The 144,179-nt window shown below is 40.7% G+C and overlaps 1 protein-coding gene across 4 annotated transcripts; it reads left to right on the top strand.

Annotated features, from left to right (window-relative positions):
* The first annotated feature begins 37,068 nt into the window (after positions 1–37,068).
* Positions 37,069–138,058, top strand: GDA (guanine deaminase). Of its 4 annotated transcripts, XM_055272254.2 has the most exons (15): positions 37,069–37,392; positions 81,915–82,003; positions 88,967–89,138; positions 97,148–97,235; positions 100,033–100,138; positions 105,608–105,635; positions 109,229–109,336; positions 111,797–111,904; positions 114,055–114,152; positions 117,238–117,305; positions 127,204–127,350; positions 131,208–131,338; positions 133,246–133,273; positions 134,109–134,175; positions 136,586–138,058. In XM_055272254.2, exons 1-15 carry the CDS (start codon positions 37,270–37,272, stop codon positions 136,638–136,640), a joined length of 1,416 nt encoding a protein of 471 aa, XP_055128229.1. In that variant the 5' UTR covers positions 37,069–37,269; the 3' UTR covers positions 136,641–138,058. The 4 variants fall into 4 exon arrangements, with proteins under 4 accessions (XP_055128229.1, XP_055128230.1, XP_063493077.1 ...); XM_055272255.2 differs by lacking the exon at positions 134,109–134,175; XM_063637007.1 differs by having other exon boundaries at positions 81,919–82,003; positions 134,109–136,678.
* The last annotated feature ends 6,121 nt before the right edge of the window (positions 138,059–144,179 follow it).

Genomic DNA, 144,179 nt, shown 5'->3' with positions numbered 1-144,179 from the left:
TCTCAAAAAAAAAAAAAAAAGAATGTAAATTCAGGCATTCAAAGAAACAAAATTAATTCCTTACTTCTTTCTTTAGAGCCACTAAATACCTTGATAATTTATGGTAATGTCCACTCAGATGTACTGTATAAAAATTTCTTCCTCATTCATACTTACAGTGCTATAAAGGCAAGTGAACTCTATAAAGTCACACTATAAATATGTTTTTATCACGATATTGATTATTTCAACTCTATCTCTAAAGAGTTGTGGAAATTTAATAGAAAAGAAAAATAAAGCTCTAGGAGATGCATAGAAAAGCCAAACAATTGCACAGATTTTTAACCAGCATTTTTCCCCAAAATATGTGAGAGAAGTATAAATATATGAAAAAAATGTTCAGTTTCATCAGTAATCACAGAAATGCAAATTACCCTGAGAAACATTTTCATCCATCAAATTGGCAATTTTTTTTCTTAAGCTTAGTATTAAAGTTGATGAGTATGTAAAGAAATAGGCGCTCTCATATACTGATGGTGAGAATGCACTTCCTGTAGTCTTTCTGGTTTTCATTTTAACATTGCTTGACAAAGGATTGCTTACTCTCTGCTTTCCTATGCCTCGGGATCATTTAGTACAGGGACTGTATTTGTCCCACCTGAGTATTCCCAGTGCCAAGACCACTGATAATTCAATAAATGTATAATTAACATTTACATATTTATTGAATGGTCACTAAATATTTATGAAATTGATAAGCAAATGATTAAAAAAGAAAACATAGTCTTTAACCCAGCATTAAGGTTTCTAGGAATGTAAATAAAAAATATGAGTTATATGCCAAAAATTATCTATAAAGATGTTATCCTATTGTAAGTTGTAATATCAACTAGGAAAAAAAATGTCAGTGGAGGAAATAATGTTTAGGAATAAAGGATTAGCTTTCTAAATGTTAGCATATTCGGGCCAGGCGCAGTGGCTCACACCTGCAATCCCAGCACTTCGGGAGGCCAAGGCGGGCAGATTCCATGAGCCCAGGAGTTCGAGACTAGCCTGGCCAACATGGCAAAACCACATCTCTACTAAAAATACAAAAATTAGCTGGATGCGGTGGCCCATGCCTGTAGTCCTAGCTAGTCAGGAGTCTGAGTGGGAGGATCACTTAGGGAGGTCGAGACTACAGTAAGCCGTGATCGGGCCACTGCTATTAAGCCTGGATGACAGAGTGAGACTCTGTCTCAAAAAAAATTTAAAAATTATCCCTTTTGCTAAATACATGGATATGTATAAATGTTTGGAAAAAATGCTGAAAGAATATATAACAAAATATGAACAATCATTATTTCACTATAATGAGAAGGTAGCTGATTTTTAAGATGTTTTTCTATTCTTAACGTGTTGTTTTGGGGATAAGAAAGAGAATAAATTTTCTTTTAAGTGAGTGATTTGGAAAAAAATTCTTTTCATTTGATTACTCCTAATCAAATGTCATTATTTATTTTGGTAAATAATGATGGCTTGAGCAAGATATACACTTTATCAAACAAAGTAAGCACAGAAAACCAATTAGTCATATTTTTTATGACAGACTGTGGGATGTTTTCCCTCTGTGACTTCTGCAGAAAAGATACACATTTTGAAATGATATTTTAAAGATTATTAAAAAGAGTCACATTTCTGTGTAAATTGTGGAACCACATCTCTTAGAGCTCACCTTCAAAATATAATCTATTGTACCTAAAGTTAATCTTTAACCTTGTGTAGTCCATAAGCAAGAACAGGAACTTAATGTTTTTCAAAGCTGCTTGCCTGCTTCTCTCTCCTTGCCAGTGCTATTTAAAGATCAGTGTAAGTGCACTTATCAATAGGATTTGAGTCATATCAATAATTACAAACTACAGCAATAATTTTCTCAAAGAGATGCAGCATTTTTTTTTTTTTTGAGATAGAGTCTCCCTCTGTCACCTAGGCTAGAGTGCGGTGGCACAATCTTGGCTCACTGCAACCTCTGCCTCCTAGGTTCAAGCGATTCTCCTGCCTAGGCCTCCCCAAGTAGCTGGGACTACAGGCTCGCACCACCACGCCCAGCTAATTTTTAAAAAATATTTTTAGTAGAGACAAGGTTTCACCATGTTGGCCAGGCTGTTCTCAAACCCTTGACCTCAGTTGATCGGCCTGCCTCAGCCTCCCAAAGTGCTGGGATTACAGGCATGAGCCACTGCGCCTGTCCACAGCATTCTTTTAAAACTCTAAGAAAAATGGCATTTGTCATGTGACAATGAAATCAGGAGTCGTTTAGAAGCAGTGGGGTCTTTTCTTGTTTTCTTTGGTCAATCCATATCATTGCAGGTAAGAAATAAATCAAGTGATTTAGTAAGCATAAAATGTGACATTGTTAACATGCTTACTATGTTAACGTTTGATGCACATGATCCAACTTCTCTAACATGTTTTATAAGGCCATGTGTTCTCCGTGGTAGATATTTAAATTTTTCTACTCATATCAAGCCTATGCTTCCACCACCTACCCTTTAACACATGACTTCAACACTTCAGCATCATTCGGGAAACAGAAGGCAGCAGGCAGAAAATGACTCTACTTTGCACCACTGACCCTGCAAACTTACCAACCTCAGCACTCACCAATCCACTCTTCTTTCTAGGGTTAATTTCTCTACTTGTGCTCTGGATCTCATCTTCCCCTGCCTTCTTGGGGACTTTACTCCATTAATGAGTCCCCTCTCCTTTATCTTCAGCTTCTTACTTCAACCACAGGCATTTCAATATCCTCTCGAGAAGCGTATAAATAGCATTAATAAAATGGCAACTCCCATTTACTAAGCATTTAGTTCGTACCAAACATGGTACTAAAGCCTCTTAAATATATTATTTTTCTCAATCTCTTTTTAAGGTTGATGTTGTTTTCTACATTATGCACATGAGGGAAATGAAACTCCAAAAGGTTAAGCACCAACCAAGGTTATGCAACATGCGTGTGGCAAAGCAGGGATTCAAACCAAGCTCTGTCTGAGCATAAGATTCTATCTTGGCTGGGTGCAGTGGCTCACACCTGTAATCTCAGCACTTTGGGAAGCCAAAGCGGGTGGATCACCTGAGGTCAGGAGTTCAAGACCAGCCTGGCCAACATGGTGAATCCCATCTGTACTAAAAATACAAAAATTAGCTGGGTATGGTGGCAGGCGTCTGTAATCCCAGCTACTCGGGAGGCTGAGGCAGGAGAATCACTTGAACCCAGGAGGTGGAGGTTGCAGTGAGCCGAGATCATGCCATTGCACCCCAGCCTGGGTGACAAGAGCGAAAGTCAGTCTCAAAACAAGAAAAAAAGATTCTATCTTAATCATTGTGTTATTCTGCCCATGTTTGTCTCCAAAAAGCTCCTTCTTTAACCCAATCATTATCTCTCTGCCTCATCATAGACAAACTTCCTGAAAGACCTGTATACACTTGCTATCTCCACTTTACTTTGCACACCTCAACCCATGGAAGCTTGGCATACACCCAGTGACATCACTGAAACTGCTCTTGGCAACATCACCAATTACCTTCTTGTTTCTAACGTCAAAGAACCTGAGTCCCTTTCATAACTTGACTTAGAGCAGCCACTGACTCTGTTGACAACCCTCTCCTTGAAACATTGACTTCCATGGACTTTCATGAAATACCACTTTGCTAGTTCTTCTCCTATTTTATAAATCTCTGGGGTTGAAGTTTGCTTCTTTTTCTCTGTCTACCCCTTATGTGTTGAGATAGATCAGACCTGCCTTAGATCTCCTCTTCTGATTACAAGTACTGTCCTGGGATTTCATCCACTCGTACAACTTTACTTCCATTTGCTGATCAAGCCCACAATTCTACCTGGAGCCCAGGTCTCTATCCTGACTTTCAGACATGAAAATCTTCTGCCTAATTGACATCTGATTTTACATGTCTCACAGGCATGGGGGCAGAGCAGTGAAATGTTGAGAGCATCTTATTTAGACTCAGATTGTTGGGCTCAATTCTTGGCATGAGTACCTAGAACCATGCATCTCTGGGCTCTGGGCATTCATCTCTTTGAACCTTCCTTTCCTCAACTGTAAAGTGGGGAAAATAATCATTATTATTTGATAGGGGCATTCTAAGCATTAAATGAAAGAATACTTGGAAAGTACTTGGCACAATGTCTTGCACATAGAAAGTTCTCTGTTAAATGCAGCCTATTATTAATATTGTAACTCTGCAACTTTATGGAATGGAGAGTAACGTATGGAATGGAGAGTAACGTATGGAATGGAACACACTATGTACACAAGATTACTCTTTGTCTTCCTCTTGCACTTCTTTATCTCTTATTTTCATTGCTTTTGGAAAAAATGTATACATTTACACACACACACACACACCTGATAGAAACAAAAGAGTTTATAATGGGATGAAGAGTAATCCTTTCCATCCATCTTTACAGTCTTTCTTTTTCACTGACGACAATGGAATCAGGTGCCTCCCCCATGTCTTCAAGATTATCCAGCCTTTCTATCATTTCCCTTTTTTGTAGTGGCCACCTTCCAGAACCTTCACTGTCCTGCTCCAAGGATAAGCTCTGCCCAGCAGGTGGGAGTGGGGAGAAGAATCCACTTTGACATTTTGGGAGATGTCCATGACCTTTCAGAACTCTTCTTGAAAAGCTTTTAAATTCCAGAATTTATATTTTCTAATCATTATTTTCTTTGACTGTGTATTCATATTTTAAGAAGGCACCTTCTCGATCTCACCAAAGCAGTATTTATAAATTTTTTAGAAGTTCTCTTTTGTTCCCTAATTACTTATCTTTCTTCAAGGCAGTTCTTCTTCTTGCTTATCTCCCCATGATCGAGAATACTTCCCACTCTCAGAGCTGTTTTTTTTCTTTTTACTTCCCTTTCTTTTTTTGAGACGGAGTCTTGTTCTGTCGCCCAGGCTGGAGTGCAGTGGCACGATCTCGGCTCACTGCAAGCTCCACCTCCCGGGTTTACACCATTCTCCTGCCTCAGCCTCCCAAGTAGCTGGGACTACAGGTGCCCGCCACCACACCTGGCTAATTTTTTGTATTTTTACTAGAGACATGGTTTCACCGTGTTAGCCAGGAGGGTCTTGATCTCCTGACCTCGTGATCTGCTTGCCTTGGCCTCTCAAAGTGCTGGGATGATAGGCGTAAGCCACTGTGCCCGGCCTTTTTTTTTTTTTGAGACAGAATTTCGCTCTTGTTGCCCAGGCTGGAGTGCAATGGCGTGATCTCAGCTCACTGCAGCCTCCATCTCCTGGGTTCAAGCGATTCTCCTGCCTCAGCCTCCTGAGTAGTTGGGAATACAGGCATGCACCAGCACGCCCAGCTAATTTTGTATTTTTAGTAGAGACAGGATTTCTCCATGTTGGTCAGGCTGGTCTCGAACTCTCAACCTCAAGTGATCCACCTGCCTTGGCCTCCCAAAGTGCTGGGATTATAGGTGTGAGCCACTGCACCCAACCCAGAGCTGTTTTACTTGCTTTTCCCTGTGCTGTTGTGAAATAGACCTTGTGCAGTTTCTAAATAAATATAATGAAACAAAGAATTCATTAAATTAAATTAAATTAAATTAAAATTGCATCAAGCAATTGTTTTGTGTGAAAAACTCTGATTAAGTAGAAGAGGTCCAAAGACAGTGAGAAGCCAGTGAAGATACATTTAAAAATTGAAGGCTGTGCTGCCATTAGGTGAGTGAAACACTTGAGAGTATTGTACCATAGTTATGCAGAGAGGAAAACAAGGACCAAGATCTACTAGGACATACCAAAAAGGCCAATCTCTAGCAAGAGGAAAAAAGAAGAGAAAACATGAAAAAGAAAATAACTTTTCCAGGCTATATAGTGGAAACCACCAATGCCCTTTACCTCTTTATTCATATCAGCCATGGCACCTTCCTTGTAGCTACAAGAGCTATTAACAGCGGTATCAAAGAAAGCAAAGTGTTAAATATCAGAGAAGTTTCTGTTGCACCACATTTCATAACATAGAAGACACTTTATAAATTGCAAACGCCTCAGTATTTTATGTGTCACCAAGAAAGCAAAAAATGCTGCTACTCAAACTATAATATGCCATTGATCATAATTTACACTCAGATTTCAGTGATGTTAAAATGTGAGACATATGTCTTTAGAACCAATGAGAACCAGTGGAATTTAGTATCTGCTCTGTTTGTCTTGATGGTGGAGAAATCACCAACAGTATGTAGAAAAAAGGGCTTTAATTTTTTTTTATTTTTTTTTTATTTTATTTTTTTTTATTATACTTTAGGGTTTTAGGGTACATGTGCACAATGTGTAGGTTTGTTACATATGTATCCATGTGCCATGTTGATTTCCTGCACCCATTAACTCGTCATTTAGCATTAGGTGTATCTCCTAATGCTGTCCCTCCCCCCTCCCCCCACCCCACAACAGTCCCCGGAGTGTGATGTTCCCCTTCCTGTGTCCATGAGTTCTCATTGTTCAATTCCCACCTATGAGTGAGAACATGCGGTGTTTGGTTTTTTGTCCTTGCGATAGTTTACTGAGAATGATGTTTTCCAGTTTCATCCATGTCCCTACAAAGGACACGAACTCATCATTTTTTATGGCTGCATAGTATTCCATGGTGTATATGTGCCACATTTTCTTAATCCAGTCTATCATTGTTGGACATTTGGGTTGGTTCCAACTCTTTGCTATTGTGAATAGTGCCGCAATAAACATACGTGTGCATGTGTCTTTATAGCAGCATGATTTATAGTCCTTTGGGTATATACCCAGTAATGGGATGGCTGGGTCAAATGGTATTTCTAGTTCTAGATCCCTGAGGAATCGCCACACTAACTTCCACAATGGTTGAACTAGTTTACAGTCCCACCAACAGTGTAAAAGTGTTCCTATTTCTCCACATCCTCTCCAGCACCTGTTGTTTCCTGATTTTTTAATGATGGCCATTCTAACTGGTGTGAGATGGTATCTCACTGTGGTTTTGATTTGCATTTCTCTGATGGCCAGTGATGAGGAGCATTTCTTCATGTGTTTTTTGGCTGCATAAATGTCTTCTTTTGAGAAGTGTCTGTTCATGTCCTCTGCCCACTTTTTGATGGGGTTGTTTGTTTTTTTCTTGTAAATTTGTTTGAGTTCATTGTAGATTCTGGATATTAGCCCTTTGTCAGATGAGTAGGTTGCAAAAATTTTCTCCCATTGTGTAGGTTGCCTGTTCACTCTGATGATAGTTTCTTTTGCTGTGCAGAAGCTCTTTAGTTTAATGAGATCCCATTTGTCGATTTTGGCTTTTGTTGCCATTGCTTTCGGTGTTTTAGACATGAAGTCCTTGCCCATGCCTATGTCCTGAATGGTATTGCCTAGGTTTTCTTGTAGGATTTTAATGGTTTTAGGTCTAACATATAAGTCTTTAATCCATCTTGAATTAATTTTTGTATAAGGTGTAAGGAAGGGATCCAGTTGCAGCTTTCTACATATGGCTAGCCAGTTTTCCCAGCACCATTTATTAAATAGGGAATCCTTTCCCCATTTCTTGTTTTTGTCAGGTTTGTCAAAGATCAGATAGTTGTAGCTATGCGGCATCATTTCTGAGGGCTCTGTTCTGTTCCATTGATCTATGTCTCTGTTGTGGTACCAGTACCATGCTGTTTTGGTTACTGTAGCCTTGTAGTATAGTTTAAAGTCAGGTAGCGTGATGCCTCCAGCTTTGTTCTTTTGGCTTAGGATTGACTTGGCGATGCGGGCTCTTTTTTGGTTCCATATGAACTTGAAAGTAGTTTTTTCCAATTCTGTGAAGAAAGTCATTGGTAGCTTGATGGGGATGGCATTGAATCTATAAATTACCTTGGGCAGTATGGCCATTTTCACGATATTGATTCTTCCAACCCATGAGCATGGAATGTTCTTCCATTTGTTTGTATCCTCTTTTATTTCATTGAGCAGTGGTTTGTAGTTCTCCTTGAAGAGGTCCTTCACATCCCTTGTAAGTTGGATTCCTAGGTATTTTATTCTCTTTGAAGCAATTGTGAATGGGAGTTCACTCATGATTTGGCTCTCTGTTTGTCTGTGATTGGTGTACAAGAATGCTTGTGATTTTTGTACATTAATTTTGTATCCTGAGACTTTGCTGAAGTTGCTAATCAGCTTAAGGAGATTTTGGGCTGAGACAATGGGGTTTTCTAGATATACAATCATGTCATCTGCAAACAGGGACAATTTGACTTCCTCTTTTCCTAATTGAATACCCTTTATTTCCTTCTCCTGCCTGATTGCTCTGGCCAGAACTTCCAGCACTATGTTGAATAGGAGTGGTGAGAGAGGGCATCCCTGTCTTGTGCCAGTTTTCAGAGGGAATGCTTCCAGTTTTTGCCCATTCAGTATGATATTGGCTGTGGGTTTGTTGTAGATAGCTCTTATGATTTTGAGATACGTCCCATCAATACCTAATTTATTGAGAGTTTTTAGCATGAAGCGTTGTTGAATTTTGTCAAAGGCCTTTTCTGCATCTATTGAGATAATCATGTGGTTTTTGTCTTTGGTTCTGTTTATATGCTGGATTACATTTATTGATTTGCGTATGTTGAACCAGCCTTGCATCCCAGGGATGAAGCCCACTTGATCATGGTGGATAAGCTTTTTGATGTGCTGCTGGATTCGGTTTGCCAGTATTTTATTGAGGATTTTTGCATCAATGTTCATCAAGGATATTGGTCTGAAATTCTCTTTTTTGGTTATGTCTCTGCCAGCTTTTGGTATCAGGACGATGCTGGCTTCGTAAAATGTGTTAGGGAGGATTCCCTGTTTTTCTATTGATTGGAATAGTTTCAGAAGGAATGGTACCAGTTCCTCCTTGTACCTCTGGTAGAATTCAGCTGTGAATCCATCAGGTCCTGGACTCTTTTTGGTTGGTAAGCTATTGATTATTGCCACAATTTCAGAACCTGTTATTGGTCTATTCAGAGATTCAACTTCTTCCTGGTTTAGTCTTGGGAGGGTGTATTTGTCGAGGAATTTATCCATTTCTTCTAGATTTTCTAGTTTATTTGCATAGAGGTGTTTGTAGTATTCTCTGATGGTAGATTGTATTTCTGTGGGATCGGTGGTGATATCCCCTTTTTCGTTTTTTATTGCATCTATTTGATTCTTCTCTCTTTTCTTCTTTATTAGTCTTGCTAGCGGTCCATCAATTTTGTTGATCTTTTCAAAAAACCAGCTCCTGGATTCATTAATTTTTTGAAGGGTTTTTTGTGTCTTTATTTCCTTCAGTTCTGCTCTGATTTTAGTTATTTCTAGCCTTCTGCTAGCTTTTGAATGTGTTTGCTCTTGCTTTTCTAGTTCTTTTAATTGTGATGTTAGGGTGTCAATTTTGGATCTTTCCTGCTTTCTCTTGTGGGCATTTAGTGCTATAAATTTCCCTCTACACACTGCTTTGAACGTGTCCCAGAGATTCTGGTATGTTGTGTCTTTGTTCTCGTTGGTTTCAAAGAACATCTTTATTTCTGCCTTCATTTCATTATGTACCCAATAGTCATTCAGGAGCAGGTTGTTCAGTTTCCATGTATTTGAGCAGTTTTGACTGAGTTTCTTAATCCTGAGTTCTAGTTTGATTGCACTGTGGTCTGAGAGACAGTTTGTTATAATCTCTGTTCTTTTACATTTGCTGAGAAGAGCTTTACTTCCAACTATGTGGTCAATTTTGGAATAGGTGTGGTGTGGTGCTGAAAAAAATGTATATTCTGTTGATTTGGGGTGGAGAGTTCTGTAGATGTCTATTAGGTCCACTTTATGTAGAGCTGAGTTCAATTCCTGGATATCCTTGTTAACTTTCTGTCTCGTTGATCTGTCTAATGCTGACAGTGGGGTGTTAAAATCTCCCATTATTATTGTGTGGGAGTTTAAGTCCCTTTGTAGGTCACTCAGGACTTGCTTTATGAATCTGGGTGCTCCTTTGTTGGGTGCATATATATTTAGGATAGTTAGCTCTTCTTGTTGAATTGATCCCTTTACCATTACGTAATGGCCTTCTTTGTCTCTTTTGATCTTTGTTGGTTTAAAGTCTATTTTATCAGAGACTAGGATTGCAACCCCTGCCTTTTTTTGTTTTCCAGTTGCTTGATAGATCTTCCTCCATCCCTTTATTTTGAGTCTATGTGTGTCTCTGCACGTGAGATGGGTTTCCTGAATACAGCACACTGATGGGTCCTGACTCCTTATCCAGTTTGCCAGTCTGTGTCTTTTGATTGGAGCATTTAGCCCATTTACATTTAACGTGAATATTGTTATGTGTGAATCTGATCCTGTCATTATGATGTTAGTTGGTTATTTTGCTCGTTAGTTGCTATAGTTTCTTCCTAGCCTCGATGGTCTTTACAATTTGGCATGTTTTTGCAGGGGCTGGTACCGGTTGTTCCTTTCCATGTTTAGTGCTTCCTTCAGGAGCTCTTTTAGGGCAGGCCTGGTGGTGACAAAATCACTCAGCGTTTGCTTGTCTGTAAAGTATTTTATTTCTCCTTCACTTATGAAGCTTAGTTTGGCGGGATAGGAAATTCTGGGTTGAAAATTCTTTTCTTTAAGAATGTTGAATATCGGCCCCCACTCTCTTCTGGCTTGTAGAGTTTCTGCTGAGAGATCAGCTGTTAGTCTGATGGGCTTCCCTTTGTGGGTAACCCAACCTTTCTCTCTGGCTGCCCTTAACATTTTTTCCTTCATTTCAACTTTGGTGAATCTGACAATTATGTGTCTTGGAGTTGCCCTTCTCGAGGAGTATCTTTGTGGTGTTCTCTGTATTTCCTGAATCTGAATGCTGGCCTGCCTTGCTAGATTGGGGAAGTTCTCCTGGATAATATCTTGCAGAGCGTTTTCCAACTTGGTTCCATTCTCCCCATCATTTTCAGGTACACCAATCAGACGTAGGTTTGGTCTTTTCACATAGTCCCAAATTTCTTGGAGGCTTTGTTCATTTCTTTTTATTCTTTTTTCTCTAAACTTCCCTTCTCTCTTCATTTCATTCATTTCATCTTCTATCAGCGATACCCTTTCTTCCAGTTGATCGCATCTGCTACTGAGGCTTCTGCATTCTTCGCATAGTTCTCGAAACTTGGCTTTCAGCTCCATCATCTCCTTTAAGCCCTTCTCTCCATTGGTTATTCTAGTTATCCATTCTTCTAATTTTTTTTCAAAGTTTTTAACTTCTTTGCTATTGTTTTGAATTTCCTCTCGTAGCTCAGAGTAGTTTGATCGTCTGAAGCCTTCTTCTCTCAACTCATCAAAGTCATCCTCCATCCAGCTTTGTTCCGTTGCTGGTGAGGAACTGCGTTCCTTTGGAGGAGGAGAGGTGCTCTGTTTTTTAGAGTTTCCAGTTTTTTTGGTCTGTTTTTTCCCCATCTTTGTGGTTTTGTCTACTTTTTGTCTTCGATGATGGTGATGTACAGATGGGTTTTTGGTGCGGATGTCCTTTCTGTTTGTTAATTTTCCTTCTACCAGACAAGACCCTCAGCTGCAGGTCTGTTGGAGTTTACTAGAGGTCCACTCCAGACCCTGTTTGGCTGGGTGTCAGCACCGGTGGCTGCAGAACAGCGGATTTTCGTGAGACCACAAATTCAGCTGTCTGATAGTTCCTCTGAAAGTTTTGTCTCAGAGGAGTACCCGGTTGAATGAGGTGTCAGTCTGTCCCTACTGGGGGGGTGCCTCCCAGTTAGGCTGCTCAGGGGTGAGGGACCCACTTTAGGAGGCAGTCTGTCCGTTCTCAGATCTCCAGCTGCGTGCTGGGAGAACCACTACTCTCTTCAAAGCTCTCAGTCAGACAGGGACATTTAAGGCTGTGGAGGTTCTCGCTGAGTTTTTGTTTGTCTGTGCCCTGCCCCCAGAGGTGGAGCCTACAGAGGCAGGCAGGCCTCCTTGAGCTGTGGTGGGCTCCACCCAGTTCGAGCTTCCTGGCTGCTTTGTTTACCTAAGCAAGCCTGGGCAATGGCGGGCGCCCCTCCCCCAGCCTCGCTGCCGCCTTGCAGCGTGATCTCAGACTGCTGTGCTAGCAATCAGCAAGACTCTGTGGGCATAGGACCCTCCGAGCCAGGTGCGGGACACAATCTCCTAGTGTGCCGTTTTCCAGGCCCGTTGGAAAAGCGCAGTATTAGGACGGGACTGACCCGATATTCCAGGTGCCGTCTGTTTCCCCTTTCTTTGACTAGGAAAGGGAACTACCCCTTGCGCTTCCCGAGTGAGGCAATGCCTCGCCCTGCTTCGGCTCGCGCACAGTGCGCTTCACCGACTGTCCTGAACCCACTGTTAGGCACTCCCTTGTGAGATGAAACCAGTACCTCAAGCAGAAATGCAGAAATCACCCGTCTTCTGTGTCGCTGGGGCTGGGAGCTGGAGACCAGAGCTGTTCCTATTCGGCCATCTTGGCTCCACCCAGAAGATCGTCGTATCAGGGCTTTAATTTTTAAAAGAGTGTTGAGAAATCTTGGTGGAAAGCACCTAGATGTTGGCACCTGTCAAACAGCCTGCCTTCCCAGTTACATTAGTTACAAGTTGTATGACAGCCACTAAATAAGCTCCTTGAAGGAGTTTTTTTTTTTTAATTTCTAAAATGAAGACAGTGTTGCTTAGTATGTTGTTATATGATGGAGGTGGCTAGTGGGTTATGGGAATAATCAGCCTGGCTAATTTTTGTATTTTTAGTAGAGATGGGGTTTCACCATGTTGATCAGGCTGGTCTCAAACTCCTGACCTTGTGATCCACCTGCCTCGGCCTCCCAAAGTGCTGAGATTACAGGCTTGAGCCATCGCACCTGGCCCTGGTGATCAGTCTTATTTGGAAACCACTGGTGAGCAGGGTTTTAACCTCCAAAATCATAAAACAGTCATTACCTTCTTTAAAATAGATGAATACTATTTTTAGGGCTGCCGATATTTCATGTTTGAATCCTGGATGATTTGGGAGAGAGGACTCAAAGGACTCTTTATTAATGGCATTGATCTAGATAAAGACTACATTTACCAGTCTCCTTTGCAGTGAGGTGTGACCATGTGCCTAAGTTCTGACCAAATGGATGACAGTGGAAATGAAGTGTGCAAACTGCAGTCTTGCCTTTGAAGCATTGGTTTCTAGTGGCTTCTGTTCCGTGAGCTTCTTTGGCAGCCTGGAGAGATCAGAGAAGGATCCTTCCTTCCTTCCTTCCTTCCTTCCTTCCTTCCTTCCTTCCTCCCTTCCTTCCTTTACTCCCTCCCTCCCTTCCTCTCTCTCTCTCTTTCTTTTTCTTTGACAGGGTCTCGCTCTGTCACTCAAGTTGGAGTGAGGTGGCACGATCACGACTCACTGCAACATTGACCTCCCCAGGCTCAAGTGATCCTCCTGCCTCAGACTCCCAAAGTGCTGGGATTACAGGCATAAGCCACTGTGCTTGGCTGATTCTTTCTTAAAAATAACATTTTATAGGCATAAAATAAAATCATGTACTTAGAATTAAAAATGATGCCAACTATGTGATATATTGTTATCAAAATATTAAAACAATAAATTAATGATATAGTGGTATCAATATTTACCAGCCCATTCAACAACAAGATTTAGCAGCAGGTCAATGGCAGAATTACAGGGCACTTTGGTTTCTCTAGCTTCTAAAATTAAATGAGTCTTTTCCCCATGTTTTCTAGACCCTGGAAAGTTCTAACTTTGTCCCCATCCACCCCAATGTCCTGATCCTCCCAGTTATTTATAAGGAAAATATATTATATAATATTACATAGTAGATATGGCTTTTCTATGATTTGGGAAGGTAAACGACAGGTTCAGGAATTTTATTTGTTTGTTTGTTTGTTTGAGACGGAGTCTCGCTCTGTTGCCCAGGCTGGAGTGCAGTGCCGTGATCTCGGCTCACTGCAACCTCCGCCTCCTGGGTTCATGTGATTCTCTTGCCTCAGCCTCCTGAGTAGCTAGGACTAGAGGCATGCGCCACTACACCTGGCTAATTTTTTGTATTTTTAGTACAGACGGGGTTTCACCGTGTTGGCCAGGCTGGTCTCGAACTGCTGACCTCAAGCAATCCACCCACTGCAGCCTCCCAAAGTGATGGGATTATGGACGTGAGCCACTGCACCTGGCCAGAAATGTTTTTAAATAAAGGCAGAACCCCTTGGAGTATTCTGATCTGGCTAAACACTATATTTTCTTTATTATAGTCCCAAGTACTTAGTTTGTTCGTTTATCTGTCCATGTATTCATCCATCCATCCAACAGACATTTTTTGAGCATCTGCTGTACACCAGAGACTGTGCTGGTTTAGCTAATAAATGTTAACAACTCACAGACTTGCCAGATGTTGAGTAGCAGCCATGAACTGTAGTGACAGACACGTGGCATCTCAGCTTTAAATCTGATTCACATGTGCTTACCAACTGGAACAACATAGGAATTATAGGAACTAGGACGACAACAAGAACTGTAAAGGGAGACTGAGAACCTGGTTAGGTTAGGTTTTTTTTTTTTTTTTTTTTTGGAGACAGGGTCTCATTCTGTCACCTAGGCTGGAGTGCAGCGGCGCAATCTCGGCTCACTGCAACCTCTGCCTCCTGGGTTCAAGTGATTCTCCTGCCCCAGCCTCCCAAGTAGCTGGGACTACAGGCACGCGCCACCACACCCAACTAACTTTTGTAATTTTAGTAGAGATGGGGTTTCATCATGTTGGCCAGGCTGGTCTCGAGCGCCTGACCTCAGGTGATTCACCTGACTCAGTCTCCGAAAGTGTTGAGATTACATGCGTGAGCCACCATGCCTGGCCGAACCTGGTTAGTTTTTTCTCCCTATTCAGATTTGTCCTTTGACTGCCTGACCTTTTCTGAGAGTATCTGGTGCCATCCTTGAGCAAATTACTAGCCGTGATAGATCAGCTCAGAGAGAGAAGACACAGCCATTCCTAGGTTACTTCCCAGATTAAAATATTCGCCATGACCCTCTTGCTCCAAACTTACCATCTATCTGGCTCAAAATTATTGGGAAGCCTGTTGCATCCCAGATTTATATTTACTTATGTCAGAGTTGGCATGATCTTGTTCACACAGCATGACACTTGCTATATGTAATGGACTACTAAACAGAGTAGAGTAGAAATTATATTCTGTTTTTAAAAATAAGTATTTGAACTAGGTTGAATCAAAACCAGTTTTAAAAAAATTAAATTGGTTGATGGGAAAATAGATCTCTTCTGAAATGAAGAAACAAACAAACCAAAACAGAACCAAAAGGATCTGAAAGAAAATCATTCCTGGGGCTGGGCGTGGTGGCTCACACCTGCAATCCCAGCACTTTGGAAGGCGGAGGTGGGCGGATCATGAGGTCAAGCGATTGAGACAATCCGGGCCAACATGGTGAAACCCTGTCTCTACTAAAAACACAAAAATTAGCTAGGTGTGGTGGTGGGTGCCTGTAGTCCCAGCTACTGAGGAGGCTGAGGCAGGAGAATCGCTTGAACCCAGGAGGTGGAGGTTGCAGTGAGCCAAGATCACTCCACTGCACTCCAGCCTGGGCGACAGAGCGAGACTCCGTCTCAAAAAAAAAAAAAAAAAAAAGAAAGAAAGAAAATCAGAAAATCTTTTCTGGGAGAATCAACAATATGTCTGTGGGTTTAGTTGGTCTCTCCTTTCAAGCTGGTCCTTGGATATTCTCTGATGTTATCTGTCTTGTCATGAGGATCAAATGAAATAATGCATGAGACTGGGCACTGGCTCTACTCTTCTATGCAAAAATAAGGTGTTGTCACTATGAACTGATGACCTAGGAAGTTGTTTCCTCCAAAAGAGATTGTTTTCCACATTCAGTTTTTATGTATCTGTTTATCTTTTACTTTTGGCCAGTTTGTTCTTTTTCTTATCTATTGGAGGCTGTAAACCATTTATTAGAGAGGACTTTGAAGTCTACCTTAATCACCTATTTTGCTTAGTGGTTTCATTTGAACCAGACTTCCAGGTTTTCCTGTTTACTGGATTTTGTTGTTAGTTACCCACATCCTCACAGAGAAAGGGCTTATGATAAATGGCAAATTATTTCATATCAGGATGAGATTAATACAAGTGGCAAAAAAGTAAACAGATTCAATGAGGGTTGTGTGGCTGCTTCCAGACCTATTACTATCATATTTATAAAGCTATCTCCATATCTTAGTGAAAGTGGCAAGTGTGTTTATTCGCCATTCTGTGTTCTATACTCACCTCACATTTCAAGTAAGTGATTCAACTAATGGAGTGATAGAGTATGGTGTGGTGGGAGTGTGTTGAGCAGCTTTCTTGTCATTCTTCTGAAAATTTGCTTTACATTGGCAATATCTTTGCTAGTTATAATAGTAATAATGATAATGATTTTAAAATAACTACTATCATTTTTGAGCACTTGCCACATGCTAGGCATTTTATAGCCATTACCTTTGCAACAATAATGGAAGATAGATACTATTATTCACTTTCCAATGTTGATATATATATGTAATATATATATAATATCATGTAATAAACATATAACGTCTGTGTAACTAGAGTGAATTATTTGTATTAAGATTTTGACAACTCCTTCAGGGAGTTCTTTACCAGTCTTCAAGCCAGCACGAAACCCTCACAGTAGTCCTGTGAGACAGGCTGGCAGCCAGCATCTTTATATAAGCAGGGCTTGAGCCTGATTCACTTTTCTGACTAGCACCTAGCTTATTTTTAGAATGCAATACATGGTAATAAAAATAAAATAGTGAATAGCAATACAATCAAAAATATACAAATACACTTCTCAGATTGGGTGGAGTCTCACTGGAGTTTTTTTTTTAGGGTGTCTGAAGTTATGTCCTTGCCTGGCAATGAGAGATGGAATAAAATTACTCCAATTTTTTCTTTCTTTTCTTTTTTTTTTTTTGACGGAGTTTCGCTCTTTTGCCCAGGCTGAAGTGAAGTGGCCTGATCTGGGCTCACTGCAACCTCTGCCCCCTGGGTTCAGGTGATTCTCCTGCCTCAGCCTCCTGATTAGCTGAGATTACAGGCATGCGCCACCACACCCCGCTAATTTTTGTATTTTTAGTAGAGATGGGGTTTTGCCATGTTGACTAGGCTGGTCTTGAACTCCTGACCTCAGGTTATCCACCTGCCTCAGCCTCCCAAAGTGCTAGGATTACAGGCGTGAGCCACTGTGACCGGTCTCTTTCTTTTGATTAAAAAAAAATATTCAAACTTTCAACAGAATAGGCCAGCAGCCTCCCTCCATGAGTAAACCAGAGAATGAGCCAGGCACGGCTGCGTTCTCCACGGGCTGTGCTTCACTCCTCTTGGCATGTTGGCCATGGCATCCTGAGTTTGCTCTCCTCACTCCACCTCCAGACCCGTGGACATCCTCCAACTGTTTCTACAGTCCAAATTAAGACTCGATGGGTGTTGAATCACACATAGGATAAGGCTGGGGAGTCATTCAAGAAAAATTACTTGTTGGGATACACACAGGGTTCATAGTATCTATTGCAGAGTACTTTCACATCCCGTATTCTGGCCTTCAATCTTATAGTTCCACAGATGCAGTATTGCCAGGGTCCCAGGACTTCCCAGGTAAAGGGAGACCGATGATGTTCACTTTTCCATGGAAAGCCCAAACTGCTAGGGTATTTAGCAGACCACGAGAAATGTAACTGCCCCAACGACTCTCTATTAGTGCCATCTATATGAGAAGCTAAACATTAACCAGAGGGTTGCTTGGTAAGCATGAAGGAAGGGCAGGGGAGTTAACAAAATGAGTTGTGTATTTAAAGTCCCAGGTTAGGTCAGACCCGGGCCAGGACACTCATCTTGCCAACAGGATGAGATAAGACAAATCTTTGAGCCGGAGAATTTCATCCCCTGGAAGTTTCCCATCCTGGAGATGACTTGTGCTTGCCAGGCGTTGTTGGATGGGCATTGGAAATATTTCCCCTGGCCTCCGTCACCTGCCCCCAGCACAATGCACTGAGCAGTCACTGAGAGAAAGTTAGACAATAAACACTCGTAGCCTGGAGACACAGAATCCCTTATTCTAACCCTGCATTCACATTAGGAGGTGATCACCTTTCTGAAATAAGATGCCATGTGGTTTTCCTTTATTCATCATGAAGGAATACAGGTGAAAGTAAGCCAAAAATAAAAGCTAAAAAGTGGGCCTCTGTTCCAAATATCTTTCAATATCATTTAGTGGCTTATTTACGTAGTTAAGAGCTGTTTTACAAAACAGATACTACCAGGAGGTGTAAGCCCACCTAATACTCATAACTTAGTGCATGTAAATGAAGAAGTTTTTGGTGAGATCTAATGCTTGGCTTACAAAAAAGTGACCATTAAGAACATTGCATAAGAAGCAGCTGAGTCCTACTGAGTCTCAACATCTTGCTGAAGTCCACACCACTGGTTAGTGGAAGAGGCAAAGTCTACTCCTGTTCTCCTTAACACTTTTATAATGTATTAGTGGCCAAACTCCACTTCCACATGTATTTCTGAGGTTGAAAACCACTGGTGTATTGAAATAGACATATCTGAGCAGATGCTTAGTGTATTGTTATATGATTGAGGTCGCTAAAGAATTACAGGAATAACAAGGCAGGCAACCAATCCAGTCTAAGGCTTGGAGAGGGTCCATGAAGACTTTAGAGTGAAATTGATTCTTGTGTGAGCTGAGTTACCCTGAGAAGGGTAAGTTTAGAATTTAATTAGGTAAAGGATATGGGGGAAATAATCCAGGCAGATAAGAGTCCCTGGACAAACACTCAGGGGTTTCCAATTTTTTCATCTGCTATCTTCACCTCCTGGCCTTATTCACAATTGTGCCTTAACCCATAACCTCCTTCCGTTGGATGTACACCCTGGGATGTATACCCATGGAAGAGGATGCACTAGCAGCTGCCATGTGTCAGGCATTTGAGAAATAAGGGAGGAATAGTCATCATAAGGACAGTGCAATTGGTTGGCTGTGGTTAAGTTCCACTGATGCCCTGGGAAAAGGTAGCAAATAGCTGAGATTGATTAATCAGCAATTAAATAAATTCTAAGTGGGAAGGCCAGAGGGCCTCCTTGGAAACACACCAAGAGACTCTCATCTCTTAAATTGGAAGGGGAAAGAGGTTCAAATAGGAAAATCCAGGCCAGAATTTAATTGTAAGAGTAGCTAAAGTAGGTCTGCTATGCCAATAGCGTTGGGAAAAATGGGCACTGACACAGGGAAGGGCACATCTGTGTTGACGCCCCTCCCTGCCAAGAATCTTGAGTCTCCAGATTGCCCTTGCATTAGACCATTCTTTTGTAGCTATAGAGAAATAGCAAAGGCAGTGAACTGAATGAGCAAGAACTTACTTATCACCAAGGGAATGGTGCTGAGCCATTTATGAGGCATCCACCCCCACGATCCAGTCACCTCCCACCAGGCCCCATCTCCAACACTGGAAATTACATTTCAACACGAGATTTGGAGGGGACAATTACCCAAATTATAACAGCCCTGAACCCTCTGAGCCTGCACAAATGGCCCACTTCTCTTTATGGAGGGTTAGAAACACACTGCGTGCACAGACACACACACATCAATACCAAGGCCTCTCTCTACAAGACATCATGCACTCTCTTCAGGGTGTCACCCATCTGCCCTCCCCACTGCTAGGTCAATAAGTAGGATTAAGTCATAAAGTAACTGTGCCAAGAAAATGCTCGACTGATATTGGAGGAAAAGAACTATACCCCTTTATATTAGTCCGTTTTCATGCTGCTGATAAAGACATACCCAAGCCTGGAAAGAAAAAGAGGTTTAATGGAATTACGTTTCCACATGGCTGAGAAGGCTTCACAATCATGACGGAAGGCAAGAAGGAGCAAGTCATATCTTACATGGATGGTGGCAGGCAAAGAGACAGAGCTTCTGCAGGGGAACTTCTCCTTTTAAAACCATCAGATCTTATGAGACTCATTCACTATCATGAGAACAGTGCAGAAAATACCTGCCCCTATAATTTAATCACCTCCCACTGGGTTCCTCCTATGACACATGGGAATTGTGCAAGTTACAATTCAAAATGAGATTTGGGTGAGAACACAGCCAAACCATATCACCCTTCTAGGTCCAATTTCAAGATTAACTCACTGGGAGAATATGCCTGAGAGTGGATTCTGAGGGTGCCCAACCACGGTGGGGTGCCCAGCCATGGTGAGTACAAGAAAGTTTGAATACAAAAGAGTTTACCAATATGAGAACACTCTCCCATGACACAGGATATAATAATACCCTGGCAGGGACCTGAGGGAGGGTGAGTGCACACTGTAGGATGGCTCCTAGGAGCATGGAAAAAACAATGCCTCATACCAGTGACAAAATTGCTGTGACAGACAGTAGTACACAGTGAAGAGAGAGAAGACTTGTTTGGCATCTCTTCTGTCCTGCCCAATTTGATGGTAAATGACAAGTGCAGATATCTTAGCCTATTTTTTAAATCACGTTATCACTCTGAAGATTTCCAAATCAGTCAAGAGGATGCTGTTGGTGTCAAGACCTGTACCCCCAAAAATGCCCCATAAAGCACTACTATGGTTGTCCAGAAACACCAAGAGACTCCCAGACTATTGAGGTTTTACTGGACCCTAAGTAGTTATAGTTTCTGGAGTTCCCTCACCTCCCACCACTCCAACACTAATCAGAACAATATCCCTGTACCCGACTAAGTTGTAAGATTTGTGACTCCTGGGCAGAGTAGATGTTCACTCTGGTTACAACGTAAGGAGAATTGGGAAAGCCCTCTTATTTCTTCTCACATAAACTGGCTTCTTAGAAATAGTCTCCCAAACAATGCTAGAAATCCCACTGTCATAGAATACTGCTGTGACCCTATAAATGGGGTCCTCTGTATGATGCAGTGCTGCTTTAGTGCAAGGTTCAAGATGTGAGCTGGGAGAGCCCACTGTGTGGACTGAAACCTATCCCCGGTCCTATTATATTGGAATTTGAGCTATCACAGGAGTGTGCTATCATCAGGTTCCAAGGTTTAGCAATCTGATCCTCTGGGTTACACATTGAACTCTCCCTGTGTTTCTCATGTAGTGTGTAAGAACCTATCAGATTCTCTACTTCTTGTGTAAAGAGCGAAAATCATTGGTGGGACAAACATCAGGAGGATCATGAATAAGAGAATTAGTGGAGGGAGTAGGGAAAGGGAAGGGGCTTGGCAAATAGGGATGAACACCAGTTTTGGGCTGAAGTAATTTGATCAAATAAAAGACCAAATAGTGCCATGAAAGGAGCCTTGAACTACTTGTCAAAGACCCAAGAATCTTAGAGAGCTAGTGTCATCTTAAACATGACACTTAATGTTTATCACAATTCCTTTATCTGTAAAATGCAAGGTACTATGCCTGCTCTAACTAGCTCCCTGGCTGAGGGTGAAACCTAAATTTGTATTTCGGAAAACTCTCCATAAAACCTACTGTGCTCTAGGCAGGCCTCCCCCGCCAACTTTTTTTTTTTTTTTTAGACAGAGTTTACACTTGTCACCCAGGCTGGAGTGCAGTGGCGTGATCTCGGCTCACTGCAACCTCCGCCTCCTGGGTTCAAGAGATTATCCTGCCCCAGCCACCCGAGTAGCTGGGATTACAAGTGCCCACCACCATGCCCAGCTATTTTTTTTTGTTTTTAGTAGAGATTGGGGTTTCACCATGTTGGTCAGGCTGGCCTGGAACTCCTGACCTCAGGTGATCCACCTGCCTCAGCCTCCCAAAGTGCTGGGATTACAGGCATGAGCCACTGCACCTGGCCGGCACTTGGTTTTTAATGGTGTTGTAAGCATGCACGGATTCTGCCTCAAAATTTATTGGGAAAGAAGTTGGGTAAAAAAGAGTACATAGAATTGAATTAATACTTGTGAGCCATATGAAGAAGTAGAAGAGCTTCCACTTGACAATTTTGCCTGGTGGCAGTCCTGGAACGGTTAGTACAGAGCTGACTCCAGTCAACCAAGCTCCTTTGGGCAAATCATGGTACTGGGAAAAGAAGCAGTTGGACATATTGGTCAATGATATGCAATTAACTCTTCAGTTTCTTGTTGGTTACTTCCCTGTTGTGCAATATTCCTGTGGAACCACAAGGTTCTACAGATCAGGGAAGATAATGTCAGCTAAATATAGCCTACTCCACTCATTTTTTTCTCTACATCAATATCCACAGTTAGCTATTTATTGGCAAGATTGATTCATTTTTACATTCTTAGAAATAAGTACTTTTTTTAACCAAAGATTAATTAAATTATGATTCTGAACATCATGGCCTACATACGTGTGTGTGTGTGTGTGTGTGTGTGTGCGTTTTCAACTTCAGTCAACAAAAGTAATCGCATGATCAAATAATAAAAAATAGCAATAATATTTTGAGCACCTTTTATATTCTAGCTACTATGCCAAGAATTATATGTGTACTATTTTACTTAATTCTAATAGTGAAATAAAGTAGCCATTTGTATTCTCATGCTGAGAAAGTGGGATTTAAGATGATGCCACATGACAAGGTCACATAGTCATAAGTAGCAGATCCAGGACCCAAATTCAGCTTTGTCTGATTCCAAATCCCAGGCTCTTATTTGCTTTCCTCTCCTATCTTCACCTAACGGCATCTATTCTGAGGAAGGTGTGCTGCTTACTGGGGATAGAAGGATGAACAAAGTAGTATTTCTGTCCTTGATCAAGCTCTTGTGACTTTAAGAATAGTTGGCCTGGCGCAGTGGCTCACGCCTGTAATCCAGCACTTTGGGAGGCCGAGGTGGGCGGATCAGGAGGTCAGGAGATCAAGACCATCCTGGGTAACTGGGATTACAGGCACCCCCCACTATGCCCAGCTAATTTTCGTGTCTTTAGTAGAGGCGGGGTTTTACCATGTTGGTCAGGCTGTTCTTGAACTCCTGACGTCAGGTGATCGACCCTCCTTGGCCTCCCAAAGTGCTGGGATTACAGGCATGAGCCACCACGCGGGGCCTGTTTGATTCTATGACCATAGTTTGACATTTATTTCTCTAACTTCAGGTATTACAAATGGCACCTACATTGATTTAGTTCTATCTGTAAATCTGTATTGCAATTAACTTTTTTCTTTAAATCCCATTTTTCAGACTTAAACTCAATTATTTAAGTAGAAAACTTTACATAAAGCCATAAATAAGAAACTAGCTATACCAAATCTATAAAAGGCCAGCAACTCTTACTGTAAATACAAGAAAACCATAAACATAAATATATTATAAACAAAATAATGTTATTGAATTCTAGCTAGATACTGTGGCCTATAGAAAGTTCTAATTCTGAGGTCTCTTGTCTCTTTTAAAAAGATAAATTAACAAGGCTACAGAAATGTTAAATTTTTTTATACCAAACTGAGCCTGTGTCCTAGATTTAAGAAGGATTAAAAAATTCAAATGTAAACAATGTTCTCATTATGTGATTATGTGAAATTCAATATTGCTTAATGCAGTGCCTGTGAGATCAGTCCTGAAGCACCTAATGTCATCTCACACTTTATCAGTTGTTCATATCGAATATTTTCTAGTATACACTGCACTATTCTTCTAAATTGCCTTAAAAAATAGTAAAATGATGAATCTGATGGGGAAAAAAAGTCTTAGGGCAATCACCACCATTTTCAAATCCTGGAAGATTGACATGTGAGAGAATACTGGTTTATTCTTGTTTGCCCCAGAAAGTGCTACCTAGCACAAACAGTGACATTTTCAAATGCAACTTTTGGCTCATTAAAACATACATATGAGGCTGGGCACGGTGGCTCATGCCTGTAATCCCAGCACTTTGGGAGGCTGAGGTGGGCGGATCACGAGGTCAGGAGATTGACACCATCCTGGCTAACACGGTGAAACCTCGTCTCTACTAAAAATACAAAAAATTAGCCAGGCATGGTGGCAGGCACCTGTAGTCCCAGCTACCCGGGAGGCTGAGGCAGGAGAATGGCGTGAACCCAGGTGGCGGAACTTGCAGTGAGCGGAGATCGCACCACTGCACTCCAGCCTTGGTCCTTGGCAGATAGGGCGAGACTCCGCCTCAAAAAGAAAACAACAACAACAACAACAACAACAAAAACATACATATGAATATTAAAACTAACAAAGGAAATGATCGTCACTCAAAGAACTAAACTTTCTGCCTCTGAAAATTAATAGCAGACCATCTTCCAAGCATAATACAAATGATTTCATTGGGGAATTGGAGTGAAATTTAAGATCCTTTAAAATTTAGGATCCTTTTCTTTTTTTCTTTTTTCTTTTTTTTTTTTTTGAGATGGAGTCTCACTCTGTCTGCCCAGGCTGGAGTGCAGTGGTGCCATCTCAGCTCACTGCAAGCTCCACCTCCTGGGTTCACACCATTCTCCTGCCTCAGCCTCCTGAGTAGCTGGGACTACAGGCTCCTGCCACCACACCCAGCTAAATTTTTGTATTTTTAGTAGAGATGGGGTTTCACTGTGTTAGCCAGGATGGTCTCGATCTCCTGACCTTGTGATGTGCCCGCCTCAGCCTTCCAAAGTGCTGGGATTATAAGCGTATAAGCGTGAGCCACCGTGCCCGGCCCTAAGATCCTTTTTAACTCCACAATTTTCTAAGACTCTGTGATGCTTCTAGAAGCTCAAAGATCACTGAACATTTAAGATCCTATAACTGAGGATCTTACCCCAACTAAGGTTTTCAGTCTCAGCACTATTGACATTTTGGACTGAATAACTTTGTGGTGGGAGGCTGTGCTGCTAAACATCTTAGATCCCTGTTTCTTTCTTATTAGATGCCAGTCATAACCCCCCCCACCTTCAATTGTTAACAACCAAAATTATTTTCAGACATTGCCAAGTGCTCCCTGGAGAGTGTCAGAATTAAATAAAGAGGAGAGAAACACGAAGGGTGGCTCTACAGTCAACAGAGACAGGTTTATTTTAAACAAACCTGAGAAAGGCTTCTGGCCGAGTTAGGTCAGAGCCACACTCTCTTACAGACTAAGAGTTTTTAAGGATTCAGGGTGGGAGAGTTTATCAGAGGCTGATACTGCTTCTGTGTCTCTTCATTGTGCTTATACGGGAGGGAGAGTTGTGTATCTGTTCTCATACATCTTTCTGCAGCTGCAGGCATACCCCCGAGTCTGCTTTTGGCTTCCCTATCTTAGTGCACCTGAAGGAGAAGGAATGTGCTTATTAAAGACCACTGTTTTACTGGGGCCCATTGTGTGAGGGTGAAGTTTGGCAGTTACCCAAGAGACTTCCCACCACCTCCCTCTGTGCCCTAGATGTTTTATCTGTGTTTTACTGTCTGCTCTTTCTGGCGGCTTGTAGTTAGAAGAGAAGTGATTGCCTTGAAACGCATGAGGCTAGAAAGGGAGCTGGAACTTAAAGTGGTGGTGTTTGTCCAAGATGCTGGTGCTCCTGCTCTCTCAGGGAGCAGAACTGCTCTTAGTTGAAAATCACTGCCCCAGACCAACTTCTCTGTATGCATCTACTCTTCTTCTGAGGCAGGAATCAATATTTCTTGCATACTTCTACTGTTGCACTTAACGCATCTAACAATCATCTATTGAGTGTCTATAGCATGCCAGGTATTGCACTGAACACTGCTCCCATAGCAGTAAAGGAGACAGATCTGCGCCTCGCAGAGCCCTATGATGGGTCGATGGAGTATGCAGGAGTTGAAGGGGGAAGAGACACCTGCAGACGGTTTATCACAGCCATATGCGTGCCTGTCGGTTTCTGCCATTATCTTATAAGCTTCTTAAGGATGAGAGTCATGACTTTTTAAAATCTTTCAATTTCTAGGGCTTAACAGAATACCTGGCATATAGAAGGTGCTCAACAAATGTTCATAGACTAAATGAACGAGAAAGTAAGAGATTGGGGAAAGGCGAAAACTGGTAACAACACATTAAACAACAGTGACAACAGCAACATCAATCATATTTAATTGACTAGGGAAGGAGGATAATTTATGTAATTAAGTTTTTATTGCATTTATGAAACATTCGTATCGTTGTATCTTTCCATGCATTTCATGTTATATTGTTTTTATGGTCACAGTCCATCATCCTAACACATCTAAGAATATCTAAAAATATGGACAAGTCATGGGCTGCTATTCCTCTTTCAAGCACTTTACCTTAAGGTTAGCAAGTAAAAATTTGATGAACAGAAATGATCAAAGTAGGGCTTTTTTTATGTGACTTGTTTGAACCAAGCATTTTGGTGTAGTTGGTCAAATGCAGCTTTACTGGATTTTGTAATCAATTTTAGGATGACATGAGGAATGCATAAAAATTATACACATTAACGATAAAATTGACATTGTCATATTATATGTTCTGGGCCATTAAAATATTTCTCCATTGAAATACGTATATCAAAATGTACCATACTGGGAAATGACCGTAATTAGCTAAAAAGAAGTACATTCCTTATGGCACCAAAATGTTAAATGCCTTTCTTCTAAGTCATGGTGACCACACCTCTAACCTGAATCCGTGTAGTCTGTAGTCTGAGATCTAAGGGAAGAGAAGTCTCTAAATAAAAATGGGAAGAGTCATTCCAGGCCAAGTGCAGTAGCTTACACCTGTAATCCCAGGGCTTTGGGAAGTCGAGGCAAGAGGATCACTTGAGGACAAGAGTTCGGGACCAGATTGCATGCAGTATAGGGAGACCCTCGCCTCTAATAAAAAAAAAATGCTCCATTATTCATTTCATCTTTTTACCCTTCCTCCTGTGATTCTTAGTGTGAGGGCAGGGAATCTCAGTTTTATATCCTACACAATGCATAGCATCTTTTCTTTTTTTTTTTTTATTATACTTTAGGGTTTTAGGGTACATGTGCACAATGTGCAGGTTTGTTACATATGTATCCATGTGCCATGTTGATTTCCTGCACCCATTAACTCGTCATTTAGCATTAGGTGTATCTCCTAATGCTGTCCCTCCCCCCTCCCCCCACCCCACAACAGTCCCCGGAGCGTGATGTTCCCCTTCCTGTGTCCATGAGTTCTCATTGTTCAATTCCCACCTATGAGTGAGAACATGCGGTGTTTGGTTTTTTGTCCTTGCGATAGCTTACTGACTGTAAACTAGTTCAACCATTGTGGAAGTCAGTGTGGCGATTCCTCAGGGATCTAGAACTAGAAATACCATTTGACCCAGCCATCCCATTACTGGGTATATACCCAAAGGACTATAAATCATGCTGCTATAAAGACACATGCACACGTATGTTTATTGCGGCACTATTCACAATAGCAAAGAGTTGGAACCAACCCAAATGTCCAACAACGATAGACTGGATTAAGAAAATGTGGCACATATACACCATGGAATACTATGCAGCCATAAAAAATGATGAGTTCGTGTCCTTTGTAGGGACATGGATGAAACTGGAAATGCATAGCATCTTACTCATAAGAGGCACAAAATAAGGTTTGTTTTGAGAGGAAAATGAAAGCATCTTGCAATAACTATTTAATTTACATCATGTATTCTACTATATTTTATCAATATTTAGTGGGTTATATTTCTGATTCTATCTGTGCCTATCAGTTAGTTGTAAGTAACTTTTAATCAAAAGCCTGTACCTACCACACCCTAAAAAACACCTGCTGTTTTTGCTGTCCAGCACCCATTCACCTTCTTCTGGACACTATATTCCAAGTTGTCTAGGGAACCCCGCACTCCCTACCCTGAGTGCCTGTACTTCCTCACCTACCTGCTCCTTAACTAACAGATGGGGCATGAGACCCAGATCAGAGTGTCACATGTCACCTTGCCCCGGCTATAATGCTTTTGTTATTGTTGTTAGGGCTGGGCATATTAGCCTATTGTGGCAAATAAGATGATGAGTTTGTTTTTTGTATTTTTCCGAAACTTTTGGGAAAGGTCGCTTCGCTTTTTCTTCACCTGAATTTGGGAGTATAAAGTCTAGAGCAGTTGTCGTCACCTTGTGATCATGAGGAGGGAGACGTCAGAGAATGGAGTCTGTGTGGAGAAAAGGAGAAGGGAAGAGAGGGAAAAGAGGAGGAAAGAGGGCAGACAGAGAGAGAGAGAGAGAAGTTGGGTGCTGTAGACAGTGATTGAACCTGCAACAAAGCTGCGCTGCCAGAAAGAGGGTGAGCATAGATTTTTCGTTGTTGTTGTTGTTATGCAAAACAATATATTCCCATTCCCATTTAGACTGCGGAGTTTTAGCTGGTTTTTGATTGATTTTGTAATCAATCTTAGGATGACATGAGGAATAGGTAAAAATTATACATATTAATGATAAAATTGACATTGTCATATTATGTGTTCTGGGCCATTAAAATATTTCTCCATTGAAATAAGTATAGCAAAATGTCCCATATCTGGAAATGATTGTAATTAGCTAAAAGGAAGTACATACCTCACGGCACCAAAATGTTAAATGCCATTCTTCTAAGTCATGGTGACCACACCTCTGACCTGAACCCATGTAGTCTGTAGTCTGAGATCTAAGGGAAGCAAAGTCTGTAAATGTGAGAAGAGTCATTCCAGGCCAAACAGTAGCTTACACCTGTAATCCCAGGGCTTTGGGAAGTCGAGGCAGGAGGATCACTTGAGGTTTTCTGTCACTTTCAGCCTTGTCTGAACTGACACATGCTCCAAACCCCAATCACATGTTTTTCATTTCATAGCATATTTTGGCAATATGGACACTATGGCAATTTTAATGCTCCACGGGGGAGAATGAGTGATTCTGAACTGGAGTTTTATTATATATAACACAGCATTAATTTGTCTAATATTAATATTTACTGATTCCCTATTATATGCCATTCCACAAAGAATTCCAAAAACACAAACCACACTTCTAAAAGCAACAACAAAAATTGCTTCTCAGAGATGGTTTCTTCCTTCTTGTTAGGGCTGGATTCTTGTCACAACTATAGTTGGTGGGTTTTGTATTTTATATGGAAGAGTGTTACATAAATGGTAAATTTCATTTATATATAATATTAAAAATCATCCCTTTAGAAATATATACAAAGGAAGGAAGTTTTGACACTCATTTATAGTTTTTCAAATAAGTTTAATTTTACCTACTTAAATAATATTGTGAGAATTCCTTAGAATTTTCTTTTTTCCTTAAAATCATTGTTATGACAATTTAACTTGAGCTTCAGTTGGTTTTTACTTTCTGTATGAAATTTACACCTATCTAAAGAGGCACTAATTGTGTAGCATCTGTGGGGATGATAATGTTTGGCTTTCTGCTAGAGCAGAGTCCAATCTCATTATGGTTTCCAGGAACATGGAGTCTAGGAACATGCATGCAATGACTCTCAGCACCTCGGCTAGCATGCATTGTTAGCTGGGGTAAGCGTCTTTTCACTTTAGATCCACTGTCAGCTCAAACCAGTTAAGCTGCACATTAATAACCTTGGAAAAAACCAATCCTTCTCTGAGATCCCCAGAATGAGAGCCTAATAGGGTTCATTTCATGCCCTAGGTCTCAGTTGTCAATGTGGCACATTAGAGATGTATAGATTCTTCTATTTCAAAGCAGACAAGTGGCAAACTAGCTCCCAAAAACGTGTGAAATCATTTCAGTAGCTTCCCGACTCTACTTCAATATTGATCAACTTGGAGTCCCAGGGTGCTTAGGAGGGTTGTTCAACAAATTCAAGCTGTGTTTCTTGAGTCTCTAACCTTTCACAAAGGTTTAACAGAATTTGTCCAACTTGAGATAGGTTGCATGGGCTAAGTAAAATGTTAGACCTGCATTTGGTTTGAATTATGTGAACTCGACATGCTAGATAGTTCATGTTCATCAGAAGCTCTGATTGGTAGTTATTTTGGTCTTTGGTGAATGAAAAGTGGGGAAATCTTTCATTTAACAGCTTTTATTGAGTTTCTATCCTGTACTAGTTTTCTTGATACAATGTAAAACTTAAGGTATGTAAGTAGCAGGAACAAGAAATGAATCCTTGGGAATAAAGAAGTATGGAACCTGGCCGGGTGCGGTGGCTCATGCCTGTAATCCCAGCACTTTGGGAGGCTGAGGCAGGCAGATCATCAGGTGAAGAGATCGAGACCATCCTGGCTAACATGGTGAACCCCCGTCTCTACTAAAAACACAAAAAAATTAGCCAGGTGTGGTGGCGGGCAACTGTAGTCCCAGCTACTCGGGAGGCTGAGGCAGGAGAATGGCATGAACCCGGGAGGCAGAGCTTGCAGTGAGCTGAGATCGCGCCACTGCACTCCAGCCTGGGCAATGGAGCAAGACTCCGTCTCAAAAAAAAAAAAAAAGAAGTGTGGAACCAGTGATAGCAGGTGACCTTTCATCTTGCAGATGAAGAAACCAAGACCCAAAGTGGAATGACTTTGCCAAGATATCATTGGCTTGTGACTGAGCTGGAATAGGAACCTATAGGTATTGATTGTATGTATTGCGTATCCCTTGATAGTAAAAGTGGAATACCTTTTATTTATTTTTATTTTTATTTATTTATTTATTATTTATTTATTTATTGAGACAGAGTTTCGCTCTTATTGCCCAGGGTGGCGTGCAATGGCGCGATCTCGGCTCACTGCCGCCTCCGCCTCCTGGGTTCAAGCGATTCTCCTGCCTCAGCCTTTCTGAGTAGCTGGGATTACAGGCATACGCCACCACTCCTGGATAATTTTGTATTTTTAGTAGAGATGGGATTTCTCCATGTTGGTCAGGCTGGTCTCGAACTCCCGACCTCAGATGATCCACCTGCCTCGGCCTCCCAAAGTGCTGGGATTACAGGCATAAGCCACTGTACCTGGCTAGAATACCTTTATAATCCATGTTGGAGCATAAATGTACACAAAGTAACACAGGTCAAGAATTTTTTTTTTTTTTTTTTTTAAGGTGGAGTTTCACTCTTGTTGCCCTGGAGTGCAATGGCGCGATCTTGGCTTACTGCAACCTCCGCCTCCCGAGTTCGAGCGATTCTCCTGCCTCAGCCTCCCGAGTAGCTGGGATTACAGGCATGCACCACCACGCCCGGCTAATTTTGTATTTTTAGTAAAGACGGGGTTTCTCCATGTTGGCCAGGCTGGTCTTGAACTCCTGACCTCAGGTGATACGCCCGCCTAGGCCTCCCAAAGTGCTGGGATTACAGGCATGAGCCACCACACCCGGCCCAAGAATATTTGCTTTGAGCTTGCTGTCATGGTAGGAAGCTGGCATCAGCTAAATTTTACTAACGTGCTACCTGATTTGAGGGATCAGCAGTATGAGTAGGTGATGGAAACAGCTGCCTACATACTACTTAAAACCTTCCAGCCAGAAAAATATCTCCCTGCACCTGTCTGGCATAAAACCTAAGTCAAGTTGCAACTCATTCCTCTCGTTCTGTTTTCTCTTTTTCTATAAAATTCGGGAAAAATGTATGCATTTCTCCAAACTTAATTGCTATTCTAAAAAGAAGAGGTAGCTTTCCTCTTCCCTACTTTTCTCATCTACAAACTTCTAGGCTACCATCTTTTGTCTTTTCTATATTTGAACTTTTCTAAATAAACCACAAGGGTGCTAATGGTGATAATATATCTGGATAGTGAGATACGGTATTTTAAAATGTTCAAATCTTAAAAAATAAACATATGCCGATTTTTCAAGAGTAATATAGGAGCTATTTAAAAATAATAGACTTCTGGCCAGGCGCAGTGGCTCATGTCTGTAATCCCAGCACTTTGGGAGGCTGAGGAGAATGGATCACTTGAGGCCAGGAGTTCGAGACCAGCCTGGTTACCATGGTGAAACCCCATCTCTACTAAAAATATAAACATTACCCGGGTGTGGTGGCAGGCGCCTGCAGTCTCAGCTACTGGGGAGGCTGAGGCAAAAGAATCCCTTGAGCCTGGGAGGTGGAGGTTGCAGTGTGCCGCGATGGTGTCAATGCACTCCAGCCTGGGCGACAGAGTGAGACTCTGCCTCAAAATACTAGTAATAGTAACAATAGACTTCTTTAAAACAAGTAATGTTAAATAGCATACTAGAGCATTGTTATCAATGTGTCACTTCAGCATCAATTGTTAAGTGCCTTGTATTATATTCGTATCACTTAAGATTTGACATGTAGTATATATGATAATACGACATTCACTAATTATGCTAGGGAAATGTTACAGTAATACTATGAAAGCTATTAATTTCTACTCCTAGAGGTGGCAGAGAGAAAATATATTAGTGTAAGTTCCATATGGGTAAGACAATATCTGTTTCATACAGTCATGCCCACAGTGCTTAGCATGGTGCCTATCATAATATAGATGTCCAATAAATATTTGTTAAGTGAACAAACTGTTAAAGAATATTTATAGGGACTAGCACTATATTCTCATAAAAATTGACAAAATATGAATTGAGCCATCTCTCTATTGTCAGTAAATACAGAGGTGGGATACTCACAGGCATAACTACACTATACAGATAAAGTAGTTTTGGGGGGCCGAGGGTGCTGCCTCTATGGATAGGCAAACCTGGGTTCTCACCTAAGAACTGGAAAATGGAGATCATTATGATTTGCTATCCATTAAGGCTTCCCACTCAGAAGAACACACGGTTTTAAAAGGAACGCATTTATCCCATCTCAAATTTTTGGTGTATCTTTTTTTTTTTCTCTAAAGCATAACGAGCTTGTCAGAGTTTCCATGGTGAACACAGGGCACCATGGAAACTGATAGATTTAGCTACACGAAAAGAATAAATAAAATAGGCAGGCATTTATTTCACTGTACAATGACAACTTCTCTCCTAGGTAAGAGAGGAAAAGTGGCTTCTCATTTAAACTGCTTCTCTGCACTCTCTGTACCTCGTGAAAACCTGAGTTATTTTCGCTAGCCCATTCTACTGACCTACGCTGATTGGATTCTTGTTTTTCTCAAGGCCCATTATTCCCTTTAGTTTTACTGCAGGCTAGATCTGAGTGTCACCAGCAACTGTTGGAAAACCATGTACAATGTGAAAGTTGTAGATGACAGCCCACAGTGCAGTGGCCAAGTGAGTCATGGCAAAACTGAATGAACCATTCCTGGGAGTTTACTGTGATGAGACAATGTATGAGAACAACTGGACTCAAGATCCAAGTCCATCCTATACTAACTGCACAGGCAAGCCAACCTCCCTGAACCCCAGTTTCCCCATCTGTGGAGTGTTTAAAATACATCCTTTTCCTATTTTATAGGGTTGTTGAGAGGCTCAAAATTAGATAGTAGAGGAGAAAGCCTTTTCAAACAGTCAGGTTCTAGCTAGCAAAAAGGACTGACTGACTAAGCTACAGGTATAATTACATTCATGAGATGGGCAAAATGTCAAAGCTAATCATGCTATGGTCTAGGTTTTGGCCTCAGGCAATTGGAGGTTTAGAACACGCTGATCCCACCCCAGTAGTTGGGGAGTTTGGGGACTACTTGGCTCCACCTGAAATAGAGAAAATTGAGATTGTAAGAAATGAAGCTTTAAAATTTTTCTGTATGTTTGAACATTCTCATGAAATGTTGGAAAACTAAATAAATGAAACAAAACTCATCCTTAAGTTCTAGTCCCAAATGAATTGTTCACCATTAGCACACACCCACTATAGCCTCTTAATTTTTATCACTAAAATATAGGCACTAGAGCCATCTCCTGCAATTCAATATTCATATAAATCTATTGAGCACCTCCTAGTGACCAGGGACTGTGTTAAGGGGATGGATACACAGAAAGAAAGAGGACATGGTCCTTCAGAAAAACACATCTTCTTTGGGGTATAGATGAGTAATGGAACAATTGCAGCACACCCACAAACTCAGGGGAGGAACACTAAAACTCTAGAGCAGAAATGTAAAGATATCCTGGATAAAGGTGAGGGGGGTGGGGGGAGTGGGTGGGACAATGAGGCAGACATGGTGTAAGGTGGTAAAAGGGCACCACAGGCAGAGAGAAGGGTGTGAGCAAAGCGGATTCATAGCATATGGGAGAGTGGAGGTAGCCAAGCCTGAAGAAGCAGCCAGGGAATATTCCATGCCAAGGCGGGGCTCTTTTTTCTGAAGGAAGTGAGATGTGGGGGTGGAGCACTAATGATGCTTGGGCTGTGTTTTGAGGGTGAATATGGAAGCTCTGTACTCCCTCTTTCCTCCAAACCTCCGTAGCCAGGAGAATATTTCCCTGGGGATACCAGAATGGGAGTCAAAATTGCAGGAGGACCAGCAATTTAAAGGAGTTGCCAAGTCCGAGAGCAGAGTCTCACCCCGTTGCCCAGGCTGGAGTGCAGTGGTTCAATCCTGGCTCACTGCAACCTCTGCCTCCCGGGTTCAAGCGATTCTCCTGCTTCAGCCTCTCTAGTAGCTGGGACTACAGGTGTGCGCCACCACACTTGGATAATATCTTTGGTAGAGACAGGGTTTCACCATGTTGACTAGGCTGGTCTCGAACTCCTCACCTCAAGTGATCCACCCGCCTCAGCCTCCCAAAGTGCTGGGATTATAGGCATGAGCCACCGTGCTTGCTGGGAAGCCAAGACTTCTGACATGTGGCTGAGCCCTGCTGCCTGGCAGTATAGCACCCAGGGCTTCTGGATCCTGGGCCCAGCTACCTACAACTTGACTGGGAGTGGAAGTGGAACTATGCGTTGCTCAAAAGAGCTAAAATTTACCTGAGGAGCACTAATGCCATGTCACCTGGAGGTTCATGGCCAATCCTTCTGCTTAAGACGATTTTTTTAAAAGCATCATAATGATTATTCATCCTATAAACCACATAATAACAACATTAAAAAACATCAAAACAAAACTCTCTACCTAGCAATTCCATTATCTCAACAGAACAACATACATTGATGTACCTTTTCAATTCCAGCCAACATGCTTATAGCTTTTCATGGTTTTAATCGTAGCATAGAAGCTGTTTTTTGTTTGTTTGTTTGTTTTGTTTTGTGTTTTTGAGACCGAGTCTTGGTCTGTCACCAGGCTGGAATGCAGTGGCGTGATCTCAGCTCACTGCAACCTCCACCTCCAGGGTTCAAGCAATTATCCTGCCTCACCCTCCTGAGTAGCTGTGACTACAGGCACGCACCACCACACCCAGCTAATTTTTGTATTTTTAGTAGAGATTGGGTTTCACCATGTTGGCCAGGATAGTCTCAATCTCGATCTCGTGATCCACCCACCTCGGCCTCCCAAAGTGTTGGGATTACAGGCGTGAGCCATCGTGCCCGGCCAGAAGCCATTTTTGAAAGCTTAACATTGTGGCTATATATTTCTCCTGTTGTTTTTAATAATTGGATAATGTTCTATCAAGTAGATATATTCTAGTTCATAAAACTAGTCTCTATTTTTTTTGACATTTAGGTTTTCATTAAAACCTAATAATTAAAAAAATTATTAACCATATCTGTTTTAGGAAAGTAATACATCTGTTGGAAACATCTGATTGAATCCTATCTCAAACGCCATTTTCTTCACCTTTCTGTCTGAGGTTTTTGTGTATACAAGGGAATGTTTTCAGTGTGCTGGCTGTTGGTACTGCCAGGAGGGAGTGTGGTCGGCAGAATCACGAGAAAGTGACAAGGAGCAGGGACAAGTATAATGACCTCAGCTGCAGAGATTCCTAATTCTGGATCCCTGGTGGGGTGATCAAGCATCTGTGTGCATGGTTCTGAGGGTTTTCCTGAATGGCCTTTCAGTGCTAAAACCAGGAAAGTGCCTGGTAAACCAGGATGAGTTGGTCACCTTAGACATTGGTTATGGGTGAGCTGAAGGAACTGAGAAGGGAACGAATCATTTCTATAAGCCGGCCCTGTGTCATAGAAGCAGCAATTCAGAGAAAAACTGCTCACATACTGCAATGAAACCCTCACCCTTTATGTAGTTGTCAAAATAGTTATTTGTCTCAGGTTATGGCTCTGCTCACAGAAAAACCACCCATTCATTTATTCAATAAACATGTATGGAATACCGGCATTGTTCTAGGCATAAGACACATTCCCTGCTCCTGTGGTGCTTCTGTTATTGGTGTGTGTGTGTGTGTGTGTGTGTGTGTGTGTGTGTGTGTGTGTATTGGTGAGAGGGAAACAGGAGTAAACTAAAAAACACAAAATAAAGAAGGATGGACACAGTAAATGCAATGGCAGAAACAAGATGGATTAGTGGAGTAGAAACTGCTGGGAGTCCGGTGCCACTTGGTGGTCAGGAAAGGTGACTCCAAAGAGCCTGACATTTGAGACAAATCAGTGGTGAGAAGAACTGCCAAGTAAAGCGCCACGAGAGGCATTAGGGGCAGAAGGAACAGCACGTTAGAGGGCCCTGAATGGAAGCCAGCTGGGTTTCATGGAGGAACTTAGTGAAGGACCCTGTGGTCATTGTGTAGGGTGGGAACGCTGACCCTAGTTATGACCCAGTCCAAGCTCCATTCTCATAAGTGGGGATGATAAGGACACCGAGGCCCACGTGTCTTGTCCACAGTCTCTTGATTCCCAATTCAGCACCCATGGTACCATTGCTGCCTATTTGACTTGAGAACTTAATTTTCTCGCCTTGTACAACTGGAAGTAAATAAAAGAGATTCATTCATTTTACACGAGAAAAATTGGTATTAGAATTGTTTGTGGACAAACACAAGAACCAAAAACATTAGCCTCAAGGTGAAGAGAGGAAACTTGGGGTCCACAATGACACCCAGTTTAGGGGTCCCCAGAGAGGCTCTGTAAGACATGCTTCCAGAACCATTCAGGTGAGGACCAATACTAATTTTGCAGTCTACATAAACTAAAAATGAAACTGGTCATAAGGTAGGCAGCCCCAGCTGACCTTTCACCTGTGCCTGAACTAATGCAAGTACAGGACCTGGGTGCTACAGGTTGAAGAAGTGATCCTAGGAGTTGAAGGGTCAGAGGAGCCAGGCTGACACAACTCATAGAAGGTGGAGGAAGCTGATCTTCTGAGCCTCAGCTGTGGTCGATCTTGATAACTGAAAGAGTTAACACAACCAAAACTAACGCAAGGGTGGGGAGAAAGACCACACCCCACGGGAGCGCGGAGCCAACTCGCGGGAGAAAAATCCTATTGGCATTGAGGAGGTAGGGAGCCAGCCCCTGGGCGCGGCCTGCAGGGTACTGGCAACCGCCTGGGTAAGCGGGGGCAGGACAAGGCCGGAGCCGGTGTCCGCCCGGCAGCCGCCCGCAGCTGCAGATAGTCCCGCTGCGCCTCCGCCGCGTGCGCCCTCCTCGACCCGCGGACCCGCGCTGCGCTCCGCCGCTGACATGTGTGCCGCTCAGATGCCGCCCCTGGCGCACATCTTCCGAGGGACGTTCGTCCACTCCACCTGGACCTGCCCCATGGAGGTGCTGCGGGATCACCTCCTCGGCGTGAGCGACAGCGGCAAAGTAAGCAGGCGCGGGGTCGAGCGCACTCCGACGGGCGGGAGGATAGGTGCAAGGAACCTGGTGCGGTGCTTCGCGTAGCCCGGGGTTAGCTCGGTGCGCAGGGAGCGCCGCGGCTCCGGAGTTGAACTTGGGTCTTTGGCTCTTGGGCAACGCAGAGAGAACCCTGGCGCTAGGTTCGTGGGCTGGCTGGGGAGTTCCCAGAAGTCGGGAGCAGTGGCGTGCTAACGCCACAACTGGCTCGACAGCAGTCCGGGCTGCGGTAGAGCCAGGAGCAAGGATGTCACCCCCCGCTCCCCCGCCCCCCGTTCCAATCCTAAGATACCAGCAATAATCTTCAATCTTGCTTCAATCATCTTTGTTTCCAACACCTAGCACTGTGCCTGGCACAGGAGGCTCTCCATAAATGTGGTTGAATTTATTGTGAAAGAAATAAGAGGAGGGGGTCATTTGATTGATGTTGTTTAGCGTGTCCAGAACATAGAATAAATAGAACTGATTACATTCACCCTATCATTCAACAGAGATAATATACTAACAATGCAGGTTCCACAACTTGTAATACTAGAAGGGATAGTCCGAAAGAAATAATTCATCAATCTCTTTTCCTTCCTCTCTCTCTCTTATACACACACGCGTAGACACACACACACACACACACACACACACACACACCATAGCCATTTGCATCAAAGCAAGCAGTTCCATTTTAAGGTTCAAAATGTCTTCTTTGAATGTATCTTTTACACTTTCTTTTCCAAAATCAGGATTTCTACAAATGACACAGGTAACTTGATGTCTAATATTTACTGTTCCATACACACATATAGTGACTATATCAGCCATGGCCTGGCAAGTTTGATAAGTGAAGCCATTCCATTTTTTAGAAGAAAAAAATGGTAAAATAAATATGGAGATGGGATTTTTTGAGCTGTTTTCCAACTACTGGTTTGGTTAGCAAAAGTACACATACTTGTGATTTGTCAAGTTGAAGATATTATTCTTGACTAAGATGCTACCGAGTCGGTGACAGTTTTGAATCGTGACTCTTACATTTGGGGGTAACTAAACCCTGTTTTCTCATGGTGCTTTAAAAAATACTCTTTCTATGCACGTTCAGGGAGCCTGCTGTTGTGTTTCCAAGGTGATAAAACTCTCAGAGCTCTCCCAGGGAGATTCTGGTAAACCCTGAGACTGATGAACCCATGCTTGGGGACTTGGTCCTCAAGTTTCAGGGAACTCAGGTTTGGGGCAAGTCCCAGGAAGCAAAGGAACGGAGATTGCTAAACTGGTGGAAGATTAGAGGTGTTATTTTAATCACAAGAAGCTGTTCAACTCTTGGGTTTCTTTTTTAAAAATTAATTTCCCATATCCAGAATTTTAATTGGTAGGGTAGCAGGCAACTGGCTTTACCAGTGGAGAGGAATAAGAAAAGGAAGTAATAAAAATACCTTTTCTGGTGCTTGTACAGAAGAAAAATAAAAGAGTTTCCCGAACAGGCAATTAGTAGTTGAGTCAGGGAGTCTATTCCTAACTAAAAATCATACTGAAGTTATAAATTTAGAAAATGTGCCCTTCCCCCACAAGACAAAATTACTTAGGAATCAAATACAAAGGTGAGTTAGTCAGTGGCTGGAATGTATGGTATACAGCTCCTGAACCAGTGGATTGCTAACTGTTGCTCTCCTCTCCTCCTAGGTGCAAGGCAGTTGATACCTGGCTGTGTTTAAAGAGAGGGCATGCCATACATATTTCAAAACTTGACATCTCCCATTTCGAAATGGAGAATATCTTACTTTTAGAGTTGCTGGGATAAATATATTATTTATTTAAATATTTCAAGGTTCAAAAAAGATCATAATATCCCTTTGGAATACAGAAATATGTTGAATTATTATGATCTGTAATTTTTTTTTTTTTTCGATATGGAGTCTCACTCTGTCACCCAGGCTGGAGTGTAGTGGCTTGATCTTGGCTCACTGCAAGCTCTGCCTCCCAGGTTTACACCAATCTCCTGCCCCAGCCTCCTGAGTAGCTGGGACTACAGGCGCCACCACGCCCGGCTAATTTTTTTGTATTTTTAGTAGAGTTGGGGTTTCAGTGGGTTAACAGGATGGTCTCGATCTCCTGACCTTGTGATCCACCTGCCTCGGCCTCCCAAAGTGCTGGGATTACAGGCGTGAGCCACCACGCCGGCCAGTGATCTGTAAATTTTTACTCCTAAATTTTTAGGAGCTCAAACCTTGCAATGAATCAGAAATATCTGGGGGTGCTTGATAATATGCTGATTTCTGGGCATCATCCTCAGAGACTCTGAATCTATAGACCTGGAGTAGGCCCCAGGAAGTGGCATTCCAACAAGCATCCCAGGAGATTCAGATGCAGGTAGCGGGTGGATTATAGTAGCAGGTGGATTACATTTTGAATAACTGTAGCACATAGTTTCTGTGATGGGACAAGTTGTGTGAAGTATCAGGAGCTTATTTCTGCATTGCAAGTTCAGATCTGGGGTAGCATCTCAGCGAGAGGGCACAGAGCTCACTCTGTTCTTCTGGTCTCGCTTTTAAACTTTATTCCTTATTTTGTATAACTTCATTTAGGCCCAGAGAATGCTAATGACTAACTGCTCTTAATGCATCAAGTTAAAGCTCATTCAAAAGCAGGTTAATTAAAAGAAATTATCTAGCCAACTTTTTGATATAAAGCAAAATAACAGAGTTATACTTTCTGCTCAAGTAGCATGTAGCTTTTAAGAATATAGACTCTAACATGTTTAATTCATTTGCAAATATTTAATCTTGAGATATTGCATGCTCAAATATTACTAAGTTGCCTGATTCTTCCCACATACATCAGGGTCAGGTTGACAGTAAAGATACATAAACATGCCTTGGGCCTTTTAATGCACACTTACCCAGAAACAAGAGTGAGGAAGAGATTCATTTTGAGGTTGTGCCCTGGGGTGGCAGGAGCAAGTCCAGTGGAGAAATAGAGACGTGGGTTCAGGTCAGAGTCTCTACCACTTACCTGTGCTGAGACCACAGGTGAGACCTAACCTGCCCGAGCCTCCGTTTCCTCATTTGTACAGTCAGATTTCCTTTTGCTACTTATTAAATGAGATAATGTATGAAAATGCCTGGCACTTAGTGGATACTTAACATGTACCATGTTCATTCCATTCCCTTTGCCTCCTAGCAAATCCTTAACCTCTTGCTCACTGTGACATTTTGCATGTTTTCACATGGTGACATGCCAAGAGGTAGAGAAGGAAGCCACGGCCTGTGATGAACTGTATGGGGTGGTCGCAGAACCTTAGCTTTTTATTCTCACTGCTTATGTCATTGATCCCCTGGGACCCAAAGATGCACCCCGGAAGAAAGATCAAGAAGCGTTTGGTGCTAGATTCACTAGCAAGCTATCTTTAGTATCTCTTTTAGACTTGACAATGTCATTATTTCCACTAACAGATGAGGAAGTTGAGACTTGAGAAGTCATTCATTCAGATACGGTGGTGGCGTAGCTGGATTTTGAATTAGTATGGGGCAAAGGCCATGTTCTCTTTACTGTAGCTGACTGCTTCTCTAGGGCACAGTCCTGGACCTCAAAGAATCTGCACTTTGGCAAGGGAGCTAAGACTTGTAGCTATAATAAAGGTGGACTCATTCCTGAGCCAAACACTGGGGTTATCGCCGGAGATAAATTGATGAACAAAGTATGCAAATACTGCCCTGCCCTCTTGAGGCTGATGATCTGGTAATAAATTAACAGAATCTGCCATGACCTATCAGAACTTGAACTAGTTAGGGGAAGGCTTTCCCTAGCGTGAAGTGACATCAACATTGCGATGTGAACAATGAGAAGTTAAGTAGGTATATTAGTCAATTTTCACATTGCTGACAAAAACAACCCAAGACTAGGAAGAAAAAGAGGTTTAATTGGACTTACACTTCCACATGACCGGGGAGCCTCAGAATCATGGCAGGAGGTGAAAGACATTTCTTACATGGCGGCGGCAAGAGAGAATGAGGAAGATGAAAAAGCAGAAACTCCTGATAAACCCATCAGATCTCGTGAGACTTATTCACTACCATGAGAACAGTATGGGGGAAACTGCCCCCATGATTCAAGTTCTCTCCCACTGGGTTCCTCCCACAACACATAGGAATTAGGGGAGTACAATTCAAGATGAGATTTGGATGGAGGCACATCCAAACCATACCAATAGGTAAGGTGGACAGGATTGGAAGTAAAGAAGAGCCTTCTAGGTTGAGAGAACTGCCTGTGACTGCCTGTGCAAAGGTCCTGGGGTAGGAAGGAATGAAACAGTCAAGGTAGTTAGAGTCCAAAGGTTGAGGAGAAGGCTAACACAGGATAAGGCAGGACAGGTAGGCAGGGCTATGTTATGGAGGGCATCAGGGATGGTGGGATTGTGTCATGATTATATTTTGTGGTTATAAAGGTCATTCTAACTTCAAGATAAATGCATTGAAGAGAAGTTGAGTGCAGGCAAGGAGGTCAGATAGGAGCCTGTTGCAGTATTTAGGTAAAATGGAATGTGGTTTAGATGAGAGAGGCAGTGTAGTTATCAATTGAGATGTGAACTCCTAAGAGTACCTCTATCACTTATTACCTATGTGAATTTGGTCAAGTTCCTTACCATTTGTATCTCCAAATTTCTTTATGCATAAAATAATTACTATGGTCTACCTAGTAGGGTTGTTGAAAGGATAAAATGGATTAATAAGTGTAAAATATATAGAATAATGCCTGGCATGTAGTACATGTCCATTAGACTTCAGCAGTTATTGTCAGTAATGAAGATGGAGAGGTGGATAGAATCAGTAGCTATTTAGATCAAGTTGACTGGATTTGATGATAGCTTACATATGTAAGGTTGGAAGGCAAGTGCATCAAGAGTGATCTCAAAATGTATGTAAATGTGTGTAAATAGTACAGTGGGGCACAAGTTGACCAGTGATAGGAAAAGCTTCTTGAAAGAAGTAGTAGTTGAATTGGACCTTTTATTACTGGAACATGCAAAAGAGGATTATATAGCCCTGGTGAAAAGAGTGACCCACTGTTCTTCAGTTCTGAAGACTGCTGGGAGGAGAAAGAGTTCTTTCTCACCTGAGGCTACTTTACCAGAAGTTCTCTCAGTCTGAATCACAAATCCTAGTGATTGTGTATCATCCTTTCCTCCACTTCCTGCCAGGCTCAGCAACTCAAAATATGCTGTTGGTCCTGAGAAAGGAAATTGGGCTAATCCCTCCCTTCTGAGGCTGCTGAATAGGAGCTTGGCTTTCATCAGAAAGATGCTTTCACTCCCAATTATTACAAGATCATCTTGCAAATTCCCATTTTCTAGAAGGCTGATTTCTTGTTCAAAATGCTCATGGCAAACACTGTTGGTTACCCACTCAGCAGTGATGACCTCTTTTTCCTTATTAACACCTGAATTTGATCAGTCCATGATAGACTCAGCCCGTGGATACATCATGGTATAAGCCAGTCATGGTAATCCTTTCTCCATTTACCAGATACTTATTCTTCCAGCTTCCTGGTAGCTGAGGGTGGCTAGTGATAACATTCTGACATACAGGAAGTTTGCTCAGAAGCTTCTAGGATGTGGGAAGAGAAGCCCTGCCTTTTTTGGATACTCTCATATGAAGAAAAGATACTTGGAACTGCTGCTGCCACCATGTGAGACTGTGAGGAAAAGATTAAGGGGATTTCAGAGACACCAGCCCATTCTCTAACATCACTGAGCAGTTGAACTACCCCTACCCCTGGAACTGTCTACCATCAGACTTCTAGACTTCCTTTTTTTTTTGAGATGGAGTTTCACTCTTGTTGCCTAGGCTGGGGTGCAGTGGCATGATCTTAGCTCACTGCAACATCTGCCTCCTGGGTTCAAGCGATTCTCCTGCCTCAGCCTCCCAAGTAGGTGGGATTACAGGTGCTCACCACCATGCCCAGCTAATTTTTTGTATTTTTAGTAGAGATGGGGTTTCGCCATGTTGGTCAGGCTGGTCTTGAACTCCTGACCTCAGGTGATCCACCCACCTTGGCCTCCCAAAGTGTTGGGATTAAAGGCGTGAGCCACCATACCCAGCCCAGACTTGTGAGATATGAAATGTCTTTATTGTCTAAATCTCTGTTAGTTGGGTACTGTTCATTGCAGCCCAATGCACCCTCATTACTACACTGCTTTTCAATGAACAATATTTTACACTTTACAAGAATAACTACCTTCTTCTTCTCCTTATTGGCCTTTCCGGGCACCCGTATCAATAGTCAAGCCCAGCCAATTTTCCTCTGGGATATCTGTGTGCATATTCACTTCCATTGCCCCCATCTACCCTTTAGTGTCTCTGAACTAAAATGTAACAGGAGACCCTTAACTGTTTTCTCTCATTCTAATATTTCCCCCACATTACTGACATGGGTAGTATCATGTATCTACTCTTCTATAACCATCTATGGCTCACTATTGCCTCTAAGGTTCAAATGTCCTGGAAGATGTTCTAGGCATGACATTATTTGGCCCCAACCTGTTCTCTAATTCTTTCTGTTGCTTCATTTCTCTGTCTGGCAAGTGGGAATAGGATTACCATGACTGGTTTACACCATATTGTATCCATGAGCCAAGGGATGTCTATCCATGCAAATTTCTCCCTGTTTTGCAGCACATCATGTCCTTTTATGCCTCCACATTGTTGGCACCAATTTCTCTGCCTGGAATAGTCCTCCTTTTTATATCCCCATTTCCATTTTACTTCTATCAAAATGAAATCTTGCTCTTCCTTTAAGGCCCAGCTCTGATCTTCTCTTTTTCACAAAGGCTTTTTGACCACCATTCCCAAGTTGAAATAAATTGCCCCTCCCTCTGTTCTTCCATAAAATTTTTCATATATTTCAAATCAGTATTTTACAGGTAGTTAAGAACATGGTTTCTAGAGTCAGATTATGTGAATTCAAATCAAAACTCTGCTACTTACTTGGACAAATTTTCTGACATAGCTGAGCCTCAGCATCCTCATTTAAAAATGTGGATTAAGGCCGAGCGCAGTGACCCACATCTGTAATCCTAGCACTTTGGGAGGCCGAGGTGGGTGCATTACGAGGTCAGGAGATCGAGATCATCCTGGCTAACATGGTGAAACCCCGTCTCTACTAAAAATACAAAAAATTAGCTGGGTGTGGTGGCAGGCGCCTATAGTCCCAGCTACTCAGGAGGCTGAGGCAGGAGAATCCCTTGAACCCGGGAGGCAGAGCTTGCAGTGAGCTAAGATCATGCCACTGCACTCCAGTCTGGGCAACAAGAGCGAAACTCCGTCTCCAAAAAAAAAAAAAAAAAATGTGGATTAATAGCACCTTGATAGAGTTGGGAGGCAAGTGAGATAGTGTGTTGTTATTATTTTTCTTTCTCTGAAGTAGTTATTCCAATTTGCCTTTGAGTATACTTAGCTTTACTGAATGTTCTCACTCACTGAAATGATTTAAAGTTTTTGGAAAAAGAGAGGTGAACTGGAGAAAAGGTAACCCTTACTAAGTCATACTGTATTTCAGACACTCTGCCAAATCCCTTACAAATCAACAACCTTGAGACAAGGTAAGGACACCATCATCATCATCATCATCTCTACTTTACAAATGAGGAAACGGAGGCTCAGAGAGTTACTTGGCTGCAGTCACAGCAAATACGTGGCAAAGGCAAGACTCAGAGCTATGCCTCTCTGATGTCCAAGGTCCGTGCTCTCCAGGAGTCCCTGCTGTCTTCTGTCATGGAGATGGCCAAAACTCTATTGTCCTTAAGGCCCCTTCAACATTGTCATGTTGTTTTAGCACAAAGTAGGTGGTCAGTAAAGTGTGTTGAATGTGATGTGTAATACAAAAACGAGGCAGGCAGATCACAAGCTCAGGAGTTCAACACCAGCCTGGCCAACATGGTGAAACCCCGTCTCTACTAAAAATATAAAAATTAGCCAGGCATGATGGCAGGTGCCTGTAATCCCAGCTACTCGGGAGGCTGATGGGGGAGAACTGCTTGAACCCAGGAGGTGGAGGTTGCAGTGAGCCAAAATTGTGCCACTGCACTCCAGCCTGGGTGACAGAGCGAGACTCTGTCTCAAAAAAAGAAAAAAAGAAAAAAGAAAAAAAAATGAGTTTGATAGAACAAACCTTTGTCAGCAAACCCCACCTTAAAACCCAACTGTGTCAATATGAGTTTATTTACAGCCCATTGATTCATGAGTTTAAAAAAAAATTGAAGGCCAAAGCAATCACAAGGTAATTATAATTTAAAGTGAGTTCTTCTAAACTTACATATAATGATATAAGAATTTTAAAATTCCAAGATTCTCCAGAAGCTTAAATGGAAAAATAAAGTGCATCATAAGATCATACATTCCCCCACCCTCACACATGCACACCCTTATACACTCATCTACAAAACACAGTTCTGGAAGAAGATATTAAAATAAAAACTTAAATAGTTACTTTTGTAGATTGGGAATGGAGATTTGGAGCTGTGGAGGATAATTTTTACTTTTGTATTGCTAGTTTTTAAAATTTTTGTTTTGCTTTTATGATGTAAAACCAATTTATTTTATTTTAAAATTTGTATTCTTTTTCTTAATTGCAGTAAAAGATGCATAACATAAAATTCACCATTTTAAAGTATATGATTCAGTGGCATTTATTGTATTCAGAATGTTGTACAACTGCCACCACACTGACCATGATCTAGTTCAAGAATATATTCATCGGCTGGGCGCGGTGGCGCACGCCTATAATCCCAGCACTTTGGGAGGCCGAGGCGGGCGGATCACGAGGTCAGGAGATTGAGAGCATCCTGGCCAACACGGTAAAACCCCGTCTCTACTAAAAACAAAAAAAATGAAAAAAAATTAGGTGGGCATGGTGGCGGGCGCCTGTAGTCCTAGCTACTCGGAAGCTGAGGCAGGAGAATGGCCGGAACCCGGGAGGTGGAGCTTGCAGTGAGCCGCGATAGCGCCACTGCACTCCAGCCTGGGCAACAGAACGAGACTCTGTCTCAAAAAAACAAAACAAAACAAAACAAAACAAAAATATATATATATTCATCACCCCAAAGAGAAACTCATTGCCCATTAAGCAGTCACTCCTTATTTCCTCTCTTCTTCTCTGCAACAATCACTAATCTGCTTTCTCTATCCACTTGCCTATTCTGGATATTTCAGATAGATGGACACATATAATACATGACCTTTTGTGTCTGGCTTTTTAGACTTAGCATAATGTTTTTAAAGCTCATCCATGTTGTGGCATGTGTCACAATTCATTCCTTTTTATGGCTGAATAATATTCCATTGTGTAGATATACCACATTTTGTTTATCCTTTCATCAGTTGATGGACATTTGAGTTGTTTCTGCCCTTTGGCTATTTGTCAGCAGTGCTGCTATAAATATTTCATGCACGTGTTTAAAAAAGCAGCTGGTTAAAAAAAAATCTTTGTATGGTTTCCCATTGCCTAACCCTGTGATAAACCCAGGCCTGGCCTTGCTGACTGTTTGCCCAACCTTCCACGTTGTTAAATTCCTTTGTGTCTGTGTCCATGCTCCTTTTTCACCTTCCATCCGCTGGATGGATACACATTTCAAGACTAAATTTAGGTGTTACCTCCTCAATGAGGTCATTGCTGGCATAGCTTCCTGCCTTCCTTCCACAGACAGAGTGCAGTGGTACAATCTTGGCTCACTGCAATCTCCGCTTCCCAAGTTCAAGCAATTCTCCACCCTCCGCCTCTCAAGTAGCTGGGACTACAGGTGTTTGCCACTACGCCAAACTAATTTTTTTTTTTTTTTTGTATTTTTAGTAGAGACAGGATTTCACCATGTTGGCCAGGCCAGACTCAAACTCCTGACCTCAGGTGATGTGCCCACCTCGGCCTCCCAAAGTGCTGGGATTATAGGCGTGAGCCACCGCCCCTGGCCTGTGTCCTACTTTCTACTCAGTGCCTCCTTACAACTCTAACTTGATCTCATGAGTCTCCCCAAAACCTGACCTTGAAGGCAGGTTCACAACTTTATCACCTTTGTGTTGACAGCACTTAACACATGGTGGGCACTCTGATGAATATTTCTTCAGTAACTGGTGCTTGGATTTTTTTCACCACAGGATAACCAGGTTATCTTCCAAATAACCAGTTGTTTGAATAAGAACTCTGGTTTTTTCTAATCTAGATGCCAATGTATGTGGTTACTGGGAGCTGTAATTAGTTTTATGTCCTGGCGAGTAATTAAGAACCCTAGAAGAGTACATTTTAATTAGAACTCTGAGACCTCATGAAGTTCTCAAAGGCCTTTAACTCTGACTATGTTAACGACCTGCAATAATGTAGATTATAAAGGCCTGCTTGCTTCTTTTGGTTTTGTATTATGGTTTATTAAGTGTTTGCTTTTTCATAAGATGGTAATTTACTTGAAATGTTGCTTGTAAATGCCACTTACAATTTACAGTCCTGGAACATGGTAGACCCTCCATAAGCAATAGCTCTTGTTATCCATCGCCTGTCCATCACAGTACTTTACACAGAGCTTTTGCGCGAAACTAGCATTCAATGCATACTTTTAAATGAAACAATGAATAGAATGGGTATATGCTCTGCACAGAGTAGACAAGAAATAGTTAATCAACATTCTCAGATGGTTGTAGCCAATGTGCTTGAAGGTGCAACACAAGAAGTAACATCGTTGGTGACTTCCACACACTGCTGCAGAGTTTTTCTCCTGAGCTATTTAACCTATAAATTGTTTCCTTTCAGCCTGTGTAGAGTGGTCTCATGTACCCTTTAACTCTTTTTGGAAATGCAAAACACAGAAACCATTTCGGGTTCCTAGATGAGTGGGGACACTTGTGCCTCCTCACCTTCCTGCAGAGCGTGGACTCAATGGTTTGTGGCGTTACTATGCTTGGAGCTCATGAGAGCTGACAATAGCTGATGGAGAGCAAGGATCTCAAGGTCTTAGGGATAAAATCGTAAGCAAAAGAGGTGTGGTTCCTGTCTTATTTGCACTCGGAGTCAATAATCAAATTAGTATGGATCAGTATACAGTTTCTAAAAGGAAAAAATGCAGAGTGCTCTGGAGATGTAAATCAGAGGACTTGGCTTATTTTGAGGAGATGCTTCAAGAATGTAACCCCAAAGAAGTCATGTTGGAGCTGAGTCTGAAGGTTAAATGGGAATTAACTAGGCAGAGAGAGGGAGGGGAATGGCCTGTGCAAAGACCCAGAGGGGAGGAGGAACCAGGAACCAGGTGGCAAAGAATGGAGGAGGAGGAGGTGGTGGAACTAGATAAGGGCAGAGAGAAACAATAGTCATTCCCATTAGCCCAAGAGCAATGGAAAGCCTATGAAGGGTGTCAGAGGAAGATGGGTCAGATTTACATTTTTTTTTTTTTTTGAGACGGAGTCTTGCTCTGTTGCCCAGGCTGGAGTGCAGTGGCGCTATCTCGGCTCACTGCAAGCTCCGCCTCCTGGGTTCACGCCATTCTCCTGCCTCAGCCTCCCAAGTAGTTGGGCCTACAGGCACCCGCCACCACACCTGGCTAATTTTTTGTATTTTTAGTAGAGACGGGGTTTCACTGTGTTAGCCAGGATGGTCTCGATCTCCTGACTTTGTGATCCACCTGCCTCAGCCTCCCAAAGCTGGAATTACAGGCGTGAGCCAACGCGCCTTGACATAGGTCAGATTTACTTTTAAAAAATATATTAAAAATAATTTCAGAGTAAGGAGCAGAATGGAGCAGAGGAAGACTTGCTGGAAGAGGTGAGTTAGAAAATGACTGCAGTGGACCACAAAAGAGACAAGTAGATGGTGATAGACATGGAGAGAAACAGGGAGATCTGGGAGATGAGAAGGAGGTAAATCAAGGGGATTTGATGACAAATGGATACAGAGGGAGAGGGAAGAGCTTTCCTGGGTTTTAGGCTTGTACAACTGGATGGATGTGGTGGCTGTCACTGAGTTTTTGAAGTCAAATAAAGTATAGAGACAAATCTCTGAAATGAAAACATTTTATTCGGGAAGAAAAATTGCAATTTGGGGGGCATGCACACAGAACGACTGGCCTTCAGTATGTCCCATGAACAAAGAGAAAGTTAGAAGTTTTATAAAAAAGAGAAATGTTACATATTGCTCTTTGAGAAAGTTCATTGGCACTAGTAAGCTTTGAGGGAGCTGGCAAGTTTTGATTGGTAAGTGACAGTAACAGGTAAAATTCTTTTTTTTTTTTTTTGGACTGAGTCTTGCTCTGTCGCCCAGGCTGGAGTGCAGTGGCACGATCTCGGCTCACTGCAAGCTCCGCCTCCTGGGTTCACGCCATTCTCCTGCCTCAGCCTCCCCGGTAGCTGGGACTACAGGTGCCCGCCTCCATGCCTGGCTAAGTTTTTGTATTTTTAGTAGAGATGGGGTTTCACCATATTAGCCAGGATGGTCTCCATCTCCTGACCTTGTGATCTGCCTGTGTGGGCCTCCCAAAGTGCTGGGATTACAGGCGTGAGCCACCGTGCCCGGCCAACTATTCTTAAAGTCACAGGAGATTGTTTCAGCAGCTATTAGATAAAACTGTTTCAGGTGCAGGAGGCAGTTTCAGCAGCCAGGCTTGCATAGAATTACGTTCTTGGAGCAATATTTTGTTCCCTGAGTACTTTTACCCCTGACCTCTCTGTTTTAGTTGGGTATGACAAGAATGACACATTTGTTGATTAACTTTCACATAAGGAAGACAAGAAGAGGTCCAGCCAGGGATGGTGGATCCAGAGGTCTGCTTTGGTCATGCTGAGTTGAGATGCTTTTGTGACATCTACATGGAGATTTGAAGCAGATGTTGACTTGCTGGTCTGGAGCTCAGAGGAGATATCTGAACGGGTGATATAAAATGTAGAGTAAAGGTTGAGAAGACAACAGGAACTAGACTAATTCCTCTTGTTGAGTTTAGAGTTAAAGAGAATGAGTAGGATGAGGACAATCCAAATATCAGAGGAAGACAACGGGAGGGTATTGTCATTGAAGGCAAGAGATGGGAATACTTCAAGATGAAGGTAGTAGGGCGGCTGTCATGTTACTGAGACATAAGAACAACACTGGAAAAATTTCCAGTGGCTTTAGAAACCTCAGGTAACTGTTGACCCTAGGAAGCTTATTTTAGCACAGGGAGAGGGTGGCAATCAGCTTGGGTTAGGTTTTGGAATGAGTGGAAGACAAGGACATGGCAGATAGTAATCACAGACAACTCTTTTGAGATTAAAAAAAAATGTGTAGTGTTTTATCATATGAGAAAAATAATTGCTTCCAACAGCAATAAAATGCAAATAAGTTACGTACCTGTTATTCCCACTGCTTAAGTTATCAGAGGACTTTTATACAAACATTTGCATTTGTAGCATTCTGAGGAAAAAATGCTCTGGCTGGGCCGGGCACGGTGGCTCACGCCTGTAATCTCAGCACTTTGGGAGGCCGAGTCAGGCAGATCATGAGGTCAGGAGATCGAGACCATCCTGGCTAACATGGTGAAACTCTGTCTCTACTAAAAATACAAAAAAAAAAAAAAAAAAAATTAGCTGGGCATGGTGGTGGGTGCCTGTAGTCCCAGCTACTTGGGAGGCTGAGGCAGGAGAATGGCATGAACCCAGGAGGCAGAGCGGAGCTTGCAGTGGGCCAAGATCGAGCCACTGCACTCCAGCCTGGGCGACAGAGCAAGACTCCATCTCAAAAAAAAAAATGCTCTGGCTGTCCTCTGGACTTCAAATACTTTGCTTAGGTTTCTGTGAATCTTTAAATTTCAGGTGACTTAAGTGCACATTCAATCTACTGAATCACAATTCACTTGTGCTCATATTCCTGTATTTGTATGATTTTTCCCAGCCTTCCTGTATTGTATGGTGAATAACTTCTTTCCAAGGACGTTTCAAAAGTTAAGAAAGCATGCTGCCGTTGCCCATTTACAAGTATTTAATTTCAAAGGATGCCAAAGCATTGGCAAATATATGTGTCAGAGCTTATAGTTAGTTGCAGCCTTCTTAATAATCATTTTACTATTTTATCTCAAATATAATCTAGCATTTCAGCGTCACTGGAAATCTTGGTAGGTAGTCAGTATTTTTGTTTGGAAGTACAGGATACCAGCAGTGAAACACTTCATTTTATTAACGTCAAGCAAGTAAGGCATTATTTTCCTATAAATGTGAGGTTGTTTGAAATGAAAACAAACAAAACCAGGTAAGACAATAGAAGCAGATGTTTTCTCTGTTTAAAAATGCGGCTGGTATGTGAGGTATGTGTAGGGAATGGCTAAAAAGAAAATAAAAATAAAATTTAAAATGCAATTTGGGTTGGGCGTGGTGTCTCATGCCTGTAATCCCAGCACTTTGGGAGGCCGAGGTAGGCGGAGCATCTGAGAACAGCAGTTCAAGACCAGCCTGGCCAACATGGTGAAACCCCGTCTCTACTAAAAATACAAAAATTAGCCGAGCGTGATGGCGGGTGCCTGTAATCCCAGCTACTTGGGAGGCTGAGTGGGGAGAACTGCTCGAATCTGGGAGGTGGAGGTTGCAGTGAGCTGAGATCATGCCATTGCACTCCAGCCTGGGTGACAGAGCGAGACTCTGTCTCAAAAAAAACAAAAAATGCAGCTTGTTCCTAGTTAAGCATTTTAAGATTTCCCCTCTTCCCCAAGGGAAGAGAGAAAATCTTACCCCTCCTTCTGTTCTTCCCTTCTGGGTGAATGACTGTACAATGAAGATTTAATCTAGTTGAGAAAAACAACACATAGATGACTCACATACAACCTTTGTATGTATGAATGGAGGATTGTATAATCATTTGTTTTTCACTGTCCTAACAATCAAGTGGGAAGGAGAAAAATAAGATTTATGCTAGATTTATTTCAGTTGCAATTAAAAGGAAAACTATCCCTGTGATCTAGACAGGATTGGATGTTTCAAAAGTGCCAAATCATTGAGCAGATAGAGTAAGTGAGAAGACAATAAGAGAACAAGATTTGGAAAGGAAATGATTTAACAGTTACGCCAGTGTCCTCACTCATATGCAGGAGTTGAAAAAGTTGATCTTATGGAGGTAGAAAGCAGAATGTTAGATACCAGAGACTGGGAAGGATGTGTGGGTGGGGTGGGGGTGGGGGAATGAAGAGAGGTTAGTCAGTGGGTACAAGGGCAGCTAGATAGAAGTTATCAACAATGTATTCTACATTTTAAAGTAGCTAGAAGACAGAACTTGAAATGTTCCCAACACATAGAAATAATAAATACTCAAGATGAGGGATCAAATACCCTGACTTGATCATTACACGTTCTATGCATGTGACAAATATCACATGTATCCTATAAATATGTAATATATTATTTATCAGTAAAAAAACTTAAAAATGTAATTGTGCCAATATAAACTTATGTATCAATTTATATTTGTTCATGTCTTTTGACTTCTCCACCTTTTTGTTCACACTCTTCATGCCCTTACTCTGTTTTCTCGCATATATTTACCATACTCATCATTTCCTCTAGAAACACCTGGGTTATTCTGTCCTCACCAATTTCTTTTTTCTCAGCGTTTTCATAGATCAGTCTGTAATGCCAATTTGGTGCTTAGAAACATATCGTTGTGCATTGTTCTCGATTTTTCATAGGCATGTAAATTTTATTTTCTCTACCAGAAAGTAAATTCTTGACAGGCAAAGATGATTTTGAAACTGACCCAATAGTTCCATAGACAGGTTTTTGTTGTTGTTGTTGTTTTGTTTGTTTGTTTTTGGATAAACATAGAAATTGACGCTTTTGGTCTTAAAGGCTGAAATTTACATTTGTTTTATTTGAGTTCCTTGTTTAGGAAATGACCCCCGGGCCTCTCAAAAGTATCAAAGAACTGAAACTAACCAGATACTGCATCCAGACAATGAAATGCCAGGCCTCTCATTCATCATGATTGCTTCCTTAACCCCTCCAGAGTTCCTGTTTTCTCATACCTTTCTTCCCTGCTATATAAACGCCTCATTTTAGTCCATCAGGGAGATAGATTTGAGACGGATCTCCCATCTCCTCAGCTGCAGAACCCGATTAAAGCCTTCTTCCTTGGCGATAATCGTTGTCTCAGTGGTGTTTCGGTAACAACTTCTTATATATTTACCTGAACCCTTAGCAGTTTGATGGGCATACATTTAAGAAATAAAGGATTCCTTGAATTGTTATCAGTTGAAATGCTTGAAATGCTGCATTTCTGAACATGGCAAAAAGTGGTCTAAGAAGCATAGCTTAAGCAACTTTCTGTCCAACACTGGTGTTTCTGCTCCCAGCCTCTGCCTGCAATGTGTGACTGGCATACAGCCTCTCACAGGCCCTCAGAATGTACAGGTCTAACTTTCACAGATGAACCTGGAAGATAATTTGTAATTTTGTGGAGGTGTGTATTCCAGAGCAGCACACTGGTGTGCTAATCAGTATCCCTTCACCAGCCAGTGAGCTTTGCTGCTCATCAGCATCAATACCTCAGTGTAATATCTTGCCCTTGTCATATATGCAGAAACTCTCAAGAAGTAGTTGAAAAACAATCAAAGCTTAGCATTTTAGTAAAGTGTTACAGTGGTTTTGAGAAAATTGCTGACCAAAGGAAGATGTGCACCTATCGAAGTAGTAAATTTTTACTAGTGTTGCTGCTGCCATAGGCTATAAGCGCCCTGAGAGCAGGGATTAAGTCTTACTCACATCATTCCCTAGTGCTTGGGTACATCACCTGGGAGATAGAATGTGCTCAGCATATATTTGAGGAATGGCTAAATAAGGAAATGATTATTTCTAATAAAAGGAAAAGATTGGGCAGGATGAGGTAGCTTGTGTCTGTAATCCCAGCAGATTGGGAGGGAGGCCAAAGCAGGAGGATCACTTGAGCCCAGGAGTTTGAGACCAGCCTGGGCAACATAGGGAGATGCCTCTGTATGAAACAAACAAAAAAACACGAGCTGGGCATAGTGGTGCGTGCCTGTGGTCCCAGCTACGCAGGAGGCTTAGGTAGAGTACGGCTTGAGCCCAGGAAGCTGCAGTGAACTGTGATTGCACCACTGCACTCCAAACTGGGCAACACACTGAGACCTTGTCTTTTTTTTTTTTTTTTTTTGAGATAGAGTCTCACTCTGTTGCTGAGGCTGGAGTGCAGTGATATGATCTCAGCTCACTGCAACCTCTTCCTTCCAGGTTCAAATGATTCTTGTGTCTCAACCACCCAAGTAGCTGGGATTACAGGCATGCACCACCACGCCCAGCTAATTTTTGTATTGTTAGTAGAGTTGGTTTTGCCATGTTGGCCAGGGTGGTCTCAATCTCCTGGCTTTAAGTGATCTGCCCACCTTGGCCTCCCAAAGTGCTGAGACCCTGTCTTCAAACAAACAAATGAAGAATGTATAGCACTTACTACATGCCAGGCACTGCTCTAAATCTTTTACATATATTAACTCATTTAATCATTGCAACAACCCTATAAATTAACTATTATTTATCTCTATTTTTCAGATGAGGAAACTGTGTCACCAACAGTTTGAGTGCCTTGTTGAAGGTCACATAGCTGGTTCCTGGTAGAGTTATGATTTATAATCCACATGGTCTGACTTTACGTTTAATAGCTCTCATATGGAATAAATTAAATGCTATACTGCTATTCAGATATGTGGGAGGACATGAAAGCCTCAAGATATAGTCACCAGCCTCTGTTACAAGCTTGTTGTTTGTTTTTGCATTTGGCTTTTTGTCTTGCCGAGGCAAACTCCTAAGGGATTCTGGTAATTTGTTAGCAAACTTTCTAAACCCTTCCAAGACTGCCAAATTGCTAATTCTTAGGCAGTTTTCATTGACACTATTACATTGTTTCATGGCAGGGCTTTAGAAGCAGGTGAAATAGATATTGGTTTTGGGGAGTGGGGGAAAGCTGACTAGTAATTGATGCATGGCTAGCATCTTTATACAGGAGAGGAATTTGCAAGGCAAGTAGCTGGGCTTGTTCTGAGTTTCTTTTATTAGTTTCAGGAGTTAGGCTTGTTGAATTAAGTAAATAAAGCTCACAGTATGCTGATCATGTGAAACCTAATGCCAAGTCTATTTCTGAGCCACTGTGAAGAGGACATAGATAAACAAGGAGGGAGGGAGTGTCAAGTCACCCAAAATATTTCTTACTGGACTCGGATTTTATTTTTTAAATCTATTCTTTTGGAAATAGAGCCATGATCTAACTTAATGTGGCTACTCTGAATGCATGCTTTCTCCATGTCCACTATAATTTCTTTGCAGGTTCATATAAATTTTGTAAGTAGGCTTTGTAAATCAAACTGTGGACCAAATATCCTGGTGCGACTCTCAAATTGCTCTCTCAAATTGCAGGCACAAAGTCTTGGAAGTTCTGTTGGGCAGAAACAAACTGGACCAACATTTTGCTTTTCTGTTATCATCCAACTTCCTTTATGCAGTCAATCTGATAACAAACAAGCTAATGAGCTCACACTAGAATTAGAAATTATAAAACATTTGGTTTTCCAGGGGAACTGGGAATGGTTTTGTAATTAATGTGTCAGAAGGAAAACTGAGGCAAAGTTTTCAATTGCACCATATATGACAGACAAAAAATGTAATTAAATGCATCCTTCAGCTCTGAGGACAGATAATGGTCCTCTGTATCTAAGCGTCTAGGAGGAGGTGTTCTCTGTATTCCATACATCTGTGTCCCAGTGACCAAATGCAATGAAGAGAGACAACTTGTAAATTAAACAAACACAATGGGGCATAAAGATTTTTCCCCTTTAATATTATGGGATATGACAAAGAAGATCATTTTCTGGTTGCCATAAAAATACAGCAGTAAAGTTGAATTAGACCCGCAGATTTGATTAATGAATGCTGTGCTTATGAAAACACATAATTATTCCTGAGCTCTTGGAATGAACCAAGTGCAGTAGCTTCTGGGGCACTTGTGCATATTACTTTTAAAGATAGAATCCTGCTTGGCAAAAATGGCTCTCCTAGTTCTATATAAAAGATACAGCAAGAAGCAGTGAATGTATATATAGACAAAGAGAAAAATAAAGCTCATAGCTGTCTTCCTACCAGTATAGATCTTTCTTAGCACACAACTAGATTTTTGTGGATTTTACAAGTTAAATAATGTGAAAAATATATTTGGGCACAAGCTGGGATCGCTGAGCTATATAAAAGGGATTCTATCACTCAGAGAGTTGTGTGCTCATGGGCTAGTCAGTATCCTTTGTCAGTGGGCCTGTCTCCCTCATTTGTAAAATGGATATGGGGAGGCTTACTATTTCCTTACCAGCCATTTCAAATATATGTCTTTTGATAACCTTTGCATTTTAGAGTTCTTCTTTTGTTTTCCCATGAGCAAATCAGCAAGAGCTACAAGTTAGCAAACATTTAAGGAGTGCTTGCTGTGTACCGGCCCATGATAGGTGATAGGGGCCACAAAGATGAAGGCGCCTTGTCTCTCTACCCATGAGATCAAGTGAGGCCAATGAATTACTATTATTGTTGTTGTTGAGATAGGCCCTCGCTCTGTCATCTTGGCTGGAGAGCAGTGGCCCGATCATAGTTCACTGCAGCCTCAATCCCCTGGGGTGCAAGTGATCCTCCCACCTCAGCCTCCCAAGTACCTGGGACTATAGGCGTGCACCACCATGCCTAGCTAATTTTTGTATATTTTTTAGTGACTGGGTTTTGCCACATTGCCCAGGCTTGTCTCAAACACCTGAGCTCTGGCAGTCCTCCCGCTTCAGCCTCCCAAAGTGCTGGGATTACAGGCGTGAGCCACCGTCCACCGTGCTCTGGGTCATTTTTTTCAGCTCTCTTATAGTTCATGTATACTTTCTCCAGCTATTGTATATTCCATCTGTTAATCTTGTCAAATCTATCGTATATTCCATCTGTTGACCTTGCTATAGCAACAACTATAATTTTAATTCCTAAAGTTCCACTTAGTTCTTTTTCAAATTTGCCTGATCATTTTTGATTGTCTCTTGTTGCTTATTCCATTTTATGATTCCATTCTTTATTTCTTGAAGCATACCATGTATACTTGTGTATACTTTGTATCAGATCATCTAGACTCCTTGAGCTTCTAAATCTGGACTTTGTAGCTTCTGCTAGCCTTTACCTGGGATGGTTTGTTCCTTTTGATTTTGGTGACCTATTTTTTATGGGTTCAGTTTTGGTTAATCTTAACCTGAGAAAACTTGGAGGCTGAAATTCAATATGTGATCCTCCAGAAAACATTTTTTTTTTTTTTCCTGTTCAGAGATAGTGACCATTGGGGCCACCATGCATTTTGTGTGGGTTTATTGTTCACGGCTCCCATTTCAGCTTAGAATCTCTTTTTTTCTTCCTCTTTTTTCCCCTTTAACCTTCATATTCTCCCTTAAGTCCTGCAAAGTGCTACCTAAAAGGTCTTGTACATTATAATGTTATTTTATAACTTAAAGGCCCCTCAGGGTATCTTGCCCACCATATTTCTAAAAGTGAAATTGCTGATGTTATTGAATGCTTACCCTGTGCCAAGCATTCTTTTGAGCGTTTTACTTGTGTTAGCTCATGTAAAATTCACAACAACTTCATGAGGAAAAGTAACATTTTTATTCTCATTTCACAGGTGAAGAAATTGAGGTGCAATGCGATTAACAGGTTGCCAATGTTACACAGCTGATACATGCTACATGAGTTGATAATGTTACACAGCGAATAGAGCTGGGATTGTAAGAAACACCTAAAAAATTTATGCACATGATAGGAAATTCAAAGTGTACAAAAGGCTACATAGTGAATAGTAAGTCCTTTTCTGTTCCTGTGCCCTAGACATGCCATTGCCCCTCCCAGGAGGCAACTATTACCAGTTTCTTACGTATTTTTCTAGAGGTCGTGTACAAAACATACAATCTAATATATGTATATTATAGTATATCATATTTATTATACATTATGTGTCTGATTTTGCTAGAAAAATAGAAATAACAAAATAACATTTCTTGAATACTTGCTCTGTGCCTGTTACTTTTCATTCATTATCTCATTTGTTCTTTTGAGGAATTATTAGTTTTACTTTGTAAGTGAGAAATTGAGTATTACAAAAGTTAAGTAACTTGTCCAAGAATTTGCAGATAGAAGCAGAGCTAGGATTCAAACCTAGGTCTTCGTGGCTCTTGGGCCTGCACACTTTGGCTTTTCACAGGGAGCTGACTAGGGGCTGACATCTTTAACTCCTCTGTAGTGGATTAGGACAAGAGTTAGAGTAAAGGCTGGGGTTTAGGGTTTGCGCTAGGATCTCCTCTCTAACCCCTACACCATACCTGGATATGGCCTGTGCAAGTGTGTTTTAGGATTGCTGCTTCCTGGGGAATGAGATGGAGGGCACAAAACTCAACCTTGCCTGTCTTCTCTGCATCTGTATTTGTTAGTTTCATATGTTTAAGGATAGGCTTTTGTTAGCCACTTACTCTATTTTGAAACTCCCTCTTCTCTTTTCTTCTTTTTCTAATTTCTTCCTTCCTTCCAACCCTCCTGTAATCATTTATTTGAGTGCCTTTGTATGTCTAGCATTCTGTTTGGTGCTGGAAATACCAAGATACAAGAACATAACTGTCTTTTGAGAAGGTTGTACTTTAGTGGGGAGACAAATACCCTAACTGCAAATTATAACACAGTGAGTTAAGTGTTTGTACTAGTTTCCTATGGCTGCCATAACAATTTATTACAAACTTGGTGGCTTAAGCAACACACACAGATTCTCTCGCATTTCTAGAAGTCAGAAATTTGAGATCTGTTTCACTGGTCCAAAATCAAGGTGTCATCAGGGCTGCAGTCTCCTGGAAGCTCTAGAGGAGAATCTCTAGATTCTTCTTTGCTTTTCCAGTTTCTAGAGCCACATTCCTTTTATGCTGAGTTCCAGGAACTTCCCTCCATCTCCAAAGCCATGAATGCAACATCTTGCGTAAGTGATCACATTGCCTTCTTCTGGTGAAACCTTGCTCTGACTTCCCCTTCTTTTTTTTTTTTTTTTAGATGGAGTGTCGCTGTTGCCCAGCCTGGAGTGCAATGGTGTGATCTCAGCTCACTGCAACCTCTGCCTCCTGGGTTCAAGTGATTCTCCAGCTTCAGCCTCTTGAGTAGCTGGGAATACAGGCGTGTGCCACCATGCCTGGCTAATTTTTATACTTTTCAGAGAGGCAGGGTTTCACCATGTTGGCCAGGCTGGTCTCGAACTCCTGACCTCAAGTGATCCAATCACCTCCGCCTCCCAAAGTGTTAGGATTACAGATGTGAGCCACCAAGCCTAGCCCTGACTTCCCCTTCTAAGGACACTTGTGATTGTATTTAGGGTCCACCCTGCTAATCTGAGATAATCTTCCCATAGCAAGATCCTTAATTTAGCCATGTCTGCAAAGTCTCTTTTGCCATATAAGGTAACATTCACAGATCCCTGACTTTTATGGTTCTGTTCTTTTGTCCTCATTTTCTCATTCTGTGTGTGTGTGTGTGTGTGTGTATCCTCAACAGTTTCCTCCAGACCTGGTGTACCAGCAAGTTGTGTGGGTCCTTCCTCAAAATACCACCCTTGGGGCATTTCTTTTTCTTCTCTCTCTCTGCTCCTCTCTACACTGGTTGATGCCCTTATTCAGATAAACATTAAAATGGTGAGCTAATGGTTCTCCCTGTCTCTAAGCTTTCCTCCCAACTTACCTTACAACCATTGTTCCATTAATTGTTCTATGTGACCCTTGTTTAGAAACTTCTAGAGAATTCTGAACTCCTTAACATGATACTTCAAGGTTCTCTGGAGTTCAAGACCTATATCAGCTTCATTTACTTATTCAGCAGGTGCTCATTAGGATTTCTCATGTGTTAAGACTGTGCCAGGCACTGAGAGTATGACAATGGGTAAAAGTAGGCATGTCCACCCTTGGGGATTTTGCTGTCTAATAGGAAAGACAGATATGAATAAAATAATAATTATGAAGAAATGTGAAATTGCAACTACAATAGAACAGCAGCTCAGACTTATGTAATGCCTGCCATCCATCTAGCATCATCCTAAGAATTTTACATATACTGTCTCTTGTAATCTTCACAGCTTGTTCATAACTGCTACTTCCTACTTCATGGATGAGAAAACAGGTGCAGAAAGTTTAAGTGATTCAAATTCACACAGCTGGAAAGGATTTAAGCCAGGTAGCTTGGTTCTGGATTTTGTGTATGGAACCACTGTCGTATTTTGATAAAAGAGAAGTGCCTGGTGCTATGAGGATCGTTAATTGGGAGTGGGACCAGGGTAGAAAGAAGCACAGAGAGAAGCAAAAGTGCCTCATGAGTGATGTGTTGAGGAGGTACACAGCTTGGTGGTATGCCGGGTCTGTTGGGAACTGCTGTTGAGGTTATATATATATATATATATATATATATATATATATATAGAGAGAGAGAGAGAGAGAGAGAGAGAGAGAGACAGACAGACAGACAGACAGACAGAGACAGAGTGGGGATGGGGAATTGGAAAAGCTTCCTAAGGAAGGGACAGCTAAACTGAAGTTGGAAATATACCTTGGCATTAATTGGACAAGAAGAAAGGAAAAGTGTTCCATCCAGAGGGAAGATCATGTGTCAAGGCTGTATGGAGGTGAGGAGCAGAGTGCTTAGGGGGTCTGAAATGGGACCAGGTGGAGCCAAGAGAGCAAAGGCAGAGGGAGGAGCAAGGTATAGGATGGCTGCAGTGGGATTAGGCTGGGGAGGCAGGTAGGTGCCAAATCACCCAGGACCCTATAGGACATATTATAAACCCTTTTCTTTATCCTAAATGCAATGGGAAGCCATTGCCATTGAGTTTTTGTTTTGTTTCATTTTTCTGAGATAGGGTCTCACTCTGTCACCCAGGATGGAGTGCAGTAGTATGATCATAGCTCACTGCAGCCTTGAACTCCTGAGCTCAAGCGATCCTCCTGCATCAGCCTTCCAAAGTGCTGGGACCACAGGGGTGAACCACCACACCTAGCCCCATTGAGATTCTATTCAGGGGGTACGACAGAGATGTGTCAGAGGTTTCTGGATTGTGCCCTGAATTGATATGGTCTCATTCTCTGGAATGGAACCCAGGAAAGAGAACACGTTCAGGAATAAGATTATGGACTCTGTTTTGGACCTGTTGACTTTGAGAAACACAAATGAGATGTGAAGGAAAATTTCAAATATTTGGATCCAGAGTTCATAGAAGATGTCTGGGCTGGGCCTTTAAGTCCAGCCCTTGTGTCACTGACTTTTGGCAATTGAAAGATGAACCTTTTGAAGGACTTCTGTTGGGCTAAGGAGAATTTTAAGTTCTACTTGTGAGACTGCATTAATCTTTTGTTGTAGATTTGAATGTGGGGTGAAAATCAGTCAGTGGGAAGAATTAATTTTAGAGTCCTTCACCACTTTCTACTTTTACAACAGAATACCTTTGGATAATCATTTATCTTTCAATAATAGGAACTAGTTTTTGGAAATTGTGGTTTGAGTCTGTTATAAGGAAACCGGCAAGACAAAAAACAAATAACCAAAAAGCTGTGTGAGAAGGCTTCTTAAGACTGCAATGTAACCTCAGTGTTCAAGTCAAAAGGGAGTGTATTTGTTAGCTATTGCTGTATAACAAATTACCCCAAAACTTAGGGGCTTGAAACAACAATAAAAATGTATTGTCCTCACAGTTTCCATGCATCCAGGAATCTGTGAGCAGTTTAGCTGAGTGGCTTGAGCTCAGGAGGCAAGAGGTCCCAGTCAAGATATCAGTGAGTTCTTCAGTCATCGGAAAGCTTGAATGAGGTTGTAGGATCCACTTCTGAGGTTAAAGTTCATTCACATGACTGCAAGCTAGTGTTAGCTGTTGGCAGGAATCCTTGGTTTCTTGCCACAAGAGCTTCTCTCAGAGCTACTTGAGTGTCCTTACCCTATGACTAGAAAGCTCCCCCTAGACAACCCAACAGTGAGAGGGCCAGATAGAAGCCATCCCTTTTATGAGCGAGTCTTAAAAGTCACACAGTGTGGTGAGTGCTTCATTCCAAGCAAGTCACTACGTTTGGCCCACCTCAAGGGTGAAGGAGGGAACTCAGCTCCACCTTCTGAAGGGAAGAGTGTTGAAGATTTTGTGGGCATATTTTAGAACACCACATGGGTGTTTGAAATCTGAGCTGTGGATGGGGCCTCCCCTCTCACCCTGTGTAGGAATTAATTTTGGGTACAGCATCCCTGACAGATGGTCATTCAGCCCTCTGCTTGCCACTTCCAACTACAAGGAGTTCACTACACTGTGAGTCAGTGAATTCCACTTATATCCAGTGTTAATTGTTAGAAGCTTTTTCTGTTCATGAAATTGAAAGCTCTATTGTGGATATTCCATTATTAAAGCTAGTTCTGCTACTCTAGAATGGCACTTTTACATGATGGCTTTTCCAATATTTGCAACTGTGGTAATCTTAACTTTTCTCTTCTCCAGATGAAATTTTGTCTGTTCCATTCAGAGCTTCCTCTCGTGTTTTAATTCCAGGCTTCTTCCACATTCTGGTCACCTCCTTGTGAAAACATTCTGATTCAGTTTATCCTTCCAAAACTGAAAACACACTACTAATTCTGTAGCCCAAGCTAAGTATAAAGGGACACAGCAAGGGTTTCCTCACTTTGCATAATAGTGGAGGACTGAAAAATGACTGTGAAACCTGAAATAATGCAAAGTGATTTTAGTGGGAAAGATGATGATCATTCTGAGACCTTTATAAACTGTTGTTTTTTTTTTTTTTTTTTGAGATGGAGTCTTGCACTGTTGCCTGGGCTGGAATGCAGTGGCACGATTGTTGCTCCCTGCAACCTCCACCTCCCAGGTTCACTTCATTCTTCTGCGTCAGCCTCCCAAGTAGCTGGGATTACAGGCACACACCACCACATGGCTAACTTTTTGTATTTTTAGTAGAGATGGGGTTTCACTATGTTGGCCAGACTGGTCTCAAACTCCTGACCTCGTGATCCACCCACCTCGGCCTCCCAAAGTGCTAGGATTACAGGCGTGAGCCACTGTGCCTGGACAAAACATCTATTTTTAAAACTTTAAAACTTGTTAAAATTAAAAATTTTGTTTCAAATTTAAATGCAAAAATTAGTAAAACTAGTGTTCATTTAGTATTCATTAGTATTCTGTAATTAAAATATTACATATTACATTAAAAATATAGAGAATTTAAAATACAGAGGATTAAAATACTTTTGCAAAATAAAAAAAAACAAACAAAAACATCAATGGTAGATTGAACAGTGCTTGCTACCTCCTTCTTCTTGTATAACTAATAATACAGAGTGAGTATTTTTGCTTTGGCAAATTGTCATCCTGCTTTTAAAATTTGTATCAGCTTTCAACGTTATATCCTTTGAGCTTTCAGTATTATAAAACATCTCTGAGAGTTCCTTTAATGTGAAGTTGTTTTTGCTGGTATCATTTCCTTGGAGACACCTTTAATCACTATCCACATTTATGTTGATAAGTTCACCTTTGCTAAGTTCCTCTGGCTGTAGACTTTAGAGTCTCTGACAGTGTCAGTGACCACATTGCTATGGTTAGCTGTATAATTACATTTAGGTCCGATTCCCACCTCACTACTGTGTTGTCACTTTTTCACTTCTTTGCTGTACTTTCATCTTTGTTGACCAATTCATTCTCTCAATTATCCATTCTTATAAAATGCCACATGGGTTTACTGCTGGGAAGCAAGGAAGCAACACAGCTACATGCTTTGATGTCAGCGTGTGACCTGAATAATAGATGCACAGTGACTAGCCACACATACTTCGGAATAAGGAGTGTGGTTGGTTACTGATCATGATGCACGTCTATTATGTATGTAATGATTTGTGGACTACAGAACTAGAAGCTAAGTTTGCACTTTATTCAATTACTCACAGTTAATATACCATGGTAATTGATATTTGAACCATGTTGTTAGGGGACTGGTATTATTTAACTAAATCATGGTATTGGAAATTTATGTACATCAGATTCATGCAAAGCAAAGCCTGCCTGTAGGCTTATGAATTGGTCTGGAGTTGGAATTGATATATTTTTTTTTTTTTTTGAGACGGAGTTTCACTCTTGTTGCCCAGGCTGGAGTGCAATGGTGCAATCTAGGCTCACTGCAACCTCCACCTCCCGGGTTCAAGCAATTCTCCTGCCCCAACCTCCCGAGTAGCTGGGATTACAGGCATGTATCACCACACCTGGCTAATTTTTGTATTTTTAGTAGAGGCGGGGTTTCACCATGTTGGTCAGGCTGGTCTCGAACGCCTGACCTCAGGTGTTCTGCCCGCCTTGGCTTCCCAAAGTGCTGGGATTACAGGCGTGAGCCACTGTACCCAGCCTGGAATCGATTTTTATGGGTGACTGTTCTATGCTGCTTATTTTAAGCTCATGGTCCTCGCTGTGATCAAGTCTCATATGTCTTTACCTATGCATTTGAATTGTGTAAAATATAAGTGTAGGATTTTACATACATTCCATTTAGCTTGTGGCTGTATTTTTGACATTTTAAAAATTTTCTGATACATAATATTTGTACATATATATGGGGTCTCTGCCTTTTTAAAGCTGGATTGTGCTATCTAGTAAACAAACTGTCTTCTCCAAATTGTTATCGTTTTCACAGTAAGCCATCAGCAAGAATATGGCTGGGGCTGAGCTCAATGATATGTTTCCAGAGCTCTCTAAGAGCTCTCCAGCCATACTTCCCTCATCCTAGTAATCAACCTTTTAAGTAGGAATATGTAGCAGCTATGAATTTCTCCAACTCTGCTGTCATCCAGCCTGATGTTTTCAAGCTTGTCCAACAACGTTATCTGTCTGGTGCCATCAGATGCCTTTCTGAAATCAAAGCATATTGTATCAGTAGTGGTGTCCTGAAATGCCACTGTGGTTACCCTACCAAAAATTAACACTGTGGATAATACCTTATGTTTACAGAGAACTTTTACAGTTCACTGGAGTGTTTGGCATATCTCTATTTTAAAATATTTTGTCTATATAGAGTTGAAGGGAGATATGGCAGATATCATTACTTTATTTTCAAAAATGGTAAATCAGAGAGGTTAAGGGATTGGCCCTTGTTCATAGAGCTAGTAAATAGCAGAATCTTGATCCTTCAGTAAATCCAGTGTGTTTGACCATCTCAAACTATCTCAGATGAAGTGACTACAGAAAAGAAAAAGGGAGTTTCTGCAGTGTTTTCCTGTCGATTTATTAGGACAGATCAGTCTTATAACCCTCCTCCTGTAGGGTCTGTGCTGGTTTCCCAGGGCTGCTGTAATGAAGTACCACAAACAGGGAGGCTTAAACAACAGTAATTTATTGTCTTAGAATTTTGAAGTCCGAGATCAAGGAATCAGTAGAGTTGGTTTCTTCTGAGGACTTTGAGAGAAGGATCTGTTCCAGGCCTGTCTTCTTTGCTCATAGATGGTTGTCTTCCCTCTATGTCTCTTCAACTCATTTTCTTTCTATGTGTGTTCCTGTGTCCAAAAGGACACCAGTCATACTGAATTAGGGCCTATTCTAATGATTTCATTTTAACTTGATTACCTCTGTAAAGATGTTATCTCTAAATAAGGTCACATTCTGAATTATTGGGGGGGTTAGGACTGTAACATATTAAATTGGGGTGGGAGGGGAGGTTCAACTCATACCAGGTCTTTAAGGCAGATTTCAAGTTTTTTTTAAAATGGCCATCTGGGCGCGGTGGCTCATGCCTGTAATCCCAGCACTTTGGGAGGCCAAGAGGAGTGGATCATGAGGTCAGGAGTTCGAGACCAGCCTGGCCAACATGGTGAAACCCCATCTCTACTAAAAATACAAAAATTTGCCAGGCATGGTGGCGGGCGCCTGTAATCCCAGCCACTGAGGAGGCTGAGGCAAGAGACTCACTTGAACCCGGGAGGCAGAGGTTGCAGTGAGACAAGACTATGCCACTGCACTCCAGCCTGGGCAACAGAGCAAGAGTCCCTCTCAAAAATAAAACAGGCCCAAAGGAATAAGCTTGTGTAGGGAGTACTTTTGTGTGTGCCTGCATTTTTAAATCAATGTCTATGTATCTGATACAGTCTATTGAGATCGACTTTATGGTCAATTGTTACTGCCTTTCAGTTTTTCAAAAGAGAGTGAATGCTTTTCCTAAATTAATTCTTAGTTGTCTACTTGCTGAATGTAGTCTCTGAAGATGTCTTTTGTGAGGCAGCTGCTGAAATTATTTGCTTGTTTGATGATTTCAGGATTCAAATGTGTCATTTTACTTTAGAGCTGAGATTTATGGTGAATTTCAATCCGAGCTTGGTGTTAATTTTACACACATCTAAGCAGTTTTCTTCTTCCATAAGTTGGTTAAGCATCAAAGGATTCTGAATTTAGGAAAAAATAAATAAATTAGGCAGTAACAGTTTGCATCCCAAAGTGATTCACAAGTTTTCAAGTATATTCGAGGGTTGTTTAGCATATTACTGACTACTTATCAAAACACGGGACTGATTATGACTTTGTTTTAGATTGCTGGTGTTGAGGTGCTACAAATGTGAGATCTGTATTATTGTGTTTCCTCATTGCCTTCGCTTCTTCTGTGGTTTTTTCCTTTTGGTCACTTTGGGTGTTCCACAGATTACCAATGTGTGCATTTCACATGAAATAGATTTTGATTTTTTAAAAATAACATTTATTGTGAGTAGAAAATTTGGTTTTGCTCATACATTTTTCTGGTGATCTTTGTGCATTTTACTTATTTTTTTGAAATGATTCTTCTTTTTAATTAACTCATTGGGTAAAGAAAGTACAGTTCTAATGTCTATGTAAGGTGTAATGAATAAGGATGTGACGAACTGTGGTTATCTTTGAAGCTCTGTGTGTTCTCAATATCCATTCCCTTCCCTTATCACCATTATACTAAATTTTATGCTTATCATGTCCTTACTTTTACTTATACTTTCACTATTTTTTTTTTTTTTTTTTTTTTTTTGTGAGACAGAGTCTCACTTGTTGCCTAGGCTGGAGTGCAGTGGCGCGATCTTGGCTCACTGAAACCTCCACCTCCTGGGTTCAAGCAATTCTCTGCCTCAGCCTCCGGAGTAGCTGGGATTACAGGCGCCCGCCACCACACCCGGCTAAGTTTTGTATTTTTAGTAGAGACAGGGTTTCACCATCTTGGCCAGGCTTGTCTTGAACTTCTGACCTCAGGTGATCCACCCACCTTGGCCTCCCAAAGTGCTGGGATTACAGGCGTGAGCCACTGCACCCGGCCTCACTATCTTTTTTCACTTTCTCTTTTTTCTTTTAGTCAGAGTCTTGCTCTGTCACCTGGGATGGAGTACAGTCGTGTGATGGTAGCTCACTGCAACCTTGAACTCCCGGGCTCAAGCAGTCCTCACATTTCAGCCTCCCAAAGTGTGGGATTACAGGTGTGAGCCACTGCACCCAGCCTATACTTTCACTTTTTATATTTGCATCTCTAAATAATATACTGTTTAGTTTTTCAGTTAAATTTTTTTATTTTTAATTCATTAAAAAGTGATTCAAAAAGTTACAAGAATACACAAAATAACGCTCCTATAGACTTCACCTGGATTCTCAATGCTAATATTTTACAAAATTTGCTTCATTATTCTCTACTCTCTCTACATATATAGGTGGACACACACATGCACGCACACACACACACTTTTCTGGACTGAGAGTAAGTTATAGACATGCTGTTGGAGTCTAAATACTTTATTTTTTTCCCTAAAAAATAAGGACATTGCCTTACATAATCATGAATTATTATCTGGGTCAGGAAATTAACATAGGTATAATTCTACCACATGATCTTTGGACCCATTCAAACTTTGCCCACTGGCCCAATAATGCCCTTGGTGGCTATTTCCCCTCCTCTTGTTCAGAATCCACTCCAGAACTGCAAGCTCCATTTATGTATCACATTCCTTTAGTTGCCTTTCATCTGTAATGGGTCTTTAGTTTTTCTTTGTCTTTCATGCTCTGGATAATTTTCAAGAATATGGAACAGTTTCTTATTTTTTCAAACTGTCCCTTAATTTGGGTTTGTCTGATGTTTCCTCATGATTAGATTCAGGTCGTGCATTTTTGGCAGGGACATCGGAGAAATGATGCTGTGCTCTCGGTGCATCATATCAGGAGGCACAGGATGTGGAATTGTCCCGTTATTGGTGATGTTAACTTTGGTCACTTGGCTGAGGTGGTGTGGGCCAGCTTTCTGCACTTCTGTTTGTAAAATAAACTTTGTGGGGAGATACTTTGATAATTATATAAATATCCTGTTTCTCAACAAATTTTCACTCACTAGTTTTAGTGTTCATTGATGATTTTTGCATGAATCATTTTTTTTATGATGATGGATGCCAAATGCTCATTTTCTAATTGTGTCATTTCTTCCACATATATTAGTTGGTATTCCACTGGAAGAAAGAACTCTCCGTTCTCACTCATGTACTCATTCATTTACTTATCATTGTGGACTCATGGATTCCCATATTATTCATTGGATTTTAATCTGTTAGTATTTTTATTTATTTTGATGCTCAAATTGGCCCAGATTTACCTAGTGGGAGTTTGTTTAGAGTGGCTTCTTTGTCCTTTTGACTACTTTCTGACTATATTCTAGCACTTTCTTACTTTTGGCACAAAATTATGTTCTAGATTCATCTTGTATTTTCTTTAACAGAGCCCTGGAATGAGCCCTGGAGTCACTTGGTTCTGTTTTGTGGAGAATGGTATTTAGAAACCAAGATCTGAGAACTAGGGGTGCTGATTGCATCTAGGTTTCATTGTCTCTAGGCCTCTCAGCAGATAAAGCTAGTATGTGTGTGCATGTAATGTATATGTATGTATGTAAATATATGTAAATATATATTACTCCTATATGTAATCAATCTCCTGACCCTGGTGGCTGTCTCCTCGGCTACAGCCTTGCCCATTCCATCTGCCTCCTTGACACTGCACTTCTCCAACCCCAGTTCCCCTGACCCTATTAGCATTCTCAGCCTTGACTGCTCCCTTAGCCCCAACTACCTCTGCATTCCTGGATCCACCAGGCCCACCTGCTGGGGCTGTATGAATGGAAGGAAAAGGAAAGGAAAGGCACAAAGAAACAGTTTATAAAGAAAAAAAGAAAAGGAAAAGGCTGTTTGTTTTTCAAAATATTATATGAAAAAATACATAACGAAGTGTCTAATAGCCCTTAGCCTGTAGGCAGACTGGGGTTCAAATTCAGGATTTATTACCTGCCAGATGTGTAATTTTGGGCAAGGTACTTAACATCTCTGTGCCTCAATTTTATCATCTGCAAAATGGGGCTAGTAATAGTGCCTCATAGGGTTCTTGTGAGGTTTAAACAAGTTAACGCATGTAAAGTATGTAGGATGGTGTTTGGCACATAGGAAATATATATTAATCTTTTTATTATTATCAGACATCCCATCATTTTAGAATATGTTGCTTTATATTTCTAATAAAAATGTGTTAAAAACCAATGATTTATTAGTGGTGTCTTCTGTAGAGATCAGAAGAATTATTAAAGTTACTTTTTTTCCTGCCATGAATATTATTTTCTTTATTCAGATTTGACTGTCTATACCTTATACCACTTTGCAACATAAGCATTACATTAAATTACTATTACAAATCTTGAATCTTTGCACTTATCTTTTAAAAATTTAATTTTTAGAGAAGTTTTAGGTTCACGGCAAAGTTGAGAGAAAGGTACAGAGCTTTCCCATGTATCCCCTGCTGGGACACATGCACAGCCCCCTCATTATCAATATCCCCCACCAGAGTGCTACATTTGTTACAACTGATAAACCTACATCATTGACACATCATTATCAACCGAAGTCCACAGTTTACACTAGGGCTCACTCTTGGATTTGTACATTATGTGGTTTTGGACACTTGTATAATGATGTATTGACCATTATAGTATCATAGAGAGTGTTTTCACTGTCCTAAAATTCTTCTGCTCTGCTTCTTCATCCTTCCCCCTCCAACCCCTGACAACTACTGATTTTTTATTGTCTCCATAGTTTGCCTTTTCCAGAATGTCATATAGTTGGGATCATATAATATGAAGCTTTTTCAGATTTGTGTCTTTCACTTAGTAACATGCATGTAAGTTTCTCTATGTATTTTCGTGGCTTAATAGCTCATTTCTTTTTATTGCTGAATAATATTCCATTTTCTGGATGTACCACAGTTTATTTATCCATTCTTCTACTGAAGGACAATCTTGGTTGTTTCCTAAAGGTACATCCTTCATCTATCAAGGAGTGTTTGTTTTCTACTGCAAAATGATACTTGTAAGCCACCAGAGTCTATACTCTGATCAAATACCAAGGGCATTTGATCAGTCCCTGATGTTAAAGAAAAATGTTAAATGTTATTTCCAATTGGAAGCTAGTAATAAATAAATATAAAGTTTCAGAGAAATGCTAGTGAAAGCCACTGGGATGGTTTTCAAGTTATGTAATTTTAATTTACATGCATCTTTTTAGGAGTTCGTATCAGAGGTTGGCAACTGTAGGCCACAGGCCAAATCCAGCTCCCTGACTTGAGTTATATGGCCTGTGAGCTAAGTATGGTTTTAAAATGATTGAAAAAAAGTGAAGAAGAAGAGGAAGAAGAAGAAGATTTTATAACAAATGAAAATTACATAAAATGCAAATTTCAGTTCCTGTAAATAAAGTTATATTGGAATATAGCCATAGCCATTTGCTATTATATTGTCTATGGTTGATTTTGCAATTCAGCGACAGATTTAAGTAGTACAATAGACACAATATGGCCCGCAAAGCCTAAAATATTCACTCTCTCACCCTTTAGAGAAACTGTGCTGATCCTTGCTTTATACTATTAGAGAAGCAATCATAAAGTTTTGGAAGAATCTCAGAAGACATGTCTAGTTTAGGAGACATTCCTGGCTTCCCCTGCACCTTAGGCAATTAAAATAGCCTGGCCTGTTTCTTTATTTATGAAATGAGAATATTGGATCTGAACATCTAAGTCCCTCATGCCTCAAGCTATTCTTTGATGCCTTTGTAACATTATTTGCCCCATTGTACTAGTCCGACAGGGTTTTTTCCCCCGCTTTGGTTTTTATTTTAAGGCAATCTCACTTCATTTCTCTTTTCCATTAATCTGTTTGACATGAATTGAGCTAATATGGCAATTTTTGTCTCTGTTCAAAAACTTCAAGAAATCTTCGAGACCCCATATTTTTATCTGGTTTTATCTCCCCTCACAGTGACGTAAGAGTGTATTTTGTATAATGGATTGAAATATGTTATTTTATTTTGTTGGATGGCTGAGCTATTTCACAGTGGCTCAAAGAGCAGTTTACTTTGTTCCATAGCAACAAGCCTCTTGCCCAAATTTGCCATCTGGTGTTTGAAGCCTGTATCTTGCAGCAGTTTTTTTCATTAGCTGACAGCCATTACTCATCTGCTTTTGGCTTTAGTATTCCTGACATTCTCATTATTGCTCATCCTAAATAGTCCCAGTTTCAAGTAAGAAAGCACTTGGAGTTGTTTGCTTAGCAGAAGGGAATCAATTTCATCTGGAAAACAAGGGGTCAGTTGAGAAGATACCTGCCAGCTGGGACCATCCATGACTTTATTATTTGTGAAACTTGGTTTTTAATGACTTGTGTATGTGCTTAACAGCCCACCTAGAGTGTGGCCTGTGAAGGGGAAGGCCAATTGGCCATGGTGGGTACCCACTAGATGGTGAATGAGTGAACAGGTTTCTTGCATAAATCCAGGAAACCTTGGGATGAAAAAGCAGTAGCCCCATGAAGAAAGCACCAATCATACTTTGTCATTTTGCCACATTTGCTTTCCAAATTTTTTTAGAGATTTCCTGAAAATAAATCTCAGGGCTGATCCCTGGCTACCTCTGATCTGATCTCTTATCAGTCTTTCTTGTAGCTCTTGTACTGTACCCCCACTAGCCTCTCTGGTGTTTCAGAACCTGCCAAGCACGCTCCCGTTTTGGGGTCCTTGCTAGATACTCCCTCTGTCTGGAATGCTCTTCCCCAAGTGTCTAAGTGGTTCACTCTCTCCTTTTATGCAAGTCTCTGCTTAAACCTCATTCTTCAGAGAAACCATCGCACTCCACATTTTAGTCATTTACCTCCCTTTATTTTCACCATAACACTCACTATGCAGTATATCTTTATCAATTTATTGTTCCCAGTCTCTGGAATAATCCTGAGCATACAGGAAGCACTCAGGAAGTACTTTCTGAGTGAAAACATGAATGAAAGCAAGACAAAAATCTATTAAGTACTTGATTTGTGAATTAAGGTTTTCCCCAACCCAATGCTTCCATGTTATTTATAGAATACTCCTGTCTATTTCACATCTTGTAGCTTTTTGCCTCTTTGCCGCTGCTCCTGTTGTTACCCCTTCCATCCCTTTTCCCACAACCCTGGATACTTACCAAGTACCAAATCCTACCAATCACTGTCCAAGTTCTGCCTTTTCTTTGAAATCTTCGCTGATCACACTTACTGTTTCTCCATTGGAACCCATAGGGCCATTGCACTTCCTCATCCTCCCTTCTCATGTCTAATTCATTTTCTACCTCTGCCTGTCTTAACTCCTAAACCTTAAGCTTTATGAGTAGAGACTATGCATATATATTTCTATTTTTCATACTTTGCATTTTCATTTACATTTAATGCATATTTTTATTATATTGGCTAGAATAAGACATTTATTATAACAACTCTGTATCTAAAAAGGAGTAAAGATGAAAGTGGAGTCACTCTCAACTTCTTTCCTAAAGAGATAACTACTGTCATTATTTAGACACCTGCTATGGTTTGAATGTTTGTCCTCTCAGAAACTCATGTTGAAACTCAATTGCCATTGTAATAGTATTAAGAGGTGGGGCCTTTCAGAAGTGATTAGGCCGTGAGGACGGAGCTCTCATAAACGGATTAATCTTGTTACCATGGTAGTGGTTATCTTGACAGTGAATTGTTATAAAATGAGTCTGGCCTCGCATGCTTCCCTCTTTCACATGCTCTTGCCTGCCTTTCCACCTTTCTGCTGTATGATGACTCTGGCTAGATGCTGGTGTCATGCTCTTGGAATTCCTAGCCTCCAAAACGGTGAGCCAAACCCATTTTGCTCTTTATACATTACCAATCTGTGGTATTCTGTTGTAGCAGGAGAAAATGTACTAAGACAGAAAATTGGTACCAAGACCAGGGTTATTGGAATAATAGATACCTGAAAATATGCAAGTGGCTTTGGAACTGGGCAATGAGTAAAGGCTGGAAGAATTTGGAGAAGCAGGCTAGAAAAAGCCTAGATTGCTGTAAATGGAGCATTGAAAGTGATTCTGGTGAAGGTTCAGAAGAAGAGAAGACGGGAAAGTTTTGAACTTCTTAAAGATTACCTAAGTGGTCATGATCAGAATGTTGATAGAAATATGGACAGTAAAGGCTGTTCTGATGAGATCTCAGATGGAACTTAGGAACAAGTATTGGAAACTGGGGCAAAGGCCATCCTTGTTATAAAGTAGCAAAGAACTTGGCTGAAATGTGTCTATAACTGAGGGCTTTGTGAAAGGTGGAATTTAAAAGTGATGAAATAGGATATCTAGCTGAAGACATATTTAAGCAGCATGACATTCAGGCTGATGCATGGCTACTTTTAACTGCTTATAGTAAGATGCTAGAGTAAAGGAATGATTTAAAGATGGAATTTATAATGAAAAAGGAAGCTATGTGAAAGAATTTGGAAAATTTGCAGCCTGGCTAGGTAAACAACAAAAAAGCATTCTAGTATGGAACCAAGAGACCATTTACTGATGAGATTAATACAGACAGAAGAGAGCCACCATCAATACAATGGGAGATAGACCCTGAAGGCATTTCAGAGATCTTTGAGGCTGCCCTGCTCATCACAGGCCCAGAGTTCTAAGAGGGCAGAATAGTTTGAGGGGTTGGGCTAGGAGCAACCTACACAGGCTCACCGCCCAGACCCACCTCACATCTCTGCTTCCTGCATTCCAGCACAGAGCTCTTTCACTGCTCCCACCATGGCTCAAGCAGGTCCATGTGTGGCTCAGGCCACAACTTCAGAAGATGCAAGTGGCAAATCTTGGTTGCATCCATGTGGTGTTAAGTTTGCAGGCATGCAGAATGCAAGATCTATGGGGGCATGGCTTCATACACCTAGATTTCAAAGTATGTTGCAAATAGCCTGGAGCCCCAGGCAGAGACTTGTCACAGAAGCAGAGCCACTGCAGAGAGCCCCAACTATGGCAATACTGCACAAAAATGTGGGGTTGGGGTTAGTGCCAAAGCTGCCACAGAGAGTCCTCACTGGGGTAATGCCTAGTGGAGCCCTGGGAGCAGGACTGGCACTGAGACTCCAGGATCGTGGAGCTACTAGCGTGCAACCTCAGCCTGGGAGAGCAGCAGGCAGGAGACTCCAACCTATGAAGCATGGGCTGGGTCTAGGAAAGCCATAGGAGTGGGGCTGCCCAAGACCTGTGTGCCCAGGATGCAGAAAATGGAGTCAAAGATTATTCTCTAAACTGAGGGCTTAAAGTGTTTTTTCCCATTGGGTTTTGGACTTAATTGGAGTCTGTTACTCTTTTCTTTTTGCCTATTTCTCCCTTTTGGAACAGGACTGTCAATCCTATGCTTGCCACACCATTGTATTCTGGAAGCAGATAACTTATTTGATTTCACAGGCTCACAGCTATAGGAATATGCCTATGGATGAATCCTGTCTAGTGTCTCACCCACATCTGATACAGAGGAGACTCCAGACTTTTTTTTTTGAGACAGGGTTTCACTCTGTCACACAGGCTGGAACTACAGTGGTGTGATGACGGCTCACTGCAGCCTTGACCTCCTAGGCTTAAGTGATCCTCTCACTTCAGCCTCCTGAATAGCTGGGGTTACAGGTGTGCATCACCATACCTGGCTAATTTTTTTGATTTTTTTAGTAGAGATGGGGTCTTGCTATGCTGCTGGTCTCAAACTCCTGGGTGCAATTGATCCTCCCACCTCAGCCTCCCAAAGTGCTGGGATTACAGGCTTAAGCCACCACGCCTGACCTGAGACTCTGGACTTTTGAGTTGATGCTGGAACAACTACGTAAGACTTTTGGGACTACTGGAATGAGATGAATCTATTTTAGGCCAAATACGGTGGCTCATGCCTGTAATTCTAGCACTTTGGGAAGCCAAGGCAGGAAGATCAGTTGAGCTCAGGAGTTCGATACCAGCCTGGGCAACGTGGTGCAACCCCTTCTCTACCAAAAATACAAAAATTAGCCAGGTGTGGTGGCACATACCTGTGGTCCCAGCTACTCTGGAGACTTAGGTGGGAGGATCATTTGAGCCTGGGAGGTGGAAGTTGCACTGAGCCGAAATCATGCCACTGCACTCCGGCCTGGGTGACAGAGTGAGACCCCATCTTGAAAAAAAAAAAAAAAAAAAAAAAGAAAAAAAAGAAATGAATATGTTTTGTACTTGAAAAGGACATGAGTTTTGTAGGGCCAGGGCAGAATGCTATGGTTTGAATGTTTGTTTTCTCTGAAACTCATGTTAATATTTAATTGCCATTGTAACAGTATTAAGAGATAGGGCCTTTAAAAAGTGACTGGGTCATAGGAATGAAGCTCTAATGAATGGATTAATGCCATTATGAAGGGAGTGGGTTAGTTATTGTGAGAGTAGGTTGTTAATGTTTTCTTTCCTTTTCTTGTTTTTTTGTTTGTTTGTTTTTGTTTTGTTTGAGACGAAGTCTCTGCTGTGTTGTGCAGGCTGGAGTGCAGTGGCATGATCTTGGCTCACTGCAACCTCCGCCTGCCAGGTCAAGCAATTCTCCTGCCTCAGCCTCCCAAGTAGCTGGGACTACAGGCACCTGCCACCACGCCCGGCTAATTTTTGTATTTTTAGTAGAGACGGGGTTTCACCATGTTGGCCAGGCGGGTCTCGAACTCCTGACCTCAAGCAATCCACCCGCCTTGGCCTCCCAAAGTGCTGGGATTCCAGGCATGAGCCACTTCACCCCCCCATGTTTTCTTTTCTCTAGCTTACTTTAATGAAGAATATAGCATATAATACATATAATATAGAAAATATGTGTTAGTTAACTTTATGTTGATTATGTTGATTATGTTATTGGTAAGTCTTTGGCCAACAGTAGGTTATTAGTAGTTAAGTTTCTCAGAAGTCAAAAGTTATTGCTCATTTTAGACTACAGTGCTCCTAACCCCTGCATTATTCAAGGGGCAACTGTAATCCCCTTTTCTTCTTGAATTACTAATTCTATTCTACTTCTCTCACAGACTTTTTACTAATGCAATATATTTTTATACTTGAAAGCCTTCTATTGATCAACCATTGCAGTAAAATGTCTGTACATAGATTTAAGCATTTACAATGGCCTGGGAATATAAGAAAATTTAAAAAAAATTGTATTACGCATTTTGAAAGTAATTTGTTAAGTGTAAAATAAAAGTTTTTTTCCTCCAGTTTGATAATATATCTATGAATGATTGTTACTTGTTGGTAGAATAAAATAAGGGGCAGCATCAATTTTTTCTTATTTTCCATTTTTATAGATGTGAGTTTTAGGAATAATTTTTTTTTTTTTGAGACGGAGTCTCGCTCTCTCACCCAGGCTGGAGTGCAGTGGCACAATCTCGGCTCGCTGCAAGCTCTGCCTCCTGGGTTCATGCCATTCTCCTGCCTCAGCCTCTCCAAGTAGCTGGGACTACAGGCGCCCGCCACCATGCCTGGCTAATTTTTTGTATATTTAGTAGAGACAGAGTTTCACCGTGTTAGCCAGGATGGTCTCGATCTCCTGACCTCGTGATCTGCCCGCCTCGGCCTCCCAAAGTGCTGGGATTACAAGCGTGAGCCACCACACCCAGCCAGGAATAATTTTAACATAAATCAAGTAGATGTGAATGGAAGAAGTTTCACTGTAGCAATATCATTCAATTCTTTGAACTTGTCATGTGATAAAATTACATATTAATCTATCAAAAATATCTTTAATGATCTGTCAATTGATAAGCAATGAGGTCTTCTATCATTTTATTGACAGTTAAAGACCACAATGCTAGAGAAATATCATAGGGTGCTAGGCAGAAGCCTTGGTAGGGGCACATTTGAGCTTGGTGACTATGGCTATTCCATCTACTGTACTGTGTGCCTTGTTCCAGTACCGCGTGGCTACTCAGGTGCAGCCCAGAAAAAGGGAAAGTGGGGTTCAGTTATTTTTACCAGGTGTATGTTAAGTAAAAGACAATGGAAATATGAAATAATAGATGGTGGAATCTAACCTCGACAAGGAAAATGGAGGAAGAAGATGGCTGGTGGCCTGGGCGAAAGTACAGGGAGAAAGTAAAGGGAAGGCTCTTTTTTTTTTTTTTTTTTTTTGAGACAGAGTCTTGCTCTTTTGCCCAGACCAGACTGCAGTGGTGCTCTCTTGGCTCACTGCAAGCTCCGCCTCCTGGGTTCACGCCATTATCCTGCCTCAGCCTCCCGAGTAGCTTGATTCTTTTCACTCTTGTTGCCCAGGCTGGAGTGCAATGGTGCGATCTTGGCTCACTGCAACCTCCACCTCCTGGGTTCAAGTGATTCTTTTGCCTCAGCCTCCCAAATAGCTGGGATTACAGGTGTCCATCACCACACCCGGCTGATTTTTTGTATTTTTTTAGTAGAGATGGGGTTTCACCATGTTGACCACGCTGGCGTTGAACTCCTAACCTCAGGTGATCCACCCACCTCGGCCTCCCAAAGTGCTGGGATTACATGCATGAGCCACCATGCCCAGCCATGTTTCTTTTCTCTTGCCGCTTTTAGGATTCTTTCTTTATCCTTGATCTTTGAGAGTTTGATTATTAAATGCCTTGAGGTACTCTTCTTTCGATTAAGTGTGCTTAGTATTCTGTTACCTTCTTGTACTTGGATATTGGTATCTTTCTCTAGGTTTGGAGCGTTCTTTATTATCCCTTTGAATAAACTTTCCATCCCTATCTCTTTTCCTACCTCCTCTGTAGAGGCAAATCTAAGAGTTATTGAATTTGTGGGTTTTTAGATCCTATAGGCTTGCTTCATTGTTTTTTATTCTTTTTATTTTTGTCTCCTCTGACTGTGTATTTTCAAATAGCCTTTTTTTTTTTTTTTTTTGAGAACGAGTCTCACTCTGTTGCCCAGGCTGGAGTGCAGTGGCGCGATCTCAGCTCACTGCAACCTCTGCCTCCCGGGTTCAAACAGTTCTCTGCTCAGCCTCCTGAGTAGCTGGGATTACAGGTGCCTACCACCACGCCCAGCTAATTTTTGTAGTTTTAGTAGAGACGGGTTTTCACCAAGTTGGCCAGGCTGGTCTTGAACTCCTGACCTCGTGATTCACCTGCCTCGGCCTCCCAAAGTGTTGGGATTACAGGCATGAGCCACTGTGCCTGGCCTCAAATAGCCTATTTTCAAGTTCACAAATTTTTTCTTCTGCTTGATCAATTCTATTAAAGCACTCTGGGCCGGGCACGGCGCCTCACACCTGTAATCCCAGCACTTTGGGAAGCCAAGGCAGGCGGATCACTAGGTCAGGAGATAAAGACCATCCTGGCCAACATTGTGAAACCCCGTCTCTACTAAAAATACAAAAATTAGCTGGATATGGTGGTGCAGGCTTGTTATCTCAGCTACTCACAAGGCTGAGGCACAGGAATCGCTTGAACCCACGAGGTGGAGTTGCAGTGAGCTGAGATGGCGCCACTGCCCTCTAGCCTGGTGACAGAGCGAGACTCCTTCTCAAAACAACAACAACAACAACAACAAACAACACTCTGATGCATTCTTCATTATGCCAATTGTATTTTTCAGCTTCAGGGTTTTTCCTTGATTCTTTTTAATTATTTCAATCTCTTTGTTAAATTTATCTGATAGAATTCTGAATTATTTCTCCGTGTTATCTTGAATTTCTTTGAGTTTCCTCAAAACAAGTATTTTAAAGTCTCTTTCTGAAAGGTTACATATCTTTCTCTCTCCTGGATTAATCCCTGGTACTTTATTTAGTTAATTTGGTAAGGTCGTTTTTTTCCTGGGAATGTCTTGATACTTGTAGATATTTGTTTGTGCCTGGGCATTGAAGAGTTAGGTATTTATTGTACTTGTCACTATCTGGGCTTGTTTGTACCTGTGTTTCTTGGGAAGGCTTTCCAGGTATTTGAAAGGACTTTGGTGTTGTGATCTAAGCTATATCTGCTTTAGGGGGCACCCCAAGCCCAGTAACAGTGTGGTTCTTGCAGACTCATAAAGGTAGTGCCTTGATGGTCCTGGACAAGATCTGGAAGAATTCTGTGGTTTACCAGGCAGAGACTCTTGTTCTCTTCCCTTACTGTCTCCCAAACAAACAGTCCCTCTCTCTGTTCTTAACCACCTGAAGCTTGGGGTAGAGTGACACAAGCACCCTTGTGGCCACAATCACCCTTGTGGCCACAATCACTATGACTGTGCTGGGTCAGACTTGAAGCCAGCACAGCACTGGGTGTTGTCCACGGCTTGCTGTAATCACTGCCTGGCTACTGTCTATGTTCACTCAAGGCCCTGGGGCTCTACAATCAGCAGGTGGTGAAGCCACCCAGGCTTGTATCCTTCCCTTCAGGATAGTAAGTCACCCCAGTTCCCCGGCAGTTCTAGAGGTGCCGTCAGGGAGCTAGCGTTTAGAGTCAAAAGCCTTAGAAAGCCACCTGGTGTTGTATTGTACTGTGGCTGAGCTGAACTCAAACCACAAGATACAGTCCTTCCCACTCTTCCTTCCCCTTTTTGAAGGTGGAGGAGCCTTACCTTGTGTCCACTGCCACCACAGGTGCCCTGGAAGTCCTGCCAGACTACTGCCTATGTTCCCTTAAAGCCCAAGGATTCTTAGTCAACTTGTGAATTCTGCCTGGCCTGGGATTAACTCTTCAGAGCAGTGGGCTTCCCTCTGGCCCAGGGCAGATCCATAAATGCTGTATAAGAGCCAAGTTCTGGAACTGGGGACTCCAGGAGCCTGCTTGATGTTTTATTCTTCTGTGGCCGAACTGGTACCTAAAATGCAAGACAAAGTACTGTTTACCCTCTGCTTTCCTCAAGCAGAAGGAGTCTTGCTCCATAGCCACCACAGCTGGGAATGTGCTGAGTTTCACCCAAGGCCCTCAACATAGTACCTGGGTATTGCTGCTGGTTATTCAGGGCCCAAGGGCTCTTCAGTTAGCAGGTGACGAATCCTACCAGGACTGAGTCCTTTCCTTCAAGGCATCAGGTTCCCTTTTGGCCCAAAGTATGTCTAGAAATGCTGTCAAGGAGCTAGGGCCTGGAAAGACAGTCTCACACCCCTGACAGGTGCCCTATCCTGCTGTGGCTGACCGGTATCCAAGATGCAAGAAAAAGTCCTTCCCAGTCTTCCCTCTCCTCTCCTCGAGTGGAAGGAAGGAGTCTCTTTTGGAGTTAGGAGAGGGGTGATGCCAGCACTCCTGCAGCCACCCCAATTTGTGTCTTAGGAGGTTGTGTTCCCCCACCCCCCGGCCCAGTCTATTGTCTCTGGGCCCATTTCAGCATTAGGACTCACATAAGAGTTGTAGTCCTTGGGGCCTAGACTGTCTTTTAAGTTTATTAGGGCCCCTGAGCACTTTAGCCCGCTGTAGTCTGTGGCTAGGCTTCTGGAAACTCAAGTCCCAACTGCTGGGATCAGCAATTCCCCCCTGGCCAGGGCTGGTTTGAATGCTCCCTGTGTGGGCAGACATCAGCTAAGTTTGGTCCAGTTTTCTTTTCTGCTATAAGAGAACAGCACTGAGTTCGGTGGCTCATAATTTCTATGCCCTCCTTCCACCAGTGCCCAGAAATGCTCTCCACACCACACCACCATGCCCCGGGGGGTAGGGAAGGGGTAGCATATGCAATTCAAGACTGGTTTTTGTATCTCTTCAGTGCCTCTTTCAGCGAGATAAATGTAAAACCAAGTACCATGACTGCTCACCTGATTTGTAGTTCTTATGAAGGTGCTTTGTAATATAGTTGTCAAATTGGTGTCCTTGCAGGGGGTGATTGGTGAAGCCTTATATTCTGCCATCTTGCTCTGCCTCTCCAATTAGCCATTTTTAATACCTTGTATCTTCAATTGAGAATTTTTGAAGTCCCACATCGATATTACGGCAGAAAAGGAGGAATCACGCACAGCTTGTCTTTGGATGACCAAAAGCAAACACCTGTCTTTTTCTTGCCTCTAAACTCAATTCCATTTGGTATCAAATACCTTTAACTCAGCTATGGTCTCTTTTAAGAAGATTTACGTATTTAATAAAGAACAAATGACTGTGACTCACTAATCTATGTTTCTTTTCTTTTCTTTCTTTCTCTTAAAGATAGTGTTTTTAGAAGAAGCATCTCAACAAGAAAAACTGGCCAAAGAATGGTGCTTCAAGCCATGTGAAATAAGAGAACTGAGCCACCAGTAAGTTGTGACTTCTTCCCTTTTACTGGGTGCCACTAATAAGCTTAAATTATAGAAAACCTGCCTTGAGAGACAGACTTTAAAAAATAATATTAATTTAACAATAATTATTTTGTATTAATTATTTGTTAAGGGAGGAGATGGGAAAGAAAAGGTAAACAGGAAGCTGAAGGATGGAAACTTAGAGAGCTAGAGGCTGCCATCATTCATCAATTTCTTTAGCATATATTTGTTGAGCATGCTATGTGCAGTACTGGAGGGTCTGGAGGTGAAAAAAATCTTCAAAGTCCTTGTCCTCACATGGTTTACAGTCTGTGGAGGACAAAGACAGTAAACAAGCAAACAGATACCTGAGCATGACCATGGTAGATTGTGATAGCTTCTATAAGGAAGGAAACAAGGTGGGGAGGGGCATGGTAGAGGTTAAATATTAAGAAGTAGGGAGGAAAGAAAATTTGAGCATCAATTGGTTGGGGAAGTTCAGAAGCACACTTGAGCTGTGATATTATAGTTCAACTACTTTTAGTGGTTTTTAATATTTGTTATATTTTATATATAACATATTTAATATATGTTATACAGTTTTTTAAAGAAATGATTGGGCCAGGCATGGTGGCTCACACCTGTAATCCTAGCACTTTGGGAGGCCGAGGCAGGTGGATCACCTGAGATCAGGAGTTCAAGACCAGCCTGACCAACATGGTAAAACCCCATCTCTACTAAAAATACAAAAATTAGCCTGGTGTGGTGGCGCATATGATGCCTGTAATCCCAGCTACTCGGGTGGCTGAGGCAGGAGAATCTTTTGAAGTCCGGGGTGGGCGGAGGTTGCAGTGAGCCGAGATCACACCACTTCATTCTAGCCTGGGTGAAAGAGCAAGACTCTGTCAAAAAAAAAAGAAAAAAAAAAAAGCTTAGTTTCCTCATAGCCTGGTTGATATGCTTTATGGCAATGGGAAAACTTTTTTTGATTATAATTTTTATTTTATTTTTTATTTATTTTACTTTAAGTTCTGGGATGCATGTGCAGAACGTGCAGGTTTGTTATATAGGTATACACGTGCCATGGTGGTTTGCTGCACCTATCAACCCTTCATCTAGGTTTTAAGCCCCACATGCATTAGATATTTGTCCTAATGCTCTCCCTCCCCTTGCCCCCCACCCCTCAACAGGCCCCGGTGTGTGACATTCCCCTCCCTGTGTCCATTCGTTCTTATTGTTCAACTCCCACTTATGAATGAGAACATGCGGTGTTTGGTTTTCTGTTCCTGTGTTAGTTTGCTGAAAGTCATGGCTTCTGGCGTCATCCATGTCCCTGCAAAGGACATGAATTGGAAGACTTTTTTAAAGCTAAAATATTTTATCTTGTTTCAGGCCAAGTAAGTTCCAAGGCCAATAAAAGTGGTACCATTTATATTCTGAAAACACTTTGATAAGTTGGGAATTGACTTTCACGTAATATAGAGGAACACTGTTTCACGTAATAGAGGAACATTGAACTAGGAATGAAAATACCTGGTTTGAATCCACAGACTGTAGCTTTGCAGATGTTAGAAGTCAAGCAAGCCACTTTCCCTCTTTGAGCTCATCTAGACTATGGAGCTCATCTAGACTATGAAGCTCATCCCTGGTCATAGTCCAGAGAGACAGCGTAACTGTTTATAAAGTTTCACTCCACCTGTAGTTTTACTCACATCCCTTGCCTCCTTCCCTCTCCATGCTGCCTCTCTATGGGCTTGGAAGTGTGTGGGCGCTGGGCATGGAAATGAATATAGTAGCTTCTGCTGTTACCATCTACTTCCTCTTGCTAGATTTTCACGTAAGAATCTATGATGAGGAACAACTGACATTTATAGTCTCCTGCTTGCGTGTCTTTGTGATGGAGGAGTAGAAGGCTTGGAAGCAGTTGAAGTAGAGGCTGAGATGGGATGAGAGAATGGTGGAAGCGGTTGGAGGATGGGGAGGAGGGTAAGCATAACTCTGGGTCTTCACATCCTTTTCTTCCTCTTTATGAGGTTGCTTTTGAAATTAAATCCATCAGAAATGCAGATTCTGGGGGTCGTATGTAAGTACTGCACACAAATAAGTAGTAAGGTAAGAAATAATTTAAATTTTAGTAGAAGACTGAAGTCTTTGAAGAAAGATTATATTTAAAATGCAAAGAGATTCTTATATCAAGCACACAAGTTATGTGCAGTTGAATTTAAGTCATGATTAAAATACCATAAAGGGATGTCTCAGACAGTTTTTAATAGACTTGGCCCAATACACAGTGTACCTACAGGTCTATCTCAGTACCGTGTGGATTTTCAAAAAAGGAAAATCACAACTGGAGTACCATGGGCAGTGCTGTGGTAGGAGTGAATCAGATGGTGGCCATGGACTGTGGACAGGTTTGCAGGGCCAGGATTGGGGTGAGGGGAATGAGGCATTCACCTCAGGCACAAAATTTAAAAGCAGCGGGGGAGGGGCAAAAACTCAGTAATCAAGATACTTTTAAGGCAATATTTTAAAATAAAAAAAGTAATGCATGGATGGGTGCGGTGGCTCACCCTGTAATCCCAGCACTTTGGGAGGCTGAGGCGGGCAGATCACTTGAGGTCAGGAGTTCAAGACCAGCCTGGCCAACATGGTGAAACCTGTCTCTACTAAAAATACAAAAATTAGCCAGGTGTGGGCCGGGTGCGGTGGCTCACGCCTGTAATCTCAGCACTTTGGGAGGCCAAGTCAGGCACATCACGAGGTCAGGAGATCGAGACTGTCCTGGCTAACACGGTGAAACCCCATCTCTACTAAAAATACAAAACATTAGCCGGCCATGGTGGCGGGCGCCTGTAGTCCCAGCTACTCAGGAGGCTGATGCAGGAGAGTGGCTTGAACCTGGAGGGCGGAGGTTGCAGTGACCCGAGATTGCGCCACTGCACTCCAGCCTGAGTGAGACTCCATCTCAAAAAAAAAAAAAAAATTAATACAAAAACTCATGATGAACAAAATACCAACATTTTAAATAAAAACAGGATGTTGTTTCTTTTACAGCCATGCATTTTTTTTGTGCAATGGAACAGTCACTTTCAAATAACATGGATTCCCAGGCCCATGATGCCATTGCATTACTGGTAGGGCAGGTCGATGATGGTGATGATGGTTTGGGCAATACACACATGTATTGATATATACCTGTATTGTTTTCTGATTATAAAACTTTATTAATGTTTTCCATTTGGTGAAAAGATAGGTGGATGTTCTGATAAGCACATATAGGGGGATATATATATAATTTTTTTTGCTCAGGTTATGATATGGCTTGGCCAACACTGCAGATTTGGAATACCTGGGGGAAGTTGAGATTCTCTGAGGAAGTTATGATGCTGATTAAGTAAAGTGAGAAGAGGAAAGCTGAAAAGAAGGGAGAAAGGAGAGCTTTTTTACCTTCTGCTGCTGCCTTCAGATCTCTTCTCTGCTTTGCCTGCAGCTGGGCCTTTAGTAGCTACAATTTAGCCATAAGTGATGTTGTGAGTGGAGAACCGAGTTTGAATCCTAGCTGAGCCGCCAACAAATTGCAAGTCAAAAATAAACTTGCAATCCCAGACCTTCCTTTTGTTCTCTCTATTAAATGAGTAGGTGGGCTCACTGACCTCTAATCTCATATGCACTCTCACATTCCATGCTTCTGTGTGTACCAATATTATCTGTAATTAATCCTGGACTATAACCTTGATTCTGGGAATCTTTTTATTAATAATCATTTCACAATGCTTACTATTTCCTTAAAAGGATTGTAACTTTTCTGGGTAAAAAAATCACACTTCAGATGCAATAAATCCTTGAGCTTCTGTTGCCTCTGAAGACTTTGTACTCTGAATCATCTTTCACTCTCTCATCTCAGCTACAATGAACATGTTCATTTCTCCTACATGAAAAACATAAAGTGACTTGAACTCTTCTGCATCCTAACTTTCACTACCAAATATTTTAAAAGGGAGCTCTCCATCTGCACAGGACTTCCTCAAGCACTCTCTTTTTAGCACTTAGTGCAGTAACCAAAACATTCTAGAGACTCAGTGACTACTTTTTAAAGGAAGAGCTAAATCTTTCCAAAATTGGGGGTCTTAGGATTATTCCTGAGGCCATGCATTTTTGACCCTTGCAGTTTTTGGCACTAGTCACTGCCCTGCTCCTTCTTGAATGTCTCTTCTTTACTGTCCCTGACACCTCTCCGTCCTGGGTTCCCTGTACCCTCCTGACAATAACTCTGCCAAGATTGATCCTGATCTTTTCTTTCTCAGTCTTACTCCTGAAGTTGAAGGTGCTGCTTACGATGTTGGTTTGTTCGTTCTTTCACAGAGATCTCTGGCATCGCCAACTTCTAGAGTTACCTATGTGAGAAGACCCTCAAATCTGAATCACTTCTTTTTTTTTTTTTTGAGACGGAGTCTCGCTCTGTCACCCAGGCTGGAGTGCAGTGACGCAATCTCTGCTCACCGCAAGCTCCGCCTCCTGGGTTCACACCATTCTCCTGCCTCAGCCTCCTGAGTAGCTGGGACTACAGGCATGCGCCACCACACCCAGCTAATTTTTGTATTTTTAGTAGAGACGGGGTTTCACCGTGTTAGCCAGGATGGTCTCAATCTCCTGACCTCGTGATCTGCCCGCCTCAGCCTCCCAAAGTGCTGGGATTACAGGCGTGAGCCACTGTGCCCAGCCTCCTCTCCTTCTTTTCTTCTGCCTCTTCTCCCTTCTTCTTCTTCCTTTTCTTGCTCTTCTTCTTTTTCCTCTTCTCTTCCCTCCTCCTCTTCCTCCTCCTCCTCCTCCTTTCTCGTCCTTTTCCTCTTCTCCTCCTCTCCTTTTTCTTTCTCCTCATTTTTCTTCCTCCTCCCCTCTCTCTCCCTCATTCACCTGTAACCTCCTGAACTAGATTATAAAGTCTTTGAGGACAATATGCCTTATTTTTCTCTGGACTCTCCACAGGGCTTGGCAGTTTCCTAAATATAGTAGACATTTGGGAAATATTATTTGGTTAAACAATTTAACTGCATGAGGAAGTTACACTGCTATTCTGTTTTATTATGGGAGGGAAAGCAAAGACCCAAAGGACTGACATTGTGGAGAGATCAGTGACTGATACCTGAGAGAAATCCATATTCCACCCTCCCTTTCAGAGTGCTTCCCACATTATAGGCCCACTTAATGCTGCCTTCTTGACATCCTTACAAAGTTGTCACTGTTCTTTATTTCCATAGTTAGTGACTTAACGATTCCATCACGTGGAACGTAGTGACCGAGAGTACTGAACCTACAGACAAACTGCCTGGATTTGAATCTCAGCTCCAAAGCTGACTAGTTAACAGTTACTTTTTTTCAAGCTACATAAATTCCCTGAGCTTTAGCTTACCCTTATGTAAAGGAGGGTAACAGTACTCTCATACTTACTAAGTTTCTTGTGAACATTACATCATCATCATCATCCATAACATTTATTGATGCTTCCCATTATCTAGGCATTGTTCTTACACACACTAAATACATCCTCACGACAGCCCTATGATGCTACTATCTCCATTTTACATAAGGGGAAACTGAGTCGCAGAGTTTCTTTTTTTTTTAATATGTCAAATATCTAACTGCTGATTTATGGTCAAACCTGATTTCAGATCTTAGCAGGCCAAAACCAGAATGTATACACTTTAACTCAACTGCTGCCCACAGATGAGATGATGTATGTAGAACGCTGTGCCAGTGCCTAGTGAATGTACGTATTCAGGAAACATTAGCTGCTGTCACCATCATTATTATAATAACTGACTACAAAAAAGCTAGTCTTTTCCATGTGATGTAGAGGCTTTCTTGTAGTCAGACAAGATCAAGGTGACCACCGAGTCTGCCATTCCTTGCTCTTGTTTTAAAATAAAGCATTTAGAGTTACTCATGGCTTTATTAGGCTTACAGTTAGGTGGTATGTATACATTTGATTTGATAGCATGAGGAATTCTTTGTGATGTCAGGTTTCAAGTTCAAGTTGCTTATGTGATTGAATATTTACCTAGGATAATGGTGGCAGTAGAGGGTCCCATCTTTGGGCAAATATCTGTTTGGATGAGGTTGGATGCTTAATAGTGACTGTGGTGAACTTCATTAGCTCCTTAGAAAAGCATGAAGTGTCTATTAGCACCATACTGCCTCGATTCTGTGGGTAGTGCCTCTGAACACTTTCCAGGACTTTCCAATTATAAGAATTAATAGAAATATGAATATTAATTGGTGGATCATGGTGGCAGCATTAGTGATCACAAGCATCCTGAGCATGGTTGTCACAGCATCACATGTAACTCCCTCTTCGCTTCACTACATACACCACTGCCCGTTTGTGGTCCATCTCCTGAGATCGCCTGTCCCTAACCAGCTTGCTCTTGCTGCTTCTATTTCAGAACTCAGTTTCTGTAACACGTGGGAAAAGACTAGGTTTCTTGTAGTCAGACAAGATCAAGGTGAGTGCTGAATCTGAAATTGCAGCCAGTCTGTTTCTCACCTTGAGTCGCCCTTAGTGACTCGTGTGCACATTCCTCAGCACGGCTCTAGAAGTTTTAAAGACCTCCTCTTCCATTCTTGCTCTCTGACCTACAACCATCAGTTGTGAGAACAAAGTCATAGGATTAAATCAGAGCTCCCGTCCTTTCTTGTGCCACCACTGCTTTGCTTCTGCTTAATGCTGTGTTTTTCCCTCCCTTCGTCATCACTGGTTAACCCCCGACCGGCCATTCCAACCTAGGAGCTATATCTCTCCTAGCAGAGCTTCGTTTTTATGTCCTGACCTCTAAATAATTGGAGAATTTACAGTTGTCTGATTGCATTACCTATAAACCTGTGTGGGGTGAACAGTGAAATCATGCTTGGGAAAATGATTTAAAAATATGGAAAATGACTGAAGATATTATTAAATACTTTTATTCTCATCTTAATTTCCAGTGAGTTCTTCATGCCTGGGCTGGTTGATACACACATCCATGCCTCTCAGTATTCCTTTGCTGGAAGTAACATAGACCTGCCACTCTTGGAGTGGCTGACCAAGTATACATTTTCTGCAGAACACAGATTCCAGAACATCGACTTTGCAGAAGAAGTATACACCAGAGTTGTTGTAAGTATCTTGTGTGTGAGTATGGTATTCTGTTTGGTCATCTATAGAAATATCAGTTTCGTAGGACAGATTTAAATTATAAAGCATAAGCAGTTAAGCCTAAGATGGGCCATAGAGAATTTTTAAGTTTCTTTTTCACAGTCCAGTGAGTTTGTGACCACCTCACCTACACAGCTAGTCAGTGGCAAAGAGAGAATTTGAATCCAAGTTTCCAAAATCCCAATCTGGTGGGTTTATGTTACTCTTTTACTTCCTGTGTTTTCTTTACCAAATCTGGGTTTAATGAATATGTGTATTTCCCTACTCCTGCCGATCCATAATGCTGTTCTGATGATCATATGGATTCATTATATGACCTTTGCAAAGTTATGTGACTCACTTTTCCCATCTGTAAAAAATAGAGATCATGATAGTACCTATTTCACAGGATTATCATGATAATTAAGCAAGTGAATATTTGTGAAGTTCTTAGAATAGTGCCTGGCACATGGTAAGAGCTCTATTTGTTTGCTTTAAAAATGCCCAAGGAAATTTAAAATTAAAAATTTAAATTACTGTTAGAAGGGATGTCATGTTATTCTGGGAGCTTTGCAAGGAAGGAAAATAGGATGGTCCCATATTGCATGGCACATGGTAATGTGACTTGAGCACTGACACCACTAGAGGGAACTCTGGGGCTAGTACAGTCATTGAACAGTGGCAGTAGTGTGTGCCAGCCATATGTTGAAGGCTCTGAAAGTGTCCTTCCTTCTCCTCTTTCAGGAAAATCAGTTCCTTTCTTACTCCAATCCTATGCCCAGAATCAGAAACAGTTTCTGCAGTAAAGGAGCTAAAGCGCAAATGCCGCCTTGTCTGACTGACCATTATGTCCTGGTGTTCAGCACACTTGGTCTAAACACTCATGGATTTTTGTGGGACCCATTGATTCCTCCTAAGGTGTTCACTACATGTGGTGGTGGCAGTATTATAAGTCTTCCACATCAACTGACCTAACCATCTTGCCAGTTTTTTTGGTCTTGCATCATTCCAGTCTTAAAGAGTAAAAGCAAGTGCTATTTTTGTTTTGGAGACAAGAGTCTCACTTTGTCACCCAAGCTGGAGTGCAGTGGCGCGATCTCGGCTCACCGCAACCTCCACCTCCTGGGTTCACGCCATTCTCCTGCCTCAGCCTCCCGAGTAGCTGGGACTACAGGCGCCTGCCGACACGCCCGGCTAATTTTTTGTATTTTTAGTAGAGACGGGGTTTCACCGTGTTAGCCAGGATGGTCTCGATCTCCTGACCTCGTGATCCGCCCGCCTCGGCCTCCCAAAGTGCTGGGATTACAGGCTTAATTTTTGTATTTTTAGTAGAGATGGGGTTTCACCATATTGCTCAGGCTGGTCTTGAACTCCTGACCTCATGATCCACCCACCTCGGCCTCCCAAAGTATCAGGATTACAGGCATGAGCCGCCGCGCCCAGCTGAGCAAGTGCTAACATTTATACACTTGCCTCACATAATTATAAATTCAGTGCAATTGTGGATCTTACATATTTAGCATGCACCACATGACACTAGAAAAGCTGAGAAGGACTAAAGCTATGTATAAAGTAGCTGGTGCATTGTGTTAATGAATGGTGTTAACCACACCAAATCTTTATTCTCAAAATTTATTTATACCTCACATTGTTCTAAAAAAGATGTGAGATAGCTGAAAATTGCATAGTATACAACAAAAGAAAATGAGTCATGAAATCAAGGCCAAGAAAAAAAAGGGGGAAGGAAAAGTAAAATAAAACCAAGAAATCGATGTCTACTGTGGGGGTTCATGCATTTGTTAGTTTGTCATGAATTTGGCTTTAGATTTATAGAACCTGACCTAAAGAGGGAAATCAGTTATGAAATTTACACTGCTTTATGATTTAAAAACACATTTGTTAAGGTAAAGCATATCTATGCTTCATACTGAAACTTAAGAAAATTAATCTCAATATTCCTTAGTATGGGTAGACACTATGCTGTCAAAATATATATTGTAAAGATTCCATACTCTCAAAAAGTCCAGACAGATCATTCTTTTATGTTTAGAGAGATAGAGTATCAAGGACTATATATTTTTCAGGCAATATTCCATTAAATTATTTCTGACATCAGAGATTTGTTTAAGTATTTGATGTCAGGCCGAGTGTGGTGGTGGTTTAAGTATTTGATGTCAGGCCTGTAATCCTAGCACTTTGGGAGACCACGGTGGGCAGATCACCTGAGGTCAGGAGTTTGAGACCGGCCTGGGAAACATGGCGAAACCCCGTCTCTACTAAAAATACAAAAATTAGCTGGGGGTGGTTGCATGTGCCTATAATCTCAGCTACTCGGGAGGCTGAGGCACGAGAATCGCTTGAACCCGGAGGAGGAGGTTGCAGTGAGCCAACATCAGGCCACTACACTCTAGCCTGGGTGACAGAGCGAGACTCTGTCTCAAAAAAAAAAAAAAAAATTGCAGAGCACATATCCTATGTTCTTTCTTATGTGTCTGATAATGAATGAGTGTGGGCCCACAAACTTTTAAGTTGGAGGCACTGAGGGTATGGCTGACATCTGTTTAAGGGTATGGAGATGTGTTAACTAGCCGCGTAGCCTACTCAGTGGGATGAGCTCAGTGGGAATAAACAGGAGTAGCTTTGGGTTTCCTTCCTCCCTTCCTTCTTCCCTTTCTCAGGGGTCTCCCTGTCCTGTCCGTTTACTGTAATTAGGGCAGTTCCTGAACTTTCTAGTGTTTTCAGTTCATTCTAGTTGTTGAAAGAAAAACTTCACAGAAATTAAATTTAACTGAGTAAATTGAGCAAAGAACGATTCCAGAATCAGGCAGCTCTCAGAACCAGGAAAGGTTCAGAGAACTCTGCCCAGCAAGGTGGGCAGGCAGCATTTAAGACAGAAAATGGAAGTGAGGTACAGCAACAGCTCGATTGTTACAGCTCTGGGTTTGCCTTATTCAAACTTGTTCTGATCACTTGGCACCTGTGACTGGCTAGCGCTCAGCTGCTGTGATTGGCTGAGACTCAGCTATTTGTTACAAAAGCGTATTACTAATCAGGCTTTCAGTGACTGGATATACTAAGTTAGGTTGCAGTTCCTTATAAACTCAAAGTTGAGAAGCATGCTCAGGCCAAAATTAGCTTGCTTTAACACAGTCCAATTTGAAGCTTCAATTTCTCATTCACTAAAATCTTCTCCCGTATAAGCCCTATACCTCCCGGTTTAGGCCTGACTCTGAGGAAGCGGCTTACTGTCAGTGTTTGTGTAGTGCTTCTAAATAGCCCCAGCTTTCCATTTCGATTTCATCTTTAAGTCAAGATTGTAGAAAGGTGCTTAAAATTTTGAAACTAGAAAAATTTAGATTACATATCTGTTTTAATTTTGAGTTTTATTTTAGTTTGGTTAGTGAATGGAATGTGTCATTTTTCTTGGGGATAGCTGAGATTTATGACCTAATAAAAGGTTAATTTTTATGATTATTCTGTGATTTTTTAAAAGAAGACTGCATTTTCTCTGTTGATTTGACATTTTTTTCTATCTCTATGAGATGAAGTTGTTAAAAGTCTTGAACAATTCTATTCTTTTGCTCCATATTCTCCCATATGGTAAGACAAGAGCATTTTCATTCTGTTCCCTTCTTCATCCCTACCCTTTTTGCTATGTCCTATGTTATATCATCTGAGATTTTAGTTCCATTTTTTTTGCCATGTATACTGTATTTAAAATAATATTTAACTTCTAAGTTTAATTTAAAAAAATTATCTCAATTTAATTCCAGTTTTTTATTATTTTAGCATCTCACTTAATTTAACAATGAGGGCCGGGTACGGTGGCTCATGCCTGTAATCCCAGCACTTTGAGAGGCCTAGGCGGGCAGGTCACCTGAGGTCAGGAGTTCAAGACCAGCCTGGCCAACATGGTGAGACCCCCGCCTCTACTAAAAATACAAAAATTAGCCAGGCATGATGGCGGGTGCCTGTAATCCCAGCTACTCAGGAGGCTGAGGCGGGAGAATAGCTTGAACCCAGGAGGTGGAGGTTGCAGTGAGCCAAGATGCGCCGTTGCACTCTAGCCTGGGTGACAGAGCAAGACTCCATCTCAATAATACTAATTATTATAATTATAACTTAACAATGAGCTTTGCTTTTTATTTTGCTACTTGGATCCCTATCTTCATTCATTTTTGTTGGAATATATCCTCTGACAATTCTTTCCAATAGGGTGGGTGATAAACATTCTAAAACCTAGAATTATCAAAAATGGCCTTACTTTTTTTTTTTGACTCTTGAACAATGCCTTAGCTGTAGAGAGATTTCTATTTGAAATTATTTATCTATCAGCATCCAATGTGCTCACATCAATCTGATTCTCATTTCTTTCTAGTTAATTTTCTGGCCTTTGAGATTTTTTTCTTCATTCCTGATATTCTGAAATTATAATTGTTGATCATCCCAATTCATTCTCAGTTTAATTCTTCAATTCATTCTCTTTAATACATAGTTCTTTCAATAAGAGAACTTCTGTCTCCCTTCTGTTTCTAGGAATTCTGTTATTTCTCTTTCTCTCTTTTTCTGAGTATATTCCTCTCTTCAATCTATTCTTCCTTTTGATAATTACTATTAGAAAAATATTGAAACTTCTGTTCTGTTTTCATGTCTCTAAACTTTTCTTTCATACTACATTCTTAGGAAATGGTATGGGCCAGTTTTGTAAACCATTAACTCACTCTTACTACTTATAATAACCTGTTCCTCTTTCAAGGATACGACATTCTGTCCTATTCATCGAAGGATGCTATTTTTCGTTCATTTTATGTCTCTTGTTGTTTTAGTAATTCTGCTTCCTCAGGTGTTCATTCAGTAAATATTTACTGAGCACATCCTAGAACCCATACACTTTTCTAGTTGCTGGAGATTAAATTTGACACCTTTGTCATGGTATTGGCTTTCCACCTGGATTTGTGATGGAGAGCTCATCCTTGTCTGTAATTGACAGGTTCTAAACATCCTCTGCTGGTAGCCAGATCTTTTTGTTTTACATGAAAATTATCTTAATATTTGTAAAAATTGACAGGTTTCCAAATTCTTTTGACTTTTGGGACTAACCAATGTTACTCAGTTCTCATTTGCTTTTTTGAAACAATTGACTGGGCCAGGTGTGGTGGCTCACGCCTGTAATCCCAACAACTTTGGGAGTCTGAGGGCAAGAGGATCACTTGGGGCCATGAGTTCAAGACCAGCCTGGGCAACATAGCAAGGGCTTGTCTTAAAAAAATGGCTAGGCATGGTGGCATGCATCTGTAGTCCCAGCTACTTGGGAGGCTGAGGTGGAAGGCTCTCTTGACCCCAAGAATTCAAGGTTACAGTGAGCTGTGATGTGTGATGGCACCACTGCACTCTAGAGCAAGACCCTGTCTCAAAAAACAAAACCCAAAATGACAACAACAAAAAAATGGAACACACTGGATCTAATTAGAGGCTACTGTCTAAGGTACGGCATGTTCGTTTCTATTATCCTAACTCCAAACTATTTCAATCCTGCAGACACTTGAGCTTCTGATGTCTGTACTAGTCAAGAAAACCCTCTTTTTTCACAAAGGGGGAAACATGGAATGTAAGCAACTTTCTCAAGGTCACATAGCTAATAACAGGCAAAACATAAGCAAGAGCCACTGTCTGGAGGGTTTTCCTCTGCACTTTAAAAGCTTCTGCTAAAGATATGCTCCAAAGTATTCAATCCACTAGTCCTTTTTCCAAGTGCTCAGACAGGTCAGGCAATATCAGTTCCATTTTCTTTCTTGAAGATCTTCTCACCTCCTCCCATTCTCTTGCTTCTGGTCAGCATTCTCTGTAGCACTACTGTAATCTTGGCATTCTCTTTGCCTCTTTCCTGTGTTTAATGCCCGCTCCCTGGATCCAGGAATTACTTTGGATTACTCTCGTGTTTTACTAAAAGCCAGTTTTTAAAAGCTTCCTAAGAAAAAGTTCATGGAGAGTAAAATTTTCAAGTCCTTCGGCACTTAATCATATTTCTATGCTACCTTCACACTTGATTGATAATTTACCGGGGTATAAAATTGTATGTTAAAAATAACTCCTGTTGTGACAGACAACTTATATGTACTTGTGGGAAGACCTCCTTTTTAATTGCTAGAACATGAGTATTGCATTTTTTGCAAGTACTTAAGTATCTGTGTATCACTGTGGCCCTTAGAAAATTTTCTAAAGTACTTAGAAAATAGAAAACTATATAATAGAGCGTTTTCTATTTTCTAAGTACTTTGATTATTTACTTAGGATTTTTGGTTATGGAATGATATATATGAGTTGAATTTGAAGGCATTGTTCTGCTTCCAGCATTGTTAGTGAGAAATCCAGTGTTGTTGTGAGTCCTGTCATTTATCTGTGACCAGTTTTTTTTTTTTTTTTTCCTGGCGTTTTTAGCATCTTTTCTGTACTTACGAACTTAATATCTCACAATTATATGCCTTACTTTGGTTTCTCTTTTTATTCCCTGTGCTGACAATTCTATGAGGATTTTAATTTTGGAGATGAATATTATTTTTCATATTTTTGTCCCTTCCATTTATTTAAAAAAATTTAGATTTCTTATTCTAAATGTTGGACTGCCTAGATTGAGCCTAATTTTCTTATGTTCTCACCTTTGATTTTCATCTTTTCCTTTTCCTGAGCAATTCTCTTGTAATGTATCCTACAACCCTCCTACTGGCTTCCACATTTCATTTATATTTTTACTTTTGGAGAGCTCCTGCTTTCTGATTTTCATAGCATTCTGTTCTTGTTTTGTGGGTGCAATAGTTTCTTTTATTTCTTTGAGGATGTGAGTCATAGTTGTTTTTTTTAACTGAGCTTTCTTCTGACCTTATAGACTAAGATTTTTTCCAGATTCTTTCTCCCCCTCCTTATCTTTTTGATAATAGATTCCCTCCAATGCCAATCAAACCCTGGACATACATTCATACTGTGATGCTATAAGGTGCTGACTGGAATATCTGGGTGGAGGTATCACTTGTTGATGGTAACTTCATTATAGGATGAGTAGTGAAGGCAGTGAATTTGGGTCCCAAATATCACTGTGAAGACATCTTTCTTCTAGAGCCATTCATTTTCTCTAGAAAAGAATCGTTTAGTCCCCTGCCAGGAGTTGTGGGAGTAGTACACGTGGTATTCTGGGGAAAATGACTGAGTGCCCTTGAGGTCAGCCAGATTTTCACTTAAGCCTCTGCGTTACCTTCTCTTTGGGGGCTTGTACCCTCTAAATACTATCCAGGTTCTATAAAGAGTAAATCTCTTACAAGGAAGAAGTTAAGGTGGTTGGCTGATTTCAACAAGGTTCCTGCCAGGGTTTAATCATACCCACATAGACTTCCAGCCAGTCCCCTGCTAAAACCCACACACTTCTCTCCTTCTTTCCAAGTTGCTTCCAGGTTCTCCTCCATGTTTTTTGTCTTCCAAGAAGATATTGAAATGTCTTCTCTGCTCATGTCTCTCCTCTCATGTTCTTCTTGTGGGTTAATAACGTTTGTACTCCTTTACTGTCATGTTTGTTGTAATTTGCGAAGGAAAGGAGATAGATATACGTGATTAACCTTCCAGGTTGAGCTAAAGTCTGGCTGAATATTTTTATTCTGTAGTAGAAGAAAAACCTTATTTATGTACTCCCAGATGCAATGAAATTTGGATATCCTTAAACAATCCTAAGAAAGAAGGAATTCATTAGTATCACATTTTAATGAATTCTGAAGCACAGAACTGTGTGAATCGAGAAAAAATCGGAAGTATCAGCCTCTCCTCCGGCTAACTTTTGGAATATAAATACTTTTTGCCACTTACCTAACTGTACTCTACATCAAGATGGCATACCTTTAAATAAAAACATTTTAAAATTAAAAACTAAAATTCTGTTTTCCTCTGGATATATACCATGTGACTTTTCTGAGCACACGTAATTCACGGTTTTTGTGATTTATTTTTAGAGGAGGACACTAAAGAATGGAACAACCACAGCTTGTTACTTTGCAACAGTTCACACTGACTCATCTCTGCTCCTTGCTGAAATTACAGGTGAGCAAATGAAAGCATGATTTATGGGCACATCAAGCAAAGACAGCCAGACCATCATGGCAAGCAACTTATATGTACTTGTGGGCAGACCTGCCTTTTAATTGCTAGAACATGAGCATTACATTTTTTGCAAGTAATTAAGTGTCTATGTGTCACTGTGGCCCTTAGAAAATTTTCTAAAGTACTTAGAAAATAGAAAACTGTATCATGGAGTGTTTTCTGTTTTCTAAGTGCTCTGATTATTTACTTATAATTGTTGGTTACAGAATGATATATATGACTCTGAATTTTGTGTATTAATTTAGGGCTTTTTAGGGAAACTTTACTAATTCTAGCTGTGGTAATAGTTTCTTATATCAGCAGATACATGGTGGCTGTTGGCTAGAGTCAGGGCACTATGCTAGATGCTGGAAACACAATGAGATAAAAAATAGTCTCTGCCCTTGAGAAGCCAGACAGAATACCTACACACATTGATTACTAACCTTAGTAACAACTATGGTGCTGTTACTAGACGTCCAGCATTGTGCAAAGCACTCTGTAAGAATTAGTTCAGCGGCAAACAGCCTTCTGAGGTGGTTACTGATGTCCTCATGTTACAGATGGTTAGACTGACGCTCAGAGAGGATAAGTAACATGCCCAGGGTTGCACAGCTAGTAAGAAGAGCTGATTCTGGATTCAGGTTGATGATTCCAAAACTTGTATCCAGCACAGTACCTGGCACATAGCAGGTGCTCAGTAAATACTGTTGGCTGATACACTGATGCCACTGTTTGCTTATGCAAAAGACCTGACCTAATGGGTGATTCTGAAAATAGATATTACAGTTTTCAGAGAAGGCAAAGAGAACCCAGAACTAGGACATCTGGGAAGACTTTATGAAAGGGTCCTTTAAACTGGGCTTTGAAGTAAAGACAAGATGAGGAGAGGACAAACTGTCTTCCAGATAGGGGAAATGACATGGACACAGGTATGGGAACAGGAGTGTGAATAGTGTATGCAGGGACCTCAGTAGTTTAACTGGAGGAGTGGATTCATCGCCTGGGGGCAGTGGGAGAAGAGGGTAGGCAGATGGGAGGGTTCGGATTGTAGAAGAGCTCAAATATGCACCAAAAACTCAAAAAAGGTTCTGAGTCCAGGTGTGAGTGCAGTGATGAAAGTGGTATTTTAAGGAAGATTAATCTAATAGCCAGTTATCAAAAATGAATTACAGGGGAAGGAGAGAGGCAGAAAGGTTTTTGAAAATCCCTCATGACAGAGATGGAGACACTGTAACAACAATTACCATTGTCCCATATAGCCTCAATTTTCTTGCTGAAATAGAATTCTTCCAGCACCTCTGATGAGGACTAGGTTCTAGTGCTGAGAGCTGCTAGTAAGACTGCGTAAAATTCCTCACAGATAATATTGGCATTGTTTCAGTTAAGAATAGTATGGCCGGGCGTGGTGGCTAATGCCTGTAATCCCGGCACTTTCAGAGGCCGAGGCAGGCGGATCACGAGGTCAGGAGATCGAGACCATCCTGGCTAACACGGTGAAACCTTGTCTCTACTAAAAATACAAAAAGTTAGCCAAGCATGGTGGTGGGTGCCTGTAGTCCCAGCTACTCAGGAGGCTGAGGCAGGAGAATGACGTGAACCCGAGAGGCAGAGATTTCAGTGAGCTGAGATTGTGCAACTGCACTCTAGCCTGGGCGACAGAGCGAGACACCATCTTTAAAAAAAAAAAAAAAAAAGAATAGTAGCAGTATGTTGCCTAGATAACCACATGCCTGACACCTTATATATATTATTGCATGTATTCCTCACAACCCTACACATAGCAGAGAACACTGTACATATATAGGTTTAGACCTTAACCAAATAATATCCACAACCTGGAGTAATCAGAGGAATAAGGAATCAGTCCAAATCTTTCCAATTCCAGTGCTCATGTCCTTATCCCTCAACCATTCTGTGTTTTATCTAGAAGAGGACCATGATAGAGAGAGGGAGAGAGAGATTCAAGGGATGGTGGTAGAGTAGGAGACAGGAGGGAGATTGTAAGTTGGGGGAGAAGAAGCTGAGTGTAGGTATGTCAATGACTAAGAGAGTCTTTCTTTAGGACCTGAGGCTGTTTGCTTCTTTACCGTGTGATAAAATGAGAGCAAAGATAGTTGCACATTTAATGAAAATATAGACACACTGGATAAGCAAAGGGAAAAACTGAATAATAACTTAAAAACACCTGGTCAAGCACAGTGGCTCACGCCTGTAATCCCAGCACTTTGGGAGGCCCAGGCAGGCGGATCACGAGGTCAGGAGATCAAACCATCCTGGCCAACATGGTGAAACCCTGTCTCTACTAAAAATACAAAAATTAGCTGGGCGTGGTGGTGCATGCCTGTAATCCCAGCTACTGAGGAGGCTGAGGCAGGAGAATCGCTTGAACCAGGGAGTTGGAGGTTGCAGTGAGCCCAGATTGCGCCACTGCACTCCAGCCTGGTGACAGAGTGAGACTCCATCTCAAAAACAAAACAAACAAACAAACAAAAAACCCACCTGACAACCTGATAATGGGGATGGGGGAGGTGGTGGGTTAAAGGGATGAATAGAAAAACTTTTACTGTTTACGGAATATAGTGGGGAGTTTGTGGTGGTTATTGTTCTTAAGTGGTGTGATGGTGGATGATCTTTTACATTTTCATTTATGTTTTCCATAAATGATTTTAATTTAAAAATTATTGTTAGAAGCTTAGAAAAAGTACTGTTTCAGAAACAAACATGCCTTCATATTCTTTTTGTGTATACTTTACAGATAAATTTGGACAGCGGGCATTTGTGGGCAAAGTTTGCATGGATTTGAATGACACTTTTCCAGAATACAAGGAGACCACTGAGGAATCGATCAAGGAAACCAAGAGGTAAAAAGCCCATTTGTCTTGATTTGTCTTACAGGTGAATTACTGTGCTGCACTGATGGAGTTAGAGATGGAAAAAGGAAACAGGATACTGTTATCACCCAGCTGGGATGTGCACATAGTGACTCAGAATGTTCTGTTTAATGCAATGGGTCAGCTAGTCAACAGTGAATTTGATCAAATACTTGATAATCATTAATGATTTACAAAGAGCTTTCCTTCGTAGTGCCACACTTGATCCTCATAGAAATCTCCATGAAGCATCTGTCTTTTTATTTATTTATTTATTTATTTAGAGACGGAATCTCACTCTGTCACCCAGGCTGGAGTGCAATGGCGTGGTCTCAGCTCACTGAAACCTTCGGCTCACTGCAACCTCTGCCTCCCAGGTTCAAGCGATTCTCCCACCTCAGCCTCCTGAGTAGCTGGGACTATAGGTGCATGCCACCACACCCAGCTAATTTTTGTATTTTTAGTAGAGACAGGGTTTCACTATGTTGGCTGGGCTGGTCTCGAACTCCTGACCTCATGATCTGCCTGCCTCAGCCTCACAAAATGCTGATATTACAGGCGTGAGCCACCGTGCCCGGCCCACATCTGTCTTTTATGATAAGAAAGCTGAGTCTGACATAGGCTAAGAGGCTTGCTCACAGTCATACAGCTTTTAAATAGTGGAGCCAGAATTCAAAACCAGGGTCTATGACTTTAAATTCAAAGTTCTTTTCTTCTTTTTTTTTTTTTTTGAGACAGAGTCTCACTCTGTCACCCAGGCTGGAGTGCAATGACGTGATCTCAGCTCACTGAAACCTCCACCTCCCATGTTGAAGAGATTCTCCTGCCTCAGCCTCCTGAGTAGCTGGGATTACAGGCGCTCACCACCACACCCAGCTAATTTTTGTATTTTTAGTAGAGACGTGGTTTCACCAGGTTGGCCAGGCTGGTCTTGAACTCCTGACCTCAAGTGATGCACCTGCCTTGGCCACCCAAAGTGCTAGGATTACAGGCATGAGCCACTGTGCCTGGCTCAAAGTTCTTTCTCCCATGATATAGATCACACCTCATATTCAATGTAAATAAAGAGAGTAAAAGAGAGAGAAACAGAGGGTATGCAAGAATATTTGCTGTGGCATATGTTAATTTAAAAATGATGATGGAAATGAAGAATTATTTATGAAATAAAATAGTATACAAGAAGTTAGGAAAAATGAGTTATATTTACAGGTTAATGAAAGACTTTCACTACAAAAGGATTTTTTAAAAAGATACCAAAGTAATATGTGTTTCCATGGTCCAGAACTTAGAGAAGCACAAAAAGGCATAAAGAAGAATTTTTTTTTTGTAATGAAACCACCAAAAGTTACCATAATTGGGTATCTTTTATTGTTTTCTCAAGGTGGTGTATGCATCCTTCACTACTATTTCGTCCTACCTTGGGAACAGGAAAGTTGTTCTGGATGTATGCTGGAATGGCCATAACATGCTAATGTAGGGATCTAGAATATCCCCTCTCCACAAAGGTAGCCTGAAAGAACATCTCTGTAAGCTGAAATGCAGGCATACAGGAGGGGAGATGTGGTTCCTTTTTCTGCTGTGGTTCTACATCTGTGCTCCTAGGGAATAGGGCCTCATTCTACTACCTGTAATAAAAGCTCTGAGGATGTTATGTGGTGACACAGGCTAGAGAAAGACCATGGGAGGGACCAAGGCCCACTCTGCTGCTGCTGGACATTGAGCTGGATTCCCAAAGATTGTGGACAGCCTACTTTGGGAAGATTTCCACCTCAAAGAATAGGGTACCACATGCAGATAGAATCATAAAAAGTAAAGATGTGCAAGGAAAATGAAAACATGTTTCCACATAAAGACTTGCAGGTAAATGTTCATAGTAACATTATTTATAGAAGACAAATGCGGAGCAAAGCAGGTTCACTGCACATAGGTATCAATCCCAGGGGAGGACTCTAAACACCTCACCAATACTGCACACCACTTACATGAATCTGGTGAGACAGCACACTTATACAACAAGTTGAGCGAAGCAGGTTTATTATGCACAGATAGGTAGCAAGGGAAAATAGAAGCCTAGGTGAACTGATCCTCCATGGCTCAGGAAAGTTGCCCAAGAGTCTCATATGTGCATGCCCCACATCACATCACAGCTGAGGGACCCTGCGAGCATGCTCTACCTGTGGTTTTATACCCAGATGAAAATGGTCTTACTGAACTAAAACATTGCAGAACATCCTGTTCTAGGAGGAATGGGAACAGAGCCCAGGCTGTTCTGACCAGTTTCTCCATATCTCAGGGTGGTTGCATTTCCAGCACATTCTACAGTTATTCTGATAACTACAAGTAAGAAAAGGGTCAAAACTGTGTCACCAAGGCCATATGGGAACTTGTCCTGCACCAAAGAGTGGAAGCAACCAAAATGTTCATAACTGGTGAATGGATAAATAAAACGTGGTATACAATGGAATATTATTCAGCCATAAAAAGGTATGAAGAACTGATACATACTACAACATGGATGGTTTTTAAAAACACTGTGCTAAGACAAAGAAACCAAACACAAAAGGCCAAGTATTATATGATTTAATTGGTATGAAATATATAGAAAATGCAAATTCATAGAGACAGAACACCAGTAATTGCCTGGGGCTGGAAGTACGAATAACTTTTTTTTTTTTTTTTTGAGATGGAGTCTTGCTTTGTCACCCACGCTGGAGTGCAGCGGCGCTATCTCGGCTCACTGCAAGCTCTGCCTCATGGGTTCATGCCATTCTCCTGCCTCAGCCTCCCAAGTAGCTGGGACTACAGGCGCCTGCCACCACGCCCAGCTAATTTTTTGTATTTTTAGTAGAGACAGGGTTTCACTGTGTTAGCCAGGATGGTCTCAATCTCCTGACCTCGTGATCCACCCGCCTCAGCCTCCCAAAGTGCTGGGATTACAGGCGTGAGCCACCATGCCCGACCCACGAATAACTATTAACTAAATGGGCCCAAGGAATCTAACTGGGGTGATGAGAATGTTCAAAAACTAGGTTATGATGGTGGTTGTAAAACCCAATAAATCTACTAAAAATCATGGCTTTGTGCACTTAAAACAGGTGAATTTTATGGTACGTAAATTATTCTTCGATATAAATAGTTTTTAAAAATAGGAGTATGTGGGTGAGATTGTGTTCATGTACATTTGTGTTTTCTAGTTCACATCCACTTTAGATAAGAGTTGAGTAGAAAGTGATTAGATTTTTTTAAAAGGAAGATTTTGTACAGAATAAATAGCTGTGAGCATATTTGCAGAGACTCCAGCTCTCTGTGATTTTCTCCTGTGGTACAGCAGTGCTTCTCTTGATGCTTCCAGCATTCTTCCCCTCACTTTTCTCCCTTAATCGCACATTGTTGAAGCCAAAACCAAAAAAGGCCTGAGAAGCTCAAGATGTATTAACATACTCCATCAAATTAAAGTTGAAAGATGAATTAATGCACTGAGGCATTCTTCCCATTTGCCAAGGTCACTGTGTGGGTTTGTCCAACTTGAATGTCAATATAATTTTTGTGTAACAAATTATATTTAAAGCCTGCAGGAACTTGCTATAGGAGTCCTGGGCTAAATCCTCTTGTAAAATGAAGTAAATTATTTACCCTGTCCCTACCCTTCATTATAGACCAGAGCTTCTCCTGTAGTTTGGATTTGCTTTTAAGCACATATGGCCTGCTCATTAAATTACTTTTGGTTGTGGGTCATACTATGGCTTGAGATTATGAATTTTCATTATGTTCTTTTTCATACAACATGGGGAGATTCTACTGACCATAGAAATACTTTTCTTATATTTTAAAATGGCTTTTCTATAGTACCTTAAGGATTTGACAAGAAATCGTATCTTTTTTTGTTTTTTGTTTTTTGTTTTTTTGTTTTTGAGACGGAGTCTCCTTCTGTAGCCCAGGCTGGAGTGCAGTGGCACGATCTCAGCTCACTGCAGCCTCCCACTCCCGGGTTCAAACAATTATCATGCCTCAACCTCCCTAGTAGCTCGGATTACAGACCCCTGCCACCATGCCCAGCTAATTTTTATGTTTTTAGTAGAGATGGCGTTTTGCTACGTTGGCCAGGCTGGTCTCGAACTCCTGACCTCAAGTGAGCCGCCTGCCTCAGCCTCCCAAAGTGCTGAGATTACAGGCATGAGCCACTGCACCTGAACAAAATGTAATTTTATTCTGTTTAACATCTAAGAGATACAGAAGAAAATGCTTTAGATACAAATCTTTCCCAAGACCAAACATATTCTGATGCAAGTTTTAGAAGTTCAGCTTTTTTCTATTCCCCAGACCTCTTTCCCTTTAAAAGTGTCCTCTGCAAAGGGATCAGAGGGGCTGCTTATATGCTCACAGAGAGGAGGGAGTACTCGCCTTCCTTTAGCATCAGCCTACCCCAGCTTATCAATTAATCCACTTTTGTGGTGATAAACCTTAATTCTCATTTTGTTATGAAACAAAGCAATGCCAGAAGATGGAAAACTACAGCTGCCTAGGGAGGGCAGAAAGAGCCATTTCATAGTCTTTACAGTTGCCACCATCCCTGCAGGCATAAACTGGTGGGATCACTACCATCCCATTCCCCATGCACCTCACAACCACCTCTCACCTGTTCCTTCTGCATTACTCCAATGTTCATCCCCAAGAGAACGCTGCCCTTGGAAATAAATGGTGATATTGTGGGAACAAGTAGCTTCCACTTTAGGAGAATTCGAAGTAAAGAGCTTCATGGCTTCTAAAAGCCTCCAGGTGCATAGGACTTCATGACTCTAACATGCATAGAGCATAATATATTGCAACATTTCTCCAAACGGAGCTTAAGCTAGTAGAACAGCTTGAGTGCTGTGGGAATATTTGAGAACAGCCCGACCGATGCTAGATGATAACATTACGTTTCCCTGTGATTTTGCACTCCATCTCTGGCTGCAAGTAAAAAAGCAGAGTAATTACTACTTGTTAATCTTTAATTAGTGGTGGTGGAACATGTGCATCATTAGAAATGTTTGCATGAAAATCAGGATATGTAAGAATCATGTTTTTACCTTATTAAGATGTTTATTTGAAAATGCTCCGCCGGTCGCGGTGGCTCACGCCTGTAATCCCAGAACTTTGGGAGGCCAAGGCAGGCGGATCATGAGGCCAGGAGATCGAGACCCATCCTGGCTAACACGGTGAAACCCAGTCTCTACTAAAAATACAAAAAATGAGCCGGGCGTGGTGGCGAGCGCCTGTAGTCCCAGCTACTCGGGAGGCTGAGGCAGGAGAATGGCGTGAATGTGGGAGGCGGAGCTTGCAGTGAGCCGAGATTGCGCCACTGCACTCCAGCCTGGGCAACAGAGCCAGACTCTGTCTGAAAAAAAAAAAAAGAAAAAGAAAAGAAAAGAAAAAAAGAAAATGCTCAAGTTTTCTAACCCATTTGTTGCTTTATTTCAGATTTGTGTCAGAAATGCTTCAAAAGAACGTGAGTAACTTTGTTCAGAGCTCGCTTTTAGATTGCCTGTGCATTAGCTGTAGGATTCATAAAGTTGCTTGATAGTGATTAGTCTGTGTATGATTGGCTTATCTCATGCATGTAGAAGTATTTACCTAGAGCCTGATGTGTCACTGTGGACTGTCACCCTCAGCTCAGTGAAGTCAGACGTTTTTAAAAAATTATCTTAAAATATGTAATTGACAAATAAAAATTGTATCCACTAAAGGTGTACAATGTGATGATTTGATATATTTATGCATTGTTTATTGATTATCAGAATCAAATTTGTTAACACATCTATTCCCACACACGCTGTACACTAGATCCTCAGAACTTGTTCATGCTATAACTGAAATTTTGTACCCTTTGACCATCATCTCTCCACATAAGCCAGCAATCCCACTTTTGGGTGTATATCCAAAAGATGCAAAATAAGCATCTTGAAAAGATATCTGCACCTCTATGTTCATTGCAGCATCATTCAGAATAGCCAAGATATGGAAACAATTTAAGTGTCTGTAGACAGATAAATAAAGAAAATGCAGTGTGTATGTCTATATACAAACACAATGGAATATTATTCAACCAAAAAAAGGAAGGAAATCCTGCCATTTGTGACAATGTGGATGAACCTGCAGCCCATTACTATAAGTGAAATAAGCCAGCCCCAGAAAGACAATACTGCATGATCTCACTTATTTGTGAAATCTAAAAAAAGTCAAACTTATAGAAACAGAGGTCAGGTGTTTTTTGCTTTCTTGGGGGCAGCTCTGTACCTAGCCCTCTGTGTTTTGTTATAAATACATTTTGAAATCATGAAATATTAACGATTTTAGTGGATTTGTTTAGACACCGTTCACATATGTGCAAACATCAAACTTGCTTTATTCTTAAAACTGTGTGTACTTTTCTTGGCTCCCAAACCCCGTGCCTACATGCAACAGAAAAACTAAATTTTGTCAGGCAGGTAAACTTCGTCTTAAGTTCACTAAGCTTTTAGTTGATCCAATTTTTATTAGGACAATCTCAGTCACTGCCCAGGTTAGAGTTACCATCTCAGGGTAGGTTTTCCTTCCTCAGTGGTTTTCCTTACCCTCCTCTGGGATCTTCTGATTTCACAGGATTGGTTTCTAGCAAGCAGGGAGACGGCTTGATGGGCGTGGGCTGACTGGTGGCACCTGGAAGTTGGGGACTGCTTGGTGGCCACCTCAACATTGGCTCTGGCCACTTGTGCCCTTGGCCTGCTCTGTAACACAGGCAGTGTCTAGTCCTATGCTCCTGCCATTGGCTGTCTTGGTCCCTATGTGTGTGACACCTCACATGGCCTGCAGGCATGCAGCAGGTACCCCCCATTGTGGTCCCCTGGTGTTGGTGAGCCTGTGGAGACAATGCTGTTTCCTGCCTCCACCCCTAACAGGCTGGCATGTGGCTCCATCAAGCAATCTCTTAGACTGGCAAGCCTGACCCTTCCCTGATCATCTTTTGAGGCCTGATTGGAAATCATAAGAAATCTCAAAATTTCTTTCCATCTAACCTTGGGAGATTTAGATGAACCTTTGTAGATCCTTATCTTCATCACCCCTCTATGAGTCCTTCTCTCCTGCCTGGCCACTCACCTCAGGTGGCACCAGAGCCGGTCCTACAACTGAATAGTTCTCAGGAAGGCTGTAACCAGCACACCTGCACAAGATGTATTCCCAAAAGGGAATCCGCTATCACCTCACTTTTAGTCTCCCCAGCACTCTTTTAAAACTTCTTCAGCCTCTACTTCTCTTCATAAAGCCTACCCAGTCTAGCCTTCATCGGAGCCAGAGGAGCGTCTGTCGTTTGGGAGAGGATCTTTTGTTGAACTTGGGTGCTGAAGAAGATACCCTCCTTTATTCACCACTTTGAGCTGTTTTCATGAAACCCCGTACTTCCACTGACTGTTAGAATGGAGGACTGCTCCCCAAAATAGAGATATAAAATCATCTTGCTGTATGATATGCATTTTGGGGTACCCTTCACATTCATGATATCCATAGTTTCCTTTTTTTGAAAAAACTTTGAATTTCAGGGGTACATATGCAGGTTTGTTCACACAAGTAAATGTGTGTCATAGGGGTTTGTTGTGCAGATTATTTCATCACCCAGGTATTAAGCCTACTACTCATTAGTTATTTTTCCTGATGCTCTCCCTCCTTCCATCCTCCACCCGCTGATAGGCCCCAGTGTTTGTTGTTCCCCTCTATGGGTCCATGTGTTCTCATCAGTTAGCTCCTACTTGTAAGTGAGAACATGAAGTATTTGACTTTCCCTTCCTGCATTAGTTTGCTAAGAATAATGGCCTTTAGCTTCATCCATGTCCCTGCAAATGGCATGATCTCATTCCCTTTTTATGGCTGCATAGTATTCCATGGTGTATATGTACCACATTTTCTTTATCCAGTCTATCACTGATGGGCAGTTAGGTTGATTCCATGCCTTTGCTATTGTGAATAGTGCTACAGAGAGCGTATGTGTGCATGTGTCTTTATAACAGAATGATTTATTTCCCTTTGGTATATACCCCGTAGTGGGATTGTTGAGTCAAATGGTATTTCTGTCTCTGGGTCTTTGCGGAATCACCACATTGTCCTTCACAATGGTTGAAGTAATTTACACTCTTACCAACAGTCTATAAGCATTTCTTTTTCTCCACAACCTCACCAGCATCTGCTATTTTTTTGACTTTTTAATAATAGCCATTCTGACTGGTATGAGATGGTATCTTATTGCAGTTTTGATTTGCATTTCTCTAATGATCAGGGATGTTGAGCTTTTTTTTCATATGATTGTTGGCTGCATCAAAAAAACAGTGAAAAGTGTCTGTTCATGTGCTTTGCCCACTTTTTAATTGGGTTGTTTTTTTCTTATAAATTTGTCTAAGTTCCTTATAGATGCTGGATATTAGACTTTTGTCAGATGCATAGTTTGCAGAAACTTTCTCCCATTCTGTTGGTTGTCTGTTTATTCTGTTGGTGGTTTCACTTGCTGTGCAGAAGCTCTTTAGTTTAATTACATCCCATTTATCAATTTTTCCTTTTGTTGCAATTGCTTCCGGTGTCTTTGTCATGAAATCTTTTCCCATGCCTATGTCCTGAATGGTATTGCCTAGGTTGTCTTCCAAGGTTGTTTTTTTGTTGTTGTTTGTTTGTTTGTTTTTCTGAGACTGGGTTTCTCTTTTGTTGCCTAGACTGGAGTGCAATGGTGAGATCTCGGCTCACCACAACCTCTGCCTCCCAGGTTCAAGCAATTCTCTTGCCTCAGCCTCCCAAGTAGCTGGGATTACAGGCATGCGCCACCACGCCCAGCTAATTTTGTATTTTTTAGTAGAGACAGGGTTTCTCCATGTTGGTCAGGCTGGTCTCGAACTCCCGACCTCAGGTGATCCACCTGCCTTGGCCTCTCAAAGTGCTGGGATTACAGGTGTGAGCCACTGCGCCTGGCCCTTCCAGGGTTTTTATAGTTTTCAGTTTTACATTTATGTCTTTAATCCATCTTGAGTTAATTTTTGTATATGATGTAAGGAAGAGGTATCAATTGTTTTTAATTATCTCCAGTATTCTAGAGTGAAGCCCATAGTGACACCACGTTTTTCCCTCTCCTGCTCTGAGACTTTGATGGGTGAACTTGGCAACATTGCTAAAACCCGTGATTTGCACATTCAGGTGGGTATTCTTCTTCTCTTTATGCCTCTATGCAGACCTGCAAGACTTCTCAGCACCCTTAAATCATCATCTCCAATAATCTATAGTTGTTTTACTGAGTGATCTCTATTGCTTCAACTGAGATATCCTAGAGTCACAGCATAATAGGAGAGAAAGGACCCTGGTAGATATCACCTAATCCAATTCTTTCATTTTGCGGATAAGAAACCTGGAGTTCCTTATACCCTCAATGTTTTCTGATCAGTCTTTTAAAGACAAGAAAATCGTTATAAGTACTGGCAAGATCAGTAACAGACTGTGATCTATTCTCTGTAGCATACGTTTAATGCATTTATTTCCTACTTCTCTTTCACTTGATACTTTCTCAGTGTGTTCTGTACCTTCATTCTTAGAGAAACCAGCTATTATTTGAAAAGCAAAAAGAGCCTAATTTCCACCTTACAAAATGGCATTTAAAATCCCTTTTGTTCTGAGTTTCTTAATTTAAAATCAGAACAAAAAAGTATACCTTGCTTTGTCATTAAATTGTTGCAATTTAGGAATAAAACACTTTTTTAAAGCTTATATCTGGGTTAAAATTGAGAGTTCCCCTTCTCCCATCCAAGCTTAATTACATACTGTACTAAAATTTCTCCTCTTAGGAGTTGATGGTCTTATAAGAAAGGTCAGATCAGGGCAGAGACAACACATTGATTCTTTACCATTTGTAAATTGGTGTTTTTTTGCTTTTTGTTTCCCAAATCTATTTTCTTAGGAACCATTAACCGCTCTCACCTTCCCTATTATTGTTATTATTATTTGCAGCCTATAATTTTTGAATTTTTAATTCAGTCCCACGCATTTCTGTCCTGGAGATAAAATTCAAAACTTACCTGATGTTTCTGCTTTGCAAACAAAATGCTTCTGTCGCCAACAAAATAAAATACAAATGAACATTTAAAAATACATGAAAAATAAGATGAGAAGAACACACAACAAAATCAAGTTTATCCTTGCTAGAGAGATGCATGTGGATGTATGCACATTTACTCACATTTATCCAAATGACTCGAATCATCAGATTGTCCTTTCTTCTGTTGCTGTCCATGCATTTCATCGGTGGTCTGAGATTTCCTCAAAGCCAGGGATGGAGTTCATTGTCTGAGTAAAACACGTGTTTTCAGAACATTGCTATTTTTTTCTTTTAAAAATTTAGCTACACATGTTCTAAATGCCATTGCCATTCTTGGAGGTATTAATTATGCCCTCTTAGGTTTTGTGGTGCCCTAGAGAAAGGTCTTAGGGGCCTTTTTCAGTGTGGGGGCATAAGACTTATTGTTTTGCTTGCATGTGGATTCTTATGGGCCGTTTCTTGATGACTGTGGAATTTTCTAGCTCAGCTATTTTCAAACTCTTTTTTGCAGAACTAATTCTGGAAACTAACGAAGGGCACAGAATGGAGACAGGGTCCTAGAGTCTCAATCCTGCTGCATCCTGAGGGGCAGTGCTTTTATGCCTTCTATATATTGGGTTTCTGTGAATTTTTATATGAATAATATATTTAATGCTGAGAGAATTTGGAAAATCACTCATCTAGCCCAACCCTTTTTTTTTTTTTTTTTTTTTTTTTTGAAAGATGGGAAAATTGCTGTCCAAAGAAAAGAATGACTTTCTCTAGGACACATAGCTGTCAGAACTTGGGCTTAAACCCAGCTCTCTTTACTCAAATTCCAGTGTTCATATAAGTGAACCCCACTGTCCGCTTTTTTATGAACACTGAGCTCTTTTCTTAAATGGCCAGCATGGCCAGTCACGGTGGCTCACGCCTGTAATCCCAGCACTTTGAGAGGCTGAGCCCAGCAGATTACTTGAAGTCAGGAGTTTGAGACCAGCCTGGCCAACATGGTGAAACCCCATCTCTACTAAAAATACAAAATTAGCCAGGCATGGTGACACATGCCTGTAATCCCATCTACTCAGGAGGCTAAGACAGGAGACTCACTTGAACCTGGGAGGTGGAGGTTGCAGTGAGTGGAGATTGTGCCACTACACTCCAGCTTGGGTGACACAGCCAGACCCTATCTCAAAACAAAAGAAAGGCCAGCACCAGAAGAGGCAGGTGGCTAGGGTCCTGACTATCTTCAAGGAGGACTTCATATTTGTTCTAGCTGTAGGTCAGAATTTGAAAAGACTTTGTTGGAAAAATTTGTCTTGATATTATACATACACATACACACCCACACCCACATCCACACACACACACTACATGTTCGTAATATTCGGTTTCTTTGTCATATACATTATATTATCGATGATGAATATAATTGTTTCTAATAAAATGCATGTGCAATCTTCATTGCCTTTCTATGTGGTCCCTTAAATAGGCAAGTAGAAAACCATTCACACCATTTTGAGGTAGGAAGTGTACTTTCTAATGGTATTTTACAGAAAAAAAATGAAAATATTATTTTTTTCTTGTAGAGCCATGTAAGTGAAAATCGTGATGAAGTTGAAGCTGTGAAAAACTTATACCCCAGTTATAAAAACTACACAGATGTGTATGATAAAAACAATCTTTTGACAAATAAGGTAAGTTTTATATCATGACATAATCTGTTTAAAGGAGGGCATATTTATCTAAATTTTAAAATCTCAATAGTAATCTTCAGATTTCTGATATGAATACATTTCTTTTAAAAATTTTTTTAAAGTTTTAATTTTTGTGGGTACACAGAAGGTTTATATATCTATGGGGTACATGTGTATACATTTCTTAAACTAGAGTAAAGCCTAGTGTGTGTGTGTGTGTGTGTGTGTGCATGTGTGTGTGTGTGTGTGTGTGTGTAGTTAAAAATGGGCCCGAAGTTTCATCTTAGTGAATTAAATGTAAAGGCTTTATTAAAGATGGGAATATCATTTGTTCCAAGGACATTTTAACATTATCTATTAGAATGTAAACCTACATTTCTTTGAGTCAGCAGATGATTTCTAAGAATTCACGCTAAGTAATATGAATAGGGATGCTAATTATATATTAAAGTTTAAAAATTGTTATCGGTGAGGGATTAAATTACAGAGCATACATCGGATTTTATCCAGCATTCACAAAGAAAGAGGTATGCAGGCTTACAAGGAAGAATGTTTGTGTAATATTATTTGATGTGTATGTACATATGTATAGATGCATGCTTACTTAGAAAAAAACTGTCTGAAAGACATAACTTGAGTATTAAAAATGACTCTTCCTGAGGGAAAACCAGAAGGACTTTCTGCTTTTTATTTTTAAATACTCTGAGAGTGCTTTTAAAAAATGAGTATGCGTTACTTCTAAAATTAAAATTAATATGCGTGAAGAGACCTCATTACAATAATGTACTACTTGGCCTTGGCCTTCAATGAAATGTACAAACTGCATGGAGAGTTTACCGTAGCAAATAATTTCTTAGTGACTGTGTGAATGGAGATATGAATATAACTGATTTAAAAGGTTAATACTTTGCATAAATCATGTAAAAGCTACACCATAATTTTCATTCTTTACATGTATTTCCATATGATTAATAAATTAACCTCCCATTTGCATGTTAATTTTATTTGCACAGAGATTGGGAAAGTTATATTTTAATAATAATTCTGTAGTCACTGGGCTGGGCCTGATGGCTCATACCTGTAATCCCAGCACTTTGGGAGGCGGAGGCAGGCAGATCATGCGGTAAGGAGATGGAGACCATCCTGGCTAACACGGTGAAACCCCGTCTCTACTAAAAATACAAAAAAATTAGCCAGGCGTGGTGGCAGGCGCCTGTAGTCCCAGCTACTCGGGAAGCTGAGACAGGAGAATGGCGTGAACCCAGGAGGTGGAGCTTGCAGTGAGTCGAGATTGCGCCATTGCACTCCAGCCTGGGCGACAGAGCGAGACTCTGTCTCCAAAAAATAATAATAATTCTGTAGTCACTGAACTGTGCCTCTCAAAGGAGAAAGCAAGTTGGATACAGGTTTTGTACTGAGGGAAAAATAATTTTGAAAGAGTAAAGTCTTATTGAAGAAAATCTACAAATAAATACTACCAACATTAAAAATTTAGAGGGGTCTCGTGTGTGCAGTGCCTGCTTTCTTGGATCAATTTTACTTTCTGAATTAATGATTATACGATGTTAGTTTTTATGAAAATATAAACATAGGTGAGTTAAAGTTTATTTAGTTGAAAATATCAAGGCCATTGGCACTTATATTGAAGCTAGGAGCAGAAATAAAGAACAGCGCTTTGCAGGATTACTCTCACGGCTTTCACATACTGAGAAGGGACTTTTAGTTCTAGAAAGTTTTTTTAGAATTGGAGCACGCACACCACCACCAGCCACTTACCATATAAACTTAGAAAAGAAAGTAACTCGACAGTCTTCTAAAGTAGAGATGAGAAACTCATGTTATCTTCCATCTGGATGGATATTCTGTGCTGTAGATCACCTGGACCAAACCCTCATTACTTTATAGATCAACAAAAAGAACCTAAGTAAACTCCACAAATTTGCTGAGACTTTCGTAAGACAGTGCGTTTACAGGCCTTTTCTAAGGTATAACTTGTGCCTAGCAACTTTGTACATACAGATCATCATAAATGTTCTTGTGAAGATGCTAACAGCCAAGCTACAGCTTCGGTCTCTAAAATACCTGGTGAGTGAGTACCCACTTAATCATTTGTGAGCGGTAAACTCCACGTAGGGCACTCTTCTCTCCAGACAGTGATGGCACATGGCTGCTACCTCTCTGCAGAAGAACTGAATGTATTCCATGAACGAGGAGCATCCATCGCACACTGTCCCAATTCCAATTTATCGTAAGTAGACAATGATTGTTTGGTAGATTACGAATGATTGGGTTGCAGATTAGCAGCCAAATGCCTTTGTTTCCTCTGTCATTCCTCCAGGATCTCTCCTCTATTCTGTGTTTGGCAGGAACCAGATAGATAGATAGATAGACATTTACTCGTGCTGTTGAGGAGTAAAAGAGAACACGTGAGAGGACATTTATCTCAGAGGACACATGTGAAGAGCACAGAATCTTCTGAAATCTCTGAGTTTGTACAAAAAAAGAACAATAGGGAATACAACATAAAAAATATACAGTGAAAGTACTGAAAGAACCCATATATCAGCCAGGAAATTCAGGAAGAGGGTAGTCACTCCCATTACTGTTTGTGCTGTAGTGTGAGAAGGAAACACAGCAATACCAAAGCAAATGCACTATGATGTTACCCTGTTGGACCTGACGGAATGCCAGCCCACACAGGCAAGCCCAGGAGGACCTTGTCCTATTATAATTCCCCAGAATACAGAGGTGTTATTTATTAACTGGTTCTTAACCTTTTGAAAGGTGATGGATCCATAAATGAATAAAATGAATGTTATTGGCTGGGCGCAGTGGCTCACATCTGTAATCCTAGCACTTTGGGAAGCGGAGGCAGGCAGATCACTTGAGGTCAGGAGTTCGAGACCAGCCTGACCAACATGGTGAAACTCCATCAGTATTAAACATATAAAAATTAGCTGGGTGTGGTGGCGGGCACCTGTAATCCCAACTACTCAGGAGGCTGAGGCAAGAGAATCGTTTGAAACCGGGAGGCGGAGGTTGCAGTGAGCCAAGATTGCACCACTGCACTCCAGCCTGGGTGACAGAGTGAGACTCTGTCTCAGAAAAATAAATAAGTTATAGCCTGTAATCTCAGGGGAAAAAAGCCCATGGATATTACAAGTGTTGCATCTAATTTCAGGGAATTCATAGATCTCATGATGCCAGTCCATGGATACTAGGCTAAAAACCCATGCTTGTGGGTGTGATCTCAGAAAACACCTTCAGGGGCCAGGCGCGGTGGCTCACACCTGTAATCCCAGCACTTTGGGAGGCCAAGGTGGGCGGATCACAAGGTCAGGAGATCGAGATCATCCTGGCTAACATGGTGAAACCCCGTCTCTACTAAAAAAAAAAAAATTATCTGGGCATGGTGGCGGGCGCGTGTAGTACCAGCTACTTGTGAGGCTGAGGCAGGAGAATGGCGTGAACCCGGGAGGCGGAGCTTGCAGTGAGCCGAGATCGCGCCACTGCCCTCCAACCTTGGCGACAGGTTTTGAGACTCCGTCTCAAAAAACAAACAAACAAACAAAACACTTTCAGCTAAGTAAAACAGGGAAGGGAAAAAAGTCAGTGAAGATCGTATCATCACGGAGGTTACCACTGTGGGCTCCCGGAGTTTAATCCTTCTATTTAATAGAAAACTCAGGTAACCAGTGTCCGAAACAGAACTCAAAGTTATCCTGCCCAAGAAGTGAGGGAGCTGGCTGTGATAGTAATACCCAAATGCTTATGGGTTGTTGTTGAGGGTTCCTGGGTGGAGTGGAGAAGAGTATTAATTCCCTGGAACTTCTGGCCGTCCCCAAACAAGGGCAGAGCAGGCTCTAGCACAGGAGAGAGCTAAGAAAGCTCCTAGGCAAAGAGCTGGAGGCATTCACGGTTGGAAATCTAGGGACTTTGCAAATTACAAAGATATATGTCAGTGTCATTATGGGAAGGGTGCTGAGAGCCACAGTGACATATTTCTGGAGTGCTTTAGGGACCCCAGAGGTTCTGAGTTTTCAGACTTAAAGGAGTGACAGATTACAGGGAATCTTGTCTATGTACAGCTTAGTGACTATAATTAGGGTCTAGTTACTTGATAGTGGAAGGATTTAACACCCATTGGGTGTTAATACCCTCTAAATTAAAGCATAATCTAGCTTTGCAAATTGAGTTTTGAAGTTAAATTTCTTTAGGACACAGTTCTGTTTAAATGGTCACTGCTGTTTTTTCTCCAGCAACTGAGAGATTTATTGTGTATGCACTGGGGCTTTCGAAATTAGAGTTATGTGCATCTTCCAGCAGACCACTTTGACCTTTGCAACTTTTTAGAATTCTAAGGATCACCTTAGTTTTCCTTTGTCTCTTTAGAAAGGCAGCACATGGTGGGCATGGTGGCTCATGCCTGCAGTCCCAGCACTTTCGGAGGCTGAGGTGGGAGGATCACCTGAGGTCAAGAGTTCGAGACCAGCCTGACCAACATGGCGAAACCCTGTCTCTACTAAAAGTAGAGACTGGCCATGCTGGCGGGCACCTGTAATCCCAGCTACTTGGGAGGCTGATGTAGGAGAATCGCTTGAACCTACCTTGAAGGAGAAGGTTGCAGTGAGCTGAGATCGTGCCATTGTACTCCAGCCTGGGTGACAGAGTGAGACTCTGTCTCAAAAAAAAAAAAAAAAAAAAATTTATATATATATATATATATATATATATATATATATAGCTGGCACATCTCTTAAGCTCAGGGTCACAAGGTCCCAAATTCAGCCCAGGAACCATCTCTCCTACTTTCTCTGTCTTTGGAGGCAGCGTTTGAACGGTCAGGTTCTGACTTTTTAGGCTCCACCCCTTTTTCTAGTTGTACTCCCCTTTTTTGATCTTACAAGTCACTACTCATTCAGGGTAACAAATTATTCCAGGCAGAGAGAATAGGTAATGCTTTATAATTTCTGCTTCCTAACATAAAAAGATATGTTGGTTAGAAAATACTAAAGACAGATAAGACTTTTGTATTAATTGCAAGGTTTGATTTCTTCACTTTTTTCCCGTACAAACGATCCCCTGCTTTTCCTTCTGGCTCTTGCTGCTTTGTGCCCACCTGAGATTAACCTTGGCCCAAGAATTAGGCTATTTTATGATCCTGTTTACTCCAGGACTTGGATGGTCTGATTTGACTAATATGTTTGTGTCAACATTAGAGCTGATATATTGGGAAGCACAATTTTCGGTGGTGTCACTGTCATTGTTATTAGTGTTCATCTTTTATTGGAACCACATGGATCTCCTTGTTCTGACATCTCCTCTCTCTACAGGCTCAGCAGTGGATTTCTAAATGTGCTAGAAGTCCTGAAACATGAAGTCAAGATAGGGCTGGGTACAGGTTAGTAGTTCACCATTTGGAGCTATGGCAAAGTGGTCGATTACGGTGTAATTTTCTAATGTGACTAATTTGCAGGTGACTGTTCTGTTTAAAAAAAAAAATTAGTTTTGGGCTGGGCGCGGTAGCTCACATCTGTAATCCCAGCACTTCGGGAGGCCGAGGCGGGTGGATCACGAGGTCAGGAGTTCAAGACCAGCCTGGGAAACCTCGTCTCTACTAAAATACAAAAAATTAGCCGCGTGTGGCAGTGTGCGCCTGTAGTCTCAGCTACTCGGGAGGCTGAGGCAGGAGAATGGTGTGAACCCGGGAGGCGGAGCTTGTAGTGAGCTGAGACTGCGCCACTGCACTTCAGCTTGGGTAACAGAGCGAGACTCTGTCTAAAAAAAAAAAAAAAAAAAAAAAAAAAAAAAAAGGAAAATGTATGCAAAGGGAGAAGTTTTGATGATACTAACCTCCTGCTTATTATTCAAAGATTAGGCTATAAAGGATGATTAATTCCTTCTGACATGTTTCAGAGGTATTTTAAAAACAGTCCTTGACTTTTGTTTTGTTTTGTTTTGTACTTCTGGCTAGGTTTTAATGGTTTGGATTTCTATATTTTTAGTTTTCAGTAACTGTCATTACAAATGCTGTCTCAAAAGAAATTTTTTTGTCCTTGCCATAGTGAGCACAGATTCAATCTTTGATAGAATTGAGAATTCAGACGTATGTTAAGAATTGGTTTTGCTTTTAAGCAAAGTTTAGCCAAATGAGACCTCTCCATATCCACAGGCAGTCTGCTTGTCTACTAGGCTGAGGGACGTTCTAAGTGCATGTGAATTAGTGACGGATTAGTGATGTTTCCTTTCCTCACAGTACATTTTAATTGTGTTTCTTGAGAGTGTGCAAGCATTGCTCGCTTCGAAAGTGTGAGTCAGGCCCAAATTTCTAGGTGTCCTCTGTGAGGCTTCTTGTATGACTGAATGACTGAATTAAAATTTTTTTTAATGGGTATGGGGCACGAGGACGTGTTTTCTGTTCTTGACGCTTTTGTTTTCCTCATATTTAAGAGCATCAGGCTGTATGCATGTTGACACTGGTGGTTTTCATCACTTTCTGCAGCTACTCAAGTCTCAGTTTGTTATAGTGAGACATTTTACAAAGTAATTAACTGGTAAGACACAATAATACGCATAATGATTTTACTGATATTTTGAAAGAGGTATATATTAGATTAGAAGTTTTTCCCAATTTTATGGGAATCAAAGTAATCAAGATTTTGAAAATTCTAATTTAAGCCTGAAATCAAGATTGCGATAATTCTACATAAAGTCACAGGTGTTAAAGGAGGAAACCAGTGATTTTACATTCACAAAAAAGCTTCAAAGGACAAGAAAAAAAATGGCCAAAAGTTTTGGTTACACACTATAGTCAGTTAATATGAAAAATTTAGCAGACACATAAAAATCAGTCAGATATTGTTTTCAGATATTCTAGGATTTTGGTCCCCGTAATTTAAGTTCATCACATGACTTCCCTTTCTTGACTTTGGATTGTTTAGTGATGGTCTGTGAAGTTCAAGTCGAGTGCTAGCTGTCACTTATTATCTGTAAGACCTTGAGAAAATTAATTTTCTAGCAGTTTTTAGTCAAGGATTCATTTTCTGATTTCTGCAACAATAGTACACAGTGCCTGCCTGGCACATGACACAAATCAATCAAGATTGGCTTAAAAAGGAAAGGGCGAAGTTGGTGTATTGACCAAACGTTTGATTAAATATGACCTATTAGCTTATTTACTGAGAGGATGGTGTTTCATTTTTACCTAGTCCTTCTTGCAGTTTAGTCACCCTCTACTCTACTATTTCCTAAACGTGACTTTTATGTATCAATTTACCCTTCAATTTGTAAACTTTAGAAGATTATTATACCTTATACTATGAATAGAGAGCAGGTCCAAGAGCAATTCACACACCCTGTCTGTAACAAGTGCAGGCAGATCTTGACTTGCACAAATATTAGGTAGAAGAAACCCACATGAAATTTAACAGAAATATAGCAAAACAAGATAATGTGATGTCACAAAGAATAAGAATGTGAACAAATACCTGAAAATGATCTGCTTGAGGATCCAGAAGAAAATTTCAGAAAATCGCCATCATCCCTGGAGTACAGGAAATCATGGTACTATGAAAAGATTGTGGTAGAAATTTTAGAAATCAAGGAAGAAAACTGAAAAAAATCAGATTAAAAAGCACATAGACTCTCATACACTGATGGAAGGAGAGTGGATGATACAACTACTTTGGAGAATGTTTTGGGAGTTTCTTATAAGGTTAAATGTACATCTACATATGACCCAGCAATTTTACTCTTGGGTATTTACCGTAGAGAAATAAACATATATGTTTGCAGAAATAGTTGTATGAAGCCCAGGTGCAGTGGCTCATACCTGTAATCCCAGCACTCTGGGAGGCCATGGCAGGAGGATTGCTTGAGCTCAGGTGTTTGAGATCAGCCTTGGCAACATGGCAAAACCCTGTCTTTACAAAAAATACAAAACTTAGCTGGGCATGGTGACATGCACTTGTAATCCCAGCTACTTGGGTGGCTAAGGCAGGAGGATCGCTTGAGCTTGGGAGGTCGAGGCTGCAGTGAGCCATGTTCATTCCACTGCACTCCAGTCTAGGTGACAGTGAGACCCTGTCTCTAAATAAATAAATAAATAAATGAAAGAGTTGTATGAGGATGTTTATATCAGCTTTATTTATAATAGCCCCAAACCGGAAACAATCCAAACATCTATCAGCAGGAGGATGGATAAGCAAGTTGAGGTATATTCATATAATGAAATATTATTTAGCAGTAAAAAACACACTACAGATATATGCAAAATGTGGGTAAATATATGCCAGTGTGTGGGCTTAAAGAGCACACACTGCATGATTCCATCTGTATGAAACTCACAGACCAACAGAACTAACTGATATTGGTAGAAATCAGAAAGTGGTTGCCAAATGTTGTAGGTAAGAATTTGGGGAATTGACAGGAAAAGGCCATGAGGGAATTTGCTGGGGTGATGGAAATGTTTAATATCTTAGTTTTTTTGCAAAGCAGTTAATGCTATATAATTGTTAACATTCTTCAAACTGAACATCTAAGTTATGTATGTATTATGATATTTTAGTTATACCTCAGTTAAAAAAATGACAAACCCACCAGCCCTGTAGGAAGCTAAGAGAAGCAGAATTATTGTTGCAGAAAATCAAATCAGTGATATGAGAACAAAGTCAACCAAAGATGATAAAGGGTGTTTGAGGATGAACGATGTCAAGCCCAGAAAGCACAGAGCCAACACATGGGGTTTTTTCTGATGGAGCACCCAGAACAAATGGGACAGATGCAATAGTCAGAGTTTTGAAGGGTAAATCTTTTCTGAGCTTAAGAAAGAACTGCCTTGCAAGTGCTTACCCTGTTTTATGCTAAATCATAACTGAACATGTTGTGGCAAAATATTTTAATTACAATAAAAAAATTTCTACAATATTGACACAGGGAAAAAGTCAGTTATCAGCAAAACAATTAAAAACCAGTTTGCTTTCAGATGTTTTTGTTGGCACACAAAATACCAAAAGGCAAGAAAAGAGTTTGGAGACAAAGCAGTGTTAGCTAAGAATAATATATCTGACCAAATTCTCCTTTATGTAGGAAGGCAACAAAATTCTCAGCTATACAAAGACTTGGAAAATATTTTCCTTAGGAACCCTTTGAAAAACTTAACTTGAAAATCTACATCATTCAATGAAAGATGAGGCAAATGAAGGGCCATGTGGGGAAATAATGGCACAATATGTCATGGAAAGCTAACATCAATCAGAATAAGAAGATCAAAGAATTGTAAAGGAGTTTAAAAAATGAAAGTAAAAGCCAAAAATATATCTCAGGAGAGAATAGGTACAATGTTAAAAACCTATCAGAATGGTAACATAAATCAGGAAGATGTTTCCCTCAGGCTGGAAAGAGGTTCCTGGGACCAAAATACATGGCACTTATTTTAAAACCTGAGTGTTAGGTCCTTGAGTTTTGGTTTTGTGCTTTCCTATGTCATTTGAATGTCTTCAGTATTTTATCACAAAATTTTAAAAAATAATATATTCTCTGCAAGGAAGAATTTTCCAAGTATAATACATAATTCTGTCTTCTAATTTTATTAACAAAACCCAAGAAGTTGTAGTTTATGTGTAAGGCTGAGAGGAGGATGTATTTGGCAAGTGGCCAACATGGTGAAACACATTTCTACTAAAAATACAAAAATTAGCTGGGCGTGGTGGCATGTGCCTGTAGTCCCAGCTACATGGGAGGCTGAGGCAGAAGCATTGCTTGAGCCCAGGAGGTGAAGGTTGCAGTGAGCCAAGATTGCACCACTGCACTCCAGCCTGGGTGACAGAGAGAGACTCAAAAAAAAAAAAAAATTCCTTGTCTCAGAAAAAAGAAAAGTGCACATATTTTACTTTTGACTTTTCAGTATAAAAATACTAGCGATAACTACTTGAAGAATTTTAAAGATAGGATACCTCCTATGTGAAATATGAAAAAACCATAAAAACAAAGAAAACATAGCAAATAACCAAAAATAGTCATCTGAAGGAAAAATTTAAACATATAGAACAAGTTTACATAAACAAGACCTATAAACTCATTAAAACAAGCAACATACATGGAGCCAGTACCTCACTTTTCAGTGACAATTCCCTATCCTAACTTACTTCTTCCATTATTTCAAAAACAACAGCTCTTTGATCTCTTGTGGACTCTAGTCCAGTGACTCCATGCTTTCTCAAAATCCATTATTCTAATTCGAATTCTTAGATGTCAGAGTACATCACTGTAATCATTCCCTTGGAAACATTCTCGCTTTTCATATTCCCCTCATTTTCTTTGTATTCACGTTGCAAAAGCCCCACCCTTGATTATCTCTAAAGTCCCCTTCTTAGTGCCTGCAGTAGAGCATCTGGAAGTTGCTGGAGAAAATCCTCCAGTGGGCTTTCATTTTAAATTTTGTTCTCAAATCCCAAATGGCCCTCCACTTGGGCAATAGAGACAGTTATTAGTCTGTAATAAGCGTATATCTCCTTTTTCCAAGACAGTGTTTTCTCATTTCTTCTTAAACTTTCTACCCCAACTTCTAGTTTAAGGCCTCCCTCATCTCATAAGTTATTGAGAAATAGAAACAACCAGAAATCCTTCCCTCAATCTCCCACCACGAAATTCACACACCTTTCTGCATCTGCTGGGATTTTCTCTTCTTTGCCCTGTTGCAGCAAAAACAACAACAACAAAACCCTTCTTCCAATCAAAGGCAAAAATACCAAAATACCCCGATGTGTGTTCTGTATTCTTTCCCTCTCCCAGCATCTCAATAAACTAATTCCTTTGGCCATAGACCATCCTGTATCATCAGTGTCTCCTTCCTGCTGGATCATTCCTGCTGGTACACAAACATCTCTAGTATCTTCTTTTAAGCAAAGAAACAAAACCACTTCTTTTTTTTCTTTTTTTTTTTTTTTTTTTGAGATGGAATCTCATTCTGTCTCCCAAGCTGGAGTGCAGTGGCACGATCTCAACCCTCTGCAACCTCAGCCTCCAGGGTTCAAGTGATTCTCCTGCCTCAGCCTCCCAAGTAGCTGGGATTACAGGTGTGCACAACCACATCCAGCTAATTTTTGTATTTTTAGTAGAGACAGGGTTTCACCATGTTGATCAGGCTGGTCTTGAACTCCTGATGTCAGGTAATCCACCTGCCTTGGCCTCCCGCAGTGCTGGGATTGCAGGCATAAGCCACCACGCCCAGCACAAAACCCCTTCTTAATCAGACATCCCCCTTGTGCTCCTGCTCCACCTGTCTGCCTCCCTTCATGGCAAAGCTTCTTCAACGAGTGGGGATCCACACTGGCACCACTTTCTAGGCCCTTTTCCATTCCTCCACCAACTTCAGTCTGGATTCTTGCCCCACCCTCCATGACAACTGCCTTTGCTTTTTTCTCCTGTGGGTATTACCACTGGAATCTCTGCTGCCAACTCCAAAGGATGCCATTCTGTCTTCATCCAGTGGGACTTGTCAGCAGTATTTGCCATGATTGACTGTTCTCTCCATTGTCCAAATAATCTTATCCTGAATCCTATGAAGCACCTTTGTTCTTCCCTTCTTTCTCTTCTCTGAAGGATGATTCTCTTCCTCTTGGCCATTTGAAAGCTTGCTTCAAGGGTCAGTCTTTGGCAGTCTCTTTTTTGACTTTACACACTCTTCTTAGGAGGTGCCATCCACAACCATGGCTTCATGTGATTTAATATACTCAGATGACACACAGGTTCTTATATCCAGCCCAGACTTCTCTGAATTCTAAACCTATGTTTTCAACTGACTACATTCTCCCTTCTCTTAGACCCCTCCTGAAGGAACCCCCGAACTTCATTCTATCCCAAAACACATTTAAACCTAGTTCTCTAAAATAGCTCTCCTTTTTAGAGAATTCATTTTCTCTAACTGGAAACTTGGTCATTATCTTTGGGACCTTCTTCTCCCTCACTTCTTCCCCAGCACAATGTCCAGCCTCATGACTCCTTAGTATCTCCTAGAACCATCCCCTTTTCCCTCATTGGTCACTACCACCTGATGCAAGCTGCCATCCTTTCTTGCTGAACTGCTGCACCAGCTTCCTAATGGGTCTCATACCCATCCTAGGCCCTTCCAGTCCATTGTGATTTACAAAAGAATCATAGTGAAAATCTGATCATGTCAACCCCTCGTGCTCGTCACCCTTCAATGGGATTTTGAGTGTGTAAGGCTCATTACAAGGCCCACAAAGCTCCACAATGGTTTGACATCCATCCACTGCCCAGCCTCATCTCACACTACTCTCTCCTCCCCACCCTGACTATCTTTTATGAATAGATATGGCTTTCATGAATATCCTGACTATCCTTTCTATAAATCATACTCCCTTCTCTCAAAAGTCCTGTATGCATTGTTTCTCTGTCTGAATGCCCTTTTTGCCTCTGTTTATATGGCTGGGTTCTTCTCATTCTTGTCCTAGTTTAAATGTCATTGCCTTAAAGAGATCTTCCCTCACCATCCTGTCAAAATGGACCCTTCATCTCCATTTTCTTTATCACTAAAGTGAAAACAATTTATTGTTAATATGTGTCTGTTTATATGATTCTTTTCTTTCTCCCCAACAAGATAGTTAGCTCACTCATGTGGGGAGCCCATAGGTTTTATTTACAAGTGCTTAAGTAAATCAAGCACATGTAAGGGGTGTAGTAAATGATTGCTGAATAAGTGAATGAATGCATAGTAAATGAGCACATACATATGAAACCATTTTCTAATCTTTCCATTGTCCTCTGGTTTAAGTTTTTGCTCTTGTATAATTTTGTTAGAGTCTTCTTGTAAATAATAGTGTCCAAATGTTGACTCTGACGAGCAAGTAATGATACCATCTTCATTGTGATGGTCCTGGGGGAGTAGTGGGGTAAGGGGGCAGATCTTCTGAGAAAATGCTTCAATTTTCCTCCCTCCTCCACACAGTTTCCACCCTTTTGTCCTCATTCTTCACCACTTCGGTTATGTAACTGAATTTTCTCTGCAATTATTAAGATATGTGATGTTATTTCTATTTTCTGAGAAAATTGAGGTTCACAGGTCCTAAGTAACTGATCAAAGGTCCACAAAGCAAAAAGTTCCACGTGCACAGTTTAAAACCAGGTCTATAAAATGTAGATATTCATGATTTCTCCTTCCATCCTACCACAGTGCCTCTAGCCATATGATAAAGTAGGGATTCCACCTACATTAAATGTGTTGTAGATGGAAGGGGGAAACTACAAAGCTAATCCAGTCAGGAAGAATCGGCAAGTTACTATCACAGTGGAAATCCCTGGAAAAAAAGGCTTGGCTCTTACTAAATACCATGAAATTATGCAGCCCAGAGTTCTTTCTTTGATGAGCACAAAAATTGTTTTTTGGTTTACAGTTATTTTACTGACATAACATTGGCAACCAGAAGAATATAGGATGATTAAATCAACATCATAAGGCATCTCTCAATTTTTTTCCAGTAAATTGCGTAGCGTGATTTCCTAATCTATACTTATTCTTTCTGTAAGGTTAATTTTGAGTAGGTATTTAGGAAAATGCTACTTTCTGTGATATTTTATACCTTATTTTTATAACTGCAGGTATTTAAGTCTTCCATATTCACACCATCCTAACTGCATTGCTTTCATTTCTCTATGTTTACTTCCAGTCTTTACCCATATATTATAAAATATAGTTAGTCCTTACATATTTTATACCACATAGTGATATAATTTTTATTCCACCTTTATTTATATTTAACATTTTTGTTGTTTTAGCAATAAAGAAGGAAGCAGCAGACAGACTATTTCAAAGCTTAATGTGTGTAGTTCCCAAATTGTATTTGTTTTCTTAGTATTTGTTTTCCTAGCTATGATAAAAATGAAGATTTAAGGGATGGTTACCATGTATTAACACAGACTGGTAACTTAAGTAGATGTAATAAAATTTTTTAGAGAGCTGGGTGATTCTCTAATTTAAATACAAGTTTAAGGACATGTAGGATAGTTGAGCATAAAATTGAGCTACAATCTAGAGTTACTACTAAATAGGCAATTATTTTATTTTGGCAACATGTATAGAGGCACTAACAATTACATATGTCTACCTAGAAATGACAGAAGGAACACTTGAAATATGAAGCCTACTTTATTAGCTACAAATGTGTTTTTCTTTAATAAAACATACTAACTTACTTGAAATTTATTTATACAAACTCACTTAACTCCATGTTTATTCTCGTTAAAGGTAGTATTTCATTTGATTATGATTAGGGACTTTATTTAAATCACTAAAATCTCATTCCTCATGTAATGATGCCTACCAAAATATAGAGCTGTCTACATTAGCACTGCTCATTTATTACACTAATTTCCAAAAATATACAAGTTTATTCTAAAAGCTCTTCATAAAAATTATAAAGAAGTGGCTTTTTAATTTCCCAAAGTTCTCATCCAGATTTGAACAAGGTTAGGATAAATTTTTAGTGAATAGAACTGTGAGCTTATTTTAAACCACACATTATCTAAATTATCTTTATAACTATGCAGGCATATTTCAACAATTTCTGTGAGAGTTCATGGACTCTTCAGAGATAAGAATTTCTTTTGGCTCTTTAAACCATTTGAGTATTGTGGTGGGTTGAATTGTGGGTCCCTAAAAGATGTCTATCGGAATCTGTAAATGTGACCTCATTTGGAATAGAGGTCTTTGTAGATATAATTAAGGAAGAGATCTCAAGATGAGATAATTCTAAAATAGAGTGGACCCTAAATCCAGTGATCAATACCCTTAGAAGAGACAGGAAAAGAGAGACAAATAGAAGACACAGGGAGAAGAGAAGAAGGCTATTTGAGGATGGAGGCAGAGATTGGAGTGATGCTGCCACAGGCCAAAGAATGCTAGGAGCCACCAGAAGCTGGGAGAAGCAAAGGAGAATTCTTCCTTAGAGCTCTTGTGGGGATCATGGCCCTGCCAACACTTTAGTTTCAGACTTCTGACCTCCACATTGTGAGAGAATAAATTTCTGCTGTTTTAAGCTAGAAAATTTGTGATAATTAGTTGCAGCAGCTGTAGGAAACTAATACAAGTATGCATTTGACACTAATTACAGATTTTGAATTGCTTTAAATCTTAGTCTATGGCTATCTTGTGTTTATAGTTAAGAGCTTTTTTTAAAAAGTATATTAAGGACTGAATATCTGTCATAAAAACAATGTTATATATGTATTATTCCATTTATCCTCACAAGGTTACTGTTTTGGTTTTATTTTACCTACTGTAGACGTGGCTGGTGGCTATTCATATTCCATGCTTGATGCAATCAGAAGAGCAGTGATGGTTTCCAATATCCTTTTAATTAATAAGGTAAATGAGAAAAGCCTCACCCTCAAAGAAGTCTTCAGACTAGCTACTCTTGGAGGAAGCCAAGGTAATGACTATTACGTTTTTCTCTCACACAGTATACAACCATGCTGATCTGTATCTTTGGATGTAGTATGAAGGTGCATGATTGGTATTAGGAAAATCCAATATTCGTGATGATCACATCTCATGTAACATACCCAGAACTCAGCCAGTAAAGTGAAGTTCACTGATGGAGGAATCATTCCTTAGTGAATTCACTGTCTTTGGTAGAATAGATGTCTGAGACACAGTTATCATATTAATTGTTTTAATGGATATTACATTGGTTACATGGATATGAGTGCTTTAAAATAATCCATTCTTAGGCCAGGTGCCTAAGAATCACAGTAACTCACGTCTGTAATCCCAGCTCTTTGGGAAGCTGAGGCAGGCAGATTGCTTGAGCCCAGGAGTTTGAGACCAGCCTGGGCAATGTGTCAAAACCCCGTCTCTACAAAAAATACAAAAATTAGCTGGGCTTGGTGGAGTGTGCCTGTATTCCTGGGTACTTGGGAGGCTGAGGTGGGAGGATCATCTGAACCCGGGGAGGTAGAGGCTGTAGTGAGCAGTGATTGCACCACTACACTTCAGCGTGGGCAACAGAGTGAGACCTTGTCTCCAAATAAATCAATTAAGGAATCCATTTTTCCACTGAGTCAAGTAACTTGCTCTCCAGTGGCCTGAGTGATGATCATAATAGTAAAATAGTAGCCAAGGCTTACTAAGCTCTTCCCCTGTGATAAGAATCATACCACATACTTTGTATGTGTTGTTATTTAATCCTCACCACCACTGTTATTCATTTCGTTTTACAAACAAGGAGCCTGACTGAGGCTTACACAGCTGTCAAGCCACAGTGTGCTATGATTTGAATCCACCTAATCTGATGCCAGCGTGCAGATTTTTTACCTTCTGCCCTTCCACTATAGCATCTTCCTGTATAAATCCCTGCCAAGACCATGCATTTGGTTCATATACTTAAGTACACTAATTACTCAAACCTCTTTAAAAGGATAAAGATGTAAAAATTTAGTTGGTTGATATGCAAATATTGCTCATCAGCTTTTCCCAGTTCTCACGTGTAACTGTATTGTTATGGAAAAAAATAAAAATTGGTAATTGTATTTCTTTAAGTCACTTTAGAATTATAAATGTAATCAGAATGGATGATAGTGGAACACAGCATGAAACCATAGGTAGCTAGTGAGAAATTAAAATGTAGATATAGATTTAGAAACATATTTGGGTGTAGATTTATGATAGATACCCTGAGTCTTACAAATGGAGGATGATCGAAGCCAAGATTATCCTGGGAAGAGAAACTTCTCAGATGTTCTCTGAGTGTTGGGGACTGTGACGAACACCATAAGCACATTTCAAGAAAAACAAGTACAGGGTTGTTTTTTGTTTTTGTTTTTGTTTTGTTTTTTTGATTTCCCAAAGTATTATGGTTCATTTTCCAAAATCCCAAGTTTCAAATCACCCACTATTTTCTTAAGTGTTATAACCTTTCACCCACACCACCATTGTCTTTTCACATCTGAATTTGAGTTTGAGTAGTTATTCTACCATCTATGTTTGTGGTAAAAACGAGTTGTATTTAAAGAGTGCTTTTTGAATTCTAGGCTCTCTGTGAGTTACTTCATCAGGATCCTGTTTCTTTGATCACGTCAGCATGGGTGCCTACCAAATCATTTCTACTTTGCTGTGTAGCTTTTAAATCTATTTTCTGGGTCACTGGGCTTACTCATGGAATTTCTTTTCCTTAGTTTGTTTCTCTACTATAATCAGAGTAAAATGAGATGAATGGATCTGTATTTAAAGTGTGGCATTTTCCCAGAACTCCCATGGCCTTTACATTTATTCTCAAGAAGATCAAGATGAGCAGAAATGATCTTCACAGAACCAACATTTACTCCAAAGGCAGCAAAACTCTATTTCCTGAAATGCATTTGAGTCACTTATCAGCCCAGTGGGATCTCTGTGCAACAATTTGAATTTATATCAGTTTACAAATTCACTGAAAAGAATTGCGTCTTTTTTGGTTAGTTCATTCCTGAAGTCTCCAGGTTCTACTGAATAACCTAGTTGGTTTATATATACCATCAAACTTGCCTAAACCCCAGTCACTGCACCTGGTTATCTGGCCTATTAAAGCACAGTCATTAATTCAGTTGAATTCAGTTGAATTCAGTCATTAAAAACTCATACTTGACATGTTTCTTTGTCAAGGGCAAAAAGAAGTCAAGTAATCAGTGAAAGAGGAGAGAATTTCCAGTGATTTTCTATTACATTCAGTCCTTTCCCATAAAATTAGTAGAAGTCACCTGGCTCCTTTTAACATTTTGGATTATTTTCATACCCCTGTCTTGCTAAAGAGAGTACTTTAGCTAAAAAGCCATTTTTCTTTTCTGAGAATAAAAGAGTTCCCTTTAAAGAATCTTTTAAGAACAAATAAGATTTCTAGGTCAGTGTTTAGAGAAATGCCACAACTTCTGGATACCTATAGGTAGAAATATAATGTATTAGATATTGCCTAACAAAGGTAATTGATTCAATATTTTCACATGAAACTTTATCTTAGCAGTGATAGAATGCAACAAACCCATGTGAAAATTGAAATAAGGCTGAGCGCGGTGGCTCACGCCTGTAATCCCAGCACTTTGGGAGGCCGAGGCAGACAGTTTGCGAGGTTAGAGGATCGAGACCATCCTGGCTAACATGGTGAAACCCCGTCTCTACTAAAAATACACAAAAAATTAGCCAGGCGTGGTGGTGGGTGCCTGTAGTCCCAACTACTAGGGAGGGTGAGGCAGGAGAATGGTGTGAACCCGGGAGGCACAGCTTGCAGTGAGCTGAAATTGCGCCACTGCACTCCAGCCTGGGCAACAGAGCAAGACTCCGTTTCAACAAAAAAAAAAAAAAAGAAAGAAAATTGAAATAAATAATACTGCACTCTGGTTAACCTTCCATGCTTCCATTTGTGACCTCAGTGTACACCTTCCTCAGATTACAGGCTTTAAGGAATTTTAGATCCAATACCTCCGTTGGCGAAGAAAGCCAACTACCCCCATCTTTCTGAAACTAAATCATAAAAATGAGAGATGTTCTTCCTTGATATCCAATAATCTTGGAACATGAATTGTAGCTATGAGATGAGCCAAGTCAATAGATATTATTGGCCTGTGCTCTATTTTAGAAGACCATTCTTCTCTGGTGACCAGAAAACCTTCGAGGTTGCAAAGAGATTGGTCTGTTTTCAAAAGCATTGAGACTTTTGAGTTATGAGAATCTGTTCACTTTAAGAAGTGAGTTTTTTTTCCCCAAAGGATTTAAACTAAGGAATTTCTGATGGATATGCCTGCATTGACAAATATGCAAAAGGATAATTATTTTTTATTTATTCAAGGTTCATTTCACTGCCATGAAAATAAATCTTGTCAGCTATTTCATGGAACAGAAAGAACAAAAAAAGGCAAGGCAAGGCAAGGAGTTGGAGTGTTGGGGGGAGAATAGAAGGGAAAAAGAATAAAGGTATTATGTTAATCATCACGTTTCTTAGAGGGATAAATGAAAAGCATAGACCAGCTGGGCTATGAAGTGCACTGATAGAGCTGCAATAGAGACATATCAGAGTTATGATACAGTAATGAAGGGAACTGTTTTCATTCTCAGATTTTGCTTTCCTGTGCTTACTCCGCTTTATGTAAGTAGAAGTCTTGTGACCTGTTAGAATGAGAGTGATTTTCTGTCTCACTGTTAAGATACTAATTTTTTTTTTTCTCTTAGCGACATGTTGGCAAAATCTGTCCTTACAAACTGAGACATTAGTGTGGTCTGATGGCTTGCAATCCTGACTGTTTATTTACTTGTTCTCAATAGCCCTGGGGCTGGATGGTGAGATTGGAAACTTTGAAGTGGGCAAGGAATTTGATGCCATCCTGATCAACCCCAAAGCATCCGACTCTCCCATTGACCTGTTTTATGGGGACTTTTTTGGTGATATTTCTGAGGTAAGTAAAAGAAAGTTAATCAAAAGGCATTTATTTCATAAAGTCGTCATAATAGCTTCCCTGTAGAAAAGAAAATAGAAACCGAAACATTTTAATGGAATGCAGGAAAATCTTAAAAGGGACACTAGAGCCCTTTGATAATTATTATAATTTTATGACAACAATGTTAAGAATAATGGTATTAACAAAACTTTTATATTTTGAATGTTTGTATATTTGAATATATTTGGCTACAAACAGCCATTATGTAACTAGCACTCATTGAACACTTACTATGTGCTGGGTAGGCATGGGATTAGGCACTTCCATACCTAATTTTGTTCGATCATCAGAGCAACTCTAAGAGAGTAGATACTATTAATATTGCCATGTTAATTTATAGGGGCAGTGAGGCTTAAGGGAGGCTAAGTGATTTACGTAAAGAGTCATAGCCAGTGATTAGTAGGCAGAGTTTGGATTCACACCTGGGACTTTCTGACTACCAGAGGCGAGGCTTTTGAGCAGTATGCTATGTCAATGTTTTTAATTTTATAAGAAAATGAACTTTGTTTCTCTTATTATAAGATGTTTTTCTATGGATAAAATAAACTAGTTCATCTTACCTGAAAAATAATTCCTTGTAAGATATTGAGTTCTTCCTAAAAAAAGAATTAAGTATTGCCATTTGTAAATTGATCTACTTATGAGAGTAATTGTGATAATAAATATCACAAATCTTTTAAAGATTTTAAAAGGATTTTAAAAGGAGAGCTGGGTTCAAGCAGCTCTCCTGTCTCAGCCTCCCAAGTAACTGGGATTACAGGTGCCCACCACCACACCCAGCTAATTTTTGTATTTTTGGTAGAGATGGGGTTTCACCATGTTGGCCAAGCTGGTCTTGAACTCCTGACCTCAGGTAATCCACCTGCCTTGGCCTCCCAAAGTGTTGGGATTACAGGCATGAGCCACTGTACCCGGCCTATTTAATATAAATTTTATGTGACACAGGTGCCTTCATAAGGAAGTGAAGATCCAAAGAAACAGGTAAACTTGGGTATTTTTATGCTAGGTTTGATGAACAGTGGAGAGTTGTAGAGAAATGTGATAGGACAAAGAGTGTGATCCAGTGGTAATAAGCTAGAGGGAACTTAGCAAGGCCTGCTCATTCAAATTCTTCTCTGTGATCCTTTATCTTCAGAGATCAGGTATAGGGAGGGCACCCCTTACATAATGGTCTTATGACCTGCATTGGGGTGAGGGATAAGGGGAGGGTCAGAGTGACCTTCCTGTGTTTGATTTGAGGGTAGCGTGTCCTGACCCCATCATTATTTTCATATTGTTTATTCTTTTACTCTCTGATTAGAGTAAATTTCTAAGAATAGGGCTCTAGGGAATAGTCCTAGTCATTTTTCTTACATCAGGGCTGTCCAAGGGAGTTCTTTGTTTCTGTTTCTGGTTGTGCCAGTAAAGCCCCCTCCCTCATCCCTCTTTTCTGCTTATCAGTAGAGACAGAAACTAAAAACCATGGCTTCAGGCTGCTAAAAGCCTAAAAAAAAACAGAACAACAACAACAAAATAAGGCAGGTTGGACGAGCTTGTCTTACATCATACCCCTCTTGAAATATTTGAATTATTTTACTAGATTAATTTCTTTAATTTATATAATACCTTTTCTCTGATGACTGAAAAGTTACATACCCAGAACTTTCACGCAATAGGTAAACTTCTGTTAATTGCCAGTGGGTTATTTTTTGTTCTGGGAGGTTTTTATAAAGCACATAGCCACTTCTTTTTTAATTAATAGCAGTAGATTTTGCCATTGAGAAATAAATTTGTATTTCTGGGCTTTGTCAACCACTATCGGCTGTGAATTTACTTTTCAAAATGCACAAATTAGTCTTTCTTATTACTTTTATTTTCCATTTTAGGCTGTTATCCAGAAGTTCCTCTATCTAGGTAGGTAGATGTATGTCTCTATGCTAAATATTAAATAAAACCTTTCCCTGTCTTTTTCTTGGGTATGGCTCTATGTATTTATCCTACCATCTATTAAACTCTTTGTATGATAATTTGCTTTGATTCATTATTTTTTTAACATTCTGAAGCATCAAGCCCATTGGTGGCACATTATTTAAAGGTTCTATTTGAAATGCACATGACTCCCTCTAGTCATAAATTCTAAGCTGAAGAATGGAAGGCCAAAGGTGAAGAGATCTTCATGTTCAACCCCCTTGTACATTCGGTATCTGACATTCTGCCCTACCATGTTTTTGTGACAAATATATAGTAGAGTCTCACCACACGTGCTGGTGATGTACTCACATTCAATTCCATTCACTGAGAGAGGGAGAAACAGTAATGCAGAAGATTCTACACTGCCTCCCATTCTGTTCAGTAAGCCCAGGACTGAGTGAACGCAAGATGGAAAGACACATGTGTTACTTCTTGTGGAGCTGATTCTGGAGCATAAAGAGTGGTATTTCTTTCTCAGTGGGGGCAAAATGTAAACCAACCACTTCAGCTGAGAAAGGACAGCTATAGGGGGTTGATTCAACTTTATATGATTTCTGCCTCTGGTGCAGAATTCAGACCCTAATCATCAAATTAGCTATGGCATTTTCTACTGGTCATATCTTCCTGTTCAGATTATAAACAATCTGAGGGTGGGGGGAAAGCAGCTTTTAGTATTTCCTCTCCTAAAAGTATCTTTAAAAAAATCTCTCCCAATGGCAAGGAGGATACTTATTGACACAAAAGGATTTTATACATGATTCCTTGATTTTTCTTTCAGGAGATGATCGAAATATTGAGGAGGTTTATGTGGGCGGAAAGCAGGTGGTTCCGTTTTCCAGCTCAGTGTAAGACCCTCGGGCGTCTACGAAGTTCTCCTGGGATTAGCGTGGTTCTGCATCTCCCTTGTGCCCAGGTGGAGTTAGAAAGTCAAAAAATAGTACCTTGTTCTTGGGATGACTATCCCTTTCTGTGTCTAGTTACAGTATTCACTTGACAAATAGTTCGAAGGAAGTTGCACTAATTCTCAACTCTGGTTGAGAGGGTTCATAAATTTCATGAAAATGTCTCCCTTTGGAGCTGCTCAGACTTACTTTAAGCTCAAACAGAAGGGAATGCTATTACTGGTGGTGTTCCTACGATAAGACTTAAGCAAAGCCTTTTTCATATTTGAAAATGTGGAAAGAAAAGATGTTCCTAAAAGGTTAGATATTTTGAGCTAATAATTGCAAAAATTAGAAGACTGAAAATGGACCCATGAGAGTATATTTTTATGAGGGAGCAAAAGTTAGACTGAGAACAAATGTTAGAAAATCACTTCAGATTGTGTTTGAAAATTATATACCGAGCATACTAATTTAAAAAGAGAACTTGTTGAATTTTAAAACGTGTTTCTAGGTTGACCTTGTGTTTTAGAAATTTGCACTTAATGGAATTTGCATTTCAGAGATGTGTTAGTGTTGTGCTTTGCCTTCTTTGGGGATGAATGTCAGAAATTGAATGCCACATGCTTTCATAATATAGTTTTGTGCTTCAAAGTGTTTGACAGAAGTTGGGTATTAAAGATTTAAAGTCTCTTAGGAATATTATTCATGTAATTACATGGCATAAATAGTTGTATTTTTGTGTACTTTAAAATCAACTTATAACTGTGAGATGTTATTGCTTCCATTTTATTAGAAGAGAAACAAATTCCATGCTTTATGGAATTTATGTAGACTGGAGTCTTCGTGAACTGGGGCAAGTGCTGGCATCCAGGAGCCGCCAATACTAACAGGACAGGTTCCATTGCCATGGCCTATTCCACCCAAACAATATGTTGTAGTTTCTGGAAATTCCATACTCAGATATCAGTCTGCTAGAACTTTAAAATGAAGGACAAATCCTGTTAAAGAAATATTGTTAAAAATCTTTAAACCCTGTGTATTGAAAGCACTCTATTTTCTAATTTTATCCAGTTTTCTGTTTAACTCCTTATAATTTTTAGGATATTAGAATTTTAGGATAATGAAGAGTATATAATGTCCTACTTAATATTTACATTAATAGGACTTAATTCTTACTAGACATCTAGGAACATTACAAAGCAAAGAATATTTTTATGCTTCCATAACCTAGAATTAAAACCAAATTATGACCTTATGATAAATCTTTAAGTATTGGTGTGAATGTTATTTAAATTCTATATTTTTCTTATTTAGTTACAAATACTAGAAATGAGCAAGGAAAAGGAATAGACTTTCTTAATATATTATAACACTCATTCCTAGAGCTTAGGGGTGACTCTTTAATATTACCTTATAGTAGAAAACTTTATATAATATAGCTAACTCTGTATTTACAGAACAAAAAACACAGTTCCCCCTCCTGTAGTATAAATTTTATTTTCACATACTTAGCTAATTTAGCAGTAATTGGCCCAGTTTTTTCCCTAATAGAAATACTATTAGGTTTGATTATGTATACATGACACCTAAAGAGGGAACAAAAGTTTAGTTTTATTTTTTTAATAAACAACAGAGTTTGTTTTGTGAGATAAGTAGCTTAGTAAACCCAATTTCCAGTCTTAGTCTGTATTTCCAATATTTCTAATTCCTGAGTCATGTCAAAGATGCCTTGCCAAATTTCTCCCCATTTCTCTACGGGGCTAGCAAGAATCTTCAGCTTTATCCCTCAACCCCTGCCAAAGGAACTTGATTACATGGTGCCTAACCAAATGAGTAGGCTTAGGAATTTAGATGAGATGTGTAAGATTCACTTACAGGCAGTAGCTGCTTCTAGCGTTTGCAAGATCCTACACTTTTACCTTCTTTAAGGGTGTACATTTTGATGTTGAACATCAGTTTTCATGTAGACTTAGGACTCGTGCAGTAAATATAAATAAGTGTAGCATCAGAAGCAGTAGGAATGGCCGTATACAACCATCCTGTTAAACATTTAAATTTAGCTCTGATAGTGTGTTAAGACCTGAATATCTTTCCTAGTAAAAATAGGATGTGTTGAAATGTTTATATGTACTTTGATCTCTCCGCATCACTTATAACTTATGTGTTTTATTTCTCCAAGTGCGGTGTTCCTGAATGTTATGTATGCTTTTTTTTCTGTACCACAGGCATTAGCTATACCTGGGGCCAGATTTTCTGCACTTTGAAATGTTGCCTTTGCCTAATGTAGGTTGACTTTCTGAATTGTGGAGAGGCACTTCTCCAAGCCAATCTTATTTGTCACTTTTTGTTTGAATATCTTGCTCTCTGACAGGAAAGAAACAATTCACTTACCAGCCTCCTCACCCCACCCTCCACCATTTCCTTAACGTTCCATGGTATTTTCAACAGAATACACTTTGAAAGGTAAAAACCATTTGAAAGTATTGATTATCATAAATTCACAAAATATTTTTGCAACCAAAACACAAAAGCAGGCTAATCAGCTAAGGTAAATTTCATTTTCAAACAAGAGGGAAACATGGGAAGTAAAAGATTAGGATGTGAAAGGTTGTCCTAAACAGACCAAGGAGACTGTTCCCTAATTTATTCTCTTGGCTGCTTCTCTCGTTGAATTATCAGACCCCAAGAGGAGATCTTGGAACAGCCTCCCTTCATGCCAAGGGTCTTTCTAAGTTAATGCTGCGAGCATTGAGCCCCCATTAAAACTCTTTTTTACTTCAGAAAGAATTCTACAGGTTAAAGGGAAAGAAATGGTGGGAAACTCTCCCCGTAATGCTTAGCCAACTTTAAAGTGTACCCTCCAATATCCTCATTGGCAACTGCAGCTGAGATCTTAGAGAGGAAATATAACCGGTGTGAGATCTAGCAATGCATTTTGAATCTTCACTCCCTACCAGGCTCTTCCTATTTTTAATCTTTTCACCTCAGAACTAGACATATGGAGAGCTTTAAAGGCAAGCTGGAAGGCACATTGTATCAATTCTACCTTGTGCTATACGTGGGAGAGATCCAAAATTTGGATGCTTCTGGAGACTCTTGGACATCTTTTCATTATTGTCCATTTTTAAAGTTGATGATGATGGCTGGAAACATTCACATGCTTAAAAGCAATGGTGTGAGTTATTAACAGGTAAACTAAGAAGTATGTTATAGGCAATGACTTGAAATGGTTTTTAAATTGTATGGATTGTTAAGAATTTTTGAAATTTATTTTTTGGACGGCTTCAAGGAGATGTTAGCAATTTCAGATATACTAGCCAGTTTAGGTATGACTTTGGAAGTGCAGAAACAGAAGGATACTGTTAGAAAATCCTAACATTGGTCTCCATGCATGTGTTCACACCTGGTCTCACTGCCTTTCCTTCCCACAGCCCTGAGTGTGAAAAATTGAGAGTTGAGGAGTTGCTTTGTGGATCTTGTCCAAATTCAGTGAAATGTGGAAGTCAACCAGGCCAATGATGGAATTAAATGTAAATTCCAAGAGGACTTTCACAGTCCACAGGGTTCAAATGACTTGAGTAACAGAAGTTATTCTTAGCTTACCTGTTATGTGACAGTGATTTACCTGTCCATTTCCAACCCAAAAGCCTGTCAGAAAGCATTCTTTAGAGAAAACCACTTTACATTTGTTGTTAAACTCTTGATCGCTACTCTTAAGAATATACATGTATGTATTCATAGGAACATTTTTTCTCAATATTTGTATGATTCGCTTACTGTTATTGTGCTGAGTGAGCTCCTATGTGCTTCAGACAAAAATAAATGAGACTTTGTGTTTACGTTATTTTTTGTTGTGAGTTCTCTCTGTTTGGTTTTGTTGTGAATTCTATCAATCTGCTGGAAGAGGAATTGATTTTACAATGTTTTTCTTCTTTTAGCATGAATTAAAAAAAAAAGAATAGAATACTTAGCTGTGAGCCAACATGTATCTAACATCCTGTGATAGTCACTATACATAGCTTTTAAAAATTAAGCTCGAATGTTCAGCCTTTTAGAAGCAGATTGCTATTGCTTTTGATTTCAGCATAGTGTATATTTTATATATTTTAAGACATTACCCACAGTGAGTAATGCACTCTATATGAAGAATCAGTTCACACAGACATATGTGCATGTGTATCTAAAACAAAAGTTTCACAGAAAAATACTTTCTCTATTTGTGATGCCCTGGGCTATTTTCTATACTATTTTATTCTATGTCATTTTATTTTATTCTCTACTTTTTTATGGTGCTGATGATTCCCCAGTTGGTTTCTTGAGCTTCTAAGGAATCACCTGCAATTCAGAAGCAATATTCCAGTATCTTTTGATCGACGTTTGAATCTAAGCTTGGTAATTGCCTTGCTGGGTGGCAGACATGTTACTTTAAGCCTCCATGGGTCCATTTCTAACTCTGTAATATGGAGCTAACATGAGTGCCTGCCTTACAGTCATGAAGATTAAATAAAAGGATACATAGACAGCACTTAAGCTAGCAGCTGGAACACAGTGAGTGCTCACTATCTGGTAGCTATTATCCTAAAAATTAATATAGACCAAATAAAAATAGAAATAATTTTATAAATATTTTTATCAGTATATATTTTAGAATCTAAATCAAGTGATATTATGGACCCTCCTTTACATAGAAACACTTTGCATCTAATTTTTTCAACAGTATTATATATCCATTTTTTTATTTGTAATATGAAGCATAAAGAGAGTAGTAGATTAGGTCTATAAATTCATCCCAATGTCTGAGCAGCTTGCAGAACAAGTCTTTGGATTGCACTGGTGACCCAGCTCATCCCCCCTTTCTCTCTTGTAGCTCTCAGAATAACTGTAGAATGTGCTGGAAATGGAACATTCTCAAATAAGGAGGAAGTGGCCAGATCAGACTGGGCTGTGTCCCCATCCCTCCTGAAACAGGATCTTATGGTGCTTTAGCCCGGGACGTCAAGTATCCCCTAGGTATAAAACCCAGGGTGGAGCATGCTTTGAAGGTCCCTCAGCTACATGCAGACTAGACTGCATGTAGCTCACTCTGTCTGCCCTGGGAAACTATCCTGAGCCTTGACAGACTTGCCATGAATCTTAAGCTTTTATTGTCCCTTGCTGCCTATCTGTGAGGAATAAAGTTGCTCCACTTACTTTGCTGTGTGATTGTTCTGTCTCACCAGACTCATGCAAGAGGTAGAAACTGCAGTCCCAAGATGCAGTGGGCATGATGAAACTGCTTCCCACAACTTACTAAGCACTTTTTTTTCTCCTAAAGATCAATTTAGTGTAAAATATCCAGAAAAGTAATTTCACACGCTTAATTTAGCAATAATGTATGTCCAGTTTGCACATTGTGGACACTGGGTATTACAACAGATAATATGTAAACATGCAAATTATTGCATAGTACTGAATTCAGGATTTAAATTTAAAAAAAGATTTGGATATAAGATAAATACCTCCCAGTAGCAAAACAGGACTTGTGTTATGGTGTTCTAAGACTCCATGAAGAGGCCACTTAGCGTCACAGGTAACGCTCACCAGTGGCAGCAGGTGTTTTGTTTTAATCTTATTTTAAAACGGGACAAAAGGGAGATGTTCTCTGTCTTTGATAGGACAGCATTTTAAAGTGTAATTAATTTTTTAAACTAATTCAGACTTATGACTTTTATCTCCAGCCCTGCCCTAACCTACTAGCACATCATTGTAAGACTACATTGCATTTATCATACTTAAAAAATTGTTCATGCTTCTATAATAGTTGAATCTAAATTTTGGAGCAGGAGTATAGATAGAGAGCTAAAAGCATTTTCTCTATAACAAAAACTATAACAAGAATTGGGAAATTCTTCAATGGTAACTAAATAAATGTTTTCTCCCCAGTACAAAATGCAATTAAAAAAAAAAAAACAGATCACACAGAATTTCATAGTCCACTTGGGCCCTCCTCTATTGCCTGGCTTCTGTAGAGAGCAAGCAAACATTTGTTCCCTGTCTGTAGAAGGAGAACCCAAAGTCATAAGTAGTCAAATCAAACTGCAGAAATAACGGCCCTGGAAGATGGTTATTTGGTCAGATGACATCCACTTGCTTGAAAACTGAACTTGTGAAATTAATTAACTTCTGTCCTTTTAGTCTGGGCAAGTCTCCAGATCAGACTTTTGGTTAACTACTGTCAAATAAAACCCATAAATGAATAACCCAAGCAAGAATTCTGTTTGTGTGTGTGTGTGTGTGTGTGTGTTTCAAAGTTCTAAATTTGCTGTCCTGGAACACTTGAGAGACTTCAAATGGCCTTGGTGATTTTTGTTTTTGTTTTTTTTTTCTTCCACAAAAGTTGGTTTCATCCACAACTGAGTTAAGGAACAAGTGAAGGATGGCTTTGTGTTTGTAAAGCACTTTGAAAACCTTGACTGAAGCACAGAAACAGATAAAGGCAAGAAAAGCTTAATTTATCAAAGTATTGCAGAACAGATGAGCCTTCAAATTGGAGCTTTGCCCAGGAAGGTTACCCAGGAAATAATTCAGTGTTAGACAGCATCTTTTATTGAATAGTACTACTCCCTGCAGAGCAGGGCTAACTCATAGGCAGTGCAACTAAAGTTGACAACATATGGGTTCTTGGCAACTGTATTTATATTCACTTACACCCACTTTCAATTACATGCAACTTAAGGGGTGGGTGAATGCAAATTGAGGGGCAGTTTGTTTAGGATTTTCTAGCAAAGGGGTGGTAACTTCCAGGTCATCGTCATAGCTTTTGTAAATTGTCATGGTGCTAGTGGGAGTGTCTTATGCTAATGAGCAATGAGGGCATCTATGGATTGCTTTGGTAGCCATCTGCTGGTTCCTACCAGTTTCTTCACTTTATCCTGTTTAGACCAGATCCTGTTTTGGTCAGCAAGGTTGTGACCAGAAAACAAGTCCTGCCTGTCTCCTACCTCAAAAGGATACTCAAAAGGATAAATTAAGGGGCTCAGAAATACAAGTGCACACACTTCTTTCAATTCATAAACTTTCTTAGTGGAACTATGAAAGATGAATTGGCAACCTATGTATTTTGGACTAATTTATATAACCACAACAAACCCTCCAGCATCATAAATGTGTCCTGGCATAATGCAATGGCATGCTATCCATCTTGTAAAATCTCATATTAGTGACTCAGAAATGTGGGGGTAAAAGAGAAGCTATGGAGTTTAGGTTGTTTGTTTATTTATTGAAGCTGGGTAATAGGCTTTTTATGTCATCCAGGACAATTTTGCAATCTCTTATGGGTGTATTATTTATTGTAACTTATGGGGGAAACTCATGATGAGACTCATACAAAATCTTCACATTCTCTAGAAAATTATTGCCCTGACTAAATAAGAAGTCAGTATCAATGCCTATAAAATATTCATTTAATGTTGTTTGTAGTACTGTAGACCATTTAACATGGCATAATTTAATCCAAAAGAAATTATAATTAATCAGTCAGTTTGCTCTGAGGTATACTTGGCTGTTCTCTTATGCTTTTTATGTCTTTGTAAATTTCATACTTAAAAAAGGTTAACTAGTTGGTTTTTTGAAAGATTTAAAAATGGTTAATTAGTTGGTTTTTTGAAAGATAGAAATCTGTACATGCAGAAATCATAAAATAATGGCCTATTAAGTCATATTTAATTTACTAATCATGAAGTTGTAAATTTTAATCAACATTCATTTAAGCAACATTTCATCAAATGCATAATAAATACCAGGTACGGGTCAGTTCTGAGTGTTAAAAATAACATTCATCTCTTTGAGGAACTCACAGTCTGGGATGGTAGGTGAGAGGAAATACATAGACAATATGTTATGTTTATGACAGATGTATAGAGAGCTAAGGGTGTTTAAGGGGGAAACTGGGTTCTGTTGGGTATATAGTCCGCAGAGATTACAGAGGGCTAAGTGTGGTGGTGAATCTTTCACAGAAGTGACATCTAAGCTTGGAAGAAGAATAGGAATTTATTTTCCATGTTTTGAAAACTCAAAAAGGTATTTCGAGCAGAGCATTCAGCATGAGCAATAGCAGCTCATCATAAAGACTTGACTTCTGGAAAAGTAAGATAAGAATGAAGTGGATGAATCTAGTCTTTGTAAGAATCACCACGGGTGTTGGTTCAAAATGAAGGTTTCCAGGCCCTTGTCCCTATACATTCCGATTCAGTAGGTTTGTCCTGGGGCCCAAGAATTTGTATTACCAACAAATACATTGGTATGGTCAGGGAGTGGGTGTAGTGAGGAGAGCCATCCTGGGTATGACAAGGACCAGGTGTAATCAGGTGTGTAAGCTAATGAAGAGAAGGCACCAGGCTCACTGAGTGCAGAAACTGTGGGTCTCATGTAGATTGGTGGTTTTCCTATTCTTTGGAAGGTAACTTTTTGTTGTTGCCCAGGCTGATCTTGATATCCTGGTCTGAAGTGATCCTCCCATCTCAGCCTTCTAAAGTGCTAGGATTACAGGTGTGAGCTACTGCGCCCAGCCAATTGGAGGCCTTGCCCCAGCAGGTGGGGAAGGAAATGCCAGCCAAGTTCCCACCACTTGCAGAAACCTGAGAGGGTGAACCCTACCCATCAACACCCGAGAGACCTTTTCTTGACTCTGGGACCTGCGACAGACAGAGTAGCCCCTGCACGGGTGACTCCCTGATTCCCACGAGGCCCCAGGGCTGCCGTGGCTCCTGCTGCTCCACATATTGTGGGGCACCTTGATAGCCGAGGTTGGCTTAAGTTACCTCCAGCTTTGTTTCTGTCACCTGCAAATCAAAGAGCCCAGCCTAAAATCCTCTGTAGCCTTCTTATTTCCCCCACGGTGAGTACATTCTTTAGAGATAGGATATAAACTTTGAAATGACCATTTTCTTTTTAAATGAATGATAAACCATTGTTCCTTCATTAAGGATGTGGCCACTCTCTACCGTCCCGCAAGCCTGGCCAGAGATGCCATCCTCCACTTCCACTGGGCACCTGGAGCCTGAACCCAGAATCTTCCAAGACTCCAGATCAGCCTTTGCTGACAGTTCTCTTGTAAAGATACTGAGGATGGGATTACAGGTGGTGGCTCACGCCTGTAATGCCAACACTTTGGGAGGCTGAGGCAGGTGGATCACTTGAGCTCATGAGTTCAAGACCAGCCTAGGCAACATGGCAAAACTCTGTCTCTACAAAAAATACAAAATAATACAAAAATAAGCTGGATGTGGTGGTGTGCACCTGTAGTCCCAGCTACTCAGAAGGCTGAGGTGGGAGGATGGCTTGAGCCTGAGAGGTGAAGGTTGCAGTGAGCTGAGATTACACCACTGCACTCCAGCCTGGGTGACAGAGCCAGACCTAGTCTCAAAAAAAAAAAAAAAAAGATACTGAGGATGAGTCAGTCATGACAGAATCCCTGTGAAATACTAAGAGAAGGAGATGTTGTTTAATGAAATAAATGGAGGCCAGGTACGGTGGCTCATGCCTATAATCCTGGCAGCTTGGGAGGCTGAGGTGGGAAGATCACTTGAGGCCAGGAGTTTGAGACCAGCCTGGGCAACATAATGAAACCCTTATCTCTACAAAAAAATAAAAAATGTAGCTGGGCATGGTGGTGCATGCTTGTAGTCTCAGCTGCTTGGGAGGCTGAGGTGTGAGGATCACTTGGGCCTGAGAGGTTGAAGCTGCAGTGAGCTGTGATTATGCCACTGCACTCCAGCCTGGGCAACAGAGCAAGACCCAGCCTCAAAAAGAAAAAAAAAGAGAAAATAGAAGAAAAGAAATAAATGGTGGTATATTCGGTCAAAAATGACCTTTTTTCTCTGCAGAGGCAGTCACACTTCTGAAGATGACTTCGTGGACTGGAGACCAACTGCAGGACACCCTTAGGAGCCATGAGCTGGACAGGACAGGGCAACATGATGTAAAAA

Source organism: Symphalangus syndactylus, chromosome 3 (genome assembly GCF_028878055.3).
Source record: "Symphalangus syndactylus isolate Jambi chromosome 3, NHGRI_mSymSyn1-v2.1_pri, whole genome shotgun sequence".
NCBI classification, from domain to species: Eukaryota; Metazoa; Chordata; class Mammalia; order Primates; family Hylobatidae; genus Symphalangus; species Symphalangus syndactylus.
Note: the sequence above shows the minus strand (reverse complement) of the source record. Positions and strands in the feature narration are given on the sequence as shown.

Bases quoted from the DNA above. Each gene is read 5' to 3' on its own strand.
- GDA (XM_055272254.2), top strand. From the start codon at position 37,270: ATGTGTGCCGCTCAGATGCCGCCCCTGGCGCACATCTTCCGAGGGACG. The intron at 109,337-111,796 runs GTGGGTATTCTT...TTTTTCTTGTAG, and splicing joins CCCGTGATTTGCACATTCAG to AGCCATGTAAGTGAAAATCG. The intron at 117,306-127,203 runs GTTAGTAGTTCA...TACCTACTGTAG, and splicing joins CAAGATAGGGCTGGGTACAG to ACGTGGCTGGTGGCTATTCA.